At 45.0% G+C, this 121,896-nt stretch overlaps 2 protein-coding genes across 2 annotated transcripts; one reads left to right on the forward strand and one right to left on the reverse strand.

Annotated features, from left to right (window-relative positions):
* Positions 1–67,669: 67,669 nt before the first annotated feature.
* Positions 67,670–110,893, reverse strand: CPSF2 (cleavage and polyadenylation specific factor 2). Its single transcript, XM_077466748.1, has 15 exons — positions 110,750–110,893; positions 108,949–109,116; positions 102,101–102,260; positions 101,905–102,010; positions 97,668–97,797; positions 95,437–95,552; positions 91,543–91,730; positions 91,064–91,354; positions 85,479–85,579; positions 85,193–85,393; positions 84,952–85,104; positions 80,897–81,122; positions 79,032–79,334; positions 73,112–73,246; positions 67,670–68,411 (listed from the first exon to the last, which is right to left on the reverse strand). Exons 2-15 carry the CDS (start codon positions 109,095–109,097, stop codon positions 68,319–68,321), a joined length of 2,352 nt encoding a protein of 783 aa, XP_077322874.1. The 5' UTR covers positions 109,098–109,116; positions 110,750–110,893; the 3' UTR covers positions 67,670–68,318.
* A 359-nt stretch (positions 110,894–111,252) lies between these two features.
* NDUFB1 (NADH:ubiquinone oxidoreductase subunit B1) lies at positions 111,253–121,664 on the forward strand (the record flags this gene model as incomplete). The annotated part of the gene is made up of 3 exons (XM_077466749.1): positions 111,253–111,316; positions 112,313–112,454; positions 121,501–121,664. Coding segments are annotated over 3 exons (243 nt in total), but the record flags the coding sequence as incomplete, so codon positions are not given.
* Positions 121,665–121,896: the final 232 nt, after the last annotated feature.

A 121,896-nucleotide genomic window follows, 5' to 3' on the forward strand; every position in this document is an offset into this window, starting at 1 on the left:
TCTTTTATTCTAAAGTAACAAACATGTCATACTTAGGCCCCTTTCACACATGCGGATGATATGTCCGTATTTCATCCATCCGTTTGCGGATGAAATACGGACATACAAGTCGCACCCTATCGTCGGCAATAGAACTGCTCCAATCACCATTGTGGTGCCGCACCAATTTGAAAAAGCTGTTCCTGCACTACTTTCGGCCGATTTCAGGTGCGACTTGCATATACGTCTGTGCATGAAGTCGCACGGATGTCAGCCAAGGCGCACCTAAAGTCGCATTGACATGTAGCTTTGAAATCGTGCAATTTCAAGTGAAGTTACGCGGTTTCAAAGCCACATTCAGTGTGAACCTAGACGGAAAGGCAGCTTTCTAAAGAGGGTGGATGGCCTTTTCTAGCATATGGGGGCAGATTGAAAAATCGCAGCTATACTAAATGTGCATCGAACAAAAGGGGGTATTCACAATTGCATCCCTGAATGATATCAGAATTGCACCTGAACTGCGGAACAACTACCTTTCAACCTGAACTGACATGAAAATCGCTTCACATAAAGTAAACCGCGTTGCTTGCCTGCAGCGGGGGCTAAATCGTTCCCCGGGCGTTGGGCGATAGGATTTGCGCATTCCCTGGATTTTCACAGGTTTGTAGTGTTTCTATATTGTCATAATAATTTCCATTGCTCATCATCACATGTATTGCTCCACATGAACCCTCATCCTTATGGTGCATGCGTCTGCAGGTAAGCGTGCCCAAGCATGCAAGTCAGAAATAGTGCGATTAATATTACGAGGGCCTCCGCACAGATGGAGGGAGATTCGCTTTGCCCGACTTGTCCCGCTGCCTGTTTATGCGACTTTATAATAATAATAAAATAAAAGACATACAAGATCTGAATACATAGTATATGAATAGGAAGCCTGCAAATATCAGGCGACTAAGGGGCGAATAATAAACCGCTTTGATTTTACAGAATCAAAATTCCCCAGAATAGTGCCGAGCCGCATCGCCTCAGATTCAAAGATGTTCGGCTGCCAAACCTGAAACCTGCTGATATCAACAGGGAGCCAAATCTGTCAAATGAAAAAAAATGCTAATTTTGCAGGGGGACAGGTTCAGTTCACACTAGTGTGACTTGTCATGCGACTTTGGACACATAAAGTCGCAGCCCATTAATTTCAGTGGCATCAAAATTATGCGACTTAAGCCCCCCGTTCACACTGATGCGATTTGTTATGCAACTTGACAGATTCAAATTGCATTACAGGTTGCACCCCTATTGCCAGCAATTGAACCATTCATATCACCAAATCTCATGTTGCAGTGATTATTTTTTATTGATTTCAATGAGACTTGCATAGACTTCTGGTAAATGAAGTCACAAGCTGCAATTAAATCAGCAGTGCAAATCGCACTGATAGTTTCATAGTTAGTAAGGTTGAATAAAGGCACCAGTCCATCCTGAGTGAGTGAATTGTCCCTATCCCTGTACATTGCACACTCATATTGGTCCCTACCCTAAAGGAGCCCACAATCCAAGACCCCATTCATATACTAGGGCCAATTTTGGACAGAAGCCAATTAACCTACCTGCGTGTCTTTGGAGGGTGGGTGGAAACCGGAGTACCCGGAGGAAACCCACACAGGCACAGGGAGAACATGCAAACTCCAGGCAGGTAGTGCCATGGTTGAGATTCAAACCAGCGACCCTTTTTACTGCTAGATGAGAGTGCCGCCCACTACACCACTGTGCCACTGGGCTGCCCACTGAGATGCAGCTTTGAAATGGTGCTGAAGTAGCGGGATTTTAAAGCCGCACTGGTGTGAACCAGGGCAGTCACAGCAACTTTGAAAAGGTTCCTGCAGTACTTTGATGCAACTTTCTTGGGACCTGAGTGCCAGAGAGTGTAAGTTCACATGACAGTGGCATCAAACTTGCACTTCAAAGTCGCACTTGAAATTGCGTGACTTTGGAGGCGCACTAGTGTGAACAGAGCCCTAATAGTCAAGGAAGTGTAAAAAAATAGCAGGGGGTTGGGCATAGCTCCCAACTGTCCCTGATTTGGAGGGACTGTCCCTGATTTGGAGCAATGTCCCTCTTTCCCCCTCATTTGTCCCTCATTTTGGTCTGATCTATATAGTTGTATATAAAATTCACTTTTTATCCTTCAAAAAGTGTTTCCAAGTGCTAAACCTTTCATCCGATTTCTAAATTGCTACATTTTTCAATTTTAAAAGCCAATATAAAGGAATAAAAGTAGTAAAAAGAAGCACTTGTGGATATAATTAACCTTTTTTATTGGTTATTTCCCCTTTAAGGGGATGTGACAGGGGGCGTGTCCTATGCTTACATATGTTTTCTAGTAGGGGTCCCTCATTCCTATCTCAAAATGTTGTGAGGTATGGGGTTGGAGGGAAGCTTCAGAATGGCAAAGAGGTTTTTATTACAAATTATGTGAGCAGACTGCAGTTCCTTTTTAAGGTGATGAGTTAAAAACCTGGCTCAACCACCTAATTTTACTGCTTCCCATCAGCCTGAAGTGTAAAAAGAGGCTGTGAGTTAGGGACGTTAGAGTGTAAGCTCCTTGAGCCTACCTCCCAACATTTTGAGATGGGAATGAGGGACACCTACTAACAAACGTATGTAGGCATAGGACACGCCCTCTGTCACACCCCCCTTAAAGGAGAATTAACCAAAAAGAAGGTTAATTAAATCCACAAGTGCTTTTTTTTTTTACCACTACTATTACTTTATATTGATTTTTAAAATGTACAAATGCAGCAATTTAGAAATCAGATGAAAGTTTTAGCACCGGGAAGCACTTTTTGAAAGACAAAAAGTCCATTTTATATACATCTATATAGATCAGACCAAAATGAGGGACAAATAAGGAGGAAAGAGGGACATTGCTCGAAATCAGGGACAGTCCCTCGAAATCAGGGACAGTTGGGAGCTATGCTTTGAGGGTAGGGACTGATGGGAATGTACAATGTATATGTAAAGCGCTGCGTACATTGACAGTGCTATATAAGTATCTGAAATAATAATAGTAAAAAAAAAAATTAAAAATTGCCAATTAATTCACGCAGATTGCAAATCTTTATTTCACCATTATTACCAGACTGCCAAACCAAAATAATAGTAAAATTATACTCTATATTAGACCAACTAGAAATGCGCAATATATCATTACAGAAATATCTGGCATGCGTACACGCTTGTTCCTGATGAGTGACGTCATATTACGAAACGCGTTCGGCAGATGTCATGTTTAAATCGCATACTTCATCCTACCACATCATTGTGGATTCTGTTCATGCATTATGTATTTGAATATATCCTAATCGTGTGCTATTTTAGGCTTTTCTATATGTATCATATGCCATCAAATTATTATTTTTTGGTTATTTATGTATTATTTATTATGTATGATTTATGTATTGCTGTATGAAATAAAGCTTTTTATTCTAATATCCTACTCCATGCAGGTATTTCATTATATGTATAGTATATCAATTTTCTCTCTTTCTATCGAATATAAATTATGAGACAAATGTCCTACTCCTTTATATATATATATATATATATATATATATATATATATATATATATATATATATTGTGTCAATTATTTAATTTAAAGCCCCGCCTCCTTGTTCTCTTTTCTGCTTAGTGATAATGTGTCATAGCTCGTTGATGGGCGATACAAATATTTATGTAATCGGGTTCATTCCCAAGGATAGTTTTTCCATTGGGCAAATGTTTCGTCTTTGGCGTCTGGTTCTTTTCTTTAATGCCTTCCTTGTGATTTTTCACAAGACGCTGGAATTAGTGCACAGCTCACATGTCGGGGGCATCGCTCCTATAGACAACGTTGTGGTTTGTCGGACCCCACCTCCCCCCCCACTCTGTGCGCGGTCTGTGACCCCCTGCGTGATGCTGCGTCACCCTGATCCTCAGCGGCTGACATAAAAGCTTCCATTCTTTGTACACCGGACGGGGGGCGGGGGGGTTGGATGAGCCTGAACGTGGGGGCTGCTTGTTAATGGAAAAAGTGCACAACACAAGTTTCTATTGTTACCTTCCGACAAAGAGATTTTTGAACGCCTGATTTAGCCCAGTCACTAATGGGAGGGGGTGCAATGAACAGAGATGAAACATGTCTGTCACAATCGCATCCTTTGTTTTGTTACATAGTTACAAAGTTACTATTAGAGATACCTACATGCCCATCCAGGGGTGACCTAGAGTTGAATACAATACTGAGTATTAGAAATAATTGCAAATAATAAAGTTAAGCACAAAAATGAACCTGCGCATGAAAACATATACAGTATCTCACAAAAGTGAGGACACCCCTCACATTTTTGTAAATATTTTCTTCTATCTTTTCATGTGACAACACTGAAGAAATGACACTTTGTTACAATGTAAAGTAGTGAGTGTACAGCTTGTATAACAGTGTAAATTTGCTGTCCCCTCAAAATAACTCAACACACAGCCATTGATGTCTAAACTGCTGCTAGCAAAAGTGAGTACACCCCTAAGTGAAAATGTCCAAATTGGGCGCAAAGTGTCAATATTTTGTGTGGCCACCATTATTTTGCAGCACTGCCTTAACCCTCTTTGGCATGGAGATCACCAAAGCTTCACAGGTTGCCACTGGAGTCCTCTTCCCCTCCTCCATAAAGACATCACAGAGCTGGTGGATGTTGGAGATCTTGCGCTCCTCCATCTTCCGTTTGAGGATGTCCCACAGATGCTCAATAGGGTTTAGGTCTGGAGACATGCTTGGCCAGTCCATCACCTTTACCCTCAGCTTCTTTAGTAAGGCAGTGGTCGTCCTGGAGGTGTTTGGGGTCGTAATCATGTTGGAATACTGCCCTGCGACCCAGTCTCTGAAGGGAGGGGATCATGTTCTGCTTCAGTATGTCACAGTACATGTTGGCATTCATGGTTCCCTCAATGATCTGTAGCTCCCCAGTGCCGGCAGCACTCATGCAGCCCCAGACCACGACACCCCCACCACCATGCTTGTCTGTAGACAAGACACACTTGTCTTTGTCCTCCTCACCTGGTTGCCCCCACACACGCTTCACACCATCTGAACCAAATACGTTTATCTCGGTCTCATCAGACCACTGGACATGGTTCCAGTAATCCATGTCCTTAGTCTGCTTGTCTTCAGCAAGCTGTTTTCAGGCTTTCTTGTGCATCATCTTTAGAAGAGGCTTCCTTCTGGGATGACAGCCATACAGACCAGTTTGATGCAATGTGCGGCCTATGGTCTGAGCACTGACAGGCTGACCCCCCCACCCCTTCAACATCTGCAGCAATGCTGGCAGCACTGATACATCTATTTCCCAAAGACAACCTCTGGCTATGACTCTGAGCACGTGCGCTCAACTTCTTTGGCCAACCATGGCGAGGCCTGACCTGTCCTGTTAAACCTCTGTATGGTCTTGGTCACCATGCTGCAGCTCAGTTTCAGGGTCTTGGCAATCTTCTTATAGCCTAGGCCATCTTTATGTAGAGCAACAATTCTTTTTTTCAGATCCTCAGAGAGTTCTTTGCCATGAGGTGTCATGTTGAACTTACAGTGACCAGTATGAGAGAGTGAGAGCGATAACACCAAATTTGACACACCTGCTCCACATTCACACCTGAGACCTTGTAACACTAACGAGTCACATGACACCGGGGACGGAAAATGTCTAATTGGGCCCAATTTGGACATTTTCACTTTTGTTGCCAGAGGCTTAGACATTAATGGCTGTGTGTTGAGTTATTTTGAGGGGACAGCAAATTTACACTGTTATACAAGCTGTACACTCACTACTTTACATTGTAGACAAGTGTCATTTCTTCAGTGTTGTCACATGAAAAGATAGAAGAAAATATTTACAAAAATGTGAGGGGTGTACTCACTTTTGTGAGATACTGTATAGATTAGGTACAACACAATGTTATAAATGTGCAATATAACCTAAACATTAATAGTGTACATTCAAATAAAGTGCAGCCGTGCAGTGCAATATAATAAATTGTGCCAAATAATTGTTTTTAGTGCAGTCCTATTTGACAATGAATGGTGAAACCAAAGTCGCATACAAAAGCATATAACGTAGATCGGGTGCTCATCACCGTGTTTCCCATCACCTCATTAAGATAAAAGGCTTACCAGAAAGCCTGCAATTTCCCTTACTCAGGGGAGGGGGGTCAAACAGTGCTTTTAGTGGAATCAAAGATTCACTGATGGAAACATCCATAGATATCCAATGGAGTCCCAGTGGTGTGGACAGCAGGAGATGATAATGTAAAAAAAAAAAAGCAGAAAGGCTCCAATAGTGTAGAAAGTCTTCGCGTTTTATTAAAAAAAAGGGGTGTTGCAATACAAAATCTCCAAAAACATATATAAAAATGCAGCGATGATCCTTGCACAGAAACAAAGGACATGCAAGTCCATTTAAAATCAGATCGTGCACATGCAGAAGGTTTGTGTGTAGCGTCCCGACGCACGTTTCGTCAGATGTGACGTCATCAGGGGTACGCCCACACGTCTGCGACTGTGCATTAAATACCTCACTGGCAAAACGGATAAGCGCTGCCATAGGTCGCGCAAAATGATGCATAAGAGCTCATTGGGTATATTTAAAGCGGGAGTCCGCCGGGACTCCGCGTTTTTTTTTTTTTTTTTTTAAAGTCAGCAGCTACAAATAATGCAGCTGCTGACTTTTAAAATAGTGACACTTACCTGTCCAGCGCGCCCGCGATGTCGGCACCCGAAGCCGATCTCTAGATCGACACTCGAGTGTGCCCGCCGCCATCTTGGGTATGGGAATCAGGAAATGGAGCCTTTCGGCTTCATTTCCCGGTTCCCTACTGCGCATGCGCGAGCCGCGCTGCGCAATGAGGACGGTCCCCGCTGCCTCTGGGATCTGTGTGTTTCCCAGCAGGCAGCGGAGCACTTGTGGAAGGGGGCGGACACTTGTGGAAAGGGGCGTAATGTACGCCCCTTTCCACAGAGAGCTAGCCCGGAAGTGGGTGCAGTTACCTGGATTATCCAGGTAACTGCACCCCCCTCCCTCCTGAAAGGTGCCAACTGTGGCGCCAGAGGGGGGGAGGAATCCGATGAGCGGAAGGTCCATTTTAGGGTGGACCTCCGCTTTAACACCCCAGGAGAAAAATAATTTATTAAAACATATACCGTATATACTCGAGTATAAGCCGAGATTTTCAGCCTCTTTTTTGAGGCTGAAAGTGCCCCCCTCGGCTTATACTCGAGTCACCGCTGTCTGACTGCCCGAACAGCGTGTCGAGCAGACAGACAGCGGCCATTCTACCTTTCAAAAGCCGCGCCTCCGCCTCCGCCTCCGCCTGTGATAGGCGGAACACTCAATTTCCCAGCAGTCAGTGTTCCGCCTATCACGGACATCGGCTCATCCTCGTACTACGGACGAGGATGAGACGATGTCTGTGATAGGCGGAACACAGACTGCTGGGAAATTGAGTGTTCCGCCTATCACAGGCGGAGGCGGGAGGCGCGGCTTTTGAACAGGGGAATGGCCGCCAGGGCGCCGACGAAGAGCGGCGATCCTGGCATGGGACGACACGGAGGCTCGGGACGGGACGACACGGAGGCTCGGGACGGGACGACACGGAGGCTCGGGACGGGACGACACGGAGGCTCGGGACGGGACCGGACGGAGGCTTGGGACACAGGTAGGCTGGACACACAAGGCTGCACGGACACACACACACACACACACACACACACGGACACACACACACACACGGACACACACACACACGGACACACACACACACACACAGGGAGGGATGGATGGATGGACACACACACACACACACAGGGATGGATGGATGGATGGACACACACACACACACAGGGATGGATGGATGGATGGACACACACACACACACACACACACAGGGATGGATGGATGGATGGACGCACACACACACACACACACACACAGGGATGGATGGATGGACACACACACAGGGATGGACGGACACACAGGGATGGACGGACACACACAGGGATGGACAGGCATATCTCACCCTCGGCTTATACACGAGTCAATAGGTTTCCCAGTTTTTTGGGGGTAAATTGGGGGCCTCGGCTTATACTCGGGTCGGCCTATACTCGAGTATATACGGTAGCTACTAATGTGTGAAAGCACACACTCAAATCAATTACCAAAGGGTAAGAGAACAGCGCATATCACTTAATCAGCGCAGAAATCAGTTTTTTACTTTATTATAAATAATTGCCATAAACACCATCATGGATCATGAATTATAATTACTTGATGAAATGGAGGTGAGGCCAGAAATGGCCGCCCGGTGCATCCGGTTCCGACCAGGATCTGTAAGAATTGGAGAAAAAAAAACAATCTTTCCCCATGCCAAGCTCACCCTTCCACAGCATGCAAAGAGGTCCCCATTTGGTGGGACATCTGCAGTGGTGGAGTGACCACTGGACATGCTGCAAAATGGGTTGCACCTTTAGGCCCCTTTCACGCTGCCGCAACTTAAAAGCAGCAATGATTTTACCACGGTTTTGCCTCTCTTTCAGGTAAACTTGAGTGTCTATGGACCTCAACTCGCATGAAAGTTGGACCAAAAGTAGTACAGGGACTACTTTGAAGTCGGTACAACTTGAAGTTGCACATCTGTGAATGGTTATCATTGGAAATCACGGGGAGGAACAACTTTGCAGTCCCAAGTCGCAGGACAAGTCGCACAAGTGTGAAAGGGGCCTTAGACCTCATTTACATGGGCAATGTACAGTGCTTTGAAAAAGTATTCATACCTCTTGACATTTTCCACATTTTGTCATATTACAATCAAAAATTTTATTGGGATTTTATGTGATAGATCAACACAAAGTGGCACATAATTGAGAAGTGGAAGGAAAATGGTAAATGGTTTTCACTTTTTTTTTACAAATAGATATGTGAAAAGTGGGGGGGGGGGGGCATTTGTATGCAGCCCCCTATACTCTGATACCCCCAACTAAAATCTAGTAAAACCAATTCCCTTCAGAAGTCACCCAATTAGTAAATAGAGTCCACCTGTGTGTAACTTAATCTCAGTATAAATACAGATGTGTGTGAAACGCGTCTACCATTTGAACTGTCTGTAACACTTGGGATGTTCGTTTATTAAAGAATTTTAAAGTATCTTGGAGTACAGGCATTTATTTCTTCAGTGTTGATAAATACAGCTTTTCTGTGAAGCCCTCAGAGGTTTGTTAGAGAACCTTAGCGAGCAAACAGCATCGTGAAGGCCAAGGAACACACCAGACAGGTCAGGGATAAAGTTGTGGAGAAGTTTAAAACAGGGTTGGGTTATGAGAAGCCATGTGGGGGACACAGCAAACATGCGGAAGAAGGTGCTCTGGTCAGATGAGACCAAAATTGAACTTTTTGGCCTAAAAGCACAATTTCACTTCCCAATGATGTGCCACTTTGTGTTGGTCTATCACATAAAATCCCAAATAAAATGCATTTACGTTTTTAGTTGTAACATGACAAAATGTGAAACATTTCAAGGGGTGTGAATACTTTTTCAAGGCACTGTATATAGGCAGTTGAGGTGAGGTTTAACTGTCCACCCATACTGTGCAATGGCGGCCATAAGGGGGAGTATATATATATTGCAGAGAGCGTGATGTTTCACAGTGTGGCAAAAATGATACACCATGTCAGATTTGGCTGGCAGAACTGGGATATTACCACCCCCCATACCAAGATATTACCCCCCCCCCCCCCCATACCAGCATATTACCCCCTCCATGCTTTACTGTAGGAATGGCGGTATTTGGATGGTGAGCTGTATTGGATTTCCACCAGACATATCGTTTGGTGTTGAAGCCAAATAATTCATTTTTCGTCTCATCTGACAAGAAATTTTTTTTCCATGTGGCCTTAGAATCTTCAAGGGGCATTTAAAGGCACAGCTCAATTGTGACTGCATGTGGCCTTTCTTGAGGAGTGTTTTTTTTTTCTTTCTTGCAAACCTTCTGCCATACAAGACAAAATAGTGCAGAATTTGTTATATTGTTGTCACATTCACACAATGACCACTCTTTGTCAGAGTTACTGTAGGCCTCTTGGTCGCCTCTGACCAGTTTCCTTCTTGGCTCTTTCATCCAGTTTGGAGAGACATCCTGATCCATGGAGGGTTTGTGTTGTACCAAATACCTTCCACTTCTTAACCGGTTCCCGACCAGCGCACGCCGATGTACGTCGACAGAATGGCACGGGCAGGCATATTGGCATACAGCTACATCCAATATTCAATGCCGCCCTGCCATCGGGAGCGCGCCGCCAGGTCAGGACCCCCGTGAGTCCGGTCGCGGGACCCGCGGACTCGATCGCCGCGGGCATCTCCGCGATCGTCTCACAGGGCGGCTGAATGGAGGAAATGCCGTGTAAACTGCATTTCTCCATTCTGCCTAGCAACTAGTGACGCTGATCTCTGCTCCATGTGATTGGAGCAGAGATCAGTGTTCACTAAATGAAAGCCCAACCCCCCCCCCCCCCCACAGTTAGTAACACACCCCTAGGAACACTTAACCCCCTACACTGTCACCCACTGGTTAACCCCTTCACTGCCAGTGTCATTTACACAGGAATCACTGCATTTATATAGCAGTGATTACTGTATAAATGACAATGGTCCCAAAAATCTGTCAAAAATGTCCAATGTGTCCGCCATAATGTCGCAGTCACAATAAAAATCGCTGATCGCCGCCATTACTAGTAAAAAAAAAAATAATACAAAATTATTAATAAAAATGCTATAAAACTATCTCCTATTTTGTAAACGCTATAACTTTTGCGCAAACCAATCAATAATCGCTTATTGCGGTTTTTTTTTTTTACCAAAAATATGTAGAAGAATATGTATCGGCCTAAACTGAGGGGAAAAAAAAGTTTTTTTATATATTTTTGGGGGATATTTATTATAACAAAAAGTAAAAAATAATGCGTTTTTTTTCAAATTTGTCGCTCTATTTTTGTTTATAGCGCAAAAAATAAAAACCGCAGGGGTGATCAAATACCACCAAAAGAAAGCTCTATTTGTGGGAAAAAAAAGGACGTCAATTTTGTTTGGGAGCCACGTCGCATGACCGCGCAATTGTCAGTTAAAGCGACACAGTGCCGAATCTCAAAAAGTGGTCTGGTCTTTGACCAGCAAAATGGTCCGGTCTGTAAGTGGTTAATAATAGATTTCACTGTGCTTCTAGGCATTGATAAAGCCTTCATATCCATTTCCTGACTTGCGCCTGTCCACAGCTTTATCCTGGAGATCCCAGTGACAGCGCCTTGCCACCCATAGTTGACTGTTTGCTTCAGTTGCGCTACCTGGAACTGAAATGCTCCAGGAAAGCTCTTTTCATGCTCAGCAAATCAAAATGACCACAGGTGATAACGGTTGAAAATCAAATGGCTTTGTGTGCCATTGAGAAGGCAATTAGCTACCCCTGATTGAGTTTAAAAGTCATTTTTAGGAGGGGGGTGATCCTTTTTCCAACTCGGTGATTCTGTTTTTTTTTTTTTTTTATAATTTTTTTTCTGACATGTTGGTGTTATATCTTTCACTTCAATGTTATAAGTTGCACTAAGTAAATACATCTGGGTAAAACAAAAACTGTGTCTGTCTTCATTTCAGGCTGCAAAGCAACAAAATGGGATTGTATTAAAGGAGGATGATTATTTTCTATACCCACTGTATCACTTCACATTACAAGTGCAATCGAGCCCTAAAGGAAGAGAACTACCCCACTCTTATGTGGCAAATTATCATATATAAGAATCCATCCATTGATGACAAATAATTTGTGAAGAACTGTAACATAAAAAATTGTCACTTTTTCAAAAAAATAAATACGTGTTTTGACTTTATTTTCCTCTGTATTTGCATATCAGTGCTGCTGATCTACTACAGCCTCCTTGGTTCCATGCCCACCGGGCTTTACAAAAAATGCTAGCTCCCTTGGCAGAAAAAAAAGCTCATATAGAGCGTTCTTGTACATATTTTCGGAGAGTTTAGCATTTTTTTCTGCCAGAAAGCTCCAATCAGAAATGCAACCAAAGGTTTGTTTTTTCCTGTCTCTTAATGCATAGCACTAAATATCCCTTTAATCGTCCTAATGGGCATGGACACATAGGATAAAATTGAGCTGCTTCTACAGGCAGTAGCAGGTCTGGTGCAAGGATTTTTGACACCCTAGGCGAAACCTAATTTTGTCGCACCACCCCTTGGCTACATCCCTGACTCCACCCTCTTTGTCCTGCCCATGTATACCCCACATTTTTAATGAAGCACCCATCAAATGCAGCCCATCGGTGCACATCAAATGCATCCTTCACCAGCGCCCATCAAATTCAGTCTCACCAGCGCCCATCAATGTAGCCCACTAGTGCCAATCAAAGAATGTTTGCTTCCGTGCATTTGGGAGTCAGGACACAGAAACAGTTCTCCGCCGCCACTGCGCCTCTGACACTATGTGTGAACGGAGCGGTGGCTGCCTGCTGATGCTGAGACTTAGGCCGCGTACACACGCGGGGACTGTTCGCTCAACTTTGTCCTCTGAACAGTGTTTCAGCGGACAGTCCGCTCGTGTGTGGGCTTCAGCGGACAGTTTCAGCGGACAGTCTGCTGAACAAAGTTTTTCAGAATTTCCCCTCGTGTGTAGGCTAGTTCGTCAAACTAAGTCTCGCGCATGCTCAGAAAGAATTTACACGCCGAAGGTTGCATTGCAGTGTATAGGACGTCGTTTTCTAGTCCCGTCGTACGTGCCGTTCACGTCATCGCGCACGGTTTCAGCGGACTGTTCGTTCGTCGTGTGTGGGCAAGTCCGTCCATGCTAATTTTGAGCGGACTGTCCGCTGAAACTGTTTGATGAACAAAGTTGAGCGAACAGTCCCCGCGTGTGTACGCGGCCTTAGTTGCTTGTTGCAGAGAAGAGAGTAGGAACACCAGTGGCTGGGAGCCCATAGGCAGCAGTGCACCCTGCCTAGTGGTAGCACCGGCCCTGGGCAATAGACATGTGCGATTTGTTTTGTACGAAACGAAAATTCGTTGATTCGTACGAATCCAAAATACAAATTTTTATGCATACGAATTCCAAACGAATTATAAAATTTCGTTTACGAATTTCGGAACCAAATTCATAAAGAAAATTTGTATTTAACGAAAAGTTAACAAACCTAAAAGTTAAAAACCATAGGAAGTAAGCACAGCACAGGGATGGTGGGAGGACTTCATAATGATAAATTCATCATAACGAAAATTTGTAATTATTACGAAAAGTTCATGAACCTAAAAGTTAGAACTCCAGGAAGGGATGGAGGGAACCCTATAGGAATTTCTATGCTTACGAATTTCATACGAATTTCGGATCCAAATGAACAGAAACATGACTGGTGTTTTGTTCACCAATCAGAGGAACTCAGCACAGGGATGGTGGGAACCCCTCATAATGGGCACAGCGGGTGTACACTCAGACCCGGGAACTCAGCACAGGGATGGTGGGAACCCCTCATAATGGGCACAGCGGGTGTACACTCAGACCCGGGAACTCAGCACAGGGATGGTGGGAACCTCTCATAATGGGCACAGCAGGTGTACACTCAGACCCGGGGACTCAGCACAGGAATGGTGGGAACCCCTCATAATGGTCTTATGGCAGCACCATCTTTATGCATTTTTTTAGGGCCCCCCAAATATCTTGTTTATCTATTGTATAGATTCTGACCAAATCCTTTTGGGTGGAGCACCCCAATCCTTCAGTGTGTACCTCTCATTAGTGACCACCTGTGTCATGGTGGAGACCTCATATTCTCCCATATAGAGGAGTATAGCTCCCATGGTTCAGAGAAGCAGGATCTCCCAGTCTATGGATAGTGTAGGACCCACTAATCATGGGGTACTTTGTCACAGTAAGTGGGCTTAAGCACCATATAGCAATATGGTGTGACCAAATCCCCATATTTTTTGATAATGTTTTTTGAAAATGTCTAGGTGTTTTTAAAAAGCCTTGCTGGAGGTAAATGTTAGTTTTGCGTGTGTGCACTGTAATATTTTTGTTCCCCTCATAATGGACACACAGCGGGTGTACAGACCCAGGAACTCAGCACAGGGATGGTGGGAACCCTATGGGAATTTCTATGCTTACAAATTTCATGCGAAATTTCGTTAACGAATTTCAGATTCAAATTAACAGAAACATTACTGGTGTTTTGTTCACCAATCAGAGGAAGTCAGCACAGCACAGGGATGGTGGGAGCCCCTCATAATGATAAATTCATCATAATGAGCTTTCGTTATTTTAATGAAAAGTTTTACGAATCTAATAAAATTTGTATTTCGTACGAATCCGAATTGAATTTCGTACACGAATTATGAAATTCAAATTTTTTTTTCCGTACGGAACAAAACGAAACAAATTTTTTGATGGCGCCCATGTCTAACAGGCAGAACACAAAACTCCTGTAGAAGCAGCCTTTTTTAAGCCAGTGTACAGGAAACCTTTCAGTCACAAATGCACATGCTTGATAACAGTGGACTATTTCTAGGGGAATCTCTGTGGTGATGGTGGGGGGACCTCTGATATTATGGGGGCTTCTGATGTAGAGAGGGGTATTCTGGAGTGATGGAGGAACCTCTGATGTAATGTATAGACCATTGACATGATGGCAAACTTCTAATGTGATGGGAGAACCACTGGTGTAATGGAGGATCCTCTGATGTGATATTGGGGCCTTTAATGTAATGGGGGGAACCTCAAATATGAGAAGAGGACCTCTGATGCGTTGGGAGGACCTCTGATGTAGTGGGGGAACTTATGATTTGATGGGGGGGCCTCTGATGTGATTGGAGAACCTCTGATGCAATGGGAGGACCTCTGATGTGATAGGGGAACCCCTGATGTGATAGGGGACCTCTGATGTGATTGGAGAACCTCTGATGAGATGGAGGAACCCCTGATGGGATGAGAGAACCTCTGGTGTGATGGGGGACCTCTGATGTGATAAAAAGACCTTTGATGTGATGGGGGAACCTCTGATGTGATGGAGGAACTTCTGATGTGATGGGGGAACCTCTGATGTGATGGAGGAACCTCTAATATGATGGGAGACCGCTGATATGATGAGAGAACCTCTGATGTAATGAGAGGACCTCTGGCATGGTGGAGGACCTCCATTGGAGAACCTCTGGTGCGATGGGAGGACCTCTGATGTGATGGAGAAACCTCTGATGTGATGAGGAACCTCTGTGATGTGATGGAGGGCCTCAATAGGAGAACCTCCAATGCCATGGGGGGACATTGATGCAATGAGAGACCTCTGATGTGATAGGAGAAACTCTGATGTGATGGGAGGGCCTCTGATGTATTACAATTATGTAAGTGCCAGTAAAGTCCAAATCCCAAGGGGAAACTTCCTTTTTTCTGTCCTGATGTGATTAGAGGAACCTCTGATGTGATAGGAAGATCTCTGATGTGATGGGGGACCTCTGGTGTAATGGGAGGACCTCTGATGTGATTGGGGGACCTCTGCTGTGACCGGGGGACCTCTGATGTGAAGGAAGGAGCCTCTGAGGTGATGGAAGGAGCCTCTGACATGATGGGAGGACCTCAGATGTGATCTGGGACCTCTGATGTGATGTTAGGACCTCTGATGTTATGAGAGGACCTCTGATGTGATGGGAGGACCTCTGATGTGATGGGAGGACCTCTGATGTGATGGGGGAGGACCTCTGATGTGATGGGGGAGGACCTCTGATATTATGGGAAGGCCTCTAACTTGATGGGGGAACCTCTGATGTGAAGGGGGACCTCAATGGGAGAACCTCCAATGCCATGGGAGGACATTGATGCAATGGGAGACCTTTAATGTGACAGGAGAAACTTTGATTTGATGGGGAAACCTTTAATGTAATGGGAGGACCTCTGATGTTATAGGAGGATCTCTGATGTGATGGGAGGAGCCTCCGATGTGATGGAAGGAGCCTCTGATGTAATGGGGGGGACCTGTAATATTATAGGAGAACCTCTGATGTGATGGGAGGACCCCTGATGTGATGGGAGGACCCCTGATGTGATGGGAGGACCCCTGATGTGATGGGAGGACCTCTGATGTGATGGGGGGACCTCTGATGTGATGGGGGGGACCTCTGATGTGATAGGGGGGCCTCTGATGTTATGGGGGGGACCTCTGATGTGAAGACGGACCTATGATGTAATGGGAGGACCTTTGATGTGATGAGGGGGGCTTCTGCTGTGATGGAGGAACCTCTGGTGTGATGGGAGGACCTCTGATGTGACGGGAGGACCTCTGATGTGATGGGAAACTCTTATGTGATGGGGGGACATCTGATGTGATGGGAGGACCTCTGATGTGATGGGGGACCTCTGACATGATGAGAGGACCTCTGATGTGAAGACGGGCCTATGATGTAATGGGAGGACCTTTGATGTGATGAGGGGGGCTTCTGATGTGATGGGAGGACCTCTGATGTGACGGGAAACTCTTATGTGATGGGGGGACATCTGATGTGATGGAGGAATATCTGATGCGCTGGGAGGACCTCTGATGTGATGGGGGGGACCTCTGATGTGATGGGGGAATCTCTGACGTGATGAGAGGACTTCTGATGTGATCGGGGACCTTTGATGTGATGGGAGGACCTCTGATATGATGGGGGGAACCTCTGATGTGATGGGGGGACCTCTGATGTGAAGGGGGGGCCATGATGTGATGAGGGGAGTGGCTTCTGATGTGATGGGGGGACCACTGATGTGATGGAGGACTTCTGATGTGGTATAGTATTTCTCACCTGATGGAGGAACCTCTGATGTGATGGGAGGAACCTCTGATGTGATGGGAGGACCTCTGATGTGATGGGAGGACCTCTGATGATATGGTAGGAATTCTGATGTGATGGGATGACCTCTAATGTGATAGGAAAACTTCTGATGCGGGCGCCATGACTGAGAAAAGCTTAACAAACACTGCTCTAGACAAAACCATTTAAAGCTTGCATATTAAGGGAGCCCCACTGCATGGGTAGTTTTTAAAAGTTCAGCTTTAACCATCTTTTTTTTGCAGGGGCCACTTTAATGAAATCTTTTGGAATGTCGTGAACATGTTAAAGCTTCTGCAAGATTTTAATGATTGGGTTTTACATCTGCTTTAACCACTCTGTCTCTAAAGAGTTCCTTTCTGTATCGATCGCCATGGCTTTTGGCAGATATGATAAATGTGTAAATGTAATAAAAGTATTACGGCTCACATATCCTAGTTTTCTGCCATTAGAAGGAGAGGTACGTTAGAAGATACTTATAGACTTCACAAATTCGCTGTACAAGCTCTATGGGGCTATGATGCACAATGAGCGAGCTCTCCCAGGAAGCCAAACCCTTTTATATGCTTGCATATGGCTTATTTTTCAATTAAAAAGCCTGCAGTTTAATCTGCTGATATTTTTTCCCCCCCTTCTTCCGTCCCCTCCCCTCATCAACATGCTAATGAAGTTTTTAAATAAAACCTTTCTGTTTTTTTATGACATACATGATTTTAGACGTGTTGATGTGATCACTGGGTCTCTGTGCTTCTCTTATCAATGCAGGGAGATCATGGCTGGTGGGAGGGGCCAGCAGGGTGCTGCACATCGCTTTCTGAAAACATAACAGCCCCCCCCCCCATCTCAGTCCTGAGGCTCGGGTCACACTGCCGCGACTTGCGAGACTCCAAGTCGCATGACATGTGAAATCCCACGTTAGTCAACGAGCGCGGTTTTAATTAGCACTACTGAAGTTACTCCGACTTTAGAAAAGGTTCCTGTACTACTTCAAGGCCACTTCTATCCGACTTGTGCCTAAAGTATTACTCAAGTCGCCAAAGTCTCACTGTAAGTTGCACAACTTTCAGGTGGCGGCAGTGTGAAGCAAGCCTAGGGACCAGGGGGGCCCGTCCATTAAAGAGGAAGTAAACCCTGATGAGTTTACTTCCTCTTTCATTCCCTGCAAAGGTAAAGCATAATGGACTACTATGCATCGCATCGCATCGCATTGCATCGCATAGTAGCCCATTATGTGTCACTTACCTGACACAGGAGCCAGCGAAGTCACCACTGTCCCCTGTAGTCCGGAGCATCCATCTTCTCTGTGGGGTCTCGCTGCTCCGCCGCTGTCATTCGGCGAAGCCGCAATGACGTCACTCCCGCGAATGCGCACGGGAGCCGACACGCGCTGCATATCGCCGTTGACGGGTGCCGCGCTCAGTGCGCCTGCGCACCACTGTCTACGGCGCATGCGCCGTAGACATCGGTGCCTGTCTTTCGGCAAATATCTCCTAAACCGTGTAGGTTTAGGAGATATTTCTTGTACCTACAGGTAAGCCTTAATCTAGGCTTACCTGTAGGTCAAAAGTGTGTTGTAAGGGTTTACAACCACTTTAAGGGTGCACGGGCGCCGCCTCCCCTACCCATGCATCCGGGCCCTTTCAGGACACCGGCACATGGATTACAAAGCGGAGGGGCTGTTTTTTTTTTTTTTTTAAGCACTGGGCAGAGGCTCTAATAGGCTTCAATATAGGTTGGGCGCGGGTCGCAGAGAGTGCACTCCGAGCTTACCCAGGTGTGTTACAACAGCAAATCAATATTCGCTGTTGTAACACTGATCCTCCTCCTGGCCAATCAGGAAGCAGGTTTTGACACCAGTCACCGGTGCTGGTTTTGTTGGGCTTAGGCCGCGTACACACGCGGGGACTGTTCGCTCAACTTTGTCCGCAGAACAGTGTTTCAGCGGACAGTCCGCTCGTGTGTGGGCTTTCAGCGAACAGTCTGCTGAACAAGGTTTTTCGGAATTTCCGAAAAACTGTCCGCTGAAACCTTGTTTCAGCGAACAGTCCCCTCGTGTGTAGGCTTGTTCGTCAAACAAAGTTCCGCGCATGCTCAGAAAGAATTTATACGCCGAAGGTTGCATTGCAGTGTATAGGACGTCGTTTTCTAGTCCCGTCGTACGTGCCGTTCACGTCATCGCGCACGGTTTCAGCAAACTGTTCGTTCGTCGTGTGTGGCCAAGTCCGTCCATGCTAATTTTGAGCGGACTGTCCGCTGAAACTGTTTGACGAACAAAGTTGAGCGAACAGTCCCCGCGTGTGTACGCGGCCTTACCCTTACCTTCTTGGCCTCTGTCTAGGGATTCCCGTGGTAGATGGCCCAAAGAAATGCAGAAACTGACACTGAATCTTATTTTGGGTTATTTATTTAGAAGATAACACAGTCTCTTAATGCAGGATAGAGGGTTAGGAAGGAAGTTCAGGTACTTTTGGAACTGCAAAAACAGAAAGTGTCTTATAGAAGAAATCCAGAGAATAAACGTTTCACAACTGGATTCTCACAGCCCCGGATAGACCTCCTCTCACTAGGCCTAGCAGCCGGTAGGGTTTTAAAGAGGAAGTAAACCCTGATGAGTTTACTTCCTCTTTTTTTCCCTGCAAAGGTAAAGCATAATGGACTACTATACATCGCATCGCATCGCATAGTAGCCCATTATGTGTCACTTACCTGACACAGGAGCCAGCGAAGTCGCCGCTGTCCCCTGTAGTCCGCCGCATCCATCTTGCTGGTGGCGTCTCGCAGCTCCGCCGCTGTCATTTGGCGAAGCAGCGATGACGTCACTCCCGCGCATGCGCACGGGAGTCGACAAATGCGGCAGCTCCATTCTTGGAACTGCCGCGCTCAGTGCGCCTGCTCGCCGCTGTCTAAGGCGCATGCGCCATAGACAGAGGTGCCCGTTTTCGGGCAAATATCTCCTAAACCATATAGGTTTAGGAGATATTGCTTGGACCTACAGGTAAGCCTTAATCTAGGCTTACCTGTAGGTCAAAGTGGTTTGTAAGGGTTTACAACCACTTTAAGTAAAGCAAAGTCTCTGCCACAGACTTGGATATAGAACACTTGAGCAATAAAGTCTCTGCCACAGACTTGGATGTAACTGAGGGACGAAGACAAATTTAGAGAACTGTCATACGGTACCAGTATCTCTCAGCCGGTCTGGCAATACCATATGAATATAGATCCACAAAGTGTCCTTCAACTGAGCCTCCAGGCTCCTTCAGAGAAGCCAGCCTCGCGCATGGCCTTCTCCTGAAGAGTCCTCCCCTGGATGCTTCTCCAGTAGCTGGGCCTCTCCTCAAATGAGACGGCATCGGACCAACCTTGGATCATTAGGGCCTCAAATCCATTCAGGCCTGTCCCTGCAGTTGCTTCGCCTCAGGCTATCCAGCCCCAAGGCTCGGAATTGCCTGGATCCGCACCCCATGCCAGGAGGGCCATGGGGCCTGTTCAGGAGGACCGGAACCAAACAGACAGAAAATATCTTCTGGACCGGAGCCCCAGAAGCACGTGATCTCAGTACCTTAAATACCACCTCCCAGAATACACAGCAGGGAAACCCTCCCACTGTGCTGGTTCAGAGAAAGGGATGGCATTCAATACACCCAAGTAGACTGCATTCTACCACTTGTCGGCGGTGACAGCGACTCCTGCAGGCCAGGAGAACTCCCAATCCTGGGGAACTGCAATCCAGCTAGACTGGTACTGAAACCATAATTTAGCAAAATTAGCCCGAAAACCCAACTGTGATTTTAGGACTATTAATTTTCAAAACATATAGCCCATGCTCGTCAGGAGCCGGCGCTACATAGGTAACACCCACTACATGTGATACTGAGCCTTTGTGATTGGCAGAACTTAAAGCGGGAGTCCGCCGGGAGTTCCGCCGTTTTTTTTTTTTTTAAAGCCAGCAGCTACAAATACTGCAGCTGCTGACTTTTAAAATAAGGACACTTACCCGCCCAGCGCGCCCGCGATGTCGGCACCCGAAGCCGATCTCTCGATCGTCTCTCGGGGTGCTGACGCCGCCATCTTGGGTATGGGAATCAGGAAGTGGAGCCTTTTCGGCTTCATTTCCCGGTTCCCTACTGCGCATGCGCGAGTCACGCTGCGCAATAAGGACGGTCCCCGCTGCCTCTGGGATCTGTGTGTTTCCCAGCAGGCAGCGGGGCACTTGTGGAAGGGGGCGGGCACTTGCGGAAAGGGGCGTAATCTACGCCCCTTTCCGCAGAGAGCTATCCCGGAAGTGGGTGCAGTTACCTGGATTATCCAGGTAACTGCACCCCCCTCCCCCCTGAAAGGTGCCAATTGTGGCGCCGGAGGGGGGGAGGATTCCGATGAGCGGAAGGTCCACTTTAGGGTGGACCTCCGCTGCCAATTGTGGCGCCGGAGGGGGGGAGGATTTCGATGAGCGGAAGGTCCACTTTAGGGTGGAGGTCCACCCTAAAGTGGACCTTCCGCTCATCGGAATCCTCCCCCCCTCCGGCGCCACAATTGGCACCTTTCAGGGGGGAGGGGGGTGCAGGTACCTGTACAGTACAGGTATCTGCACCCACTTCCGGGATAGCTCTCTGCGGAAAGGGGCGTAGATTACGCCCCTTTCCGCAAGTGCCCGCCCCCTTCCGCAAGTGCCCCGCTGCCTGCTGGGAAACACACAGATCCCAGAGGCAGCGGGGACCGTCCTTATTGCGCAGCGCGACTCGCGCATGCTCAGTAGGGAACCAGGAAATGAAGCCGAAAGGCTCCACTTCCTGATTCCCATACCCAAGATGGCGGCGGCAGCACCCGAGTGACGATCTAGAGATCGGCTTCGGGTGCCGACATCGCGGGCGCGCTGGACAGGTAAGTGTCACTATTTTAAAAGTCAGCAGCTGCAGTATTTGTAGCTGCTGGCTTTTAAAAATAAAAATAAAAAACGCGGAGTCCCGGCGGACTCCCGCTTTAAATCCAGTGAATGAAAGGGGTGGACCAGGGACAGTCAGGCTTGGGAAGAAAGAAGAGCTAGATGGTGAGCTAAATGATGCTGGATGTCCTCCAGCCAGGGAGTGAGGTGGGCTCTTTCTGACTTCCTGCAGCTTCTAATGCACACTGTGAGAAGCTCATAGTGTGCAGTGAAATCCAAGGAAGCCATTTCAGTCCAGGAGAGGAGCCGCTACAACTGTGCAAGACTGAAGAGAAGGTTGGAAAAAGTCATTTTAATGCGCTTGATTTCTGTTACTTTGTTGCAGTTGATCTATATGGGGGCATTTCTCCTTCTCATCATCCAATTCTCTGGAGGTATAACTGAAAAGATCAGACAGCCTGGAAGATGTTCAATGATTTCAGAGGACTTTCTTGTGTTTGTAGGATATCAAAAGATTGTTTTGTCAATTTAATTATTTTACAGCATGCAAGGAAAAAGAAATAGCTTTTTCAATCGTGATTAGAGTCATAATTTGGATGAGAATAAAAAAGATATATATACAGTATATGCAGCATAGCAATTCAACAGAAATTACTTCCATGATCAAAATTTCTGACTGATTTAACCACTTGACCTCCGGAAGATTTACCCCCCATCATGACCAGGGCTTTTTTTTTTTTTTTGAGATACGGCACTGCGTTATTTTAACTGACAATTGCGTGGTCGTGCGACGCTGTACTCAAATAATAGTTTACGTGTTTCCTTTCCCCAAAAATAGAGCTTTCTTTTCCTCCCATCACAGTTCTTTTTTTTTTTTTTTTTTTTTGTGCTATAAACAAAAAAGACAGACAATTTTGAAAAAAATAAGAGCCAATGTTTTTTACTTTCTGCAATAAAAAAATGTCAAAAAAAAAAAAAAATCGAATTTCTTCATAAATGTAGGCCAATGTGTATTCCGCTACATATTTTTGGTAAAACAAAAATCCCAATAAGCATATATTGATCAGTTTGCAGAAAGGTTACAGCATCTACAAACTATGGGATATATACTGGAATGTTTTATTTATTTATTTATTTTGTTATAATGGCAATGGCGGCGATCAGCAATATATAGCAGGACTGCAACAATCTGACACTAAGGAGGTAATTTACTAAAAACTGGAGAGTGCAAAATCTGGTGCAACGCTGCATTGTAACCAATCAGTTTTCAGGTTTTTTTTCCCCAAAGCTTAATTGAACAAGCTGAAGTTAGATGCCGATTGGCTACCATGCGCAGTTGAACCTGACTCCTTTCACACTGGGGGCGACGAGTCCGTTAGCGGTAAAGCAAAGCTAGTTTTAGCGTCGCTTTACCTTTGTTTTAGTGGCACTTTTTGGCCGCTAGCAGGGTGCTTTTAACCACTGCTAGCGGCCGAAGAAGTTAAAAGCAACTCGTGTTTCGGGCGCTTCGAGAAGCGCTGCCCATTCATTTCAATGGGCAGGAGCACTGTATACAGGGCCCCTACAGCACCCCAAAGATGCTGCTTGCGGCATTTTTTTTCCTATTCCGCAAGCGCACCACCCCAATGTGAAAGCTTCCGGGCTTTCACACTGGGGAGGCAGAAGAGGCAGTTTTCAGGCGCTTTACAGGGGCTATTTTTAGCACTAAAATGGCTGAAAACGGCCTCAGTGTGAAAGTAGACTAACTGACACGTTTTGGGGACCAGTGGCACTAATACAGTGATCAGTGCTAAAAAATATGCACTGTCACTGTAGTAATGATACTGGCTGGGAAGAGGTTAAACATCAGGGGCGATCAAAGGGTTAAATGTGTGCATAGTCAGTGTTTGTGAATTGCGTGTTGCTTTCACTTGCAGGGAAAGAAAATCCATCAATTCCCCCTTGTTAGAACAGAACTCTGCCTTGTTTACATAGATAGAGCCCTGTCCAGCCTCTCTCTCCTCGCCGGCACCACTGATTGGCTTGTGCTGTGTCTAATAATTCACAGCACAGTCACATCGCCAGCGGGGGTGCGTGCGCACTCCCTTCCTGGAAGCAACGGATCACCTACTAGGTACGTGATTTGGCACAGGAGAGCCACCTTGCCACCATACATCTAAGTGATGTGCTCTGCAAGAGGTTTAACCACTTGAGACCCGCGCTATAGCCAAATGACGGCTACAGCGCGGATCTCCTTTGCCGGGACTACGTCTATTGACGTAGTCCCTTGCATGAGAGGCCTGCGCGCCCCCTGAGGGGCGCACGCGGCGCGCTCTGTGATCGGCGAGTCTATGAGACTTGCCCGATCACCGATCCGTGCAAGGGGTCGATCCCGACCCCTTATCACGTGATCAGCTGTCAGCCAATGACAGCTGATCATGTGATATAACGGAGCCGGTAATCGGCTATTATTCCTCCTCGCGCTGACAGCACGAGGAGAAAAAAAAAGAGCCGATCACCGGCGGCCGTGATCGGGACATCAGTCCCGATCACGGCCAGCCCTGCTAGTGCCCACCTGCCCCCTGCCAGTGCCCACCTGCCCCCTCATAACTATACATAATAAAAAATTAGTGCCCCCCGTCAGTGCCACCCAGCAGTGCCCATAGTGCCACCCAGCAGCGCCCACAGTGCCACCCAGCAGTGCCCACAGTGCCACCCAGCAGTGCCACCCAGCAGTGCCCACAGTGTCACCCAGCAGTGCCCACAATCTGCCTCAACAAAGGTGCTGCACCCCAGTGCCACATATCCGTGCCCATCAGTGTCATCTACCAGTGCCCATCAGTGCCCAGCAGTGCCGCCCATCAGTGCCCAGCAGTGCCACCTATCAGTGCCACCTATCAGTGCCCATCAGTCCCATCTATCAGTGGTACCTATCAGTGCCCATCCGTGCCACCCATCCGTGCCACCCATCTGAGCCACCCATCCGTGCCATCTTATGTGCCCATCTTTGCCCATCAGTGCCGCCTTATCTGTGCCCATCGGTGCCGCCTTATCTGTGCCTATTAGTGCTGCCTTAACTATGCCTATCAGTGCCCACCAGTGCAGCCTATCAGTGCCCACCAATGCAGCCTATCAGTGCCCACCAATGCAGCCCATCAGTGCCCACCAGTGCAGCCTATCAGTGCCGCCTCATCAGCGCACTTCAATGAAGGAGAAAAATTACCTGTTTGCAAAATTTTATAACAAACTATTAAACATTATTTTATTTTTTTTGCATCTTTTTTTGTTTGTTTAGCAAAAAATAAAACTCCCAGCTGTGATTAAATACCACCAAAAGAAAGCTCTATTTGTGGGAAGAAAATGATAAAAATTTCATTTGGGTACAGTGTTGTATGCCCGCGCAATTGTCATTCAAAGTGCATCAGCGCTGAAAGCTGAAAATTGGTCTGGGCAGGAGGGGGTTTAAGTGCCCAGTAAGCAAGTGGTTAAAGAAACAGAACTGCTCTTAAAGCAGAACGTCAGTCCTGCGTGGTGCAGGCTCTGCCCACCCTCCCCCGACCTCTGACGCTGACATTACGGCGCATGCACACATAGGCTTTGTCCAGTTTTCGGATCCTGGCAAAGCCATTGGTGCATCTGTGGAAGAGTGGGGGATTTTCAGTACACAGACTGGGAAGATTATGGACCTACCTGTTTGCAGTCTTTGCACATGCGTCTGAACCTGCCGCATTTCAGTGGGATGTCCTACAGGTGGCAAGTCCCCATCAAAGCCCCACTTACATCAGAGTCCCGATGAAAGTCTCTCCTTACATCAGAATCCCCATCAAAGTCCTCCCTTACATCAGAGTCCCCATCAAAGTCCTCCCTTACATCAGAGTCCATACCAAAGCTCCCCACTTACATCAGCATGTCAGGTTCTGACGCATGTGCAGACAGGCCCCAGGCCTCTCTTGGAACTCAAGCCCCGCGGCACACCTTTGCACAGGCAGAAGGCCCGGAGAACATCTCACCTAGGCGAGACACATGGAAGTGGTACAGGCGATACTCGAAAAATTTTAATATCGTGCAAAAGTTAAATTATTTCACTAATGCAACTTAAAAGGTGAAACTAATATATGAGATAAACTCATTACATGCAAAGCAAGATAGTTCCAGCTGTGATTTGTCATAATTGTGATGATTGTGGCTTACAGCTCATGAAAACCCCAAATCCACAATCTGTGAACATTAGAATATTGTGAAAAGGTTCAATATTCTAGGCTCAAAGTGTCCCACTCTAATCAGCTAATTAAGCCATAACACCTGCAAAGGGTTCCTGACCTTTGAGACGGCGGCACAGTGGTGTAGTGGTTAGCACGCTCACCTAGCAGTAAGAAGGGTCAGTAGTTTGAATCACAACCACGACACTACCTGCCTGGAGTTTGCATGTTCTCCCTGTGCCTGCGTGGGTTTCCTCCGGGTACTCCGGTTTCCTCCCACACTCCAAAGACATGCAGGTAGGTTAATTGGCTTCTGTCCAAAATTGGCCCTTGTAAATGATCAGGCGCATCACTAGGGTTGGTGTCACCCGGTGCGAAAAAAAATGGTGTCACTCCCCCACTAACTATAGTCACCCCTTAGTAAAGACCCCGCTCCCTCAGTATAAACCTACCCCTTCGGTGCAGACTCCTCTATCAGTGCAGACCCCCCCATCGGTACAGAGACCCCACCTCAGTACAGACACCGCCACCTCGCTGCAGACCCCCCCATCGGTACAGACACCCCCACCTCAGTGCAGACTGCCCTCAGTGCAGACTCCCCAGTGTAGACCCCCCAACAGTACAGACAGCCCCCTCCATGCAGACCCCAGTGCAGACACACCATTGCAGACCCCCCCAGCAGTACAGACACCCCCTCAATGAAGACCCCTCAGTGCAGACACCTGCCCCCAGTGCAGATCCCCCCAGTGCAGACATCCCCCCCCCTTACAGACCTCAACAGCAGTAATCATACACACACAGTGGTGTGTGTCCCTCAAGCTTGGGCTCCTCCTCCTCTGTGGATGTAAACAGAGAGGAGGGGGAGGTGGCTTAGTCTGCTGAGGGACACAGCCGCGGCACGCCAGGTGCGGTACACAGTGCAGCAGGCGGTGTCACCCGGGTGTGGCCTGCACCCGCCTAGCAACGCCACTGTATATGATTGTAGGCTCCTTGAGGGTAGGGACTGATATGAGTGTGCAATGTACAGGGATAGGGACAATTGTAGACACTCACTCAGGATGGACTGGTGTCTTTATTCAACCTTACTAACTAACCTTTAAATGATCTCAGTAGGAATCACAATTGTGGGAAAATCTGCTGACCTGACAGTTGTGAAAACTATCATTGACACCCTCCATAAGGAGGGAAAGCCTCAAAAGGTAATTGCAAAAGAAGTTGGATGTTCCCAAAGTGCTATATCAAAGAACATTAAAGCGGGGTTCCACCCTAAAGTGGAACTTCCGCTGATCGGAACCCTCCCCCCCCTCCGGTGTCACAATTGTCACCTTTCAGGGGGGGAGGGGGTCTTTACACCCAGGTATTTACACCCATTTCTGGGCATAGACTCCCACAGGAGTCTATGCCTCTTCCTGTCCTGCCGCTCTGTCTGCTGGGACACACACGGGTCCCAGAGACAGCGCAGACAATTCCTATTGCGGTGCGCGACTCGCGCATGCACAGTAGGGAACCGGTAAGTGAAGCCGCAGCGCTTCACTTCCTGATTCCCTCACCTAGAATGGTGGCAGCAGCAGCCGAGAGCCGAGCGATCGATCGGCCGGCCTCGGCTGCCGGCATCGCTGGATCCCGGGACAGGTGAGTGTCCATTTATTAAAAGTCAGCAGCTGCAGTATTTGTAGCTGCTGGCTTTTAATATTTTTTTCCACAGTGCAGTCCCGCTTTAATAGAAAGTTATGTAGGAGGGAAAAGTGTGGAAGAAAAAGGTGCACAAACAGCAGGGATGACCACAGCCTGGAGAGGATTGTCAGGAAAAGGCCATTCAAAAGTGTTGGGGGACTTTTACAAGGAGTGGACTGAGGCCTGGAGTCAGTGCATCAAGAGCCACCACACACAGATGGATCCTGGGCATGGTCTTCAAATGTCGTATTCCTGAACAACAAACAACGTCAGAAGCGTCTTACCTGGGCTAAAGAAAAACAGACCTGGTCTGTTGCTCAGTGGTCCAATGTCCTCTTTTCTGATGAGAGTGAATTTTGCATCTCATTTGGAAACCAAGGATCCAGAGTATGGAGGAAGAATGGAGAGGCCCACCACTGCAAGGTGCTTGAAGTCCAGTGTGAAGTTTCCACAGTCTGTGTTGATTTGGGGAGCCGTGTCATCTGCTGGTGTTGGTCCACTGTGCTCCATTAAGTCCAAGGTCAATGTAGCCGTCTACCAGGAGACTGTGGAGGACTTCATGCTTCCTTCCGCAGACAAGCTCTATGGGGATGCTTCATTTTCCAGCAGGACTTGGCACCTGCCCACACTGCCAAAAGCACCAAAACCTGGTTCAATGACCATGGGATTACACTCGCCTGACCTGATCCCCATAGAGAATCTATGGGGCATTGCCAAAAGAAAGATGAGAGACATGAGATGGAAAAATGCAGAAGATTTGAAGGCCACTATTGAAGCATTGAAGCATCCTGGTCTTCCATAAGCCCCTGTACACACGGTCGGAGATTTTGCCAACCAAATCCGTCGGATTTTGTCCCTTGGATTTAGTCTGACGGATTGTGTCCTAAACTGTTGCACACACACGGTCGGGCCAAGTTGGCGAAAAATCCGATCAATCAGAACGTGATGATGTAATTTCGTTACGATGGGACTACATTCAGGCTAGTAGCCAATAGCTTTGATGTAGGAATTTGATCTGAGCATGCGTGGCTCTTGATCCGATCAAAATTCTCTACACATGATCGGATTAGGTCCGTCCGGCCCAGTTGGTCGGGAAATATTTCCAACATGTTGGAAAATTGGGTCGGACGGATATTCGGATGGAATCAGTCCGATGCATACCACACACAGTCGGATTATCTGACGACACGGTCCGATAAGACGCATTTCGACAGATTCTCCGACCGTGTGTACAGGGGCTTAACACCTCGGCAGTGCCACGGGCTGATAGCTTCCATGCACGCCACATTGAGGCAGTAATTGCTGCAAAAGGGGCTCAAACCAAGTACCGAGTACATATGCATGCTTATGCTTTTCAGAGGTCCGATATTGTTTTACGTACAATCCTTATTTTATTGATTGCCTGTAATATTCTAATTTTCTAAGATTTTGGGCTTTCATGAGCTATAAGCCATAATCTTCACAATTATAACAAATCACAGCTTGAACTATCTTGCTTTGCATGTTATGAGTCTATCTCATACCCTGTTTCCCCTAAAATAAGACCTAGTGTGATTGTCGGTGATAGCTGCAATATAAGCCCTACCCCCCAAATAAGCCCTAGTTAAAGTCCTTGTAGGTCTTCTTTTCAGGGTAGGGCTTATTTTTGAGGAAACAGAGTAGGGCTTATTTGGGTGGTAGGGCTTATATTGCAGCCAACACCGACAATCACGCTAGGTCTTATTTTAGGGGAAACAGGGTATATTATGCCACGTACACATGAGCGGACTGTATGGCATACTTAGTTCGTCATACAATCCGACGGACAGTCCGTCGTAGTTTCCACTGAACGGACTTGACCACACACGGATGCACAAACAGTCCGTTCGAAAGCTTGCGCGATGACGTGTACAGCACGTACGACGGGACTAGAGATAGGAAGTCCAAGACACAGCAAAGCACCCTTCCGCCGTGTAAATCCTTTCTGGGCATGCGCCATTCTTAGTCCGTCGGACTAGCCTACTGACGACCGTACTGTCCGCTGAAACCAAAGTATGACGGACAGAATTTAGAAAAAACCGAAATACTTAGTACGCCGGACTGCACGCTGAAAAAGTCCGCTGAAGCCCACACACGAGCGGATTGTCCGCTGAAATGTGTTTCGACGGACTAAGTACGCCATACAGTCCGCCCGTGTGTACGCGGCATTCGTTTCACCTTTTAAGTTGCATTAGTGAAATAAATGAACTTTTACAAGCCATTCTAATTTTTCGAGAATCACCTTGTAAATAATGTGTAAAAAAAAAACATAAAAATGAATATCTATTGGTAAGAGAGGGAGAAGGGGGGAGTTATTTTTCAGCGCACACAGATGCAGCACGTTGTTGGGTACTGTCACAATACAAAGGAAAACTTTTTGCCTTTTCTATGCATTGGGACCTTGTTGACCAGCTCAGCACATGTGATGCGAGCGAGCTCTAAGCTCCCATTCACCCCCGCGTCGCGGGACATTAAGCTTCGCTCACATGTGCGTTTTGTTTTTGGTGTTGTTCCTCGCACATAGGGCAGATCATTCATCTCTATGGACTTTCATACGCGTGGCAAATGAGGCAAGGAAGCTTATGTACCTTTCTGAGCCTCGAGCTTGGCATTGGTTTTTAACTGCGTGTTTTGCCACTCATTTTTACATAAGCAAAAACACGTGTGTCGCTTTCCGTGCCTCGGGCGTCATTGCCAATGCGAAACAAGCGCGTTTTTGCATGAAAAAAAAAAAAAAACAACTCACAGCAAATAGCACACAGCTGAATGAGATCGTTGAGCTTCTTTGCCTCATTTGCCCCGTATAGGACAACCTATGGAAATGCACGTACACACAATGTACTGGTTCGACTTTTGATGGGGACTCTGTGTGTGTGTGTGTGTGTGTGTGTGTGTGTGTGTGTGTGTGTGTGTGTGTGTGTGTGTGTGTGTGTGTGTGTGTGTGTGTGTGTGTGTGTGCTCTGATGTAAGGGGTACTCTGTAAGGGGACTCTGATGTAAGGGGGGACTTTGACGGGGACTCTGATGTAAAGAGGACCTTTGATGGGAACTTTGATATAAGGAGTGCTTTGATGTGGACTCTAATGTAAGGGGGGAGCTTTGATGGGAACTCTGATGTAAGGGGGGAATTTGATGGGGACTCTAAAGTAGGGGGGGCCTTTGATGGGGATTTCGATGTAAGGGGGGACTTTGATGGGAACTATGATTTAAGGGAGGACTCTGATGGAGACATAGTTGTGATGGGGGACTTTGGTGGGGATTCAGATGTAAGAGGAACTTTGTAGATGACTCTGTTGAATGGGGGACTTTTATGGGGAGAGGGGGGTGGTCTCTGATGCAAGGGGGACTTTGATGGGCACTCTGATGTAAGAGGGGACTCTGATGGAAGGAACTTTGATGATGAATGTGATGTAAGGGGGACTCTGTTGTAACGAGACTCTAATGGGGACTCTGTTGTAAGGGTGACTTTGAAATTTAGATATGATGGGGGGCTCTGATGTATGGGGGATTTTGGTGGGGATTTAAATGTAATGGGAACTTTGGTGGGGACTTTAATATAAGGGGGGGCTCTGATGTAAGGGTGACTTTGAGGGGACTCGGATGTAAAAGAGACTTTGATGGCAACTCTGCTTTAGGCTGGGTTCACACCTATGGCTTTTTTAGTACTTTTTGCATTTTGTAGATTTGCACTACAGAACGTCTTCCATAGGAAACCATGGTAAATGGACTGTAGTGCAAATCTGCAAAATGCAAAAAGCACTAAAAATGCCATAGGTGTGAATCCAGCCTAAGAGGGGACTTTTATGGAAACTCAGATATGGGGTTTCTGATGTGAGGGGGACTTTGGGAACTTTGATATAAGGGGGACTTTGATGTGGATTCTGGTGTAAGGGGGGAGCTTTGATGGAGACTCTGATGTAAGGGAGGACTTTGATGGGGACTCTGATGTAAGGGAGGACTTTGATGGGGACTCTGATGTAAGGGAGGACTTTGATGGGGACTCTGATGTAAGGGAGGACTTTGATGGGGACTCTGATGTAAGGGGGAGCTTTGATGTGGATTCTGATGTAAGGGGGACTTTGATGGGGACTCTGGTGTAAGGGGGACTCTGTAAGGGGACTCTGATATAAGGGGGACTTTGAGGGGAGTCTGATGTAAAAGAGATTTTGATGACTACTCTGCTTTAACGGGGAATTTTATGGAAACTCAGATATGGGGGTTCTGATGTGAAGGGGGAGCTTTGATGTGGACTCTGATGTAAGGGGGGACTTTGATGGGGACTCTGATGTAAGGGGGGACTTTGATGGGGACTCTGATGTAAAGGGGGGCCTTTGATGGGAACTCTGATGTAAGGGGGAACTTTGGTGGGAACTTTGATATAAGGAGGGCTTTGATGTGGACTCTAATGTAAGGGAGAGCTTTGATGGGGACTCTGATGTAAGGGGGGAATTTTATGGGGACTCTAAAGTAGGGGGGACTTTGATGGGGACTCTGATGTAAGGGGGGACCTTTGATGGGGACTCTGATATAAGGGGGGACCTTTGATGGGGACTCTGAGGTAAGGGGGGACCTTTGATGGGGACTCTGATGTAAGGGGGGACCTCTGATGGGGACTCTGATGTAAGGGGGACCTCTGATAGGGACTCTGATGTAAGGGGGGACCTCTGATGGGGACTCTGATGTAAGGGGGTACCTCTGATGGGGACTTTGATGTAAGGGGGGCCTTTGATGGGGACTCTGATGTAAGGGGGGCCTTTGATGGGAACTCTGATGTAAGGGGGGACCTTTGATGGGCCCACATGTAGAGTGTCCCACTGAAATGAGCATACACGCAATATCCTACGTAGTGCGAACATCACTGTGTGTTGCGCTGTTAGCGGCACTTCACACACATGCAGGACGCAGACGAAAATGCAAAAATGTGGCTAAATGGGCGGCTTAACTGTGCAAAGCTGTGCAAAGTTTGTGGCGTGTTTGTCGCTATGAATAAATCACAACAATGCATGAGAATCGCATCAGAAACGCACATACATCCTACACGTGCGATAAGACAAAATGATATTTGCACTTGCTTAACAAGATAACGCAAACCAATAGTAACGAACCCTTAGCAACCAGATTCCATCTTTCACTGATTAGAAAAGAATGAAAACCCGTTGCCGGGGGTTACGCCGCTTCGCGTTTTATTAAACAAACCGCCTTGTGTACAGCCGCTGTGTTCCTTGTTTACTGACATGATTTAATTTACGTATGTTTACCGCTCAGCGAATTCCCGTCTCATCGCGGACCCCTCGCAGTATCGTTTCCATGAGAACATGTTTTCAGCTGTCGCGGCAAATGTGTGATGTAAACAATCTGCGGAGGAATATGACATGTTATATCACGCACCCCTTCTGTGCCAGAGAAACCCCGCCCTCATTTATCCCCCCACCCCCCAGAAAAAAGGAAACTTGCTGTGCTGACTTGACACAACCAATCAGCCGCTGCTTTTCATTCCTAAAACATAAAAAAATAGCTGCTACACAATCATTCCTCCAGCCAATACTAGATAAAGATTATACAAATATAAACAATGAAGCCATCAAATATATAAACCCAATCACATGCAGTGTAAACATTGTGGTCCCGGAAGCTTCCAAACTTTGTGCCCGCTGCGACCAGTCTTCTGATTTAGGATGGACACTGATAGAGACTCTCATGTGGGGGGGGGGGACTCCAATGGGGACTTTGATGGGGACCATGATGTGAGGCGGGCTCTAACAAAAAGGGGGTTTGATGCAAGCAGGGAGGCTGGTGACACGGCAAGTGACAAGCTGCATCTGGTGGCAAGTGACGTGGCAAGTGACAAGCTGCAGCTGGTGGTAGGTGGCATGACAAGTAACAAGCTGCATCTGGTGGCAGGTGACGTGGCAAGTGACAAGCTGCAGCTGGTGGTAGGTGGCATGACAAGTAACAAGCTGCATCTGATGGCAGGTGACGTGGCAAGTGACAAGCTGCATCTCGTGGCAGGCAATATGGCAAGTGACAAGCTGCATCTGGTGGCAGGTGACATGGCAAGTGACAAGCTGCATCTGATGGCAGGTGACGTTGGAAGTGACAAGCTGCATCTCGTGGCAGGCAATATGGCAAGTGACAAGCTGCATCTGGTATTTTTCGGTGGCAGGCAACATTGGGAAGCTTCAGCTGGTGGCAGGATAGTGAGAATCCACATCTGATGGCAGGCAGTGTGACAAGTGATGTGGTAAGTGGCAATCTGCATCTGGTGGCAAGTGACAAGCTGCATCTGAAGGCAGGTGACGTGGCAAGTGACAAGCTGCATCTGAAGGCAGGTGACGTGGCAAGTGATAAGCTGCATCTGAAGGTAGGTGATGTGGCAAGTGACACGCTGCATTTGGTGGCAGGTGACATGACAAGTGACAAGCTGCATCTGGTGACAGGCAACGTGACAAGTGACAAGCTGCATCTAAAGGCAGGTGATGTGGCAAGTGACAAACTGTATCAAGAAGCAGGTGATGTGGCAAATGACGAGCTGCATCTGGTGGCAGGTGACATGTCAAGTGACAAGCTGCATCTGGTGGCAGGTGACATGACAAGTGACACGCTGCATCTAAAGGCAGGTGATGTGGCAAGTGATAAGCTGCATCTGGTGGCAGGTGACATGACAAGTGACAATCTGCATCTGGTGACAGGCAACGTGAAAGGTGACAAGCTGCATCTAAAGGCAGGTGATGTGGCAAGTTGACAAGCTGTATCAAGAAGCTGGTGACGTGACAAGTGACGAGCTGTATCAGGAGGCAGGTGACATGACAAGTGACAATCTGCATCTGGCAAGTGAAGCTGCATCTGGTGGCAGGTGATGTGGCAAGTGACAAGTTGCATCTGGAGGTAGGTGATGTGGCATGTGATGCTGCATCTGGTGGCAGGCGATGTGGCAAGTGACAAGCTGCATCTGATGACAGGCAACGTGGCAAGTGACAAGCTGCAGCTGGTGGTAGGTGACATGACAAGAGACAAGCTGCATCTGGTGGCAGGTGATGTGGCAAGTGACAAGCTGCAACTGATGGCAGGTGACGTGGCAAGTGACAAGCTGCACCTGGTGACAGGTGATATGACAAGTGACAAGCTGCATTTGGAGGTAGGTGACGTGGCAAGTGACAAGCTGCATCTGGTGACAAGTGACGTGGCAAGTGACAAGCTGCAGCTGGTGGTAGGTGACATGACAAGTGACAAGCTGCATCTGGTGGCAGGTGATGTGGCAAGTGACAAGCTGCATCTGGAGGTAGGTGACGTGCCAAGTGACAAGCTGCATCTGGTGACAGGCGACGTGGCAAGTGACAAGCTGCATCTGGAGGTAGGTGACGTGGCAAGTGACACGCTGCATCTGGAGGTAGGTGACGTGGCAAGTGACACGCTGCATCTGGAGGTAGGTGACGTGGCAAGTGACACGCTGCATCTGGAGGTAGGTGACGTGGCAAGTGACAAGCTGCATCTGGAGGTTGGTGAAGTGGCAAGTGACACGCTGCATCTGGAGGTAGGTGACGTGGCAAGTGACAAGCTGCATCTGGAGGTTGGTGAAGTGGCAAGTGACAAGCTGCATCTGGAGGTTGGTGAAGTGGCAAGTGACAAGCTGCATCTGGAGGTAGGTGACGTGGCAAGTGACACGCTGCATCTGGAGGTAGGTGACGTGGCAAGTGACACGCTGCATCTGGAGGTAGGTGACGTGGCAAGTGACAAGCTGCATCTGGAGGTTGGTGAAGTGGCAAGTAACAAGCTGCATCTGGAGGTAGGTGACGTGGCAAGTGACACGCTGCATCTGGAGGTAGGTGACGTGGCAAGTGACACGCTGCATCTGGAGGTAGGTGACGTGGCAAGTGACAAGCTGCATCTGGAGGTTGGTGAAGTGGCAAGTGACAAGCTGCATCTGGAGGTAGGTGACGTGGCAAGTGACACGCTGCATCTGGAGGTTGGTGAAGTGGCAAGTGACAAGCTGCATCTGGAGGTAGGTGACGTGGCAAGTGACACGCTGCATCTGGAGGTTGGTGAAGTGGCAAGTGACACGCTGCATCTGGTGACAGGCGATGTGGCAAGTGACAAGCTGCATCTGGAGGTAGGTGACGTGGCAAGTGACAAGCTGCATCAGGAGGTAGGTGAAGTGACAAGTGACACATTCGGGACTCCCACTGATTCTGCATTATGGCGAGTTTAACTATTTAATTTTATATTACAATGTAAAAATATAAATAATGCTATTCAACCATCCTGACACCTTACCAATCATGGCACCGTCACGATTGAAGTGCCAACACCAGCCATCGCCTGACAAATTGCCCGCGAAACCTTTATTGACCTAACTGGAGACCATCTGTACAGTCCTACTGACCATTCATGTTTGCAGCAAACTTATGGGGGGGGGGGGGGGTGTCATCAAATCTGTTGGTACTCAGGACCCTTTCCCCCTCCCCCACAGAGGTTGAATATTAGGAACAGAAGAATGGCATAGGAAAAAAAAAAAAGAACAATTGGCAGCGTGGAAAGGGTTAACTGGTCACCACTTGTTTTTCTCCCTGACAGCGGATTATGACCCGCAGCCATATGGACATCTCCGATATTCTGATGACTCGCAGCTTTTTCTCAGGAAAAACAAAGTTTAAGAAGAGCCCCGGAGATAAGCCAATTAGGAACGGCTTACATAAGACAGAAAACCTGATATAGCATCAATATTATAAAGATTAAATAAAGATCTCTATGCCATATAATAATTTCAATGTCATAATATAAAGATTTCTACGTTCTATAATAATAATTAACGTCATAGAATAAAGATCCCTATGAGGGCTTTTTTTTCAGCAGGAACGCAGAGGAACGCAGAGGAATGCAGAGGAACGCAGTTACGGCACTTTCAGCATTGAATGTATGTACTGGCGATGGGTGACGGGGTGTGCTTGAGGGTCTACTGATGCTGGCTACTGGGTGATCTATTGTCATTGGGGGATATAGTGCTACTAGGGTAGTCTTTTGTTGCTGGGGGATCTACTGTTTCAGGAGGGGGTCTATTTTGCTGAAGGTCTATTGTTGCTCGTGGAGGGTCTTATGTTGCTGAGGGGGCTCTATTGGTGCACGAAGGGGTATATTTTGCTGGGGGTCTATTGTAGCTTGTATGGGGATATATTGTTGCTGGGGGTTCCTATGTTGCTGTGGGGAAGGGGGGTCTACTGCAGCAGACAGTGGTCTATTTTTCTGGGGGTCTATTATTGCTCGTAAGGGATTATTTGTTGCTGGGGGTTCTACTGTTGCTTAGGGGGAATCTACTGCTTCAGGAAGGGGTTATTTTCTGGGGGTCTATTGTTGCTCGTATGGGGATCTATTGTTGCTGAGGGTTCTTATGTTGCTGAGCGGGATCAACATCTACAGGAAGAAGTCTATTTTGCTTGTGGTCTGTTGTTGCTTGTGGGGTATATATTTTTACTGGGGGTTCTTATGTTGTTGTGGGATCTACTGATGCAGGAAGGGGTCTATTTTGCTTGTGGTCTATTGTTGCTTGTGGGGTATATATTTTTACTGGGGGTTCTTATGTTGTTGTGGGATCTACTGATGTAGGAAGGGGTCTATTTTGCAGGAGGTCTGTTGTTGCTTTTGGAGGATCTATTGTTGATGGGAGTTCTTATGTTGCTTGGGGTGATCTACTGTTGCAGGAAGGTGTCTATTTGCTAGGAGTCTGTTGTTACTGATGGGGGATATGTTGTTGCTGGAGGGGGGTTTTATCTTGCTGAGAGGGGATCTACTGTTGGGGAGGTCTATTGTTGCTGGCTGCTGGAGGGTCTATTGATGTTGGCTACTGGGGGATCTGTTGTTTTTTCTGAGGAGTATCTATTGTTGCCGGGGAGGTCTACTGATGCTGGGGGGGGGTGATCTATTGTTTTACTGCCTTTCTTGTTGTTATTAACAAATTCCATACAAAATTACTTAGCATCAAAAAATGATACTTTGTTCTGTATTTTCTAAAAGGGGCGGTGCTGGGAGGTGGGTAGGGCGCAGAGACAAGTGGGGACTCGTGGTGAATGCAAAGCGTTATCTGATTGGATGAGGTAGAGAGGCAGTGATGTAACACTCTCCGCCTCCTGCAATCACAAAATGCTTCACATTCATTGAGAAAATACAAAGTGATCTCTGGATGGTATCATATAATAAAGATCAATTAAAGATCTATCCACCGTATATTAAAGATCTCTATATCATATGTTAAAGATCAAAGAAAGATATATAAATCAGATTGTAAGCTCCATGAGCAAGGCCCTCCTATTCCTCCTCTACTGTACTGTACTGCATTGTAATTGTACTCTCCCCCTCTACGTTGTAAAGCGATGCGTAAACTGTTGGTGCTATAAATCCTGTATAATAATAATAATAATAATAATAATAATAATAAAAGGTCTCAACGTCATCTAAGAATAATTTCAACGTCATGGAATAAAAATTAAATAGGGATCTTAACATCAAATAATAAAGATCCCTACATCATATACTAAAGACCTCTATATCATATAATAAAGTACAGATAAAAATCTCTATGTCATATAACAGTTTCTAGATAATATAAAAATGTCTCTACATTATTAATAATAAAGATCTCTATATCATATAATAAAGATCACCACATCATATAATAAAGATCTCTATATCATATAATAAATATCCCCGTACAATATAATAAAGATCACTATATCATATAATAAAGATCTCTATATCATAAAATAAAGATACCCACATCATATAATAAAGATCCCTATATTGTATAATAATTATCTCTATATCATATAATAAAGATCTCCACATAATATAATAAAGATCTCTATATCATATAATAAAGATCTCCAAATCATATAATAAAGATCTCTATATCATATAATAAAAATCCCCATATCATATAATAAAGATCTCTATATCATATAATAAAAATCCCCATATCATATAATAAAGATCCCTATATCATATAATAAAGATCCCTATATTGTATAATAATGATCTCTATATCATATAATAAAGATCTCTATATCATATAATAAATATCCCCGTACAATATAATAAAGATCTCTATATCATATAATAAAAATCCCCATATCATATAATAAAGATCTCTATATCATATAATAAAAATCCCCATATCATATAATAAAGATCTCTATATCATATAATAAAGATCCCTATATCATATAATAAAGATCCCTATTTTGTATAATAATGATCTCTATATCATATAATAAAGATCTCTATATCATATAATAAATATCCCCGTACAATATAATAAAGATCTCTATATCATATAATAAATATCCCCGTACAATATAATAAAGATCTCTATATCATATAATAAAGATCCCCATATCATATAATAAAGATCCCTATATCATATAATAAAGATCCCCATATCATATAATAAAGATCCCTATATCATATAATAAAGATCCCTATATTGTATAATAATGATCTCTATATCATATAATAAAGATCCCCATATCATATAATAAAGATCCCTATATTGTATAATAATTATCTCTATATCATATAATAAGGATCTCTATATCATATAATAAAGATCACCACATCATATAATAAAGATCTCTATATCATATAATAAAGATCTCCAATTCATATAATAAAGATCCCTATATCATATAATAAAGATCCCTATATTGTATAATAATGATCTCTATATCATATAATAAAGATCCCCATATCATATAATAAAGATCCCTATATTGTATAATAATGATTTCTATATCATATAATAAGGATCTCTATATCATATAATCAGGGCCGTCTTTAATATTGATTGGACCCTGGGCATGCAATTTCTACCTGCTCTGAGACAATACAATAGCAGCTAGACTTAAAATCAGTTTACTGTATCAGATCAGGCAGCAATTGTGATTGGTTGCCGTTGGTTACAGCATCTCATTACTGCTTAATGGCTGGTTGCTAGAGGTTACAGCACACATTATGGCTCACTGATTAGTTGCTAGAGGTTACAGCAAATGATTTCTGCTTGTTAATTGGTTGCTAGAAATTACTGTATAGTAATACTGTTCACTGATTGGTTGCTAGAAGTTACAGTACATCATCTCCTCACTGCAGGGGAGCCTGATACATATAGGAACGCCACCTTTATTTACATATCAATGCTGCTGGTCGCAGCTATTTATTAGTAATGCTGCCACTATTTACATATGAATGCTGGTTATTTACATGTAAACACAGGGTCTACAGGTGAGTCATCTGTACACAACAATAGGGCAGAGCTGGGCAGCATTAGTACCCGCACTTCACACTGAGATATCAGGACACAGCACAGGACTAAAACTTCAAGGGACAAGAAGGCAAGAAGGGAATTTAAACTGGAATAGTTGTCAAGTATGAAGCAGCTGCTTTGGGCCCCACAACAATGATAGGGCCCAGGGCAGCTGCCCCTTTTGCCCTGCCTTAAAGACGGCCCTGCATATAATAAAGATTGCTAGATCATATAATAAAGATCTCTATATCATATAATAAAGATTGCTAGATCATCATATAATCAAATGAAGATCTATGTTATATAATAAAGATTCTGTCTGCATAAAAGGCTGTTTTCAGTTGGGATTGTGCCTTCCCTTTTTGAAATAGCTGTAAGCAGACTCTTTCTGACAGTTTTCTCTTTTTCATGCTTTCACGAGAACCCGTCTTGTCTGGTCTTATGGAACAATTTCCACGTTTTCATGTTGAAATATTTCTTTTTGCCTCATAAAGGAGCTTGTGAGGATCATAAGAGACTGAAGGAAAAAGGGCAAAATGATAAGGAAATCTGATTGGTGGAGAACAAAGCGTGGTGTGTTATATCATGGGGAAGGAAATATACTTCATACGTTTATTAAGAGAGAATTAAAATGGGTTGAGCAACAGATACATTGTTTCATGATGATTTGTGTCAGCGTAACATTTCTAGGTATGTATTCTCTCTCCCAGAGATCATAGTACTCCCCCCTGACAATGCCTTCATCTGATTTTCTCTCCAGAAGGACGGCACAATTTTTGTTCAGGCATCATCCAGGGTCGCCATCTACTTCCTGGGCTGAGATGCTGTCTCACAATCATTTAACTCGTGTAAACTGACTGTGCAGTTCCCAGATGTGTTCACAAATGTCTGACCCAGATCAGCCCCTGCTGCAGCCTCTCACCTCGTGCCTTGCTACAAAGTTACAAGGTACAGTCTGGGGGGTGGGAGACTATGGAAATGCTTCCTCCTGCCTGCAGCAGACTGATGACCTCATCTCAGCCTAGGCAAAGTCACTGACTGATGATAAAGGACATCTTTTTTAGGAATAAAAGGTGGAGAGAAATGCTGCTATTGCTGTGTGCTGCGATATGTCAGGAATGTCTTCATACAGACTTGTGAAAGGTCCTCTATAACAATGCCACCCTCCCGAACCTCCAACTCCCCTCCTGTATTCCATGTGCAGGATTGTCAGCTCACTTTTTCCTGGTCAGCAGGAAAGGTCAGTGTTAATGAATGGTTGTAATGGGAAGCGTCCTTATAGTCAGCATGTGAAATTCTGCAGAGCCCTCTCCTACAGAGACTTGTGAATCTGCAAACCCCAGAGAGCCAGGAATGCCCGCCATCCGACATCACCTCTGCAGCCAATAAGATTGTATTTTACACCAATCAGAAGACCTGTGCTACAAAAATCTTTTCATTTTTTTATTTTTTTTATTTCCATTTTGCAAAGTGAAATGTAAACGTGTGACCAAGACCATGCATGCTAGGAAAACAAAAGAATACAATATAATTAGTGATACTTTCGTTGACAAAATAATTTTTCGGCATCATTTTCAGCAGCAATATGTTTACAGTGCCGAAAACACACAAACATTGCCCCACATATTCGCCAACTAACCTAAACTTACGCCTGTAAAGCCCTGAGACCACCGTCCAGAGCACGGTGCAGCATTACAGGCCTCCTCAGACCACCATCCAGAGCACTGTGTGCATTACAGGCCTCCTCACACCACCCCCCAGAGCACTGTGTGCATTACAGGCCTCCTCAGATTGTCCAGAGCACTGTGTGCATTACAGACCTCCTCAGACCACCGTCCAGAGCACTGTGTCCATTACAGGCCTCCTCAGATTGTCCAGAGCACTGTGTGCATTACAGGCCTCCTCAAATTGTCCAGAGCACTGTGTGCATTACAGGCCTCCTCAGATAGTCCAGAGCACTGTGTACATTACAGGCCTTCTCAGATTGTCCAGAGCTCTGTGTGCATTACAGGCCTCCTCAGACCACCGTGCAGAGCACTGTGCAGCATTACAGACCACCCTCCAGAGCACTGCGTGCATTACAGGCCTCCTCAGACCACAGTCCAGAGTACTGTGTGCATTACAGGCCTCTTCGGACCACAATCCAGAGCATTGTGTGCATTACGGGCATCCTCAGACTGTCCAGAGCACTGTGTGCATTACAAGCCTCCTCGGACCATCAAGAGTACTGTGTGCATTACAGGCCTCCTCAGACCACCATCCAGAGCACTGTGTGCATTACAGGCCTTCTCAGACCACAGTCCAGAGCACTGTGTGCATTACAGGCCTCCTCAGACCACAGTCCAGAGCACTGTGTGCATTACAGGTCTCCTCAGACAAGTATGGCAAGCTCTTAAATTAGATATACCATCAGAGTCCCCTTACATCAGTGCCACCTTACATTAGAGTCCCCCCCCCCTACATCAGAGCCCCTCTTACATCAGCGTTCCCATCCGAGCCACTTTACATAAGATTCCCCCATCAGAGTCTCCTTACATCAGTGCCACCTTACATCAGAGCCCCCCCTTACATCAGAGTCCCTCTTATATCAGATTCCCCATCAGAATTCCCCTTTATATCAGGGCTCTCTTACATCAGAGCCCCCCTTTACACCAGAGTCCCCTTAAATCAGTGCCACCTTAGATCAGAGTCCCCTCAGATAAAATTACCCTTCACAGCCCCCTTACATTAGAATCCCCTTACATCAAGGCCCCCTTACATTAGAGTCAGCATCAGAGTCCCCCTACATCAGTGCCAACTTGCATTAGAGTACCCCTACACCACAGACCCCCCTTACTTCAGAGTCCCCATCAGAGCCCCCTTACATAATATTCCCCATCAGAGCCCCCTTACATCTGGCCCCCCTTACATTAGAGTCAGGATCAGAGTACCCTTACATCCGTGCCCCCTTCCATCAGAGTCCACCTACATCAGAGTTTCTATACATCAGAGTCCCCTTCACAGTCCCCCTTACATCAGAGTCCCCTTTTCAGAGGGCTGAATAAAATCCTGCAGTGGGCAGAAGTTTGGAGAAAGATTGACCTGCAGTGAAGGTTCAGTTGGTTTCAGATGTACCCCATAGTGTAAAGACCAGCGATGGCGAACTGTAAAAATTTTAAAACATGGGCGGGGTCGGAAGGATGCAGCCAATCAAAAAATCCTAAAGTTGAAAAAGATAAAGGGTAATTCAAATATTACACATACGGGGAAAGAAAAAAACATTGGTTTTAAATGGAGTCAGCGGGGAGAAGGCGTCCAGGGCTGGCGATTACGCATTGCGCGGTGAATGTGGAGAGAGACATCGCGTACCGAGGCTGTTGGAAAGTAGATCAAGCAATATGCTGATCCATATGTTAAAAGCGTAGGCAGGAGCCCGATGGAGCCCTTGTTATCAGTGATGAATAATACATCTGGATGGGATTTTTCCTCTTTTTTTTTTTTCTTTTTTGATCTTTTCGTTTTTTTATATTTTATTTCTGACAAAGACTTTCTTTGGAAGTTGTGAAGTGCCTGCTGGGAATATCAGGAGCCGCATCTCTGAGCGCGGAGCAGAGCAGGGATAATTGATGCAGATCGCAGGAGAGAAGCTCCTAATATATTATTTTCTAATGAACAGTAAAATCACACAGGCTGCTCCCCGGCAGGAGGAATTAGCAATGGAAATAGGTTACCTGCCACTTAAAGGCATAGCTCCCAACTGTCCCTGATTTCGAGGGACTGTCCCTGATTTGGAGCAATGTCCCTCTGTCCTTCTTTCATTCTTGTGTATAAAATGCATTTGTTTTATCATTCAAAAAGGGTTTCCCAGTGTTAAACCTTTCATCCGATTTCTAAATTGCTGCATTTGTAAATTTCAAAAGCCAATATAAAGAATAGTAGTGTTAAACAAAAAAAACATGTGGGTTTAACTAATCGTTTTTTTTTTTTAAATAAAAGTTCTCCTTTAATACATAATTATTTTTTAACAGAGACCCTAGAGAATAAAATGGCGATTGTTGCAATATTTTATGTCACACGGTATTTACGCAGCAGTTTTTAAACACAATTTTTTTGAGGAAAAAATACACAATGAATAATATAAAAAAAAAAAAACACAACATATTATATACCCAAATTTTTAAATAAAATATGAAAGATGATGTTACACCGAGTCAATAGATACCTAATATGTCACGCTGTAAAATTGCGCATGCTTGTGGAATACTGACAAACTACGATGCTTAAAGCAGAGTTCCACCCAAAAATGTAACTTCTGCTTTAAGTGCAAGTGACCCCGTGGCATGCCACATTTGGCATGTCTTCTTTTTTTTTTTTTTAGGGAGGAGTAGATACCTTTGTTTTTACGGGCACCCAGCTCCCACTTCATCCCCTGGCTCAGCTGCGCTGTAAGGAAGATTATCTCTCCCCCCTCCCTCCCTGCAATCTTCGGGACACACGTGCCAGAAGATTGCCTGGCCATTCGCAGCATGGCTTGCGCATGCGCAGTGCGAGCCCACGGTTAAAATGCCGGCGCCTAGAGGGAGAGGAGCGAGGCTTCCTGCACCGTGGGACAGGTGAGTGTCTTATTATTATTAAGTCCGCAGCTACACTTTTTGTAGTGGCTGACTTTTAAATGGGTGGAACTCCGCTTTAAAAATCTCTATAGGCGATGCTTTACAATTTTTTACAGGTTTAGCGTGACAGAGGAGGTCTAGCGCTAGAATTATTGCTCTGATTCTAACATTTGCAGCGATACATCACATGTGGTGCAAACACCGTTTACATATACGTTCACTTCTGCACAGGAGTATGGAGGGATAGGGTTATTTAACCACTTGACACCCGCGCTATAGCCGAATGACGGCTACAGCGCGGATCTCCTTTTCCGGGACTACGTCTATTGACGTCGTCCCGTGCGCGCGCAGCGCGCTCTGTGATCGGCGAGTCTATGAGACTCGCCTGATCACGATCCCTGTAAGGGGTCGACCCCTTATCACGTGATCAGCTGTCAGCCAATGACAGCTGATCATGTGATACAACGGAGCCGGTAATCGGCTATTATTCCTCCTCGTGCTGTCAGCGCGAGGAGAAAAAAAAAGAGCCGATCACCGGCGGCCGTGATCGGGACATCAGTCCCAATCACGGCCAGCCCTGCCAGTGCCCATCTGCCCCCTGCCAGTGCCCATCTGCCCCCTCATAACTATACATAATAAAAAATTAGTTCCCCCCTGTCAGTGCCACCCAGCAGTGCCCATAGTGCCACCCAGCAGTGCCCACAGTGCCACCCAGCAGTGCCACCCAGCAGTGCCCACAGTGCCACCCAGCAGTGCCCACAATCTGCCTCAAGAAAGGTGCTGCACCCCAGTGCCACATATCCGTGCCCATCAGTGTCATCTACCAGTGCCCATCAGTGCCCAGCAGTGCCGCCCATCAGTGCCCAGCAGTACCACCTATCAGAGCCACCTATCAGTGCCACCTATCAGTGCCCATCAGTCCCATCTATCAGTGGTACCCATCCGTGCCACCCATCTGTGCCACCCATCCGTGCCCATCTTTGCCCATCAATGCCGCCTTATCTGTGCCCATCGGTGCCGCCTTATCTGTGCCTATTAGTGCCGCCTTAACTATGCCTATCAGTGCCCACCAATGCAGCCCATCAGTGCCCACCAGTGCAGCCTATCAGTGCCACCTCATCAGCGCACTTCAATGAAGGAGAAAAATGACCCGTTTGCAAAATTTTATAACAAACTATTAAACATGATTTTTTTTTTTTTGCATCTTTTTTTGTTTGTTTAGCAAAAAATAAAACTCCGAGCTGTGATTAAATACCACCAAAAGAAAGCTCTATTTGTGGGAAAAAAATGATAAAAATCTCATTTGGGTACAGTGTTGTATGCCCGCGCAATTGTCATTCAAAGTGCATCAGCGCCGAAAGCTGAAAATTGGTCTGGGACTGAGGGGGGTTTAAGTGCCCAGTAAGCAAGTGGTTAAATGGACACAGCTAATCATATGGTAAAGAGCCGCTGCAAATGGCGCTTCACCTTGATCTATGATCAGCTGTGCCCACGGAACAGAGTGTGCCCGGTGCCCGATGCACACCCCAGGGGCATGTTCTGGGAGGGTGTCCATGAACAGCGTCTCATCTGAGCAGAGCCCCTCAGATCACCAATTGACTCTCAGGTGTATCCCAGCAGAGTCCCCCCCCATGAATCCTGTTATCCCTACAGTTAGCTTTAATTGACTCCGTCTCCTCCGCTCTTCTCGCAGTCGGAGAATATGATATTTAAGCCCCCCTCAGGTGGGCCGCTCATCGTGCATGGCGAGCCAGCCGCGCCACGCATTGCTGGGCGAGCGGGGAGCTCGGAGCAGACGCTGGGGGTGGGAAGCGGAGAACGCTGGGCTATCAGGCTGCTGATGAGTCAGTGAACCCCCCCCCCCCACCCCGCTCTGGACTGAGGCCTCGCCTTGATGCGGAGTCCCTCTGCAACCAATTATTTGTCTAAGCTGGGAAAAAGGAATCTCTTCATCTCCTGCCATCTACATTTTTCATCGTTACATCGATGAGTAATTTTATGGTTAATTCATCACTCGGAACGCGGCATCTGTTATTTTCCTGTGGATTCTCCCTGCACCCTCAAAGCGGGAGGATAAATCAGTGTAAGGATTAGCAAGCTAGGAGGTCCCTCCGCATTAAAGCCTAGAGCAGTGATGGCGAACCTTGGAACCCCAGAGGTTTTGGAACTACATTTCCCATGCTGCTCAACTACACTGTAGAGTGCATGAGCATCATGGGAAATGTAGTTCCAAAACATCTGGGGTGCCAAAGTTCACCATCGCTGGCCTAGAACTACCACCCCATCTATTATAGTTTATACAGGCGGGAGGGGGGGGGGGGTTGTGCAACTAAAACTGGAGCCTAACTTCAACCAAAAACTAACACACCAATGGCGGCTGGTGGATTTTTTTGGGGGGGGGGGGTGCGGCAAACAATCACCACCCCCCACACCCCTCCGGCAACACCTCCAGCTCACTATCTTACCCCGTCTAGGTGGTGATTATCGGCCAGCGGGCCTCGCAGCAGGATCAGACATTGGCAGCGGAATCGGGCATCTCCTCCCCTTCCACCTCATGCCGTGTACACACGGTCGAACTTTTTCGGCAGAAAAAATCAGACGGAATCTTTTCAACAGAAATTCCAATCATGTGTGGGCTTCATCTGACTTATTTTTTTCGAAATTTCTGATGGACCTAGAAATAGAACATCTTTTAAATCTTTCTGACGCGTTCATCTGTATGCTGTTCCGACGGACCAAAAAACGACGCAAGGGCAGCTATTGGCTGCTGGCTATTGAACTTGCTCTTTCTAGTCCGGTCGTACGCGTTGTACCTCACCGCGTTCTAGACGATTGAACTTTGGTGTGGCCTCTGGCTCTAATAGGTGCTTAAACCCCTCCCCCCCCCCCCCCCCCCCAATTGGAATCCATGCATCCAACGTCCTGAAAGGGAACGGACGCAAGGATGAGGGGGGACAGAGCCTGTGCGCCTTTAATGGATGTGCCACCCCTGATGCATACCTCATTTTATACCCAGTGATGTCATCACTTGGTCTCTGTGCTGCTCTGGGCAATGCAGGTAGATCATGGCTGGTGGTGGGGGGCCGGAAGGGTGCTCTGTACATAGCTTTTAGAAAAACATCACATCATCCTGCCTCAGTACTTCTTTCAGGCTGCATTCACACCTGAGCGTTTTCAGCTTGTAAAACGCCCAACAAGCAAAATCCCATTCATTTTCAATGGCACCTGTTCACATCTGTGCGTTTTGTCACCTAAAGCAAAACGCCTGGTCTACTTTCACTACTGAGGCATTTTTCAGGCGCTAAAAGGGCTTAAAATTGCGCCTGTAAAGCCTCTCCCCTGCAGTCCCAGTGTGAGAGCCCGGGTCCTTTCACACTCGGGCCGAGTGCTTGCAGGATGTTCGAAAAAGTCCTGCAAGCAACATCTTTGGGGCAGTGCGGGAGCGCTGCATACACCGCTCCTGCCATTGGAACCACGGGCACCGCTGCCGATGCGCCTGCAAAACGCTTGGCGGCAGCACTTTGCGGGCGCTATTAACCCTTTATTCAGCCGCTAACATGGTTTAAAAGCGTCCCACTAGTGGCTGAAAAGCTAACGCCCCCCCCCCCCGCCCCCAGTGTGAAACTAGCCTTAAACTCAAAAAAGAACATGAGCTTCTTTGGAGCAGATTACAGGCGTTTTTCTGCTTTTTACATTTGGTGACTTCTACAAAAATGCGCAATTTTGAAACGCTCAGATGTGAATGCAGCCCAGGAAATCTCTTCAGACCTCCATGTACAATCTGTGCAAAAGAAAAAAGGGCGGCCGTGATTAACCACAGCCAGGCCGGGCACTTTCACCCCCAAAATAATAAAAAAAAAAGGTAAATAAGTAATTTTTCTCCTTCACTGATGCGCACTGATGAGGAGGCACTGACAGGCAGCACTGATGGGCACTGGCTGGTATCACTGATAGGCACCGACAGGCAGCACTGAAAGGCGGCACTGATTAGCATCACTTATGGGCACTGACAGGCATCACTTATGAGAAAAAGACAACTTCTCCTGCGCTCTGGTGTACCGGTCTTCAGAGTGTGATACCGACAGTTTAAGATGGTAGTGTGAAAAAGGTCTTGCAGCCCTCCTTAGAATATTGGGTATTCAAATACTGGAAAAACAAAACAAAAAAAGGAAGGCGCACTGACCTAGTGCATTACCATAAAAAAAGCTTTATTCAGAACAGAACAAATAGCAAAATGGCTACTCACAAACGAGTATTGATAAAAGGCATGATCAATACAAATGGATCCATCATCACACCGAACATCAACACATCCAGATCTGATGTCAGGTAGATTGATTGATAAATACCCCAACGTAAACGACTGACGCGTTTCAGGGGAAAACCCCTTTCTTCAGAGCCAAAACAAGCATGACCTGACATCAGATCTGGATGTGTCGATGTTTGGTGCGATGGGATCCATTTGTATTGATCATGCCTTTTGCCTTCATGCCTTCATGCCTTGCATCACTTATGGGCACTGGTTGGCATCACTGATGGGCACCAACGGGCAGAAATGATTGGTGTCACATATGGGCACTGACAGGCAGCACGAATTGGCATCACTGATGGGCACTGACAGGCAGCACTAAAAGGCATCACTGATAGGGAGCACTGATTGGCATCATGGAAAGGTGGCACTGATTGGCACCACTGATGGGAACTGATTGGCATCTCTGATGAGCACTGGTTGGCATCACTGATGGGCACCGACAGGCAGCACTGAAAGGCAACATTGATTGGCATCACTTATGGGCAGTGACAGGCAGCACTAATTGGCATCATTGATGGGCACCAACAGGCAGCACTGATTGGCATCACCTATGGTCACTGACAGGCAGAACTAATTGGCATCACTGATAAGCACTGACAGGCATCACTGATGGGAACTAATTGGCATCACCGATGGGCACTGACAGGCAGCACTGATTGGCATCACTGATGGGCACTGACTAGCATCAATGATAGGCACTGGTTGGCATCACTTATGGCCACCTACTGGCAACACTAATTGGCATTACTGATGGTCACTGACAGGCAGCACTAAAGGGAATCACTGATTGGCATCACTGATGGGCACTGTAAGGTGGCACTGATTGGCATCACTGATGGGCACTGACAGGCAGCATGGATTGGCATCAATGATGGGCACTGAAAGGCAGCACTAAAAGGCATTGCCGATGGGCACTGGTTGGCATCACTGATGGGCACTGAAAGGCAGCACTGATTGGCATCACTTCTGATAATTACATTTTATAAAAATTCAGTAAGCATGTTGATTGGGGGGGGGGCCAGGAAAGGCAAAAATATGCAGAATAAAAAATAAATAAAAACATTTGTAAAACAAGGAAAAAAAAAAACAAAATTAAATGAAATAAAGTAAAATACTACATTGTAAAATAGCCCATGTAATGAAAATTAAAAGGTTTTATACAAAAATTAAATTAGCATGTTGATTGGGGGAGGGGGGTGGAACTGGGAAAGTCAAGAAATATGCAGAATACAAAATACATTTAAAAATAAAAATAAAATAGAGTAAAATACAAAAATAGAGTTGAAAAAACAAACAAAAACAAAACAAACAAAACAAATTCAGCTTTAACATGAAACAATTTAACTGATGGAAGGTCTTCTGAAGAACTGGTAAAAGATATATCGCTAGTCACCAATCCGTTTCCTCATCTCTCGCCCCTTTTACTTCAGACTCTCATAGATCTCCAAAGCTCCCGATTACAGCTGGGAGCCTGACCTCGTTTTATTGAATATACGACATAAAGGTTTTCCAGCATGATACATGTAGGACAGGGGAAGGTAGGGAGGGCATTAAAAAGTGGAGCATTCCTTAAAGTAGTCAGGGGCCGCATTAGAGGCAAGTTATAATCCTGCCAGAGCATTCAATAAAGACAAAAAAAAAAAAATAAAGTTGTAAAATTAAAAGAAGAAAAGTTTTCAAAAAGACTTGCAGCACGATTTCTTTCATGATAGTTTTCCAGACAGCGGCGGCGGCGGTGGAGAAGAAATCTGTCTGAAAAGTTTCTGGCAGTCCTTCTCGCCCTCCGCCGCCCCTCCTTTGCGCGCTGACCCTGCAGGAACGGTTTGTCACACTGGCAGGTTTTGGATAATTGAAAAGGAAAAGCTGAAGTGTGCTGCGAGGGAGCCGATTCTTCATAAAGTAAGTGTGTGTGCGTGCGTGCGTGCGTGTGGGCCGCGGCCGCAGCACAGGCAGGCCGGCTCTATGGGGAAAAAGAGAGTGCGGGGAGACAGCGGCAAAGGTGGAGGTGATCACGATGCCTAAAAGTGACTGATTAGCTGGAGTCGGGTAAGTCTCTCCTGCGATTTTGCATCAGTTGCCTTCCTTTATCAGAGTTTGCTGAAATGAGAACAGTCTGAGTAACAATTTTACCTTCCGCATGCACTACGTATTTAAATAAATTGGTAAATTATATTATATATATATATATATATATATATATATATATATATATATATATAAATAAATAAATCCTAACTGAATGACCTAGTTTGATCTGTGAATAATAAACAAATGTCTTTTTAGTTTAATAAAATAAAAAAATAAATTTTTATTTTTTTCCTTTTGCGTTATATCTCAGGGCTGCTGATCTTTTGTCACCTCTTTGCAGTCACTTCCTGTCTGTGTGGTTGTTTTATTGAAAACGGTAAGATCTGGCCATGGAGTTGGTGTTTACCGTTTGTTAGACTGCCTCTCTTTATAGCCATCACCGGGTCCAGGCACTGAATACAGATCATAAAGCAGAACTGTAGCCAAAAACAAGGTAAAAAATCAATAGCCTAATAAAAAGGTAAAAACAACAAAACTAGCTTGTGTTGCATAATTCAACTTCCATACAGAGGTTGTTTTTTTTCCCCCCGCTGTACTTTTTTTTCTGCCACATTATGTCCTCAGTCTGATGGCCAGCATCATTCATCCCGGACGCACCCCCAACCTGTGACTGGACAGTGAAAGGAGAAGCAACACAGTCATCACTCTGCTCCCTCCTCGTAACATCGTGCTGCTTGTTAGTACAGATACTGATTGCCTGCTTCTTGCCAACCACCTTGCGGTTTGCAAATGGCTTACCACAGTTATGGGTGAAGCTATTAGCCATAACCCCATTATTTTATTTATTTTTTCCCCATCTGTCGGCTGGCTTTCTCATGAAAGCAGTCCGAGCGGCTCATTAGCTGCTGGATCAACTTTCAGAATGCAGAATTTCTCTGGCTAACTGTTTTTACTGGCGCACCTGAGAAGCGATCTTTTACTTCTAAAAAGGTAAAGAAGAGATTTGGGGTCTTTTTAACCCCCAGATCTCTACGTAAAGAGGACCAGTCATCCTTTTTTCTATTACAAGGGATGTTTACATTCCTTTTAATAGGAATAAATGTGATAAAAAAAAAAAAAATTTAATTTTTAAACTTTTGCTTATAAAAAGATAAAGAAGAGATTTGGGGTCTTTTTGACCCCAGCTCTTTCCATAGAGAGGACCTGTCATCCTTATTTCAGTTATAAGGGATTTTTACATTCCTTGTAATAGGAATAAAAGTGCTTAAAAAAAATAAAAGGGACAGTGTAAAGAAAAAAAAAAAATTAAAGCGCCCCCATCCCTCCATGCTGGTGCACAGAAGTGAACACACAAGCAAGTCGCGTACGCTTATGTAACGGTGTTCGTACCAAACATGTGCGGTATCGCTGAAAACGTTAGAGCAATAATTCTAGCACTAAACCTCATCTGTAACTTTAAACAGGTAACCTGTAAAGGTGTTTGAAGCACCACCTATGTAGATTTTTAAAGCGGGAGTCCGCCGGGACTCCGCGTTTTTTTTTTTTTTTTTAAAGTCAGCAGCTACAAATACTGCAGCTGCTGACTTTTAAAATAGTGACACTTACCTGTCCAGCGCGCCCGCGATGTCGGCACCCGAAGCCGATCTCTAGATCGACACTCGAGTGCTGCCGCCGCCATCTTGGGTATGGGAATCAGGAAATGGAGCCTTTCGGCTTCATTTCCCGGTTCCCTACTGCACATGCGCGAGCCGCGCTGCGCAATGAGGACGGTCCCCGCTGTCTCTGGGATCTGTGTGTTTCCCAGCAGGCAGCGGGGCACTTGCGGAAGGGGGCGGGCACTTGCGGAAAGGGGCGTAATGTACGCCCCTTTCCTGCGGAGAGCTAGCCCGGAAGTGGGTGCAGTTACCTGGATTATCCAGGTAACTGCACCCCCCTCCCCCCTGAAAGGTGCCAATTGTGGCGCCGGAGGGGGGGAGGAATCCGATGAGCGGAAGGTCCATTTTAGGGTGGACCTCCGCTTTAAGTACCGTAGTTTCTCACCATTCCACAAGTGTGCGTCATTTTAAAGCACAGGGTAAAAAAAATTGGGGTAAATATTGTTTTTTTTAATGAGTTATTTTTTCCCAAACAAACAAAACACCAGAGATCAAGGTAACTAATTCTCCCCCCTGACATTAATTATGGGACACTATTCCTCCCACTGACACGAATGATGCAAATTTTTTTTTACTCCCATTGACCAAGCCTATGGCATTGTTTACTCCCACTGATGCCAGGGAATTTTCCACTCTCATTGTCCACAGTCTGCCCCCCCCCCCCCACCCAAGGTTTGAAGGGCAGTAAAAACTGGCTCTTTGGGGGTCATTTACAAAAGGCAAATCCATGTTGAACTGTAAGTGCACTTGGATGTGCAGTTGCTGTAGATCTGAGGGGAAGATCTGAAATGAGGGGAAGCTCTGCTGATTTTATTATCCAATTATTATTATTATTTTCCTTGTATGTCCCCACTCAGATCTACATCGACTGCACTTCCAAGTGCACTTGCAGTGCAAAGTGGATTTGCCTTAAATAGTAAATAACCCCCTATGTTTCAAAAGCTGGAGGCGCCCCCCCCCCTCCCCCCCGATATATATCAGACCAAAATCAGGGACAAATGAGGAGGAAAGAGGGACATTGCTCCAAACCAGGGACAGTTGGGCGCTATGCATTAGAGTGTAAGCTCCTCCGGAGTTTGGAACTGATTGTGAGCAGCTGAAAATAAATGAAACAAATTTGCACATCCCCGGGGGCGGTTTGAGGCTCTGTAAATGACTAAGCTCCCCGTCTAACCTACTTTAGAAGAACAACTGCCAAAATCTCATCAGTTGCTATGGGCAATGCTTTTCCATTGTTCTACCTCAAAGCTTTGTGCTCCATCTATGAAGAGACAACAAGACGTCTGAATGACACGTTGCACTGCGTGCACTTATCAGGAATTTAGCTCAGCCGTCTTATTACCGGATAATGAGCGCCAGGGACAAGCGCGTCGGCTGCCGGTGTATTCACCTCTCCGGGAGAATACGGGGACATTAAAGGAGCCTTTGAAGAGGTCTCCAAGGACCTGTCTGCTTCTATCTCTGTTCCCTGACTGGTGCTCCACGGAATGGATACAACGTTTGCTGTGATCAAGGGATTGTAACTCCAACATTATGAAAAGATAGGCTTGCCTGCAGGGATGATTTTAAAGGAAATCTTTCGGGAAAACTGGAGTGGGCCTGGAAAACGGAAAGGAATTTACTCACCAACACTGCTCAGAAACTCTACAAACTCAAAAGTGATCTCTCCAGGGGTGACCCAATTTTACCTCTAAACTTCTCTCTCCCCCTCAAGGTTACGTCCTAATATGATTGATTATATTTTACCTTCTTCCTGAACCAAGGAACTGCTTTTACTACTCCCTGTAATGTCTTCACAAGGCCCGTGCAGGGGCAGCTGCAAAGCAGTTTTTAAAAGTGGAATTAGCCTATAATAAGACAGCAAGTGTTGCACGACTGAGTAATTGTCGTTCAAAGTGTGACAGTACTGAAAGCTGAAAATTGGCCAGGTAAAAGTGCCTGGTATTGAAGTGATTAATGATATCAGCACGCCTCCACAACTACATGCCCCAGAGTAATTTTCTACACACAGGGCAGGGCAGGCTCTTGAAATTCAAGGCACTGGTTATGTTCCGCTGGGGACTGAATAAAAGTTTGTAGATGATAGGAGGGGTTCTGTAGTTCAGGCAGGGCTGATAATCCATCAGAACCCTACAAAGCCATCAACACCTCTGCACAGCTACATGACTCACCTCGGTCCAAACTACCAACCAAACCATTCTCTTCGATCCTCCCAAGACCTCCTGCTCTCTAGCTCCCTCATCAGCTCCAGGACTTTGCCAGAGCCTCACCCATCCTATGGAACTCACCAACCTGAATCAGTCAGATCTGTGAAGACCTACCCTGCAGACAGGCCTATCCCGCTTCTGACTAATAAACTTTCTCCATCAGCTCATCTCTAACAGGTATTACCGTTTGTTGCACTGCAAAAGAGAGCCCCTTAGCCAGCCATGCTTTCATGTTGTTTACGCAAAATCCTGATCTTACCATCTGAATGCTGCAGTTGAAATCCAGACTTCTCAGACCAGGCAACATTTTTCACTCTTCTATTGTTCAATATTGGTGAGCCTCTGCGAATTGTAGCCTCAGTTTCCTGTTCTTAGCTGACAGGTGTGGCACCCAGTGTGGTCTTCTGCTGCTGTAACCCATCTGCTTCAAGGCTCGATGTGTGGTGCATTTAGAGATGGTATTCTGCATACCTTGGTTGTAAAGAGTGTTTATTTGAGTTTATTGTTGCCTTTATTATCTCAAATCAGTCTGCCCATTCTCCTCTGACATTAACAAGCCATTTTTGTCCACACAACTGCCGCTCACTGGATATTTTCTCTTTTTCAGGCCATTCTCTGTAAACCCAAGCGATGGATGTGCGTGAAAATCCCAGTAGATCAGCAGTTTTTGAAATACTCAGACGAACCCGTCTGGCACCAACAACCATGCCACGTTCAAAGTCACTTAAATCCCTTTCCCACTGGGGCGTTTTTTTAGGCGCTTTTGGGCTAAAAATAGCGCCTGTAAGGTGCCTGCAAAACGGCTCCCCTGCAGTCTGTGTGAAAGACAGAGTGCTTTCACACTGAGGCGATGGCGCTGGCAGGATGTTAAAAAAAAAAAAAGTCCTGCAAGCAGCACGTTTGGAGTGGTGTATACCGCTCCTCCACCACTCCTGCCCATTGATATAAATGGGCACCACTGCTGAAGCGCATGCAATGCGATTTGGCAGCAGTGCTTCACGGGCGCAATTTAACCTCTTCTTCGGCCGCTAGCTAGGATTATATGCGCCCCACTAGCAGCCGAATAGCACCGCTAAAATGATGGTAAAGCGCTGCTAAAACTAGCAGCATTTTACAATCAACGCCTGCCCGCTCCAGTGTGATAGCAGCCTATAAAATAAAAACACAGGTAGTCAAAACTTTTGGACGAAAAAAAAAATGAGCTAACTTTACTGTTTTAGGATTTTTTTTATTTTTATTTTTTAATCATTTAGTGTATTTTTTCCCCCCAAAAAAATGCATTTGAAAGACCTCTGTGCAAATGCCGTGTGACATAAAATATTGCAACAACCGCTATTTTATTCCCTAGGATCTCTGCTAAAAAATATATATATAATTTTTTGGGGGTCTAAGTGATTTTCTGGCAGAAAATACAGGACTTTTACTTGTAAGCAACAAGTGTCAGAAAAGATTTAGTCTTTAAATGGTTAAACTGAGAACTTCTACACACAGAGATGACTTCATTCATTCAGAAGTGTAAACATTGTATCTTTTTTGCTCTTTTCTTGGCAGGCTGCCCAGAGAGGAGGAAAGTCGTTTCTATGAAGACTCAGGTAACTTACACTGACTTCTATTACAGAAGTCATTTCCAAGTCGCGCTGTAGTTCTAAGGCCTTATGCACATGAGACGCAGGTGAAAACTCTGCTAAAAAAAAAAAAAGCTGAAACGTGCGTTTTGCCGCGTTTGCGTTTATAAAGATAACATCATGTAGACCCTCCCCAAGCTCTCAAAGCATGTTTTTTTTAACTATTTCTGCTATTTTGATCAGAGTGAGCAGCAGCAGCATAGAAAGCAGTTGTACATTTGCATTTGCCTCTCTTTCTGTGGTATATATTTTGAAATGGATCCCATATTGAATATATGTCAGGAAATGCTCCTGATGTTGCTCTTGATGAGACAGCAACGTCGTCGCAAATTTCGTGAGAGGTCCAGAGTCAGAGCTCGTCGATATTGGACCCATCCGTTGATGGGACAGCGAATGTCCGTTGGATATTTCACAAACATGTATGTGCAGCTGCGTACCTACCCCGACAAGTTTTCTTTTTAATTTTAGCTGGATGTCCATTGTCACATTTGATCTGCTCTTAGAAAAAGTACGACCTGGTCTGACATTCATGGACACCAATATGAGAAACAGTGTGTCACCAGAGGAACGTCTGTTGGTAACGATCAGGTTTGTGTATATATTTATAAAATATATTTATCTATAGATGTACAGATGAATTTTTTTTTCTCTGTCCTTTATTTAAAAAAATAAAAAATAATGTCTATTTATATAGTAAATTATCCAATATTTTAAAATATCAAAAAAAAAATTTGTGGCAATTTTTAAAATGTTTTCATGATTTATAATATAAAACAATATTAAAATAGCATTTTTTTTTAATCTTAATATATTTTTTTATTCATTTTTTTCTAGTTTCAAATTGTGGCAATTTTTAAAATGTTTTCATGATTTCTAATATAAAACAATATTAAAATAGTATTTTTTTTTATCTTAATATATTTTTTTATTCATTTTTTCTAGTTTCAAATTGTTTTATTTAAAAGCAATTCTATGATAATTAGATTTTTTATAACTGTTTTAAATTTATTTGGCCAATTTTTTAATATATTTTTATTGTGAAATATGTATTGATCAATATATTTTAATTCTTTGCTGCTGTATATGGTAGTATAATATTTGTTAATGCCTTTATTAAAATATCCAGAATCCTAACCACTAACCCTACCCCTAAACAATAACTCTAACACTAACCCTAACCCTATCCCTTACACTAACCCTAACCCAACCCTTAATCCTAAACAATAACCCTAACGGATAAACACTTACCATAACACCCAACCCTAATGACCAAATTACATTGCCGCAGATGGTCACAGTTGACTTTGAGGCCATGTATCTCTGATGCAGAAAAGTGCATGACATTTTGCGACCCGATTTTGGGGCCTTCTATCTCGGGGTCACTTGGTGATAGGAACCTCAAATTTAGATATGTTGTAGTGCTAGTTCCACAGTGTCTGCATACCGAATTTGGGGTTCCTGGCAATAAGTGGCCCCAAGATATGGGCCCCCAAAGTCGGGTCGCAAAATGTCATTCTCAGATCATATTTCTGAGTTTTCAGGTCCAAAAAATTGGGTTCCTTTAAAAACGCTTATAAACGCAAACGCAGCTAAACGCGGGTGCCGCGTTTAGCGTCTGAAACGTGGAAATTTTTCGCGTCTGAACCCATTTTTTTGCTTCTGGAAAAACGAGGTTAAACGCAACTGCATAAAAATGGCAAAAAACTAGACTGTGTGCATGGACACATAGGATAACATTGAATGAGTTCAGGGGCAGTTGAAAATAATGTCCAACTGCATCTGAACACGCGTTTAACAGCGTCTCGTGTGCATGAGGCCTAAATCAGCCTTTTTATTAGCTCAATCGGACCGATGCCGATTAATTAAAAAATGGCAAATATCGTCCGGCCGATATATCGGTCGACCTCTAGTAATTTGCATATACTCCAAACTGTTATGAAGAGTGATCAGATGAAAGTCCCGCTTTGACGTGAAAATAAACTTTATCCCAAAATAGAATATTTCCACTGCATGTGTGAAGGCTTCAGGATGGCCAAGAAATTTTACACAGAGATCCCGGTTCTCGCTGTGTCACGAGTGATCGCGGGAGCCTGGAGGTCATCGCGCCCCCCGGGAACAAACATTGGCTCTGGGGAGAGCAGCTGGCGACAGGGCGAAGCAACGTAACATGACCTTGTTTCGCCCAGCTGTGCCATTCTGCCGCAGTAAAACTGCGGCGACTGGCCGGCAAGTGCTTAAAGCGGGAGTCCGCCGGGAGTCCGCGTTTTTTTTTTTTTTTTAAAAGCCAGAAGCTACAAATACTGCAGCTGCTGACTTTTAAAATAGTGACACTTACCCACCCAGCGCGCCCGCGATGTCGGCACCCGAAGCCGATCTCTAGATCGTCTTGTCGGGTGCTGCCGCCGCCATCTTGGGTATGGGAATCAGGAAATGGAGCCTTTCGGCTTCATTTCCCGGTTCCCTACTGCGCATGCGCGAGTCGCGCTGCGCAATAAGGATGGTCCCCGCTGCCTCTGGGATCCGTGTGCTTCCCAGCAGGCAGCGGGGGACTTTCGGAAAGGGGCTTAATCTACGCCCCTTTCCGCAGAGAGCTATCCCGGAAGTGGGTGCAGATACCTGTACCCCCCTCCCCCTGAAAGGTGCCAATTGTGGCGCCGGAGGGGGAGAGGGTTCCAATGAGCGGAAGGTCCACTTTAGGGTGGACCTCCACTTTAAAGAGTCATTGTAATCATTTGATTGCTCACTTTGCCACACTGAAATCGAAAAAAAAAAATAAAAAATTTAAATATCAAAGTTTTCAATTTGACCCATTCTAAAGTTATCGATTCAAACGTTTTGAAGGAAAAAACAAAAACAAAATGGTAAATTAGAAGAAAAATTTAAAAAAATCCAAATCCATATTGAACGAATTTAACAAAACGAAATAACTAGATTAACGAATCAAAACATTTTTTTTTTGTCATGCACATGTCTAGTTATCAAGGAATTGAACAGGTGTACCTAATAAAGTGGCCAGTGAGTGCATATGCACACTACAGTGGTTGACATCCACAGCCTCAGACAGAATCAAAAGTTAACTACAGTACTAATGGGGAAACCTACAACCGGAACTTCCATTATATACAATAAATCTTCGGTAATGTACTAGACATGTGTGCTCTTGCACAGTTGTCTACTAGATTCCCCGATCTGAGTAGGGCTGCATCGACAACGCATACCTGAAGGAGGTTATTCCATTGCATTTGGTGATCTATGAGGCAGAACTCCAGGTGCTTTGTCCAATCAGAATCTGGTGCAGCCAGTGCTGGGACAAGGTCTTCTAGAGCCCAGGGTGAACATGCCAAACTGCGCCCCCCCCCCCCCCAAAAAAATTACCCCTCCTAGCACAAATTCTCTACCCCTAGAAATTCCAAATTTGCCCTCCTGGTACACATCTTCATCCCCCCCCCCGGAAACCCGCCCATCCTCCCTCTAAGCACAAATCTTCTCTCATTCCAATTCCCCACACAAAGCCCCCTAAATTAACACTTAGCATACCCCCACTAAATTTCCCCTCCTAGAACAATACTTACCCTCTGCCACCCTCCAAGTTTCCCCCCTTACAACAAAAATCCCCTTACGATGCCCCCTTCACCTCACATGATACCACAGTGCCCAGGGCAGCCGCTCCTTCTGCCCACCCCTTGTCCCGGCCCTGGCTGCAGCTGTGCATGGTAGGCAATCGGCTTCTAACTTCAGCTTATTCAATTAAAGGGTTATTCCACTTTTGTGCAGGGGTAAAGTGAAGTGAATACAGTTGCTACACAAGTCATATTGTAATTGAATGTTATTAAAAATTCTTTTATTTTTAATCTTCAGCCCTGTAATTTTGTTTAACCCCTTCCAGCCCAAGGCCATCATATGACGTCCTTGAATTTCAGGGGGAATGTCTGAATGATAGGTGCAGCTATAGCAGTGTTTCTCCAATCCAGTCCTCAGGCCCCCCCAACAGGTCATGTTTTCAGGATTTCCCTCAGATGAAACGGCTGTGGTAATTGCTAAGGCAGTGAAACTGATCAAATCACCTGTGAAAAATAATGGAAAACCTGAAAACATGACCTGTTGGGGGGGCCGGAGGACTGGATTTGAGAAACACTGAGCTACAGGCATAATTCAGATATCCTCGATTTCAGCCGGCGATTGCCTACACCAGTGATGGCGAACCTCGGCATTGGAACTATATCTCCCATGAGGCTCAACTAAACATCGTCGAGGTTCACCATCACTGCCCTACACCATAAGAACAATCAGTTCTGCTGCTTGATCGTTCTTACGGGCGAGACGGGAGGGGGAGAAGACACCCCCCAGGCCGTTTCTCTGTGCTCTCCAGTGCCATCGGGGACCCAGAGAAAGAATCGGCCGCCGCTGGACGACAATAGAGATTTCCGGTGACCAGATGGTCACCAGTCATCTCTATGACTGTGGGAGGCCCGGGTGCGATTGTAAACAAAGTCGCATCGCGGCTGATAAGCATGAGATCGTGATTTTTTTTTTTTTTTTTGATCTCACGCTTTCCAGCCTGGAGGAGAAAGGTGGGGGTCTTATTGACCCCCGCATCTCTCCATAAAGAGGGCCTTTCACGAACGATTCCTATTACAAGGGATGTAGTTTACATTCCTTGTAATAGGAATAAAAGTGATTTAAAAAAAAAAAAAAAAAAAAAAAGTAAAATAAACAAACAAAAAAAAAAAATGTTTAAACACCCCTGTCCCTGGTAGCTCACGCTCAGATGCAAACACACACAAGTCCCACCCACATATGTAAATGCCATTCAAACCACACGTGAGGTATCGCAGCATGCGTTAGAGCGAGAGCAATAATTCTAGCACTAGACCTCTGTAACTTTAAATTGATAACCTGTAAAAAAAATATTAAAGCGTCACCTATGGAGATTTTTATGTACCGAAGTTTGGCGCCATTCCATGAGTGTGCGCAATCTTAAAGCGGAGGGTCCACCCTACAGTGGACCTTCCGCTCATCGGAACCCTCCTCCCCTCCGGCGCCACAATTGGCACCTTTCAGGGGGGAGGGGGGGTGCAGATACCTGTACAGTACAGGTATCTGCATCCACTTCCGGGATAGCTCTCTGCGGAAAGGGGCGTAGATTACGCCCCTTTCCGAAAGTCCCCCGCCGCCTGCTGGGAAACACACGGATCCCAGAGGCAGCGGGTGCATCCTTATTGCGCAGCGCGACATGCGCAGTAGGGCACCGGGAAATAAAGCCGAAAGGCTCCACTTCCCGATTCCCATACCCAAGATGGCGGCGGCAACACCCGAGAGACGATCGAGAGATCGGCTTCGGGTGCCGACATCGCGTGCGCGCTGGACAGGTAAGTGTCACTATTTTAAAAGTCAGCAGCTGCAGTATTTGTAGCTGCTGGCTTTAAAAAAAAAAATAAAAAACGCGGAGTCCCGGCGGACTCCCGCTTTAAAGCGTGACATGTTGGGTATCTATTTACTCGGCATAACATTTTTCACCTTATACAAAAATTGGGCTAACTTTACTGGTTTGTTATTTAATTCATGAAAGTTTTTTTTTTTTTTTTTTAAACGCGTTTGAAAAACTGTTACGCAAATACCGTGCGAGGAAAAAAAGTTGCAACAACCGCTATTTTATTCCCTCTGGTGTCTGCTGAAAAAAAACATATTTAAATGTTAAGGGGTTCCGAGCCATTTTCTAGCAAAAAAAAAAAAAAATTAGATATATATATATATAGATATAATTTTTACATATAGGAGAGATGTGGCAGAATAGGCCCGGTATGGAAGTGGTTCAAAAGGAATATGACCACCTCGTGACAGAGAGGGCCCCCCCACCCCCAAGAAATGTAAATTTCCTCCTTATGCGATTGGCTCACTGATTTTTCCCAGAACTCCATACCAAGATACAAGTCAGATTTTGGGCATCCCCTGCAACAAAAATTTAATTTTTGATGAGATACTCCTAAAGGGAAATCACGTCTAAAAAGGGAATCTGACCTTGACACTTTCCTCATTAGAGCCCTTCAAGTTCAGCAACTGATTGATAATTAGAAAATCGCTTTCATTGAGACTCAATTTGCACACGAACACAGAGAAACAAACTGCTATTACATCAGAATAAGGTTGGAATCTGCAATAAAGGTTTGTTAAAATCCCTGCAATGGACACAGAGGGGAGGGTTTTTCCTCAACAAAAGTGGAACTATACTTTAACCACTTGCCCACCGGCACTTTTACCCTTTTCCTGCCCAGGCCAATTTTCAGCTTTCAGCACTGTCACAATTTGAATGACAATTGTGTGGTCATGCAACACTGTATCCATATGACATTTTTATCATGTTTTTCACACAAATAGAGCTTTCTTTTTGTGGTATTTAACCATTTCCCACCCAGCCAATGTACATATATGGCTGGGTGGGAGCCGCCTCCTTCTGAATGGACGTTCAGGAACGTCCTTCAGAAGGAGGGGGGATCACGCGCGTGCGTGCCCACGCAGCGACGCGATCCCGATGTGCTCATGTCACCCAGACACGGCGCATCTCGGATCGGCAGGAGGGCTCTGTGATTGGCCCTCCTGATCACATGACGGCCGTGTCCAATCACGGCCGTCATGTGATGTAAACAAACAGCCAGTTGCTAGGCAATCAGCTCTCCTCTCCTCACACGGAAGTCGTCGCTGAGGAGAAGAGAGCAGATCGCTGCAGCCGGCTGGTGATCAGTGAGTATGAGCTGTTTTTACAGCTTTTTACTAACTGATCACCAGTCTAGTATAAACCTTCAGTGTAAACACACGTCACCACACATGTCCCAAAATAAAAAAAACACATGTCCCCCACTAAAATCACATGTCCCAATGATTATCTGCACACATATGTACGTGATCACCTGCACACATCTGTACATGATCATTTGCGTACATATGTCCGTGATCACACAAACCAATTATTATACACTTAACAGAATTTTTTTTTTACCAAAAACATGTAGCAGAATACATTTTGGCTTAAATTTATGACAAAATTCGATTTTATTGGATTTCTTTTAAAATAGAAAAAAGAAAATAGTTTTTTTTTTCCAAATTTCCGCTTCTTTTGCGCTTATATTGCAAAAAATAAGAAACGGAGTCGTGAATAAATACCACCAAAATAAAGCTCTATTTGTGCGAACAAAATGATAAAAATGCCATTTGGGTACAGTGTAGCATGACCGCGCAATTGTCATTGAAAGTGCGAGAGCGATGAACGCTGAAAATTGTGCTGGGAAGGAAGGGGGCGAAAGTGCCCCGTATTGTAGTGGTTAATCACCACTGGGGTTTTTCTTTTTCTTTTTTTGCTAAATAAACGGAAAAAACAAAACCCCTTGCAAAGTTTGTTAAAAATGTTTGCAAACAGGTAATTTTTGTTTCACTGATGTGCGCCGATGAGGCGGAATTGATGGGCCTTAAGCAGGTCACTGATTTTCGGTGTCCTGATTAGCAGAGCAGTCCTGCCAGTGCCTACCAGTGCTGCCCATAAAGCCAGGCACTGATGAGGAGCCCCTGATGGGCACTAAAGCCCTGTACACACAGGCAGAATGTCGGGAGACATTTGCCAGTACAGAAATTACCGGACGATATTCTGCACCTGTGTATGTTGGTCTGTCCTAAAGAAGAGAGTCGGCTTCAGTCAGATATGCATACTGGAAAACCAGCAGCTGGCCCACTCCCATTCAGCGCTCTCAGCCAAAAGGCTGGAGCATTCTGGGGAGGGGGAGATCCCCATCAGGACACGCCAACTCAGCAGGGGGGGAAATCGCTGCACTAACCTCACATGGTTAGTACAGAGGCTACTGACTGGAGTGGTCATTATTATTTTTTTGTGCAACCTGCTGGGTTGCACACAAAAAAATAAAAAAACACTGTAGTGTGCACCTGGCTTCATGAGCAGCACTGTTGAGCACTGATTGGCAGCACTACTCTAAAGATCAGTGCCCTGATTATCAGTGTACATGTTCCTTTTCAAGAAGCCGGTTACCATCTCTCTTCTCCCTCCATAATGATGTCAGCATGAGGAAAGGAGGGCCAATAACCAGCTTCTATTTACATCTGTGATTAGCTGTGATGGACACAGCTGATCACGTGGTAAAGAGCCCCTTTTTTACCTCAAATCCGATGTGCAGCGTCCTCGGATCACAGAGAAAGCCACTTCCCAGGACTAGCCTGCAGAACTGTAGTCATCATTAGGTTATAGCATATATGGTTGGCAAGTGGTTAAGCTTTCACAATCAAACCTGGGAGCCGATTAGTTTCTATGTAGAGCTGCACCAAATTTTGCACTAATCTCCAGTTTTAGTAAACCAACCCCACAGGTCAACATGCAGGGGGCGTTAAAAGGCAGAAAAACAAATAAAAAACATCAAAAACGCCCCTAACAGCAGCGTTAAAAACGTCGGGTGTGCATGAGGTCTTAATGTATTTTGATGTTCTAACTATGGGTGCTCAACCTGCGGCCCTCCAGCTGTTGCGGAACTACAGGTCCCACAAGGCATTGCAACGCTGACAGTTACAAGCATGATCTAAAGGCTGAGGCATGATGGGATTTTTAGCTCTGCAACAGCTGCAGGGCCGCAGGTTGAGTACCCATGTAAATAAGCACTGTACAATTTTAAAGTGTTACTAACCCGGGAGCCTGCATTCACTATATCTGATCTCCCCAGGAGCCTGCATTCACTATATCTGATCTCCCCGGGAGCCTGCATTCACTATATCTGCTCTCCCCGGGACCCTGCACTCACTATATCTGCTCTCCCCGGGAGCCTGCACTCACTATATCTGCTCTCCCCGGGACCCTGCACTCACTATATCTGCTCTCCCCGGGACCCTGCACTCACTATATCTGCTCTCCCCGGGACCCTGCACTCACTATATCTGCTCTCCCCGGGACCCTGCACTCACTATATCTGCTCTCCCCGGGACCCTGCACTCACTATATCTGCTCTCCCCGGGACCCTGCACTCACTATATCTGCTCTCCCCGGGACCCTGCACTCACTATATCTGCTCTCCCCGGGACCCTGCACTCACTATATCTGCTCTCCCCGGGACCCTGCACTCACTATATCTGCTCTCCCCGGGACCCTGCATTCACTATATCTGCTCTCCCCGGGACCCTGCATTCACTATATCTGCTCTCCCCGGGACCCTGCATTCACTATATCTGCTCTCCCCGGGACCCTGCATTCACTATATCTGCTCTCCCCGGGACCCTGCATTCACTATATCTGCTCTCCCCGGGACCCTGCATTCACTATATCTGCTCTCCCCGGGACCCTGCATTCACTATATCTGCTCTCCCCGGGACCCTGCATTCACTATATCTGCTCTCCCCGGGACCCTGCATTCACTATATCTGCTCTCCCCGGGACCCTGCATTCACTATATCTGCTCTCCCCGGGACCCTGCATTCACTATATCTGCTCTCCCCGGGACCCTGCATTCACTATATCTGCTCTCCCCGGGACCCTGCATTCACTATATCTGCTCTCCCCGGGACCCTGCATTCACTATATCTGCTCTCCCCGGGACCCTGCATTCACTATATCTGCTCTCCCCGGGACCCTGCATTCACTATATCTGCTCTCCCCGGGACTCTGCACTCACTATATCTGCTCTCCCCGGGACCCTGCACTCACTATATCTGCTCTCCCCGGGACCCTGCACTCACTATATCTGCTCTCCCCGGGACCCTGCATTCACTATATCTGCTCCCCCCGGGACCCTGCATTAACTATATCTGCTCTCCCCGGGAGCCTGCATTCACTATAGCATACAGAAAACAAAGAGTTCTAAAGTGCTAAAACTGGCAGTCATTGGAAACGTATGTCATAGCAATTATGCAAGGAATAGCTTGCATAATAGAATTCACTATATCTGATCTTCCACAGTGCACAGAACATGAAAATACAATTAAGTTTAGTAAATATAAACTGATAAATACCTTTTCTCATTAGCAGTATATAGCATACTTGTGACTATTAACAGTGTCTGGTTAACCACTGAATGACGGCTACAGTGCGGACCTGAATTTCCAGGAGGCCATCATAGGATGTCCTCCCATTTGCATGTGCACTGTAATCACAGAGCCACCGAGACTCAGACCACGTGATCCCACAGCCTCTTACCACGTGATCAGCTGTCAGCCAATGACAGCTAATCATACATGTAAACAAAAGCTCGGCAATATTTTATTTTTTTCTCCTCATGGAAAAAAAAAAGCCGATCACCAGCTTATGTTCAAGGGACATCGGTCCTGAAGACGAAGGAGGCACATCTGCTGCCTCCCCGTGCCAATCAGTGCCCCCTGCAATTGCCACCTATCAATGACCACAAGTGCCACCTATCAGTGCTGCCTTTCAGTGTAACCTATCAGTGCCTAGAGGCGATTCAGTTCGCATTGTGCGCTATATAAGCATTTCATTCATTCATTCATTCATGCCCATCACTGCCAGCTATCAGTGCCCAATGTCCTTCAGTGCCACCCATCAGTGCCTCCTGTGTCACCTTTCAGTGCACACCAGTACCGCCCATCAGTGCCCACCAGTGCAGCCTCATCAACGTACCTCAGTGAAGGAGAAAAATTACCTGTTTGCAAAATTTTATAACAAAATATAAAAAAATATTTTATATTTTTCTTTTAAAAAAAAACTTTCAACCAAAAAATTAAAACCGCAGAGGTGATCAAATACCACCAAAAGATAGCCCTATTTGTGGGGGGAAAAAAAATGATAAAAATTTTTATTTGGGTACAGTGTTGCATGATCGTGCAATTGTCAAAGTGCGACAGCGCTGAAAGCTAAAAATTGGTCTGGACAGGCAGGGGGTTTAAGTGCCCAGTAAGCAAGTGGCTGTAGGGGTAGATTTCATTATGTTATGACTGTCCTATGAGGCTGCAGGACTCCTGACCCTCTGTCTGGATAGTGCAGATTGGCCCTGTGCTGATTGCATGCACTCTCCCAAGAAAAACAAAAAAACAACTCTAGCAATACACATTAAACCAAGCATGTGCAGTGACTCCATATCCTCTGTCTCATCAAGAGATGGATTGGGAATAATAGAAGAAGGGGAGGATCAGAGAACAAAAAAATCAAATAGCCTTATTACACAGTGCAGAGGATGCCTCCCTTCGGTTTTACAGTGAGTATAATGAGCATGCTTTTCTGCATATACAGACTGATTTTACTAGTGTGGGTTTAGTAACATTTGGCTGGAATTCCACTTCAATCAGTGTGTGCCCCCTAGTGTTTATAAGCAGATAACACATGACAAGCAAAGACAGTTTTACTGTAGATGTCATACAGATTTATACCAATTCTAACTGCATTAGTGCAGTCATGTTAACCGCACAGTTCTATATACACACACATACACAAGTTTTGGACCTCAAACAATAGAGGCAATCTCATTGACGCAGTCAGAGGGGCCTGGATGGAAATGTTCAAATCGATATTCGATGGAGATCTGGAGCATACATTTTTACTGGAAGCAGCATAGACATAGTCTTGTCTGTTGGCCACATTTTACCGCTTTGCTTCAACATTATGACCTTTCATGTCAAGCATTTATGAATGGGGGGGGGGGGGGGGTGCAGATTTAGCACTGAAATAGAGCAAACTGCAATTATTTTCCTTTTTTAAAGGCCCCGTATTCTCACTGCTATACCAGCAGATTTCAACAAAATGACATACATGGCAAAAGAAAACAAAAAAAAAACACAAATAACTCTGCTTGTGACCCGAAACCCCACAAATGTTGTAGGGCTGAACAGGACTTTCCCCATTACAAAATTATATAAAAAAACAAAAAAAAAATAAAAAAATAAAAAAACACTCCTGAAGAAGCAGCGGTCTTGGTGGGGTGATGGTGGGGGGTTCGAAAGGTATAAAAGTTTTTTTTTTCCCAGTGATCTATGGATCAGACAATGGCGTACTGGGAATACAAGAGTTCTCGGATTTTGTAAAAGTCGTCACAGATGCACCCCTCTAAGCCGATGCGTCCCGTCTCCGTCTGCAAAGTAAAAAAAAATTAAAAATGCATAAAAAAAGGTAAATTTTTTTTTTTTTTTAGCAGATATAATGATAAACAATTTAAAGGGCAACATTTTTTTTTTTCTTACGTGTGCATATGTCTTTAACCATTTGCTGACCAGCCCTTTTTCTGACATTTATACACAAGTAAAAATCTGTATTTTTTGCTCGAAAATTCTTAGAACCCCCCAAACACACATATATATTATATTATATATATATATATATATATATATATATATATATATATATATATATATATATATACACACACACACACACACACACACACACACACATATATACATACATACATGTATATGTATATGTGTGTGTGTGTGTGTGTGTGTGTGTGTGTGTGTGTGTGTGTGTGTGTGTGTGTGTGTGTGTGTGTGTGTGTGTGTGTATATACACACACACACACACACACACTATAATATATATATATATATTTTTATATTTTTAGCAGAAACCCTAGAGAATAAAATGGCAGTCATTGCAATATTTTATGTCACACTATATTTGTGCAGCGGTCTTTCAAACACATTTTTTTTTTTTTAAATACACTAATGAATTAAAAACCAGTGCAGTTAGCTCAATTTTCGTTGTAAAATATGAAAGATGATGTTACGCTGAGTAAATAGATACCCAACATGTCATGCTTTAAGATTGCACATGCTCGTGGAATTGTGACAAACTATGGTACTTAAAGTGGTTGTAAACCCTTACAAACCACTTTGACCTACAGGAGGTAAGTCTAGATTAAGCCTAGATTAAGGCTTACCTGTAGGTCCAAGAAATATCTCCTAAACCTATATGGCTTAGGAGATATTTGCCCGAAAACAGGCATCGCTGTCTACGGCGCATGCGCCGTAAACAGCGGCACGCAGGCGCACAGTGCTTGTAGTTGCTGACTTTTTTTTTCTTTTTTTTTTTTTTTAAACGTGGACCTCCTCTTTAACCTCCTCGCGCCCGCCCTATGGCCGAATGACGGCCGTAGAGCAGGCGCATTCGTCCGGGCGGTCGTCCCTGGACGGCCCGATGTTTACTTCCGCAATGCGATGCGCGGGCGCGCATCGCGGAAGCTCTGTGTTCGCCGTGTCCCCCGGGGACAGGCAAACACAGATCGCTGTAAACGGCCAATCACAGCGGCCGTTTACAGCGTGATCGGCGTGTCCAATGGGAGATGATCTCATATGTAAACATATGAGATCATCTCTCGGCGCCGCTCTCCTTCCTCGCACTGTCTGTGCGAGGAGGGGAGAGGGGAGAGATGAACGGCTGCAGCGGCAGCCGTTCTGCCTGTGGGGGGAAAAAAAAAAAAGTAAAAAAAATAAAATAAAGTGCCATCCGCCCCAATGCCATCTGCCCCAGTGCCATCCGCCCCAGTGCCATCCGCCCCAGTGCCATCCGCCCCAGTGCTACCTGCCCCCAGTGCCATCCACCCCAGTGCTACCTGCCCCCAGTGCCATCCACCCCAGTGCTACCTGCCCCCAGTGCCCCCTGCCGTCAGTGCCCCCTGCCGTCAGTGCCCCCTGCCGTCAGTGCCCCCTGCCGTCAGTGCCCCCTGCCGTCAGTGCCCCCTGCCGTCAGTGCCACGTGTCGTCAGTGCCACGTGTCGTCAGTGCCACGTGTCGTCAGTGCCACGTGTCGTCAGTGCCACATAGTGCCATCCGTCATCAGTGCCACGTATCAGTGCCATTTGTCATCAGTGCCACGTATCAGTGCCACGTATCAGTGCCATTTGTCATCAGTGCCACCTGTCAGTGTCACGTGCCATCTGTTGTCAGTGTCACGTGTCATCAATGCCACTTATCAGTGCCATCTGTCATCAGTGTCACGCGTCATCGGTGCCATGTATTAGTGCCATCTGTCATCGGTGGCACATATTAGTGCCACGTATTAGTGCCATCTGTCATCAGTGCCACGTTTCAGTGCCACGTATTAGTGCCACGTATTAGTGCCACGTGTCATCAGTGCCACGTATAAGTGCCACCCGTCATCAGTGCCACATATTAGTGCCATCTGTCATCAGTGCCACATATTAGTGCCATCTGTCATCAGTGCCACATATTAGTGCCATCTGTCAGTGCCACCTGTCATCAGTGCCACGTTTCAGTGCCACGTATTAGTGCCACGTGTCATCAGTGCCACGTATAAGTGCCACCCGTCATCAGTGCCACATATTAGTGCCATCTGTCATCAGTGCCACATATTAGTGCCATCTGTCATCAGTGCCACATATTAGTGCCATCTGTCAGTGCCACCTGTCATCAGTGCCACGTATAAGTGCCATCATTGCCACGTATCAGTGCCATCTGTCATCAGTGTCACGTGTCATTGTCCTGGTGCTTCAAAAGTGTAATAAATAGTCAACAAGTTAGATGTGTAATTTATGTTCCTAGAACACATGATGGCGCTACCTGCATGTTGGGCCTCTCTATGTGGCCAGGCTGTGAAAAAGTCACACACATGTGGTATTGTAATACTCAGGAGGAGTAGCAGAATTTTTTGGGGGGTGTCATTTGTGGTATACACATGCCACGTGAGAGAAATAACCTATTACAATGACAATTTTGTGGAGAAAAAAAAAAAAAAAAAAAAATGAAAAATCTTAATTTTGCAAAGAATTGTGGGAAAAAAATGACAACATCAAAAAGCTCACTATACCTCTTACTAAATACCTTGGAATGTCTACTTTCCAAAAAGGGGTCATTTGGGGGGTATTTGTACTTTTCTGGCTTGTTCGGGTCACAAGAAGCGAGATAGGCCACCAGTACATCAGATGTGATCAATTTTGTGCGATTCGCACCACAGCTTGTAGACTCTCTAACTTTCACAAAGACCAAATAATATCCACTAATTTGGGTTATTTTTACCAAAGATATGTAGCAGTATAAATTGTGACCAAAATTTATGAAGAAAAATTAATAATTTGCATAATTCTGTCACAGAAACAAAGAAATATGCGTTTTTTTTCCAAATTTTCGGTCTTTTTTCATTTATAGCGCAAAAAATAAAAACCCCAGAGGTGATAAAATACCACCAAAAGAAAGCTCTATTTGTGGGAAAAAAAGGACAAAAAAATTCATTTGGGTACAGTGCTGCATGACTGAGTAATTGTCATTCAAAGTGTGAGAGCACCAAAAGCTGAAAATTGGTCTGGGCAGGAAGGTGTTTAAGTGCCCTGTAAGCAAGTGGTTAAATATAGGTTTATATAATACTCTGAATTGCTAATTAATAACAATTCCAAGATAGATATATCTATCTATCTCATATTATATCTATCTCATAATACAGATCCCCTTTCTTGAGAGATCTGGGGTCAAAAAGACCCCACATCTCTCCTTTACCCTTATTAAAAGCAAAAGAAACCTCTCCTACCACCTATAAAAGTGATCTTGCAGCAAATCCACCACTGGGCTCACTTTTATCTGAAAGCCGACAGCCTAAGGAAAAAAAAAAAAAAAAAAAAAAAAAAAAAAAAAACACAATACTGGGGGTTATGGCAGTTAGCTGCTGCCATAACAATGGTATTTAACGTCAAAATCATGACGTACAATCCCAGTTAGGCAATTGGCAAGCGGTTGTAAAGGCTGAAGGTATTTTACCCTTAGCACTTCCTAATACTTGCCTAAGCCCGATCTCAATTAGCCATGTGCATGAGACCCGAAGGCTCTCTCTCCTGAGAGATGCCATTGGCTCCTGCTGATGCTGTCAACGGCTGAGATGCCTTAACAGGAGCCATTGGCTCCTGCTGCTATCAATCACAACCAGTGAGGAGCGAGCGCCGACATACAGAAAGCCGAGTGTACTCGGCTAGGCTCCTCTTTCAGTCCCACCCCTATGTTGGACATAACACAGGTCCAATGGCGGGACTGGGCATGACTGGGAGCGGAGCCGAGTACACTCAGCTATGTATATATCAGCAGCGCTTGCTCCGCTCACAATCAACGGGGATTGGCGTATAACACATAATTTTCCCCTGATTTTAAGGGGGGGGGGGGGGGAGGGTGTGTTATACGCCAATAAATACAGTATATTATATAGATTTGTTTTAAACACACACACACACACAATTCTGCACTTGCACTTTTGGGTAGGGGGCTTGCACACCGCATCTGCTGTAATTAGTTACAACAGAAGCAGATTAGCGGGTGCCAGCCAATGGATGCACGCCGGCACTCAATGATCGGCAAGGAGACACACACAGGACGGGGCTCTGCCTATGTAAACAATGGAGAGCTCTGACCTATCATGGGGGATGGGCTGGATTTTGTTTTCCTGTAAAGTACATCCCTTAGTAAAAACACCACACTGTACACACAAACACTGGCTAGGCACACATTTAACCCTTTGGTTGCCCTAGATGTTTAACCCCTCCCCAGCCAGTGACATTAGTACAGTGACAGTGTATATTTTTAGCACTGATCACCACAAAGTGTCAGTGTCAGATTGTCTGCCCCAATATTGCATTCCTGCCGCAAGTCGCTGATGGCCGCCAGTACTAGCAAATAAAAATAAATACTAATGTGCGTAGTGTGAGTGGGCCCCCTTAGATTCCTGTAGTGTTGCAGCTTTTGAGGAACAGCTAGTCCTAATGACGGGACAATATTCCTTAGTGGGAGCGCTACCAAACCGTACCAGATACCAGAGGCAGCAGATGGCGCAGTCACTCACCCTGCGAACAGCCACCAAGTTGTTACAGACGAGGACGCCTCCCACAAATTCGGCCTGTATTCCTTCCCGCAGCAGGACCTGCTTGAAATCTGATAATCTGGGTTCGTTCATGAACACAGACTGATGTCCAGGAACCTGACAGACAAAACAATTCCAGGTCAGTCACAGGCTTAATACTTTTCTTTTACATTTGTATTTAAAAACTACATTTTAAAATTTCCTAATTTTTGTAAAAAAACAGATACAGAACAGAAGAAAGCAACATGGACTTTTTACAGGGGTCTTCAAACTACGGCTTAAAGTGGAGTTCCACCCCCCAAAAAAAAAAAAAATTTTTATATTATATATTATATATATATATATATATATATATATATATATATATATATATATATATATATATAAACCACTTCAGCCCTGGACCATTTTGCTGGCCAAAGACCAGACCACTTTTTGCGATTCGGCACTGCGTCGCTTTAATTGACAATTGCGCGGTCGTGCGACGTGGCTCCCAAACAGAATTGACGTCTATTTCCCCACAAATAGAGCTTTCTTTTGGTGGTATTTGATCACCCCTGCGGTTTTTATTTTTTGTGCTATAAACAAAAATAGAGCGACAATTTTGAAAAATAAAAATAAAAAAAAAACGCTTTTTTTACATTTTGTTATAATAAATATCCACCAAAAATATATATAAAAATTTTTTTCTTCCCCTCAGTTTAGGCCGATGCGTATTTTTCTACATATTTTTGGTAAAAAAATAAAATAAAAAAAATCGCAATAAGCGATTGATTGGTTTGCGCAAAAGTTATAGCGTTTACAAAATAGGGATAGTTTTATGGCATTTTTATTAATTTTTTTTTTTTTTTTACTAGTAATGGCGGCGATCAGCGATTTTGTGACTGCGACATTATGGCGGACACTTCGGACATTTTTTACACATTTTTGGGACCATTGTCATTTATACAGCAATCACTGCTATACAAATGCAGTGATTCCTGTGTAAATGACACTGGCAGTGAAGGGGTTAACCAGTGGGTGGCAGTGTAGGGGTTAAGTGTTCATAGGGGTGTGTTACTAACTGTTGGGGGCTGGGCTTTCTTTTAGTGAACACTGATCAACACATTTGGAAATTTTTAATTTTTTTTTTACTTGCCTTATAATGGCTGCTGCTATGTGATCCCTCAAAATCTGCCTCCTTCACTGCCTGGGCTCCTGACATGCAGGAAGGGAGACTACCTTTCCCCCTGCCTCTAGGCAATCATCTGGGACATGTGACAGGTCCCAGATGATTGCGCAGCCAGTCACAGCACGCTGAGCGGCTCGCGCATGGGCAGTGGGTGCCCGGCTGTAAAGCCACAACTGGGCACCCACTCTGATGCTTCTTTTCATTTAGTCCATTATAATAAGTAATTATCAAACTATAGCCACTGTAATCCAGCCCAAATCGCATATTACCTACGGTTTAAAGAAACTTTAAAAAACTTGTTTCCATTGTTTTCTGAATCCACAATGGAGTGCATTTCTGCCCTTACATTGAGCATTTCCTGTACTGTTAACCAGGCCTCCTTCTCAATCCAACGTTTCTATGGCAACCCTGCTTCCCTGTTCATAGCTGACTTGTTTTATTTCATAGTATTTACTTGTGCCAATTGTCTAATGTTTGCCTTTGTCAGTCTTATCAGCTTCAGCTGATAATACTGCAGTAATAGCCAGGTTTACACTGATTGTGATGTCACATGGTGTGTAGGAGGAACCTCTGAATGATTCTGCAGCCTCCTGGGATATCAGTGGTGTGCCATAGGAAGTCCTGATAACAGATAGATAAGTACATAGAGAGTGTGCCGTAAATCAGGGGAGATCTGGGCATGCTCAGTGATGTCATTCTAAAGAACAAAAAGGATTACAACAATACTAAGTAAGTAGATATCTACAAGCAGTGTTCATTAGGGTTTTTTATGCTGATTTACATGGGACAAAGTTGTGGGGGAGGGTTTACAACCACTTTAAAATGCCGGGGTCACCGAGTGGAGATGGATACAAGTGGGGCTTCGTCCCCCCCGTATCGCTGGACAGTGGGACAGGTAAGTGTTTGATTATTAAAAAAGTCAGCAGCTGCAGTATTTGTAGCTGCAGACTACTCATTTTTGTTTTTTAAGCGGAACTCCACTTTAACAGTTGTTTAGGAACTACACTTCCCATCGTGCCTAGTCATGTCTGTGAATGTCACTTTAACAATGCATGATGGGATGCGTAGTTCCACAACAGCTGAAGGGCCATATTTTGAAGATCTTTAATCTAGAGGAACAGAAATGGCCGCCAAGGCTTCAAGTGAAAGGATATAAACCCGAACTGGATGACATTTGTTTTCATAATGCACCGAGTCTCAAAAACAGCACCAATTACCGGAAGTGGGAACAGGATACCTGTATCATGGTCCCTCCCCCCGAAAGGTGCCAATTGTGGCACTGGAAGGGGAGCGGAGACAAATGAGCAGAAGTTCCACTTTTAAGTGGAACTCCGCTTTAATCTTAAAAAAAAAATAAATAAAAAAAAAAAAGAAGTACAAAGACTAAAAACGGAGACAATAACCAGTTTGAACTGTTAGTGCTCATGCACACGGACGTTTAAAAAAACTGGCTGCAAAGCTAGCTCCGACGCCTGGAAAAAAATCGGCGTTAAAAATGCGGTTTTTACCGCGTTTTGCATTGGCGTTTTTGCGCGTTTTTTAGCGTTAAGTAGCGTTTTTAAAGAAACATCTCTTGGATATAACACTCAGAAAACAAAGAAAATATGTTGCGCGTTTGGGCGCGTTTTTGCGCGATTCGCGTTTTTACAGCTCTAGCTCCGCGCCATGGAACGCACTGGTCCTGGGGTTTTTTTACAGCTTAAAAACGCCTATGCCATTTGCAGCTCAAAAACGTCTAGGTGGGCATGAAGCCATAGACTAACATGGACAGGCCTTTTTAAGCTGCAAAAAACGCTCAAAAAAGCGGCTGTAAAAACGTCCGTGTGCATGAGGCCTTAAGCAGAATTTATAAAGACAAACCAATAAAATCAATGACTATTTAGAGTATATAATTATATAATAAAGGGGAAGTCAGGCTTTCATATTTTCTTCCAATAAAGTGGAACTTTAATCAGAAATTTGAGTCCTGCTAGATGACTTCAGGCTGGCCCCTATTGCAAGTTACTATGTAAAACGTTATTAATAATAATAATAATAATAATAATAATAATAATAATAATAAACTGTCTCACCCTGCTCTGCGCATGCTCAGTTGCTCTCCATTTGTAGGCACTGCCAAGTTTGTAGAGGCCGATCTGCTGACAGCCTTAAAGCCAAATTAAACCCTCCTGTCATTTAGGGCTCATTTATACTTGCTTCGGCTTCACACATTAAACGGCTAGTTTACACTTACTTCAAAACAAGGCTTTGGAGAGGCTTTGTTAATGCTCTCTGAATGCCAGTCAAAGTCTCTGTCACTAAATAAAATGGTTAGCTTACAGTCCTTTTTACACCCGCTTTTGCTTCGCTTCAAAAATTATACCCCATCTCGCTTTAGTAGTGCTTCAAAGCCTCCATAGAAGTCTATGGAAAAGCTCGCTTGAAGCTCCACTGAAGTCCCTCAAAGTCTAACCGAAGCACCAAGCAAAAGCAAGGTGTAAATAGGACTGTAAGCTATTTTATTTAGCGACAGGAACTTTGACTGGTGTTCAGGAAGTTTTCAGAAAGCTTTACCAAAGTGTGTCCAAAGCCATGTTTTGAAGCGGGTGTAAACTAGCCAAAAAAAGCTGCTTCTGTTTGATCTGCAACTGCCCTGGTGCTGCACATGTGATCAGTTATGACACCGGCCATTTGATGGTTTGACAATTTGGTTGAGGACATAATCAAATGTGACAGTTTGCATTTCCAACATTCCAGGAATTGAACTGTTTTATGAAACCAGTAAGGTGATGAATTTAGCAGCACTTTACAATTTACTGCTGCTTCATGGGCTTCAGCAAAATGGCAGCCTCCAGCAAGAGGAAACAGGTGCAATGCTGAAGGCAATTTACAACACAATTTAACAGCACACTAATTTTGGTAGCATAATTATTAATGTGGAATGTATGTTTCTTTGCAAAAGAACATTCTTTTTTTTATCAAGTTGTTATGGGCAAAGTTGCACTTTAAAAGCAGGACTTTACCCATAAAAACTTGCTAAATGGCATTTTTAATCAAGGAAAATACGTTCCACATTAATAATTATGCTACCAAAATTAGCGTGTGCTGTCAATTGCCTTCAGCATTGCTCCCGTTTCCTCTTGCTGGAGGCGGCCATTTTGCTGAAGCCCCTGAACAACAGTAAACCCATTGATTTAACTGTTTAAAAAACAGAAAAACAAAATCAGTTACATTCCTGGAATGCCGTGATTGAGAACTGTCACATTTTAATGTGCCCTCAACCAAACTGTCAAACCATTAGATGGCCATTGTCATAACTGATCACATATGCAGCACCACGGCAGTTGCAGATCAAATATAAGCAGCTTCCTTGGCTGTAAAAGGATAGGAGGGTTTAATTCCGCTTAAAAGGCCTTCAGCAGATTTGCCCCTACAAACTTGCCAGTGCCTAAAATGGAGAGCAACTGAGCATGTGCACAGCAGGGTGAGACAGCATAATTACTGGATTTTAAACAGGATCTAGTCCCAGTGGTCTCAAACTAGCGGCCCTCCAGCTATAGCGAAACTGCAAGTCCCTGGGAGTCATGCTTGTAACTGTCAGCCTTGCAAAGCCACATGGGACTTGTAGTTTTGCAACACCTGGAGGGCCCCAGTTTGAGACCCTTGGTATAGGACACTTCATTTTAATATTTCTTTTTTTATAGCTATACCTGCAAAAGGGCCAGCCTGAAGTCATCTAGCAGGATGTAAAGTGTTTGTTACCCCAACATTTCATATTCCTGATATGTGGCTGCTGTAACATGTACTTGTATGAGAAAGTCTCCGGTTCACTTTGTATCGCTTCCTTCGTGTGAAATCCCGGATTTTCCTGACAGTCCCTCTGCTTTCCTATTAAAAACTGACACTAAGCCCGAGAGCATAGCGTGGTCAGTTATCTAGCTATGCTCAGAGCTCAATGTACTCTCCTCCAATGATAATACGCGTCCTGACACCCACCGCACTTCGTCTTTCACTAGGAAACTCTGTGTGCTGCTGCTTCTCCTCCCAGCTTTTATGCAGCTGAGATCAGAGGTAATGTGATCACTTACAAAAAAAAGGAAACAAAAAAAAAATATTTTATAATAAATTTTCATATCTATACACAAATGTTTTCCTTTAATTTCTATTTCAGACTGAGCGGGTTGTTTTACAAGGCGATTGTTTATAACCACTTTAACCTTCTGACTAAAGTTCCACTATAATAGAGTAGGGAGTCAATCAAACCCATTTGTTTTTTGTTTTTTTTTGCAGCCCATTGGGGAGATTTCTCTGCACACCCAACAGGAATTGAGGGGGCAATCTCGCCAAGGTGAGGGAAACTTCCCAGTTGTCAGGGGGAACAGGTGAACCTGTTGAAAAAAATTCCCTTCAATTTGTGTACTGGCCCACTCACAAATCTGCAAAGGTGCTCTGTGTCATTTGCAAAGGTCATGCCCAGTTGTCAATCTAGGCTAGTCCCAAAGCTAACCCCCCCCCCATGCAGGCGTGACAAATAGAATCACAGGACCCTGCAACACAGGCATAGAGATGCGATAGTACAATTCTGGGCTCTTATGGAGGTAAAAATAAATGATGACAACTAATTATACATGGAACATTCATGTAGGTGAATACTACCGTACTTGCTGCCTTGAGTTGTACCTTAACAATTAAGAAACTATTAGGTGTAGCAGGAGCTCCCTCTAGTGGACACATAAGACGCATAGTACGCACCTCAGTACTTGTTAAGGGTTCCAAGGTAGGGATGACCTCGCTTTCCTCTGTAAATTCTTTGTCGTCATCTCCAAACAGGCTCTTTATAACTTTCTGTTGAGCGATGGTGCTGGCATCCACTGGCGGTACGTCTACTTGCATCTCGCTGTCCTCCCCTTCCTCTTTCAACTCTCCTTCTTCCAAGATGACCCCGGTGTCAACCTTGGACACCCGCATGTCCAGCATGCCATCTATCCAGGCGAGCTCTGTGTCTTTAGCTTTGCAGAACTTAAGAGAGCTGACCAGAGAGTCTTTTAACCGGACCTGTAGCAAAGCAGTAAAGCCTCAACAATAAAGAATTTCAAGAGCACCCCAACATCCTGTAGTAAGCCACAAGGAAATATATGCAAGATAGCTTGGTGGAAAAAAACACTATGGGAGTCGATTTCCTAAAACTGGAGAGTGCAAATTCTGGTGCAGCTCTGCATGGTAGCCAATCAGCTTCTAAGTTCAGCTTGTTTTATTACGCTTTGACCAAAAAAACCTGGAAACTTATTTTTTTTTTTTTTTTTTTTTTTAAATGTAGAGCTGAACCAGATTTTGCACCCAGTTTTAGTAAATCAACCTGTGTCTAGTTTGCATATCTAATTTTTTTTAATACTATACAGTAATACCTCGGTTCACAAACGCTTCTGTTCATGAACAACTCGGCTCGGGAAAAAGAAGAGTTCACAAAAATTAAAATTTCCGGTATGCAAACTCTGCTTCGGTTCACGAACACAAGCCGCGGACATCTTCCCTGCTCCGACACGTGGTCACAACTTCCTGTAGGCGAGATTGCGGCCACAGACACTGAAAGTGTACTGTGAAGACGCTTACAGGATTGATAAGCTTTTTAGTACATATATTACTGACACTCACAACATCCCTGTGCACACTTGCTGTAAACCTTTTTTGTGTGCTTTTTATCACATACTGGTACCGGTATAGCTCCAAAGAAAATTCAGAGCGGTAAATGGTGGCGACAAGAATGTGCAGAGCGGTAAATGGTGGCGACAAGAATGTGCAGAGCGGTAAATGGTGGCGACAAGAATGTGCAGAGCGGTAAATGGTGGCGACAAGAATGTGCAGAGCGGTAAATGGTGGCGACAAGAATGTGCAGAGCGGTAAATGGTGGCGACAAGAATGTGCAGAGCGGTAAATGGTGGCGACAAGAATGTGCAGAGCGGTAAAATGGTGGCGACAAGAATGTGCAGAGCGGTAAAATGGTGGCGACAAGAATGTGCAGAGCGGTAAAATGGTGGCGACAAGAATGTGCAGAGCGGTAAAATGGTGGCGACAAGAATGTGCAGAGCGGTAAATGGTGGCGACAAGAATGTGCAGAGCGGTATTGAAGGTGACAAGAATGTGCAGAGCGGTAATGGTGGCGACAAGAATGTGCAGAGCGGTAATGGTGGCGACAAGAATGTGCAGAGCGGTAATGGTGGCGACAAGAATGTGCAGAGCGGTAATGGTGGCGACAAGAATGTGCAGAGCGGTAATGGTGGCGACAAGAATGTGCAGAGCGGTAATGGTGGCGACAAGAATGTGCAGAGCGGTAATGGTGGCGACAAGAATGTGCAGAGCGGTATTGAAGGTGACAAGAATGAATATCTCTCTTCAGACTGTACCGTGTTTCGTATTTTTGTGGTTCAAAAAAAAAAAAACCTTCAGAACAGATTAACCTGATCTACAAATTTTGCCTCAGTTTGCGGCCAGAGACGTGAAACAAATTAAGTTTATGAACCAAGGCATCACTGTAATTGTATCCGATAATTACAGTAGTAAACAGAGCCACGCTGCCATCTACAGGCTGCAAAGGTCTCTGTATGTTGTCTTTCAATTACCTGGTAAATGTGCGTTTCACTAGTTGCATCCACAGTCTCGTGCAGTTTTGGGGTGTAAACCTTTATGTCTTTCCCACCAAAAGCTCTGCAGGCTTCTGCAAGGTCTTGGCTGGCGTCAGGGGGCCCGTGGACAATTACCAGCTGTCTAGGTTTCATCTGGTTAATGATCTTCTTGATGGAATCACCATCAGACCTCCCCTCGTAGTCAATGTATGTGACTCTGGCCCTGGGGATTAAAACAAGCTTGCAGTTAGCGGAAACCAGAACTACACATTTGGTTTTTACACAACTATGAAAGGAATGGTTTTACTGCTCTGCATAGCATAAGCCACTCCGTGTTTGGGATATGTGATGCAATTAGACACGTAAATACCTTCCGTTCTAAAATGGTTCTACAGTTCTACCCACTGATTTGTTTGGAGGGCTTTTTGATTCCAGGTCCTTCTCGCCATGCCCTGTATGGCTATATGGTACATAGTAAGGTTGAATAAAGACACCAGTCCATCCAGTTCAACCTGAGTGAGTGTCTACAATTGTCCCTATCCCAGTACATTTCCAATAAGTCCTCTTTGCATTAGGTGGTCAAAGTATTAGCCCTTGTACACACAGTCTGAGATTCCGCAGGAATGAGTCCTATCGGACCGTTTTGTCAGATAATCCGACTGTGTGTGGTCTCCATCAGACTGTTTCCATCGGAGTATCCGACGGACCAAGTTTTCCAACTTGTCTGTAAAATTTTCCGACAACATGCTCCGATCGGACATACTCCGATCGTGTGTAGCCTACTCCGACGGACAAAGTGCCACACATGCTCAGATCAAATTCCTACACCAAAGCTATTGGCTACTAGCCTGATGGTAGTCCCGTCGTAACGAAATAACGTCATCACGTTATGTAGAATTGGATTTTCCGACAACTATGTCCGACCGTGTGTATGCAACAGTTTCGGACAAAATCCGTCGGATTTGGTTGTCAGAATGTCCGACCCGTGTGTAAAAGGGCTTAGAGTTTCAGCTTCAGGATCTGTTCTTCCAGTGACTATTCATGGATGATTTCCTTCAAGATTGACTGACTGGTTTAATCTTCTTGCCGTTCAAGAGTCTTCTCCGACACCATAGTTCAAAGGCATTCATTTTCAGCGTTCAGCCTTCTTTATGGTCCAACTTTCACAGCCGTAACTTAATTAGCTTGTTTACAATGGAAGGAAATTAGCAACCAGAAAAGGCAAAAATATGCAATATTAAAACTTTACCTTTAACCACCTCAGCACCGAGAGATTTTACCCCACTTCATGACCAGGCCACTTTTTGCTATTTGGCACTGCAACATTTTAACTGGTAATTGTCGGTCATGCAACACTGGGCCAAAATGAAAATTGTATAATTTTTGTTCACACAAATGGAGCTTTCTTTTGGTGGTTTTTGATCACCACTGGGTTTTTCATTTTTTATTATATAAACGAAAAAAAGACCATATATAAAAATAAAAATGTAAAAAATATTTCCTTTCTGCTCTAAAACATATCCAATAATATTGGTTTAAAAAAAAAAAAAAAAAAAAATAAAATCATAAATTTAGGCCAAAACGTATTCTGCTAAATTGTCTTTGGTAAAACTAAGGGAAGTCATTGATTTTCTTTCCCTGTTTTGCAGGGAAAGAAAATCCATTACTTCCCTGCTGACAGGATCAGTGCTCCGCCTTGTTTACATAAGCAGAGTACTGTCTTGTGTGTCTCAGTGTGTACCAACGGTCATCTATTGCCCAGCATCTGCTGTGTATAATTACCGCACAGCCCCCAGCAGTGCACGCCCCCTACCTGGAAGTGCTGGATCACGTACCTAGAATGTGATCGGGCGCAGCAGAGCCGCCTTGCTGCCGTATATATATATAGTGACATGGTTGGCAAGTGGATATATACTGGAATTTTTTTTTGTTTCATACTACTAAAGGACTAATACTATAGGCAGTGATCAGCAACTTATAATGGGACTGCGATAATGTGGCGGATAATCCGGCACCAACTGATGCAGAGTAGGAACTGACTAAAAGCCAAACAAACAAACGTCACCAGTGACACTAATACAGTGATTAGTGCTAATACTAAACATTGTCAATGTACAAATGACAGGTAATTAAAGAGGAAGTAAACCCTTTCAAACCACTTTGACCTACAGGTAAGCCTAGATTAAGGCTTACCTGTAGGTCCAAGCAATATCTCCTAAACCTATATGGTTTAGGAGATATTTGCCCGAAAATGGGCACCGCTGTCTATGGCGCATGCGCCGTAGACAGCGGCGCGCAGGCGCACTAAATGCGGCAAGTCCAAGAATGGATTTGCCTAATTTGTCGACTCCCGTGCGCATGCGCGGGAGTGACGTCATCGCGGCTTCGCCGAATGGCAGCGGCGGAGCTGCGAGACGCGACTCCCGTGTGCATGCGCGGGAGTGACGTCATCGCGGCTTCGCCGAATGGCATCGGCGGAGCTGCGAGACGCGACTCCCGTGCGCATGCACGGGAGTGACGGCTTCGCCGCTGTCATTCGTCTGAGCTGCGAGACGCCACCAGCAAGATGGATGCGGCGGACTACAGGGGACAGCGGCGACTTCGCTGGCTCCTGTGTCAGGTAAGTGACACATAATGAGCTACTATGCGATGCTTTATCTTTGCAGGGAAAAAAAGAGGAAGTAAACCCATCAGGGTTTACTTCCTCTTTAAGGTGTTAAATGTGTGCCTAACAATGTGTACTGATTTTTACTAAAGATCCCTTTGTTTCTTGTTCCCTATGTACAGAGCTCTGTGTTGATTGTCAACACAGAACTCTGGGCTGTGACTGGGTACAGCCGATCAGCAGGTCCCGGACAGAAATCATTGGCCAGGACCTGCTGACAGAATCCTGCTGTGTACAATGCACGTGTCCTAAACCCGGAAATGGGCAGCGACATACCAGTACGTCGCTTTGCCTATGCCGGCTGGTGGTCCGTAAGTGGTTTAAAAAAAAAAAAAAAAAACACACACAAGCCTTCCTTTAGAGGCTGGTTTCATACCTATGCGAACTGGATTAGGTTTCTCCACATCCAATTCATATAGCAGGAAAATGTGACTGGCTCTCTATGGAGCCAGTTAACATATCACCGCAGCAAGTCCGGTGCGTTCTGCAGGAAAATCGTGTGCTTTTTTTGGTCCATTTCAGGTCCGAATTAATTGGACCTGAAGCGGTGAACCAGGACGCACCAGACCCCTGCTGTGCGACTGATCCATCTTAGGTGTGAACCCAGCCTCATAGGGAGTGGAGTCTGTTCTGATCAACAGAGGAGCTGTGAGTAGATCTCCTGCTGATTTGGTGCTGAACAAGATGGATGGCAGTTTTTGTTTCTTTACATCTGTGCCGTTCAGTATGTGCCCAGCGGACACGAGTGGACCCACGACAGTTCTATGGACAGCCAGATGTAAAAGGACTACGCAATCAGTTTACATCAGGCTAAGTCCGAACCAACACATTTAGGCTGGCTTCACGCTGTGGCAGTTTTCAGGCGTTTTAGTGCTAAAACTAAGCGCCTGAAAACTACCGCTCATGTCTACCCAGTGTGAAAGCCTGAGTGCTTTCAGACTGGGACAGTGCACTTGTGGGACAGGAAAAAAAAGTCCTGCAAGCAGAATCTTTGGAATATGCTCATCTGGTATGAATGGGCAGCGATTCTGAAGCGCCGCAACATGGGCGCTTTTAATCCCTTTAACCCACTAGCGGCCGAAAAGCGCTGCTTAAACAGCGGTAAAGCACCTCTAAAACTTTGGACCTGCCGCTGCCGCCCCAGTGTGAAAGCAGCCTTAGGGCCTAAAAAAAAAATAGAAAAGAATGCAGGATTTTTTATAATTTTTTTTTTCCCCTGACCCGGTGGTAGGCAGTTCTAAATGGAAACAAGTCAGTTTACATCCACCTGTCCACAGGGCTGCATGAAACTTCCAATCATGGAAAACTTTTAGGTGGACCTGATCGGAGTGCCCAAATAACACAGTTTATGATCTATCAGACTGACAGGGTCTATGGGTTCACTTACTTTATCTCCATGGGCTCAGTTGCAGAGATGCACTTTGTGGGGACATCAGACAGGTCCTGGTCCATTGGTTCTTCTCCATTTGTCAAGCCGGACTCCAACTTGCTCTTCTCCTCCTCAGTCGCTTGAAGCTCTGGAACCAGGAAGTCTTCGGGCCTTACGAAAAACAAAAGCAATAGGTTAATTTTGACACGAACCGCCATACAAAAATCACAAGAATCAAAAAAAAATAAGAAAGCCTCACTTTATGATTTCTCCATATTCATCCCATTTGATACGCTCCTCTGTGGTGGGGAACATAGGATAAGACTTTTTGGCCTGTTTGAAGAAGAAGCGGCTGCGGCTGCCCTCATTCTTCATCATCAGGTCGTGTTTGGCCTTGTGAACCATCGGCTGATCGATGTCCTCTTCTACGTCGCTGTCATCGCTGGAGTCAATGTCAGCCCTGGGAGAGGAAGCAGAGATCACGGTGAGAATATGAGAAAGATTGTAGCTGCATGGAGTATGGTGATAAACAATGCAGTACTCACTCTTTGGACTGTTCCAGCTTCTTGGCAGCTTCTTTCTTCAGTCTCTCTTTCTCTAAATATTCCTCCAGCTCCTTCCCTTCCAGTTTTACGCGTTTTCTAAGCTGAACATAAAGCAAAAAGATTTTTTTTCCTTTTTTTTTTGACCAGATCATCTGTTTGCTCAACAACAAAGTGCACCTACTGTAAGTGAACACACACTTTATACAAAAAAAAAAAAAAAAAAAATACTGTATAAGAATTCTTAACCTCCCACCCCAATTCTGACATGCCTCACATTTATGTAAAAATCTGCATTTTTTTTGCTAGAAAATTCGTTAAAACCCCCAAACATATTATTTTGGGGAGGGGGAAAACAAAATACACTTTAACAACTTCAGCTCTGGAAGTTTTACCCCCTTCCTGTCCAGGCCATTTTTTGGGGGACATGGCACTGTGTTGCTTTAATCACTTAAACCCCCTTACTAACCAGGCTAATTTTCAGCTTTCGGTGCTCTCACACTTTGACAATTACTCAGTCATGCAACACTGTACCCATATGAAATTTTGTCCTTTTTTTCCCCACACAAATAGAGCTTTCTTTTGGTGGTATTTAATCATCACTGGGTTTTATTTTTTGCGCCATCAAAAAAAAGAAAAATTTGGTTAAAAAAAAATTAAAAAATAAATAAAAATTCAGTGTTTCTGTTAAAATTTATTGCAGAGTATGGGCAGAGTATTGCACTGAGCAGCGCTGTGGATACTACAGATCCAGTCCACAGCGCTGCTGCAAACAATCTCTCCCCCTCTCTCCTCGCACTGTACAGATCGGTACAGGGAGGGGAGGGAGGAACCGGCATGCCACGACGCCGGTTTGTTTACAAGTCATCGCTCCATGATTTGACGGGGTGCGGTCACGTGTTAAAAAACGGCCGCTACCAGCCGCCATTTACCGTGATGTGCCGAGTCTTCCGGACACGGCGGTCACGGATGTTTCCAGGAGCGCACCGCAAGGGGCGCGCGTGAGAGCAAGATTCTAGGAGGACGTCCATGGTGCTGTAGCCATCTTTCGGGTATGGCCCGGTCGGCAAGTGGTTAACTGACCATTGCACGGTCATGTGTAATGCTGTATTCAAAATATATGTCCTTTTTTCCCCCCCACAAATAGAGCTTTCTTTTGGTGGTGTTTAATCACTGCTGGGTTATTTTTTGCGCTATAAACAAAAAATTACAGACAAAAAATAAATAAATAAAAATGCTTTCGTACTTTCTGCTATAAAACATATCCAATAAGAAAAATTGGAAAAAATAAATAAATAAATCGAAGTTCTTGCTGGTGGGTCTTAATATAAACAAACGTGTCGTGCTTACCTGCTCTGTGCAAGGGCATTGAACAGAGCGGCCCTGATACTCCTCTTCTGGGGTCCCCCAGCGGTGCTCTTCCCCTTCATTGCGTGCCCCCACAGAGAGCCACTTTCCATGGGGGCACTTGTTCGGTGCACTCCCGAGTCCTGCTGCTGTGTCCATTGACACAGACAGCAGGACTCGGCCCACGTCACTGGATTTGACTGACGCTGTGGGAGCTAATAACTCCTACTGCTATCAGTCTATCCAATGAGGACCCGAGAGAGAGTGGCTGAAGCTGCTGGGCATGTGCTTTTCGCTGGAACAAATCAAGTTCAGGTAAGAAAAAGGGGGGCTTTGGGGGGCAGCTGCACCACATGTTTTTCACCTAAATGCATAAAATGCATTAAAGGTGAAAAATCTTGATACTTTACAACTCCTTTAAGTGTCGCCTATGGAGATTTTTAAGTATCGTAGTTTGTCGTCATTCCAATTTTTCAGCGTAACATGTTAGGTAATCAAAAAAGGTAAAAAAAATAAAAATCAGCGCTCGGTTATATACGATGAGAAGAACAGCAGCCACCTCTTTAACTGTGATACCAGCCAATAAACAAAATAAAACAAAGTATAAGCAGCGCTATAAATGTATGTGATCAAACAAGGAATGATGCAAAGTGCAACCATAGTAAAAAAAAAGGGACCTCCTTGAAAAAAAAAACACATATAAACAATAAAATGTATAATAAAGTGAAAACATGCAGATAACCAGCATGTAAAAGCCATTGACAAAGCAAACTGTGAAAGTCCATAAATAGTGAACAATCCATAAGTGAAAAAAATGCCCAAGACAAAGCATGAACGATCATCCAGGGGAGAGCGGTAGTCAAAACAGCAACAGTCCCAATAAGTGACTCAAAAATGTTAAAGAAAATACTGCCATAGTGAAGCCAATCAAATATTGCAAATTGTGGTTGCAACAATTACCTTGACATGGCTTGCAATCAGCCTGTGTAAATATCAATGTAGGTCCCAGCAAGCTGTCTGCTCTTAAGACGTGCGTGATGTCATCACCTCCAGGCCACTCCTGACGTGTTTCGTCACCAATGGCGTCTTTGGAGGACAGGCCAACTTGGCTGCTCATGCTTTGTCTTTGGCATTTTTGACCATTATAAAATACAGTCCTGCTTACCTGGTAGGAGGCATATGTCAAGAGGTCGTTTCTGGTGGCGGATCCCCTTTGCTTGTTTACATTGCACTTTCCTGGATGGACTGATTCGCTTCACCATTTATGGACTTTCACAGTTTGCTTTGGCAATGGCTTATACATGCTGGTTATCTGCACGGTTGCACTTTATTATACATTTTATTGATTATATGTTGGTTATGTTTTTTCAAGGAGGTCACTTTCTTACTATGTTTGCATGATTGCACTTTGCATCATTCCTTGATTGATCACATACATTTATAGCACTGCTTATACTTTGTTTTAACATGTTATGTATTGATTTACTCGGCTTAAAATCATCTTTCATATTTTACAAAAAAATAAAATAAAAATAGGTACTGTATTTATCGGCGTATAACACGCACCTTAATTTTATGAGGGAAGTTTCAGGGAAAAAAAAAAACTTAAATATTAAATAAAGAACTTTGAAGCAAAATAAGGGTGGTCAGATTTTACATCCATCCCCCTTCTCCCAAAAGAAAGTCTCCTAGCACATACAGTATCCTTACCCACCCTGCCCCACCCCCAAATCACTGCAAGTATTCATCTTTTTCCCTTCCCTGTCATCCATAGTGTGTGTATATATAATAAATCACACAGACCTCAGATGAGCGGCACATGTACAGCAATGTCTCTCCACCTCCTGACGACCGCATCTAAACTCCTAAGGCCGCGTACACACGGGCGGACTGTCTGTCCAACTTAGTCCGCTGAAACACATTTCAGCGGACAGTCCGCTCGTGTGTGGGCTTCAGCGGACAGTCTGGCGGACTAAGTCTTTCGGAATTTCCGTAATATTGTCCGTCCAACTTTGGTTTCAGCGGACAGTCCGCTCGTGAGTAGGCAAGTTGGACGGACTAAGTATGGCGCATGCTCAGAAAGGATTTACACGGCCGAAGGTTGCATTGCAGTGTATTGGACGTCGTATTTCTAGTCCCGTCGTACGTGCTGTACACGTCATCGCGCAAGCTTTCAGCGGACTGTCTGTTCATCGTGTGTGGTCAAGTCCGTTCATTCAAAAGTAGGACGGACTGTCTGTCGGATTGTCTGACTGACTTAGTTGGCCAGACAGTCCGCCCGTGTGTACGCAGCTTAAGTAAGCAGATCTGCGTACATGGAAACCATAGCATAAACATACAAAATTATGGCCCACTGAGCCATGATAGAGTATGGCTTGTGTCATTGGTAGTAGTGGGAATGTGCACACGATCGTGTTCAGAGCCATGCAAGTAGTGTTCTAATTGTGAGACACTCTGTCTCACAAAGACGCTTGCCGCATGGACCATCTGCACACGTCACTACTGTATTTTTATTTCAATATATACATGTGTGTGATTGGTTCTTTTGAAAGAATACAAGTGTCTGATTGGCTGATTCTGAAGCCACCACCTTCCTTTGTTATTCATGTTTATAGTATAAATAAATAAAAGGAGCAGCCTATTCTCTGGAGGATTCTGCTAAGCTCAAGGGGATACCAGCATCTGTGTCACTTGGAGAAATACAAGCGGGCTTTCCTGGCATTATATAAGAGCTGCTTTTGTGCTTTTAAGCACAAATAAATAATTTGCTTATAGGGAGAAGCTTAAAATTTCCCTAACAATCGCAGCACGTGGGACACCAAACACAAGCTTTGGGAGTGCCCACACTAGCGTGCCCCTCTCGGGCGAGTCCCTGCTCCAACAGGATTCAGCCTTGATTCACTGGCAAGCAAGAGCCCAGTTAATTCAAGAGGTATGGGATTTGACACCCCTCCCCCCCTTCCTGGCGCCCTCCCCCAATTGGCTTTTTTTTTTTCTTTTTAATATTGGTGTAAAACACGCACTTATTATTTGTACTCTGTTGTCAGGGGGAAAAGGTGTGTGTTATACTGTATTTATCTGCGTATATATGTTTTTTTTTTTTAAACCACTTTCAGACCGGACCATTTTGCTGGTCAAAGACCAGACCACTTTTTGCGATTCGGCACTGCGTCGCTTTAACTGACAATTGCGCGGTCGTGCGACGTGGCTCCCAAACAAAATTGACGTCCTTTTTCTCCCACAAATAGAGCTTTCTTTTGGTGGTATTTGATCACCCCTGCGGTTTTTATTTTTTGCGCTATAAACAAAAATAGAGCGACAATTTTGAAAAAAAACCCATTATTTTTTACTTTTTGTTATAATAAATATCCCCCAAAAATATATAAAAAAAACATTTTTTCCCTCAGTTTAGGCCGATACGTATTCTTCTACATATTTTTGGTAAAAAAAAAAAAAAAAAAAAATCGCAATAAGCGTTTATGGATTGGTTTGCGCAAAAGTTATAGCGTTTACAAAATAGGGATAGTTTTATAGCATTTTTATTAATAATTTTTTTTTTTTTTACTAGTAATGGCGGCGATCAGCGATTTTTATTGTGACTGCGACATTATGGGGGACCCATCGGACTTTTTTGACACATTTTTGGGACCACTGTCATTTATACAGTTATCACTGCTATATAAATGCAGTGATTCCTGTGTAAATGACACTGGCAGTGAAGGGGTTAACCAGTGGGTGGCAGTGTAGGGGTTAAGTGTTCCTAGGGGTGTTACTAACTGTGGGGGGGTTGGGCTTTCATTTAGTGAACACTGATCTCTGCTCCAATCACATGGAGCAGAGATCAGCATCACTAGTTGCTAGGCAGAATGGAGAAATGCTGTTTACACAGCATTTCCTCCATTCAGCCGTCCCGTGAGACGATCGCGGGGATGCCCGCGGCGATAGAGTCCGCGGGTCCCGCGACCGGACTCACGGGGGTCCCGACCAGCATGCTTTTTTTTTTTTTTTTTTTAAAACAGCTTTCTAAACTAAAGCCTTAAAATGAAAAAGTGATTTAGGCATGCAAACGATTCAGAGTTACAGTCAAGTTAATGCTGATGCTGCGCAATTTGGCCTGAATATTTAGGCTTTAATAACCTCTAGTCATGAAAGGGTCACTGATTAACACTTGCCCCTTGGACACCAAGAAGCAACATAGCTAAACCAGGTACCTGTGTCCATTAAGCCAGGCTGCATCATACCTCAATATCTATGATCTTCTCGGTTGGGTTATCGATCAGAAACCGGCTGAGGGTTCCAGGAGAGGTGCGGTAGGTGAGAATAATGGAATTTTTTGGATCCTGACACCACTGGATGAACAGCTCTCTGGAGAAACCACATTCCAGGTCAGGCTGACTGGCCAGCACCACTTTCGGACTGGGGACACGAGCGAGGTCTGCGAAGCCATGACACAAGGTGAGGTGTCGGAACTGAAAGGGATTGTTCCTCTTGTCTTCAAAACATCTCATCAGCTTATCGCTCATCCACTCCACCTGTATTGAAAAGCAGGCACATTCTTGCAATCAAAAAATAAATAAAACACACAATTGCTAGTAGACAGGTGTTTGAGCAATCACAAGTACAAAGTGCACAGCAATCACTACAGCACCAACATATAACTAAAACCAATACATGGAAGTATATGTATAAACAAACTTTATAACTGCAGCATGGGACTTACCTGAGACTTGGAAAACTCCACCACATTGTAGCTCACATTATTGAGAAGTGCCAGGGAGTATACACCGAGTCCAGCGTCTTTGGTCCTCCAAATCTGATCGAGCAACTGTGCAAGTTCCAGCACCCTTCCAGCCGTGTCCACTGCTATTAGCACATTGCCGTCACCACGAAGGGTCTCCAGGACATTTGCTGCACATAAAAAATAAGGCAGTGCAGTTAAAACACAGACTCAAGTCAGGAACATACTCAGTGTACTTCAATGGGTTTTAACCCGCTTGTCTACCGGGCACTCCCCCCCTCCTGCCCAGGCCAATTTTCAGCTTTCAGCGCTGTCACACTTTGAATGACAATTGCTACACTATACCCATATGGCATTTTTATCATCATTTTGTTCACATAAATAGAGCTTTCTTTTGGTGGTACTTAATCACCACTGAGTTTTTCTTTTATTTTTTTCTTTTTGCTAAACAAAATGAAAAATTTAATTTTTTTTCCCCAAAAACACAACTTGCTTTTACTTTCGATTATAAAACATTTCTCTTTCATGGATATGTGCTGATGAGGCGGCACCGATGAGGAGTGCCCTGATTACCTGTGTGCATTTGTCATCAGGATTGCCAGTTACAGGCTCTCCTCAGCCTAGGTCAGTGATGGCGAACCTTGGCACCCCAGATGTTTCGGAACTACATTTCACATGATGCTCCACTACACTGCAGAGTGCATGAGCATCATGGGAAATGTAGTTCCAAAACATCTGGGGTGCCAAGGTTCACCATCACTGGCCTAGGTTCACATATGTGCGATGTCAGAACCAGCACGATTACAAAGCTGGTTTCCGCATTGCATCTCTCCCATTCATACTGCCCTCTGTGAACGTCAAATTGTTAATGACACGCCTACATTGGTTCACAGATTGCAGTGCGAACTTGCACATGAATCGGATTGCATGAGTGAGAACACCCATGCGATCCGATTCTAGGGAAAAAAAAAAAGTCCCTGCACTATTTTCGTGTGAATCCAAGGAGAGTTCAGCCATACAACTGTCAAATTTGAATGCAGAATGATAAAGTTCTGCGCTAAAAAAATAAAGAACCCACTGCTAACGGGCTGAGATGAACCCAACCTCAAGCAGACTTCATCTCCTCATTTAGTGTTGTACCGTTATCTCTGAATTCTAGAAACAAGTAGTTACCCTCCCTACTAAGTTACAGTCTTCCTCTATACCCAAAATCTGCTTGTTCATTGAGGATGAAGAACACTGGCCACAAAGAGAAACACATTTCAAAAGGGAAACACTGTTTATAACCCAGAAACGCCAAATGTATGAACAAATCACCTCCAAGTATTTTTTTTTTTCCCCCAATGAAAACTGATAGAGGTGGTTCACACCTGGGGTGGGCCACTTGTCAGGCGACTTAGCCGCCGCCTGACAGGTCGCACTCCATTCTGTACAATGGAACCGTTCTAATAGGAGCGACTCAAGTCACTCCGACTTAGAAAAAGGTTCCTGTACTACTTTGGGGCGATTTCGTAGTGCCTGGCATTGACTTCTATACAGAAGTCGTTTCGCAAAGCTGCGCTGAAGTCGCTCTGTACGGGGCGGCTTCAGAGCCGGGCGACTTTGAAGCCATACCTGTGTGAACCGGCTCTTAGGCCTAATTCACACTGGCAGTGACATACATGTGTCTATAGGACATTTCTAAAAACATAGGGAGGCTTCACACTGCCCTTTTGCTAAAGCACGGCTAACCTGCAGGTTTTGTGCGGGTTAGCTGTGCTTTCCCATAGACGTCTATGATGTCCTGCGGTTTTGGTGCGGTTATAGAAAGCGCGCCAAAACTCCTGTGAGACCTCATGGAACTCTATGGGAAAGTACAGCTAACCTGCAAAAAAAAAAATCTGCATGTTATCTGTGCTTTGCCCAAAGCACAGCAGGACCGCACCAGGGCAGTGTGAAGCTGCTCTAAGTTCATGTAATGATTTTTTAATGGTAGAATTCCCACTTTGAATTTAGTGTTCAGTTTGAGTTTCTGTGTATCCAGCGGTGAATTAGATCCTCTAAATGCGTAAAAACACACGTAAATGCAAATGCATTTGAAACGCAGGAGAACGTTAATCTGGAAAAGCATATTAATATTTGTTTATAGTCCTCAAATAATTTCTTCTGCATTTAAAAACGAGTCCGATCCTATTATACATTTAAAGCTGGCCATAGACAGTTCATTTTTTTCAGCCACACAAAAAAGGTGAATGTAGAAATTTACAACACAAACCCCCCCACCCCCCCTCGTTTTCCCAGTGCTTGGGGGGATGGGAAAATTAGGAGAGATTATAAAGGGGTAGTTAACGCTCTAACTAAACATGTACTTACAGGTAAGCTTCCAATTAGGCATACCTGTAGGTACGATGAATCTCTCCTAAACATACACCAATTAGGAGATATCGCATCAGCAACAGCCAATGACGTCACCCTCGCATGCGCAGTGACGATCAAGGCACACAGAGTGTCATGGAAAGCAGAGCGTGGTGCTGCGGCTCCCATGCGAAAGTGATGTCAACATGGCTCTGGCCATTCAAACAGCAGTAATGCTAATAAAGGGTCTGGAGGATATTAGTTATGAGGAAAGATTGCGAGCTCTGAACTTATTCTCTCTGGAGAAGAGACGCTTGAGAGGAGATATGATTTCAATATACAAATACCGTACTGGTGACCCAATAGGGATAAAACTTTTTTGAAAAAGGGAATTTAACGAGACTCGTGGCAACTCATTAAAATTAGAAGAAAAAAAGGAGGTTTAACCTTAAACTACGTAGAGCATGGGTCTTCAAACTATGGCCCTCCAGTTGTTCAGAAACTACAATTCCCATCATGCCCAGTCATGTCTGTGAATGTCAGAGTTTTACAATGCCTCATGGGATGTGTAGTTTTGCAACAGCTGGAGGGCCGTAGTTTGAGGATCCCTGACGTAGAGGGTTCTTTTCTGTAAGAGCGGCAAGGATGTGGAATTCCCTTTCACAGGCGGTGGTCTCAGCAGTGAGCATCGATAGTGTCAAGAAACTATTAGATAAGCACCTGAACGACCACAACATACAGAGATATACAATATAATACTGACATATAATCACACACATAGGTTGGACTTGTGTCTTTTTTCAACCTCACCTACTATGTAATGAAAGCGTGCCTACTGGAGGGCTTTGTTTGAAAAGCAAACGTGTCATAATGTGCTAGAATAGATTATGGTATAAAACCTGCAGGGGACCCAGTTTTTTTTTTTTTTTGGTCCGGTTTACTACCGCTTTAAAATAATTTTAGAGTTAGAGTTAAAGAGGAACAGCAGTCTGCTCACATAATTTGTAATAAAAACATCTTTGCCATTCTGAAACTTCCCTCCAACCACTTTGCATATTATTTTATATATACAGTGATTCTGCATTTGTCAAATATGCTGCAGAAATCTCCCTCCACTAAGTCTGGCTGCAACCATTTTAACTGTGGGCAGCTGAAGCTGTTGCCTGTTTATTTCCCGGATTTACACAGAGGCTCCAGCTTGGCAGCTCTCATTGGCCCTCTTATGATTCACCCCCCCCCCCTTCCTTCCTGGCAAACTCTCACAAGAGTGAGAGAGCTGTGCATGATGTCATAAGCCTAGGCTAATGACCAGACATGAAACAGGAAGTGGGCTGTATAAGGGATTTACTGGCATGGAAAAAGAAAAATGTTTTACTATTCAAAAGTTAAGAAAACAACAAGGACAGAAGATTTGATAGATGGAAAGTTGAAAAAAAAACTAAAAAAACTGACTGATGTTCCTCTTTAAGTTCTAAAGTCCCACTGACTAGTGCAACAACTATAAATATGCAGACAGCATAAGGAGAAGAGATCAGTACATACTTAGTAGTTGTTCATCTCTCTGCTTTCTTCTCGGCTGGACATAAGTAGCATTAAAACTGTCTGTGATGAGTAGAGATGGACGGCTAATCATTTCCAGTGAGCAGCCATTTAAATGTCTACCGAAATAATAAAAGCCAAAATTAGAATAACACACAATGACGACAGTAACATAAAAACTAAAAGCGAAATTCTGGGCTGTTTTCAAAGAAAGCAAGTAAAAAAAAAAAAAAAAAAAATGCTTAGTGATGTTTATGTTGTTAGTAAAATCAAGTTGTAATGAGATCTTACACATGAGACCTATTTAGCCTTAATGAAACACCTTCTGAATGCAGCCAGGGCATACGTCCCCAGCATGCAGAAACAACAATCTCCACCTATGGTGTCACCGTGGTTTGCCAGGGTGAGCGATACTCAGCAGATAGAACACCTGACAGCACCCCCTAGGGACAGGACGGATGAACACAACACACGCTGGCTGTATTGGGATATGTTACAGTTCTCAGATGAATACTTGACATATGCTTAACCACTTACCCACTGGGCACTTAAACCCCCTTCCTAACCAGACCAATTTTCAGCTTTCGGTGCTCACACTTTGAATGACAATTACTCAGTGATGCAACACTGTACCCATGTGAAATTTTTGTCCTTTTTTTTCCTCACACAAATAGAGATTTCTTTTGGTGGTATTTAATCACCGCAGTTTTTTTTTTTTTGCGCTATCAAAAAAGACTGAAAACGTGGTAAAACAAATCTGCAAACCGCAAATCAATCTCTCCCCCTCTCCCTGTACAGATCGGTACAGAGAAGAGAGGGGAGGAAGCAGCATGACACAACGCTGGTTTGTGTACAAGCGATCACTCCGTCATTTGACGGGGTGCGATCATGTGGTAAACGGCCGCTACCAGCCGCCATTTACCGTGATGTGCAGGGTCTTCCAGACCCGGCGGTCACAGATGTTTCCAGGAGCAGGGCCACTGATAGGCTAGTACGACTGGCCCTGTTGTACCGGGCCCGGCAAGCAGGGGGGCCTGGGCAAGCTGAGCAGATAAACATTAAAAAAAATTAAAAAATAAAAAATCCTCCAGCCATGGCCGATCCGGCTCAACTACCAACCAAATAGCCCCCACCACCCCCCGGTTATTTTTAAGTTTTTTTTTTTTTCTGCAGATAGCTATCTGCAGACTAGGTGGTGTCAGGGGAGGGACTATTTCCTCTATTTCGGGTGCGGAAGAACACCTCTTCTGCACCCGCTCTTCATGCTGGCTGTGGCTCAAGTCCCAGCCAGTGCGTCCTCTATCGTGCCGTCCCCCTTGGCGCCGTGGAGTGATTCCTCCGCCTCCTCTTGCGAGAAGTGCCAGTGAGGCGAGTGGCGGTGGCAGACTGGCAGAACACAAAAAATAAGTAGCCGACATGATCGCATCTGAATGGAATCATTTGTGGACAGTTGGACACTCCAGTCCAGGCAGCGGTGCAGCAGGATCAGGGAAGAAGTGCCTCATGGAGCCCAGCTAAAAATGACACAGGTGTGTGTGCTTGCTTGGGGAGGGGGGGGAATTCAAGATCTACTACTGATGCAGCAGCGTATATACATTATGGTATTCGCAACACACATTATATATACACATACATATCAGAGACTCTAGGGAATAAAATGGCGATCGATGCAATATTTTATATTGTGGTATTTGCACAGCGTGTTTTTAATGAAAAAAAATTTAAATAAAAAAAAACAAACACACACACACACACACACACACATATATTTTACACACTTTTTTTTTAGCAGAGACCCTAGGGACTAAAATGGCGGTCGTTGCAATTTTTTATGTCACATGGTATTTGATCAGCAATTTTTTAAAAAGCAAATGTTTTTAGGAAAGAAAAAAAACAAAACACCTTTAAATTTAAAAGCAAGAAAAACACAATAGATAACCCAATTTTTGATAATACCAAACATGTCATGCTTGAAAAATTGCAAACACTTGTGGATATCATATGATTTTTTTTTTTTTTTTTTTTTTAGCAGAGACCCTAGGGAATAAAATGGCGCTTGTTGCCATTTTAAATAAAATATAGGTTCTGAGCGATTTTCTAGCAAACAAATGAAGAGTTTTACACATAGGAGAGAAATGCCAGAATTGGCTTTAGTGGCAAGTAGTTAAATTCCTCTACAGGTAAAGAAGAGGACCCCCCTTTAAGCTGTGCTCTTGTGAGACCCCATGACTTACATCTCCCTTTTGTGGTTGAAATCTACAGCGTATACAATCTCCTCCTCCCCGTCTTTTACAATCTTCCATATGGTGCCTCCAATCATGTGACCAGCTGGCAATGGGGCGATAGACAAACCGTGACCTTTTCCTGCAGAAGAAGAAAATGTGGGTCAGTAATATAAAAAAAGGGAAATATTTGGTTATATTTAAATGTAACGTAGGTTGATCTCATCACTTACATAACGCATATGTGCAGCTACCAAAAGGTTGGGCTTTAACACCTACTCGCCGCACATAAGCGTGCATGGGTGGCAGAGCTTTCTGTGTTTAAAGTACACTCACTGTACGCTCCCATAACAACTGTTAAATGGACACCAGGGCTAGGCAGGAAGGAGTTTAACCACTTCAATACCGGGCATTTCACCCCCTTCCCGCACAGGCCAATTTTCAGCTTGCAGCGTTCTCACACTTTGAAGGACAATTGCACGGTCATGCAACACTTTACCCAAACTAAACTTTTATCAATTTTGTTCACACAGCCAGAGCTTTCTTTTGGTGGTATTTAATCACCACGTTTTTTTTTTTTTTTTTAAATATAAAGTTTTGCAAAAAAATAATTTTTCTTCATACATTTAGGCCAAAATGTATTCTGCTTCATTTCATTGGTGAAAATAACCAGAATCAGTGTATATTATTTAGTCTGTAGCAAACCATGGAATGTATATCTGAAAAGCGATCAGTCCTGAGGTTACTGAAGGCCTACTCCATTTCTTAAGGCCCAAAAAAGCCAGTACAGTACAAATATCCACCAAATTACTCCTTCTTGGAAATTAGACAGTCCAAGGTATTTAGTAAGAGGCATGACGAGTTTTATGAAGTGGTAATTTTTTACCAGAGCAATATATTACCAACACTGTACTATTCTGTAGAAGTGATCAGGATTTTTTTCTTCTTTTTTACACATTAGGATTGCTTATAGCAGTGAATTTCATTGCTATAAGCAAGCATTTTACTGAATGAAACTGATTCAGTGTGTTTTGTGATTGGCCAGAGCGAAATCACATGATACAGATGGTCTGCGATTGGCCCCGTCTGTACCATGTGATCACACTGACCAATCACAGCTAGCAACACAATTGTACACAACGGATGGAATGAAATTAAGCCATCCATTGTTTACAACTGCCATGTGATCTGCTACGATTGGCCACAGTGGTCACATGGTACTGGCAGCGAGCCGGTACACTGATCAGTCATCACAGCCGGTGACAAATCACACCAAAGTGCGGCCCCACGAGAGGCACGATCCAGGACGTCATATGATGTCCACCTGCATCGACAAAAGTCCTGTCCGTCTTTTTGCTATAGGCTGGGCAGGAACTGGTTAAATGAGGACCCTCTTACTAAAATCAGAACCTCATGAGTTAATGCTATGCAAACCTTGCCTCCCAATAGTTTGCATTTACAATTATGTATCATATCTGCACATTACATATGCAGGTACTGATTCATGGTAGGAGTTCTGTACCAGTAATTGTGCTTCACTGTTCCTCTGCCATGCCCAGTCTATCAGACTGATGGAAAACAATCACATTGGGGCACATTTATAAAGCAGTGAATCTGACAGCAAACATTATCAGGAGAATCTTCCTAACTGCATGTTTTAACCACTTCCTGTCTTATAAACAGCCTAAGGTTGAAGTGGTTATACTGGGATCATGACTGAGGCTACAACCATAATACCAGTATTGGTTTTTTTTCAGCCAGCAATTTTCTACAAATGTAAAAATGATCCAAGCAGCTATAGAGCTGCTGGATCACTTTTACAGGTGGTGCAAGGGGGTCTCTCTCCCTCCTGAAGCTACCTTTACCAGGCTCTACCGCCCGATCAGGAAGCCTGGTAAGGATGGGACCGGCTACATCTGCTTCCTGAGACACAGTGAGAGGGACTGATGTTGTTCCTCCTGCTGTGCGATGTCAGAAAAAGGAAGCGATGAGGATTTTGTCACTTCTGATTTCAGTCTCATGTAAACAAGCCGCTACCTGCTTGTAAAAGCATCTGATCAAACCAAAATCGGTTAGATCAGATGCTTTGCAGGCCAGGAGGTGAGATCTCTCCAAAAAGAAGACCTGTACGGCCCACAGTATCACAAGGGATGTTGTTCACCCCTTATATTAATAAAACAAAGTTGAAAAAGGTACTGTGGTTAAAAAAAAAAGCGCCCCATCACACCCATATTGTCAAAACGATTGGCACGCCTGCCTTTACACGCACATCTACTTTAATGGCGCCTTAGTTCGTAGGGTTCAATATTAAGTTGGCCCACCATTTGCATCTATAACAACTTCAACTATTCTGGGAAGGCTGATCACAAGGTTTAGGAGTGGCTCGCAGTCTCCGCTCCAATTCATCCCAAATGTATTCTATCGGGTAGAGGTCAGGACTCTGTGCAGGCCAAGTTCCTTCACCCCCAACTCGCTCATACATGTCTTTATGGACCTTGCTTTGTGCATTGGTTGAAATCATTTGGTGAAGGGGAGATTATGGTGTGGGGTTGTTTTTCAAAAGTTGGACTTGGCCTCTTTGTTCCAGTGAAGGGAACTCTTAAGGCGTCAGCATACCAAGACATTTTGGACAATTTCATGGTCCCAACTTTGTGGGAACAGTTTGGGGATGGCCCCTTCCTGTTCCAACATGTCTGCGCACCAGTGCGCAAAGCAAGGTCCAGTTTGGATGAGTGAGTTTGGGGTGAAGGAACTTGTTACTATTGAACCCATTAAAGTTCATGTGTGTGTGTAAAGCAGGCATCCCAATACTTTCGGTAATATATATATATATTTTCTCTCTCTCTCTCTCTCTCTCTCTCTCTACATATAGAGATAGTAGAGATAGAGATAGTAGGGAGTAGAGATAGAGAGATAGTAGAGAGTAGAGATAAAGATAGTAGAGAGTAGAGAGTAGAGATAGTAGAGATAGTAGAGATAGTAGAGATAGTAGAGGATAGAGATAGTAGAGATAGAGATGGTAGAGAGTAGAGATAGTAGTAGTTCACCGACAGCTCCTCTCAGACCACTGGGTTGTTACGCCACCTTCAGGAGAGGACTAGGCATAACATGTTAACATGTAATAATAAAACTAGAGCTTTCTTGTTGCACCCAAGGGGCGGTCCCTTAGGTAACAACCCCACAGCCTGCCTTGCAGCTTCAGTACAACGTAGAGAAAAATAGGAGGGGAGGGGAGGGGAGGGTACTGTGTCAGTTAGTGAGCTACAGAGAAAAGGATTTTACGGCGAGTACAAAAATTTTCGCCTATATTCACTGACTGACACAGCTCCTCTCTTAGACCATTGGGACATTTTGGACTTCTGAAAGAGCCGTAACAGACAAATACACCCTCAGAGCCCAAACCCCGTCCAGGGAATGAAGGGCCACCTCCTTAGGATGTGTCAGCTTAGGACACGGAAATGGTAACACAATGTCTTCATTGATGTGGAACGCCGAAACCATCTTCGGTAGAAAAGAAGGTTGCGGACGCAACACCACCTTATCCTTGTGGATAACCAGATAGGGCGACTTTTAAGACAAGACCGCAGTTCCAAAACCCTCCTGGCCAAAGTAATGGCCACTAGAAAGAACACTTTCTGGGAAAGAGTCAGAGGGATCTCTCTGATATTTTCAAACGGCAGTTTCTGGAGCACCGATAACACCAGGTTCAGATCCCACAGGGGTAACGGTGGACGCACTGGAGGAACTACATGTCGGACCCCTTGAACAAAAGCGCTCACTAGAGAGACACCAGGGGTTGCTGAAAAAAAAAAAACAGCCAAAGCTGACATTTGTCCTTTAATGGTGCTTAACCGCCAATTTCTGGTCTACTCCTTGCTGTAGAAACAGCAGGATCCTGGATATATAAAAGGAGGGCGTACGTCATCCTTTCTCCTCACACATGGAGATGTAGGCCTTCCAGGTACGATGATATCTTCCGAGAGGAAGATTTCCGTGCTCTCAGCATAGTTGGAATCACAGAGTCCGAAAGGCCCCAGGTTCCTCAACACCTGGCTCTCAATAGCCATGCCGTTAAAAGCAGCGATGGTCAAGCAGCATGGAGAATCATGAACCAATTTTGGATGATGTTATTTCTGTAATGATGTTACAAATATTTTCTGTGGAGAAGCTGTCAAGTTGCAGTCCTGTACTTTCTATGGAACTTAGCCTTTACCAGCCTACAGATCGCAGCACATTCTTCAATGCCTACCTTTCAGATGGACGATCTGTGAGAATTTCAGCTGCTGTATCTTATCAAACGCTGAATCCACATCATCCAGGGTGTACAAATTAAAATCTTCTGTGTTGTGCCGGGACTAAAATATGAAAACAGTTACAACGTTACACATTCTCTGACGCTGAAAACGTAGACTTGAAGAGATACCAGAAAAAGAAGCAATACTGACCTGGTACAAGTCATACATAAACATCTGCCCCATCTTATATACAGGGATCGTAGCATATATAGCACAGTTTAATCCCAGCTTGCCCACGGCGTAGGGGAGTGCCCCGAGGTGTAGAGGATCCGGATGAGAAAGAAGCACAGCATCTATCTGGTGTACATACCTAGGAGGAAAACGGAACAGAAATAACATACAGGCAGTAATCTCTACAAAATGTGCAATTAGTTTTGCTCCAAATTCGTTTAACGAATTTCGGCGAATTCGTTAATTTGGAAATATCAGAATTAATGAAAACACGCTTACCAAATTTTTTCAAATATTCGTAAATTAATATTCATAAATTCAAAAAAAAAAAACGTAAAAATTTTAAAATCTGAACAACAACAACTATTACCAACTATTAAATTATAGCTATTGGAACTTCCTTTTAAATTTGGCTGTTAGTGAACGTAACGAATATGAATTTATCCAAAATTATGAATTATCCGAAATAACGAATGCCGCATCTAAACAAATGAAATGGAACAAATGGTAATAAAATTAAGAAAATTTTTTTATTATTTTCTATTCGTTTAGATAATCGCATTCTTTATTTCTGATAAATTTGTATTTGTTACGTTAACTATTAAATTATTAGGTATTGGAACTTCCTTTCAAATTTGGCCGTTCGTGAACATAACGAATACAAAATTTATCCGAAATTACGAATGCTGCATCTAAGAAAAAATAAAATAAAATGGAATTAACAAATAATAAAAAAACGTATTATTATGATTTTTTTTATTAATTCGTTATTTTCTATTCGTTTAGATACGAATTTATCTGAAATAAAGAATGCGCGCTATTTGGGAGGGGGGGGGGGAGGAGGAGGAGGAGAAGCTCATTTTTTGGCAGTGTACATGTCTAGTAATCTCCCTGGTTCATCCGTTTATATCTCCCCAAGTGAGCTTTATTCTTTATTGTATTTATTTTTTCACAGTCTCAAATTTTTTTTTGGATCAACTTTATTGCTATCACAAGTGATAAACAACATCCTTGTGTTAGCACGGTGCTGTGGCAGGTCCTTTTTAATGGAGAGATCTTGGGTTTATTAGACCCCAGATTTCTCCTCTGGTCTCCAAAGCAGCAGATCAATGCCAGATCAGTTTGATCTGCTGTTTCAGTAGCTGTAACTGTTTGTAAGCAAACAGACTCCAGAAGTGACAAAACCCTTTGGGGGGTTAGGGGTGGCGTACACACCTCATTCCACAGTCTGTAAAAGCAATCCGGCAGCTCTTTAGACATTCATATTACTTTTACTTTGTTCAGCATCAACTGCTTTAAAAAAAAAAAAAAAAAAAAAAAAAGGGGGGATCTCTCAGTAATTGGTGCAGCAATGGCCAAGATATTAGCCTTGCAATCCAGCAACGTGCTAGTACATCACTGGTTGGCAAGTGGTTAAGAAAGCATGTAGGTGCGTTGGCCAGGTTTGCACAAACCTTTGGTCATATATGTGGCTAGCTTTACCCTACTCACTGGCTGCAATTTGGATAATTCCTTTTATGTACAGACTGAGAGCTGGGCATATGGATCATGTGAAAATTCATAAATAAAATCAAGACAATAATTAAAAAAAAAATTTAAGTGTCACTAAACCCACAACATAAAAAACAAAAACAAACAAACAAATGGTGTATTCAATGCTGTTCATACTCAGTCACTATGAGATTCGTTTTCTGCAAAAATCCTGGTTGATCCTGCTGCTCTCTCCCCCGCCCCCCCCCCCTTTCAGTGAGTTTCTATGCTGAGTATTTCCTCCCCATCACATCTGAGCAGTCCATGTAACTATAGAGTCACACATGTGGGTGTATATACAGTGCTAAATGAAAGCCCCCTCCCTCCCCCCCTCCTCCATGCCCACTAACCAGCTAAACACAATGGGAGTGGGATAATACATGAAGATCGATGGAGACTTCACCTCCCTTTTTATTTTCAGACCCAAGCTGTAGGGGTGTGACAGCCTGTGACTGGCAGAAATCTTCCCATACCATGTTATTGCCAAAAAAAAATACTAAAGATTTGGTGTGTGTGTGTGTGTGTGTGTGTGTGTGTGTGTGTGTGTGTGTGTGTGTGTGTGTGTGTGTGTGTGTGTGTGTGTGTGTGTGTGTGTGTGTGTGTGTGTTTAGACATGTGCAATTCGTAATTGAATGAATTTGGACAAATTCTTTAATTTGGAAATATCCAAACTAGCGAAAACCCGTTCAACAAACTTTTCCGAATGTTCAAGTAAATAAATAGGAAATTTAAAAAAGGTAACTCGAAAACCCGAAAAACTGAAATAAAAACGTAACTATTACTAGCCATTAGGGCTGAAACAACTAATCGATTAATCGACAACTAATCGATTATTAAATTAATCGATTACTATTTTCATAATCGATTAATCGGCCAGTAACAAAATGGGGTTAAAGTTAATGAGTCTGATGATATTTACCAGATTGACCCTTTAATAGTATATTTCTCCTTTAATAGTATATACAGCGTATTTCTCTCCTCTAATGGTATATACAGTATTTCTCTCCTCTAATGTTATATACAGTATATCTCCTCTAATAGCATAAACAGTATATATCCCCTCTAATATTATATACAGTATATATCCCCTCTAATAGTGTGTATATACAGTATATCTCTCCTCTAATAGTGTATATAGCCTCTAATAGTATATACAGTATATCTCTTCTAATAGTATATACAGTATATATCCCCTATAATATATACAGTATATCTCTTCTGTCTGTTATTCTCAGAGTGGATTAGATATTTTGCTTCTTAACCATATAGTTATTTATATTTACCACTGCATAGAGATATTTAAGAATAAATTGCTTTTTTTCTTTAAACTTTACATATTAACTAAATTATACACCACACCTTTTTTTACGGTTAACCGATTAATCGAAACAATAATCGGCCAACTAATCGATTATGAAAATAATCGTTAGTTGCAGCCCTACTAGCTATTAAATTGTGAGTATAAAATTTCCTTTCGACTTCGGCTATTAGTGAACGCAACGAATACAAATAATCTGAAATAACAACAAATACTATGTCTAAATGAATTGAATGGATTAATAATTACAATAATAAATAAAAAGTTTCAACATACAGATGTGCTTTATTGACAGATGCATGGTTCACAGCAATGAAAAAGAAACAGTGGGTGTTCACAGTACAATAAGAGAACACATTGAAAATGTAAACAGGTAAGGCACTTGAAACCTCCGCATGAACAGCGGCTAGCACAGTTTCCAGAACAAACCAAGAGATAATACAAAATACAACGTAGGCATTTATATTTCCTAGTTAAGAGAACCAGTTAGGATCATCAACCAGGGAAGACTCAACAGTGTGGCGAGTTTCACATCAAGGTCCAAAAGCATAAGACCTTATCAAACTTCCAGTGACACCCTCTGTTGGAGTAGGTCATCTTGTATTGGGGTAGGGCTGCACAAACCAGAAAAGAGCGAGGTGTTATCCAAGACTGAATTAAGCGAAAACAGCCTACAATGTGGGAATACGGGGTCTCTCTCAGGGAACAGTCTAGGCAGTTTCTCGGGGTATAGTACACTCAGTGGAGATATTTAACTTGAATCAACATATCTCTGGAGGAAATAAGTTTCGGACCCTGTTCCAAGCTATCCTCAGTCTTCCCCGTCCAATGAGGAGATGTCATTCTTGCAGTAATCCCATAGTTTCCCCATCCTAGGTATATCAGTGCACAGGAAGGCACCATAGAGAGATGATAAAGGCTTTTCTATGTCCCCTAGTGTCAGCATTTCTTCTATGGGGTCAGTTTTAATAGTGGGGGGCTGAGGGAAATGAGCCCTAGTAGCATGACGCAGCTGGAATTACCGAAATAGAATCCAGCCCGGTAGTCCGAACCTGAGACAGCTGTGAAAAGCTTAAACGGAATACCTGTGGGCATAACATCCCCAATAGTTTTAATCCCCTTCCACAACCAGAGCGGGGAGGGGGGGGGGGTCCTGTATCGTACGTAGGTGATGGAGCCCGGGGTTACCCCACAAAGGTTGAGCCAGGACAATTGACCCGAGGTGGAGAAGCGCTGCGCATTGGCCTTCTAAATTCTCAGCATGGTATGTGTGGGTCCCGGGATGAATCGGTAGACATTAAAGATCCCAGCACAAGTGGCTGCATTGGTTGTGGAGCCCTCGAACCACCAGTAGGCAGAGACCAAGACCGCTGCCCAGAAATAAGTTAATTTTAGGGAAAAAGGGAAAATGCAAGTTTACCCACTAGTAGAGGGTCACTGTGTACGACCAAGAATTGAATCATTCATCCTTAATTAAGGTGTTGGTGCCCAGAAATAAACCTGGAAATTGGGTAAAGCCAGGCCCCCCCCAACCCCCGAGGGGAGAGAGAATGTAGTTTTAGCAATGCGGGGGTGGGCTCCATTCCATATAAAAGCATATTAAACAGCTATTTCTCTAAAGAAGGAAGCGGGGACCCAAACTGCAAAATATATATATATATATATATATATATATATATATATATATATATATATATATATATATATATATATATATATATATATATATATATATATATATATATATATATATATATATATATATATATATATATATATATAGTTGAAACTATGGAGAAGCATCATTTTAATCAAGTTAATGTGGCCCAGCAGGTTCAGCGGAAGCCCCGACCACGAGGAGCAGCAATAACTGCCACATAACTCCCATTTCCAGCTGCACTGCTTCAATCTTTATAGTTAGCGTGGATTGGCACAGAGCAGTTGCTGACATGTCAGCCACAAAGCTCGAGTGAGGAGATTCTTCCATCTCCGGCTGGTCCATCTGCGATGACATGTTGGATTTCCGCGCTGCATGAGCCTCCACACGTGCGGGAGGAGAGGAAGGTTAAATCTCCTCAGTCTGCGGAAACCGGAGCTTTTTACTCCTTTCAGATTTAGCTCGGGAGGAACGGCGTCTCACCCAGGTGAAATCCCCTGTCCGCAGGAGGTAATTTTGACCAGGAAGAGGATATTAGCAGCACCTGCCAGCAGAGCTCTGAAGTAAGCAGCCGCTCAGGTGGCCATCTTGGAAATGGCCCCCCACTTTATACTATTATTAATTTGTTCCATTCGTTTCGAAAATTCGTCATTTCGGGTTAGTTTGCAACGTCGGATAAATTCGTATTGGTTATGTTAACTAACAGCCAAACTTGAAAGAAAATTCCAATACCTATAATTTAGTTAAGTTATTACTAGTTAGTTATTTCAGATTTTTGAGTTTTCCAATTTCCAATTCTTTTCCGAATATAAGATTTTTTTTCCAAATTGCAATCGAAGAATGGCCCAAAAAATAAAAAAACAAAAAAACAAAATGAAAAAAAAAAAAAAGATGAAACTAAAACAAACATTTTTCAGCAGTGCGTATGTCTAATTTGTATGGCAATTGAAAACAGTTTATTTTTACGCTGCATTCCAAAGGCTGTTTTTTTTTTTTTTTTTAATTAACCACTTCAATACCGGGCACTTAAACACCTTCCTGCCCAGACCAATTTTCAGCTTTCAGCGCTGTCGCACTTTGAATGACAATTGCGCGGTCATGCTACACTGTACCCAAATGAAATTTTTATCATTTTTTTTCCCACAAATAGAGCTTTCTTTTGGTGGTATTTGATCACCTCTGCGGTTTTCTTTTTTTGCTAAACAAATAAAAAAATAACGAAAATTTTGAAAAAAAAAAATGTTTTTTTTTGTTTCAGTTTCAAAACTTTGTAAATAAGTACATTTTCTCCTTCACTGATGGGGCTACACTGATGGGCACTGATAAGGCGGCACTGATGGGCACCAATGATGTGGCACTGATGAGGTGGCATTGATGGACACTGATATGTGGCACTGACGGGCGACACGGATGGGCACTGATAGGTGGCACAAATTGGCACTGATGGGCGGCACAGATGGGCACTCATAGGCGGCACAGATGGGCATGGATAGGCGGCACAGGTGGGCACTCATAGGCGGCACAGGTGGGCACTCATAGGCGGCACAGGTGGGCACTCATAGGCGGCACAGGTGGGCACTCATAGGCGGCACAGGTGGGCACTCATAGGCGGCACAGGTGGGCACTCATAGGCGGCACAGGTGTTATACTGTACTAATGGATGCCAATCGGTGCCAAACAATAATGCATGCCAATCAGTGATGCCCATTGTGGGCACTGATTGGCATCCATTATGGGCACTAATTGGCATCCATTGTGCTGACTGGCATCCCTGGTGGTCTAGGGAGGATTACCTTTTCCCTGGTGGTCTGGTGGCGTCCCTGGTGGTCCAGTGTGGGCATCCTCGGGGGGGCTGTGCTGATAATCGATGATCACAGACCCCCCCTGTCAGAGGAGCAGCCGATCGGCTCTCCTCTACTCACGTCTGACAGACGCGAGTGAGGAAAAGCCGATCACCGGCTTTTCCTATTTACACTGTGATCAGATTGTACACGGCTGATCACGTGGTAAAGGGTCTCCGTCGGAGACTCTTTACCTTGATCGTAGTTGCGGTGTGTCAGACTGACACCCCGCAACAACGATCGTCGCGATGCGCGCACCCGGGGGCGCGCAGCGGCTCATAATCCTGATCACGTCATATGACGTCCGATCAGGATTATGAAACCACTTTGCCGCCGTCAATTCCCTATAGGGCGGGCGGCAAGTGGATAAAATAATTACAATATAAATTAAACAGTGTGTGTTTGGTATCACTGTAAAGTTTACACCTGAGACCTGTCTATCTAGTAATGAGTAGGACACAATCCCCAACATGACACGTACTTTTTGATGGCTTCAATGATCTCCATAGAAAAACTTTCATCCCAGCCGCAGTCAAGTAAGAAGCGAAATTCATCCACCTGCAGCAAGTAGCAGAGGGCCGACTCCTCCTGCGCTCCAGAGAGCGTCGTCAGCTTGATGATGGAGGTCATCCTGGCAGCTGCTGCAAATCTGATAAAAGAAAAATAAACAAGAAAACAAGCATATTTTTTTTTTTTTTTTACCATTTTAAATTTATTATATAGAGCCGTCAATTTACGCTGCGCTTTATATATGTATTATACATTCATATCGGTCCCTGCCCTCAAGGAGCTTACATTCTAAGGTCCCTAACTTACATTCATATATCAGCATGTCTTAAGTGGTTGTAAACCCTTACAAACCACTTTGACCTACAGGTAAGCCTAGATTAAGGCTTACCTGTAGGTCCAAGAAATATCTCCTAAACCTATATGGTTTAGGAGATATTTGCCCGAAAACAGGCACCGCTGTCTACGGCGCATGCGCCGTTGACAGCGGCGCACTGAGCGCGGCATTTCCAACAACGGAGCTGCCGCGCGTGTCGGCTCCCGTGCGCATGCGCGGGAATGACGTCATCGCGGCTCCGCCGAATGACAGCGGCGGAGCTGCGAGACCCCACCAACAAGATGGATGCGGCGGATTACAGGGGACAGCGGCGACTTCGCTGGCTCCTGTGTCAGGTAAGTGACATATAATGGGCTACTATGCGATGCGATGCATAGTAGTCCATTATGCTTTGCCTTTGCAGGCAATGAAAGAGGAAGTAAACTCATCAGGGTTTAATTCCTCTTTAGGAGCGTGAAAGGAAACCAGAGGAAACCCAAGCAGGCACATGGAGAACATGCAAACTCCAGGCAGGGAGTGCCGTGGTTGGGACTCGAACCAGCGACCCAAGTACTGCCAGGGGGAAGTGCTAAACACACTGAAGGAAACATCCCTTGTGACAGTAATAGGCAGTGATAGGTTCTCTTTATAGTCACGTGATGATGGTGAACCTTGGGGCACCCTGGATGTTTTGGAACTACATTTCCTATGATGCTCCACTACACGGCAGAGTGCATGAGCATCATGAGAAATGTAGTTCCAAAACATCAGGGGTGCCCCAAGGTTCGCTATCACTGGCAGGGTGTCTGCTTTCAGAAAATATATGAGGGGGGGGGGGGGTGCTATGTAACCTTCAGGCCTAAAAATAAATTAAAAAAGCAAAACAAGCGCTGGCAGTGAAACGTTTTCAGGTAGCGTCCATTTAAATGAACAGGCTGGCAACGCAGCATGCCCACCCAAAAAAAGAACATGTGCCATTTTTAACAGCGCATACCCATGGCAATGCCACTTGCCAATGCATGCTGTGGCGGGACACACATTTCCACAATGCACAGAAGAAAGGTGTGAATGCCGCCCCCCCCAAGGTGATCGGAGGAAGAAGCAGAGGGGGCATGGCGGTGATAAATCTCCATATCAGTTCACTGGATGGTGGCAACTCCGGCAACAACCAACCAATGCCGCCGCCGCCTCTTATCACATCGCTTCCCCGCCGCTCCTCTGATCCCCCACAACCAGGAAGTCAGAACTTTGTTGTTCCAGGTGAAGCTGGAGGATCAGCATGACAGGGCCCCTTTAAGGTAGTTGCCCTGGGCAACAGCGGCCTTGTGTCCCAGTTGTTTGGGGGGGGGGGGGAGCTGGGCTCTCTATAGCAACTCCTGCTGGCTGCCATGGGTAACAGTCACTTCTTCTCGAACCTCCATAGACAGGACTCCGCTCGGTATGGCCCTTAGCCGGTTACCTTTCACAGGACTCCGGCCCTCAGCGCTCCCCGCTCATCCCATACACCGGTCTCACCAGCCCTACTATCCACTCTGCGCATGACCGGAAACTGATCGGCACCGTTCAAATGTGAGAGGGGGGGGCGAGCGGCTGATATCCCGGATAGAGGCGGCCTACACCGATCCGCCAGCTGTGTACAGGCACTAGAGCCTCTTCTCTACAACAACAATAACAGCCAGGTACACCTCGGCGCGGCTTTCTCAGGAAGCTGTATTTTGATTACTCTCCCCCCTTTCAAAAATGGTCTCGCCCAGTGTCTCTTCCGGGCTAGGGAGCGCGTCCAACTGTTCGCCTGAAGGGGGGGGGTGTGTGTGCGCGCTCATTCCGTATTTAGGTAATTATATCGCAGTCGAGTGCGGGTAATGTGTCACCTTCATCTGCTGTACTTTGGACGGCCGCTAGTGTTAGCTCTGTATTATCGGGGGATTGGGAGGGGGTTATTTTCTGATATGACTCCCCCCGAATAGTAGAGTGGACTCTTCCAGTGTCCTCTGTAGACATACAGCACACATTGGACTGCTCTCCGGTGAGGGGCGCCGAGACACCCAGGTATATATGGGGGGGAGGGGCGGCGTGTATTATTATTATTATTGTGTGCTTTCCCAGCCGTGTGTACGGTGGGCTCTTCCAGTGTCTTCTGCAGGCATACTGGGAAGGTCAAAGGGAGCATATGGGGGGAGGCAGGGACTGGGAAGGCCAGGGGGTGTACTTGGGAGAATTAACTGGGAAAGATAGGGGGGTTTATTGTGTAGATTAGGGGATGTACGTGAAGTGGGAGCGATGTAAAGGGAGCAGCGACTGGGGGGGTGTACGGGGAGCAGCGAGTGGGGAGGCCGGGGGGCCTACGGGGAGCAGTAAGTGGGGGGGGGGCGTATTGTGAGTGGGGAGGCTGGGGGATGTATGGGGAGCAGAGACTGGGGAGGCCAGGAGGTTTACAGGGGAGATTAGGGGGCTACTGGTTGTATTGACTGGGGAGGCCAGGGGGCGTGCTGGGGGCAATGACTGAGGAACAAGGGCAGCCATGCTATTTATTATCCAGGAGGCTGCAGTCCAGAGATGCCTAATAAAGTTATCATTCCCAGCATGACCTGACTGTCTTTGTTTAAGTTGTAAGATGATGGGAGTGGTAGTTGCTCAGTAGCTACAGGGCAGTGGGCAGCAGGGTGTTCCTGGGAGACATACCAGAAAGTAGGACCAAAGGGATTTTTGGAGAGACAAGTGAGGGCAGGACTGGAGGGGTCCTTGGGAGGCTACGGGGGGGCCCCAAGAGACCGTGGAAGGGTGGGATTTGGGGACCCTGGAAGATGGAAAGGAGGGCAGAAACAGGAAGGGCCCATAGAGGCGGGTGGAATTCTGGGCCCCTGAAGATAGATGGGAGTATAGGTCTGGAGGGAACCCCCCCCCCCCCAAGGAGAGGGTGGGACCTCCCGCACGCACAGACAGACATAAGACTCTCAGTATCTCGGTAGTTGCACCCCAATCTTCAGGTCGCCCCTAACATTTCCCCTTTTCTCTCTCTCAGCTATCATGAACATTGTGACCTTTGTCCGGGAATTCTGGACCTTCTCCTTCCTGCCGGCTGGATTGCTGGTCGGCTGGTATCTTGATCGGAGGTATGCAGAGAAGCTCTCCATCTTCAAACATAAAAGCAAACTCTTCCCAGGGTGAGAGACTTTTTTTTTTTTTTTTTTTTCCTCGGATCATTTTACTACTTTCCCTTTTTTCCAGCTCCTCGGTTTGGTTGATTCCTCATTTTCTGGATGAGTGAGGCAGCTCTTCACTCGCTGGAGAAATATGTTCTATTTCCATCATCAAGGGAGCGACATGTCGCTCACCCAGCCAGCAACTGAGCAACTTGTGGCAATGCATACTTTGTTTTTTTTGTTTTGTTATGTTTTTTGTTTTTTTCCCTATATACCGAACCTGTTGCTCTCAAGTTATTGCTAGGTCACAAGAGTGACAGCAGCCCAACACTTGTACAGGGAAGTCTGGGTGTTCTCTGCATTTTTTTTTTATTTTTTTTTCTAGGGTGTAGGAACCAGTCAGTGCTTTGACAACAGGAGCGTTTCTGATTGGCTCCTGCGTATATCTGTGTGATCGTGAGCTGGTTATCACCGAATATCCCTGAAGGGCCACTTTGTGGGAAGCAGGTTTGCTGCAGCTATATATAGGGTTGCGTAGTCCACAAAAACATACACTATATTACCAAAAGTATTGGGACACCTGCCTTTACACACACAAACTTCAATGGCATCCCAGTCTTAGTCTGTAGGGTTCAATATTGAGTTGGCCCACCTTTTGCAGCTATAACAGCTTCAACTCTTCTGGGAAGGTTGTCCACAAGGTTTAGGAGTGTGTCTATGGGAATGTGTGACCATTCTTCCAGAGGCCCATTTGTGAGGTCAGGCACTGATGTTGGAAGAGAAGGTGTTCTATCGAGTTGAGGTCAGGACTCTGTGCAGGCCAGTCAAGTTCCTCCACCCCTAACTCACTCATATATGTCCTTATGGACCTTGCTTTGCGCAATCGTGTTGGAACAGGAAGGGGCCATCCCCAAACTATTCCCACAAAGTTGGGAGCATGAAAATGTCCAAAATGTCTTGGTATGCTGACACCTTAAGTGTTCCCTTCACTGGAACCTAAGGGGCCAAGCCCAGCCCCTGAAAATCCCCCCCCCCCCCTTCACCAAATGGTTTGGACCAGTGCACAAAGCAAGGTCCATAAAGACACGGGGCTGACTCCCTGGTGAGCATCTGTACAGACACTATAGCCTCATACACACGATCGGATTTTCGGCAGGGAATTGTATGATGACAGACTGTTGGTTTAAAATCTGACCATCAGTACTCTCCTTCAGACAATTGTTGTCCAACTTTCCGCAAACAAATGTTGGACAGCAGGCCAGTAAATTTTCGGTGGACAACGGTCTGTTGTCAGATTTTTGTACAAACACGCATGCTCGGAATCGGTGCTCACCAAATGCTACGTTAGCAGAAGGTGCCCAAAGGGTGGCGCTCAAGAGCTGAAATTCCACGTAGTATGTCACTACGTTCGTGTTTGTTGGCCGACAATTGTGTACCATTTGTATGCAAGACAAGTTTCTGACAGCCTGACGCATGAAGGTTAAAAAAAATCTACGTGCAGCTCCCCCAGTTATAGAGGCCCGTCTGGATCCAGCGATGTGCGCAAGAGCAGCAGCTCTTGTGCCTCTCCAAGTCCTTACTGACTGCAACACATTGAAAGCCGTTGGCTCCCACTGCTGTAAATCATGGCCAGTGAGATGGGGTGAGTCATGGTCTGTGTGTCTTATGGACACAGAGGCAGCTCGGGAGCAAACATGAACGAGTGCCCCCATAGTAAACCGCTTGCTATGGAGGCAGTCAGCAAGGGGAAGGGGGGGGGGAGAAGTGTTGGCACAGGACCCCAAAAGAGTGTTTGGGCTGCCCTGTGCAAAACCAACTGCACAGAGCAGGCAAGTATAATGTGTTTATTTTTTAATGTAAGCCTTTAACCACTTAAGGACCGCCCCACGTACATGTACTGCTGCAGGGCGGCCCCTAAGTGCATAATTGCGTACCTGTACGTCATTGGCTCTGCGCCATGTGTGCACTGCCGGAGCTGTGCTCCCCGCTTTGAATGGACACAGAGGGCGCCAATCATTCGTAGTAGAGGCAGACTGTCGTTCTGTCAGACAGGAAGAAAGATCTTGTGTTCCTGCAAATCAGGAACACAGATCTCTCTCTCTTCGTCCAGTTAAAGCATTCCCTAAGAGCACACTTAACCCTTTGATTGCCCCTGGTGTTAACCTCTTCCCTGCCAGTGTCATTTTATACAGTGACAGTGTTTTTGATCATGGTGTTGCTGGTCCCCAAAAAAAATTTTGTCTGCTGCAAAAACAATAAAAAATAAAGTCCATAAATCTATCCCCTATTTTGTAGACACTATAACTTTTGCGCAAACTAATCGATATACGCTTATTGGGAGTTTTTACCAAAAATATGTAGAAGAATACATATTGGCCTAAATTGATGAAAAAAATAGATTTACTTTTTTATTGGATGCGTTTTAGAGCAGAAAGTAAAAAATATTAAATAATATAAATTTATATATATATATATATATATATATATATATCTCTATCTCTCTCATTTTTCTTTTTTTTTCTTTAACCACTTTCAGACCGGACCAATTTGCTGGTCAAAGACCAGACCACTTTCTCAAATCGCCTTTCAGGACAACCCCGGAGAGAGTGTAGCTCCACCTTGCAATCAGGAAACACATGCCCACTTTAAAAACACCTCCTCCTCCTCCATGGCTTCAGTTATTGTGTTTCCTCCTTGGAGGAAGCATGTGCCTGAACCAGGGAGAGCTACACTCTCTGCAGGGGAGTAAGGCTTACCTTTTGTTGCAGGTTGTTTCTCTTTGACCCCCAGCAGCATCTCCACGGGGAGAGGACTCCTGGAGCTCCTGGTCCCGCCATCTCACGGGAGTAAGGACCCTCGGAGTGCCGGCGTCGGGTGCCCGGTGTCCGCTTGTTAGCGCAGGGAGGGCTCTGTTGCTGGCGGAGGCCGCTGCAGGTCAGCGGCATGGCTCCGTTTTCGGCGCCGGGTCCCGGGCGGCGACGGCGTCGTTCACGGTGACGCGCGGGCGCTCTGAGGGGGCGTGGCGCCGTGGTTCAGCGCCTGGAACGCAGGGGTCATGGGGCGGGTCAGGTGACCGTGTGCTTCCGCTTCCGGCCGGCCTTGATGACGCGGAGGCCGGGAAAATTTAAAATGAGAGCTGTTTGTAAAATAGCTGCCTCACTCAAACGATGGAAGAGTGCAAGCCAGCTATGGCGGAGACAGGCGCCCCCAGCACCGGTCCAGCCCAGGTACGTAAGGTGCACTGGCACCCTCTGCTTTACTGTGGGTATGTCTTTGTTTGTTCCCCCCTCTTGGGGGCCTGTCGCTGCAGGTCAGAGGTGGACTTCGCTCTGACCTTTTGCAGCCTAGTTCTGGGGTCTCACTAGTAGGTCTGTTTGGTGGTGGGTCTCTGCACTGGCTTGGTGTTAAGCAACTGGTTGTTGAGAGCTTTTAGTGAATTAAACCTGTATGTCGTTTCAGGAAAAATCACTAGGAAAAGCTAGACCAGGTCAGAGAAAATGTCCTTCCTGCAAAACCCCCCTCAGAGATTCATGGCAGAAGGCAATGTGCAGAAATTGTATCAGAGAATTAGTGGAAGAGGAAACATCTCAACAATATAAGGATTTGTTTTCTTCGGTTAAAGAGCTGACAAACTCTTTGAGTTCAGTCAAGTCCATCCTGATACAAAACCCTCCCGCACAGACCGAGCCTCAGAACTTACCGCCCAGCCCCAGGGCGTCGTCATCCAGACAGGTGGAAACTGAAGAGTCTGGAGACGAAGGGGGTAGTACTCTCATCTCCTTCAGGGATTCTGAGGAGGAGGAAGAGGAAGAAGATAGCAGGGGCTCCAAATTCAAGCTATCACTAGAGGAAGTAGATGATATTTTAAAAGCAATCTACACTACTCTAGAAATTCAGGAAGAAAGAGTACAACTGTCAGTTCATGACAAAATGTACCAGGGGTTGGACGAAACAAAACGGCGAGTTTTTCCTGTCCACAGGGTCCTCTCAGACTCAGTGAGAAAGGAGTGGAAGGACCCAGAAAAAGCCCCTTTCTTCTCTAAAGCTCTCAAAAGAAGGTTTCCCTTCGAAGATAAGGACTCAGAGGTTTGGAACAAGAAACCCAGAGTCGATGCAGCTTTCTCGCAGGTATCCAGACGAACGGATCTAGCCTTTGAAGATATGGGGATCCTTAAAGACCCAATGGACAAAAAAGCTGACTCCATCCTTAAAAAAGCTTGGGATGCTGCGTCAGTCAGTCTAAAACCAGCAATGGCAGCTACGGTGGTGGCCAGGAATCTGGAATGTTGGGTAGAGAAGCTGAAGAGCCATATTGAGGCGGGGACACCCCGCAAGGATCTCTTAGAGTCCTTTCCACTGATCCTGAATGCAGTCAAATACATGGCGGATGCATCAGCAGAATCAGTTAAACTGGCCGCTAGGTCTTCGGCTCTTGTAAATTCAGCCAGGAGAGCAGTTTGGCTGAAAACATGGTCTGGGGACACTGCCTCTAAGGTCAAGCTGTGTGGTCTTCCCTTCTCGGGTGACTTGCTCTTTGGTCCTGATTTAGAGTCTGTGCTGGATAGAACAGCCGATAAAAAGAAGGCTTTTCCAGTTAAGAAAAAGCAGATTGCTAAAAAGAATTTTCGTGCTTTTCAGCAGTCCCATAAAAAAGACCAGGAGCACAAGAGCAGATGGGGTTCACAGAAGGGCAAAGGCAGGGGTGGAGTCCTCTTTAGATCTCCCCCAGAGCAGTCCCCTAAGAACAAGTGACAATATCTCCCCAGTGGGGGGGAGACTGTCAGCTTTTCGCGAACAATGGGACAGGCTGTCTCCAAATCTGTTCGTGAAGAGCGTTGTCGATCAGGGGTACAGGTTGGAGTTTTCAGAACTACCCCCGAGCAGGTTTTATGTGACAACATTGCCAAGGGATCAGGAGAAGGCCTCTGCAATGAAGCTGTTGTTACAGGAGCTGATACAGCAAGAGGTTCTGATTCAAGTCCCAGTAAACCAGCAGGGCGGGGGTTTTTATTCACATATTTTTCTGGTGAAAAAACCCTCAGGGAAGTACCGTCTAATCCTGAATCTGAAATTCCTGAACAGGTTCATTCGGTACAAACATTTCAGGATGGATACAATTTTCTCCATCACAAAGCTGTTGACCCCAGAATGCTTCATGGCATCCCTGGACCTAAGGGATGCCTACCTTCATATACCAATTCATCAGGCATCGCAGCAGTTCCTGCGCCTGGCATTGAAGGTAGGGAGTTCGGTATGGCACCTCCAATTCAGGGCTCTGCCGTTCGGACTCTCGTCCTCTCCCAGGGTCTTTACGAAGATTATGGCAGAGGCTTTGGAACCCCTGAAATTGAAGGGGATTCCAGTTGTTCCTTATCTGGACGACCTTTTGTTTTTTGCAGACTCCAGGGAGCAGGTCCTAGTCAATCTCCAGAGGGCCCAGTCTCACCTCGAGGGCCTGGGATGGCTTCTAAACCTAGAGAAGTCAATCCTGACCCCCTCACAGGAAATGAAATTTCTGGGGTATACATTAAATTCGATTCTCCAGAAAGTTTTCCTGCCGTTGGAAAAACAGGAAAAGTTACAGCTAGCTGTACAGCGGATACAGAGCAACCAGACAGTCTCAGTCAGGATGGCTATGGCAGTTCTGGGCCTGCTTACGGCAGCAATCCCGGCTGTTCAGTGGGCCAGGTTCCATTCCAGACCCCTTCAGAGGGAGGTTCTGTCAAGCTGGTCCCATCAGGATCCTTTGGAAAAACAGCTAAAAATTTCGTCAAAGACGAAAAGGGCTCTTTGGTGGTGGAGAGACCAGGCAAACCTCTCAAGGGGCCTGGTGTGGACCTTTCCTGTGGACAAGCGCCTTACTACAGACGCAAGTGCCTGGGGCTGGGGAGCCCATCTGGATGGTCAGACATCTCAGGGGGTCTGGTCAAAACAGGAAGCTCAAAGATCATCCAACTGGAGGGAGTTGAAGGCGATCTTTCTGGGTTTAGTGGCATTTCAGCAGAGTTTGAGAGGCCACCATGTTCAGGTGTTGTCAGACAACACAACAGCGGTTACCTACATTATGAAGCAAGGGGGAACCAGAAGCAGGAGCTTGATGGAGCTGGCCAATCTGTTGTTAGCCTGGGCAGAACAGAACACAGCCTCACTATCGGCAGTGCATCTGAAGGGCTCTCAGAATTTGTTTGCGGACCTCCTAAGCAGGCGCAAATTGCTAGAGGCAGAATGGAGTCTGAATCAGGAAGTGTTCCTGATGATCTCCGAGGCCTGGGGGGTTCCTCAGGTAGACCTTTTTGCCAGCCAGCAGAACTCAAAGGTGGACAGATTCTTTTCTCTTCACCGAGGAGATGCAGCAATAGGGTTGGATGCATTCGCTCACCCCTGGCATTACCAGCTGTGCTATGCCTTTCCCCCCTTTCCTCTAATTCCACTAGTACTGAGGAAATTCAGGGAAGAAAGGACAGACTTAATACTAGTCACTCCTTTTTGGCCAAAAAGACCCTGGTTCGTGGGTCTTCGAAACCTAGCCTCGAAGCCCCCATGGAGGTTACCACTCAGAAAAGATCTGTTATCCCAGGGGACAGTAAGTCATCCAGAAGTGGAACTCCTGCAGCTAACCGCCTGGTTTCTGAGGAGGACCTGTTAAAGGCTAAAGGTCTCTCAGATAAAGTAGTAAAGACCCTGCTGTCCAGTAGGAAGGCAGTTACACAGGCAATTTACATGAAGGTCTGGAAAAAGTTCAACTCCTGGTGCAGTTCTAGAGAACTCAAGGTCAAGAGCACGGTGTCAGTCTTGGAGTTTCTCCATGAAGGAATGGAGAAGGGTCTCGCAGCCAGTACCCTGAAGACTCAGGTGGCTGCCTTATCAGTTTTCTTTGAAAAGACTTTATCTAAAGAAACTTTAATTTCTAGATTTTTTAGGGCTCTTGCTCGAAATAGACCAGTAGCCCTTAAAGACTTTCCCAGTTGGGATTTGTCTACAGTTTTACAGGGTCTCTCGGGAGCACCGTTTGAACCCTTACAGGAGGCTTCTTTGCAGAAGGTGGTTTTAAAAACAATCTTTTTGGTGGCCATCACCTCGGCCAGGAGAGTCAGCGAGCTCCAAGCTCTAGCTATTACAGAACCCTTCCTTAGAATTTATCAGGACAGGGTGGTACTGAGGACGGATCCAGCATTCCTACCGAAAGTATCCTCAACTTTCCATCGATCACAGGAAATAGTGTTACCTACATTCTCTGCAAGCCCAGCAAATGCAGGAGAGGAAGTTTTTCACACATTGGATGTGAGAAGATGTCTTTTACAGTTTCTGAAAGTTACTAAAGAATTTAGAAAATCAAACGCCCTCTTTGTGATATTTTCTGGATCACGCAAGGGGGAGAAAGCTTCTAAAAGTACGCTGGGTAGGTGGCTTAAGTTGGCTATAACAGAAGCCTATAAAGCAAAAGGAGAAATACCTCCCTCAGGTATTGCTGCCCACTCTACTAGATCCACGGCAGTTTCCTGGGCTGAAAGGGCCGGTGCCACGCCTGAACAAATCTGCAAGGCTGCCACTTGGTCCAGTTATTCGACATTTCTCCGGCATTACCGGTTAGATCTACTGTCTGCAGCAGATCAGGCCTTCGGCAGGAAGGTACTGCAGGCAGTAGTCCCGCCCTAGGGTAAGTTTCTCGGTTATCCTCTCCGGGGTTGTCCTGAAAGGCGATTTGAGAAAGACTCAGTTAGACTTACCGGTGACGGTATTTCTAAGAGCCTTTCAGGACAACCGTTACTTCCCTCCCTAGGTTATGCTTAGTAAATGTATTAAGTTCTACCATGGTGTTGTGCTTTCTGTGCTTTGTTTTCCAGCGTCGGAAGGCCACAATAACTGAAGCCATGGAGGAGGAGGAGGTGTTTTTAAAGTGGGCATGTGTTTCCTGATTGCAAGGTGGAGCTACACTCTCTCCGGGGTTGTCCTGAAAGGCTCTTAGAAATACCGTCACCGGTAAGTCTAACTGAGTCTTTTTGCGATTCGGCACTGCGTCGCTTTAACTGACAATTGCGCGGTCGTGCGACGTGGCTCCCAAACAAAATTGACGTCCTTTTTTTCCCACAAATAGAGCTTTCTTTTGGTGGTATTTGATCACCCCTGCGGTTTTAATTTTTTGCGCTATAAACAAAAATAGAGCGACAATTTTGAAAAAAAACGCATTATTTTTTACTTTTTGTTATAATAAATATCCCCCAAAAATATATAAAAAAACATTTTTTTCCCTCAGTTTAGGCTGATACGTATTCTTCTACATATTTTGTGGTAAAAAAAATCGCAATAAGCAATTATTGATTGGTTTGCGCAAAAGTTATAGCGTTTACAATATAGGGATAGTTTTATAGCATTTTTATTAATCATTTTTTATTTTATTTTTTTACTAGTAATGGCGGCGATCTGCGATTTTTATTGTGACTGCGACATTGTGGGGGACCCATCGGACATTTTTGACGCATTTTTGGGACCATTGTCATTTATACAGTAATCACTGCTATATAAATGCAGTGATTCCTGTGTAAATGACACTGGCAGTGAAAGGGTTAACCAGTGGGTGGCAGTGTAGGGGTTAAGTGTTCCTAGGGGTGTGTTACTAACTGTGGGGGGGTTGGGCTTTCATTTAGTGTACACTGATCTCTGCTCCAATCACATGGAGCAGAGATCAGCGTCACTAGTTGCTAGGCAGAATGGAAAAATGTTGTTTACACAGCATTTCCTCCATTCGGCCGCTCCGTGAGACGATCGCAAGGATGCCCGCGGCGTTCGAGTCCGCGGGTCCCGCGACCGGACTCACGGGGGTCCGACCAGCGCGGAAGCGCGCCGCCGGCGGCGCGCTCCCGATGGCAGGGCGGCATCGAATATTGGACGTACCTGTACGCCAATATGCCTGCCCGTGCCATTCTGTCGACGTACATCGTCGTGCGCTGGTCGGGAAGTGGTTAATGCAGCTGCAGTATTTGTACTTTTTTTTTTTTTTTTATCGTTAAGTTGATATTAAACATTATTTACAATTTAATAACCGTGTTTTAAATTTTTCTCTCTGAAGGGAGCTCGAGCCAAAGAAAGAAGAATCAAAGGGATGAATAGAGAGATGGTGATCTGCGAAGGTCTACAGTGCAGCCTGATGGATGTGCGACTTCCTGTATAAATTGTGTATTTTGGAACCAGCTCTTATCTGTTATATATAATAAATATGATTTTCAATGGTAATATTTCTTCAGTTTATTTCCTATTGAAAAGGTCTACAAGATGGTAAATGGAGCGGGGGGGGGGGGGGGGAGTAAAATATGTATATAAATAATAACTATGGATCTTGATCTATTTTGTCTTCAGTTGCAGTAGATCCAGTGTATATACAAAATGTTTATTAACCACTTGCCTACCAGACACTTACACCCCCTTCAGCGCTTTCACACTGTTCACACACTTTGAATGACAGTTG

The sequence above is a fragment of the Lithobates pipiens genome, unplaced genomic scaffold (assembly GCF_037356315.1).
Source record: "Lithobates pipiens isolate NorthernLeopardFrog02 unplaced genomic scaffold, aLitPip1_a1.2 Scaffold_37, whole genome shotgun sequence".
Classification (NCBI taxonomy): Eukaryota; Metazoa; Chordata; class Amphibia; order Anura; family Ranidae; genus Lithobates; species Lithobates pipiens.

Coding starts and splice junctions, on each gene's coding strand:
- CPSF2 (XM_077466748.1), bottom strand. CDS start 109,097: ATGACCTCCATCATCAAGCTGACGACGCTCTCTGGAGCGCAGGAGGAG. Junction 95,553..97,667: donor TTCAACCACAAAAGGGAGAT/GTAAGTCATGGG, acceptor TTATTTCGGTAG/ACATTTAAATGGCTGCTCAC. Junction 91,355..91,542: donor TGGAGTTTTCCAAGTCTCAG/GTAAGTCCCATG, acceptor TTTTCAATACAG/GTGGAGTGGATGAGCGATAA.